Here is a 144179-nt window from a genome sequence, read left to right on the forward strand (position 1 = left end):
TTCCGTGGCCAGCGTACTCTCCGGATCTCTCACCAATCGAACACGTGTGGGATCTCATTGGACGCCGTTTGCAAACTCTGCCCCAGCCTCGTACGGACGACCAACTGTGGCAAATGGTTGACAGAGAATGGAGAACCATCCCTCAGGACACCATCCGCACTCTTATTGACTCTGTACCTCGACGTGTTTCTGCGTGCATCGCCGCTCGCTGTGGCCCTTTATCCTACTGAGTCGATGCCGTGCGCATTGTGTAACCTGCATATCGGTTTGAAATAAACATCAATTATTCATCCGTGCCGTCTCTGTTTTTTCCCCAACTTTCATCCCTTTCGAACCACTCCTCGTTGGTGTTGCATTGTCACTGTCAGTCAGTGTATTTACTAACTCTTATGGAGTAAAGTTCAGCCTAGAAACGAAGTTAAGTGTAACTATCCAGGAAAACATTCAGTAATTCTGCGTGTGTGTGTGCATATCTTAACATTTGTCGTCTCAGTGACAGCTTACTCGTCTGAAAGTGACAGAAGTCATCCCGGAGATTACAGTATATCAAGATGAATAATTCTTCAACAATCTACATCTCAACTTCATCGTGGGACGTCTACTGCCGTGTCTCCATGAGTTTCTAAAATGTGAGGCGTATCTGGTCAAGAGGAGGTGACTGACCGGGGAAATGCTGGAATGATTGACTACAACCTGGGATCGAACCTCAGCTAAAACTTGAGTACCATTTAAAAATTTATTCTTTCTCATCTTTGTAAAACTAGAGGTCTTTCTTCTTTAAATCGTAGATCTATTATTTTGTTGTAGATAGAAGCATTTCATTTTCTCCATTTCTTGAGGTGTCATGGTAGACGAGTTGCACGTGTGTGAATGAAATTTTGGAACCTATTAGGGTAGATGTGTAGTCTGTCTTTGAGTGAGTTCCTATGCATATGAGTTAGAGATATCTAAAAATCACTGACCACGCGATAAACCTTGTTTATTAGCTTGTGATATTGAAATTAATCGGACTTGAATGGACGTGTACAATTTGTGAGATAGGGTCGAACATAGTGTCATTTTGAGATCACTTGCATTCTTTAGGATCGAGTCATCTAATTTTACGATATTTCATGAGGATTGATAGATTTAATAATCACTTGAGTAATAATAAAATCAACTAAAGATCGGGTAAAAATGGAATTAAACGGTCGTGAGCTATAACTTATTTTAGATTCCTTACATGTGAGATTGAATGTGCTCTTTTCATGAATTGCCTGGAATACGGCAAATCCTGCGGGATGTTAATTATGTAAATGAGTAATTGGAGGATTTATTTGTGATGATTGACTTGTTCTTGTGTCTTTGGGAGCACAGTGGAACTTATCGTAAGTAGAGCACGTGATGTTTGTATTTCACGGATAGGGAATAATAATAATGCGATTGAGGCACACGAACGCGATAGTTGCGACTTGTAACCCTTATGATGGTGGTGATTATGGATTTTATTAGAATCTTCAATTATGTCTCCGAAATTTAGATGAATCTCCATCGTTGTGAGAGAAATATTTCAACCCAAGTGATATCCCTAATTTCGATCACTAGTCACTATTGATGAAGGAGTATTTTCAGTACACGCATTTTATCTTCTATTGAATGTTGACGTGACCATACTTAAAATTAAAGAATAAACTTATAGGGGCAGGATTCGCTGTAAATAATGTATATAAAAGTACGTGTTTCCTTGTATGAATGTGATGTGTGTGTGTGTAAATATGAGTATTTTCCATGTCTGTTGATTATTCCACTTCATCGATTTGGTCATGCGTCTATGGCGACACAGATTATGTTGATCATTGTGTGCCAGCTTAAGAAGTTACTTTTGCACATCTTGAGGAAAATATAATCAGTTTTATGTCGAGGAAGACTAGAATAGGATTTTATTTTGTTGATTAATATGATTTAAAGGAAAGATCGTCTCGTTAGTTTCGCAAAGGCAAGCGATTTGTAAATTATTATTTAATTAGCTCACACGTGGATAAGAAAATTAATCTGAATGCTATGCAAATGTCAGAATTAAATGTTCACAAACGGCATAATTAACTTGAATTCTAGTAATAATGAGTCATAGTAATTGATTGGGAAATCATTATTTAAGATGTGAATTATAATTGCCATGTGGATAATGCAGTGAGATGCACTAATTAGAAACACGATCGTGTGATGATAAGGAACATGTTACACAAACAAGGTTAAAGATTATTGCTAATAATAATAATTAATTAATTATGAAAATTTGAAAATAATTTTGATTTTTACTAAAGCTTCTACTGGTGTAATTGATGAATATTATACACTTTAAATGTTGAGATTTACCAAATTCAGCTTAAACCACGTGTTGAGACTACTGTAAATTCATGGAACCTTTAGTAACTTTTATTATGGAACCATAAGCGAGACAGCTGTCTAATAATTTTGTAAAACTTTTGTTAAAATCTTTGAACTCTTTCAGCTAAATATTTTTAATTTTAAAACGCTGTAAAGGCCTAATTTTTCTTTGATTTTCATTCCAGAACAGTAAGGCTGGAGGTCGAGAAACACGTGTGATTCTCAAATACTGCAGAAGAACAGTATTATGAAAGTTCATTGTAAGTCAAAAACCATCAAGGATATTTTTTGTTATGATATGCTTATGTCAATAAATGTCAGAGTGTTGTTTTAAAATTTTTATTTGCCTGGTCATCAACCCCTTTACCCTAGAATGCCTCTGGAAACGATAGCCATGAACGAAAGGTCCACCTCGGGATCTCTCGCTCACTGGCTGGACTTAGCTAGGGAAAAATGGGGGCAATACTTTGTCTGATATTTTTAATTCTTCAAGTCTCAGTAGCACCAAAGAGCAGGAGACCTTTAAGCAATGACTCAAGGCATATGAAAAAGCTGGATGAAATTTGTGACTGTCTAAAACAACTCAAAGTTTTGAATAATCGCAAAGGCAACCCTCTTTGTATTCAGGGTTGGATAGACAATATTTCTGCACTGAAACTATTGTGGTCTGAATTATATAGTGATTATGGTTTTCATTATTTGCTAACAAGGAGGCTCACACAGGACTGCATTGAAAATACTTTTTTCATCATCAGAGCAAGAGGAGGTAACAATGTAACCCCAGATGCAACAAAATTTCGCAGTGCTATAAGGAGTGTTATGATAAATCAATTGCTCTGTGCTTCTGATGACAGCAATTGTGAATCTGATGTTGCAGACTTTCTCCTGACTCATAACGATGTGATGAAGTGCAATTTTCATGCTAATGTCACTCAACAGTGAGTTAAGTGATCAGGTAACTGATTATGACCATGATGTAATACAGGAAAATGCAGACCATTATGTCATGAGCTGGGCATGTAGCAAGTTTCCCCATGCTGAGTGTAGGGATGTATTGTCATCTTATGATATTGATAATAGCATGGGAGACTTGTTCAAAGTATGACAAATCTAAAATGATGTTTCCAAATATTTGTGGGGGAAAGTTAGGTGCTAAAATATCAGGAACATTTGAAGATAGTTTTTGTCAGCTTTTGTCAGAAAGCACACATGGGATTAAAAGAAAATTAACTGACAGGTTTTGTTATTGAAAGAATGTAGTGTAGGCATATGTAACAGCCGTGTAAAATTACTGACTGACAAGGTTTTCAAAGTCCTTATAAATGCGTATGTGAATAGAACCAATGACTCAACAGTGAAAAATATTGGCTGTAAAATTACCAAGTTGAAAAAGATATTGCATGTGTAATTTGCTCTTGAAGACTGTAGGCCCTAGTCATAACATGACGATCTCGTTTTTTAATTTGATAATACATTTGTTTTATTCTTATCTCTGGTTCATTCAGATCAACACCCACCTTTTAGCTTCCCTATATTATGTTACAAGATCGACGCAAACATCTTAAAATCTGTATTTTGTTGGGTTGGAAGTCGAAATGTGTAGTGTTTGAATACTGCGTTGTGTTAGTGTTCCCTACGAGCCGCTAGATGGCAGCACTACGCGCTGTCGCCGCTGCTCTGCGTGTTAAGTGAGGACAGTTCTCACTATTATCATATTAAGCTATTATATAGGACGGAAGGAAAATCCACCTTCACGTAGCCCTATCATATGGCCTCGTTCAACTGCAGTGAACAGTTGATACTAGCCTTTTTGTCGTAAAGAACAGGCATTCTTGTTCCACTCAGAGTCACTCCGTCCAATCTCACAGGTAACTAACGTTCTTGCACAGTACAGCCCGTATTTAAAGCGAACCTGTTGTGCAAGGTCATGGGACCGCTACTAGCGCCACGCTAATGCGATTTGTGGGAAATTTGAATCAATGTCATCTTTCAGATGTGTGCAATATCAGGCCTGCTCTGTCTTTATCTGGTTTGTTTTTCTGACGAACTTCTTGCTTTTCTGATTCATATGTGCACTCATTGACATGGCTATCATGGCCGCCTTTGACATCTAATTGTACACGCAAACATACCCCAAGGAGATCACACATGTCGCCTATGAGGTTACGTTGTTGTTTCCCGATTTGTCTGTCTGCCTGTTCCATGGTTTCTCTTCGATAGTTTTATCTTGGTGAAGGGTAATGAAGAGTGTCGCGATGTTTCCCGAGGATTGTTTTCACAAGCGTTATTTCGAACGTTTTAAGATGTAATCATTTTTGGTCTCGGAGGTTTCCAACGTGCTTTATTACACTTACATGGATGGCCTGATTAAGGTAATTTAACTACTATTTTAACTGTTCGTTTTATATCAGCGTGTTGCATTATTTATCATAGCTATGTTTATCTTGGTGCACTGATCTGTGTCTTATTATTAGTGGGTGTCTGCATTGAGTGAATGATCCTTGTTGCGCCTTGGATGTGAGTGACGTCGACTTCATTTTACGGTTCATGTTATCACTCAAGTACCAATTTGCTATCCGATGTCCCCACTATGTGGTTGTGCGTCTGAAAAACAAGTACATGGGAGTCTCGTGCTGCGCTTGTATTTGATTTGTTTACGAGAGGGGTATTGATGATGTGAATCGGGCCTCCGTTCTTGTGTAGGTTTTGCCTCGCATATCCTCGTGAGACATCATTTATGAACCGTACTTTTATACTTTTGCGTGTTCCATCCGTTGTTCTCTGTTATACGTACCCTGTTCGTTGGACGCTCTTAACATATTGCATGGGTGTTCGAATGAGAGATAGGTAGGACGCCTGTCATGTTGCCTAGTTGTATCGTTTGTTTGTTCTTATCTTAGCATTGTCTTGGCCACATGTATTTCTTTTCAGTATTTGACTTTCTATTTCGTTGCCAATTCCTTCTTTATCCCTGATCCCCGGCGCCATGCTTGCGCGTGGCGCCCCGCCCCCTTTCTTTTGCTCATTGGCCCGGGCAAATTTAACTTTCCGCTTCACCTTTTTTTAAGTTCGTTGGAAACCGTTGTTGTGAGTGGTACTTTATGACCGTGTGTCATGTTCGGTAAATACTCGTCCTGTTGAGATGAATATCAAAATTATATATTGATTTTGGTTGGGGCGCTGCGTAATGCAACAAGAATATTTTGTTCTGAAAGTAAAAATTTATTTCACTATTTTAAATATTTTTTATTGATGAGGTTTGAACTTGTTAACAGGATCCTATTATGGGTATACACGACACTATGATGGCAGTGAAAAGGTTTATATGTGTTGATCTCATGAGGCCTGTCTTCAGGAAAAAGTTATGGAGAACGGCTCGATGGATTCTTCGCTTGTCTGCGTAAATTTACCGTGGTTCATGTGGGAGGAAAGGATAACGTTGTGGCTGACTGTTCGTCACGAATATTTGATGCTGTGGAAGTACCGAACGATAGCGTTTAATATAGTCCTGATTTCAATTTGTCGGTCAATATTCTTCTAAATTACCCTTGGAGCTTTGCTGATTTGTTTGAATTTCAGATAAAGGACGATATATGTGTTAAGATAATAGACTGAATTTCTAAGAAAGACCCCACCCGGATGTCCTCCGAGATAAAGAGAGGTCTGTTGTGCCGTAAGTGTCCCAGAACCATGTCTTCAAAAATGTTCATTCCCATTCCTGATGAACTGAGGCGTAGGATTTTAAACTACTACCATAATTCATGTTTAGGTGCCCAACTCGGCCAATTGAAATCCTTTCACAAAATTGCCAGAAATTATTATTGGACAAATTTGAAGAAGGATATCTTTGAATAAGTCAAAAGTTGCGATATTTCTCAATTAAAGTGTAAGCCTGTTATAAACAGTCAAGTCAGTTTCCACTCCACCGACATTGCAAATTCTCCTGGGGAGAAACTTGTTGTTGATTTTTTCAGTCCACTAAATAGATCCCGGGACGGGAATAATGGTATACTATTTGTCATCCATGTGTTTTCGAAATTCGTTTGGCTATTTCCGGTCCGGAAAATTATCTCCAGTGTCACTATTCGTATGTTATCTAAGGAAAAGAATTCAGTGTCGGACAACGCCTCTGTTTTAACTTGTTCTAGTTTTCAGAATATGTGCTTCGTATGAGGTATAAAGCACATTCGTCTCAGCCCCCACCATACCCTAGCCCTATCTGGTAGAAAGATTTCACCGTAATATTAAGACGTGTTTATGTGCCTTTCTCCGGAATAATCATTCTATTTGGGACACGTATCTATCTTCTTTACTCTGGGTTTCAACACTGCTATCCATGAATCGAGCCGCTTTACGCCGGCTGAACTGTTCCTAGGGAGAGTTACGAAAGACCCAGTTATGCTACGATGGAACTAGAGAAATGGAAGATAGCATCTGAACATTTGATTAAAGCCAAGAAAAACGTTGCCCAGTGATATACCGACGGAAGGAAGCTCGTTGCTTTCCAGATTGGGGACCTAGTATTAACCCTACACTTCGCAGTGGGTCTCACGAGACCCATACTACTTTTTGCATCCCTGAGTAACTGAATAACCGATCTTCCACATGAGGATGGTGTTCCTTGTGAGGCCTGGACTATTTGGACATTTTAGTTCAAAAATCATCCACCATAGACCAACAAAGGGATCATCTACAAAGAAATTTTATAGAGTTTCCATGACAACAGCCATTACTCCAAATACCTGTGTTTCTCTTGTTGATAGGAAGTGCATAGAGTGACAAATTTCAGTTGTTAAAATATTTTCTGTGTTACTGAGGACTTTTAGGATAATATACACATGGTTTTTTGTGGAATTATGTTTCTTTACAGCAGAAAATTTAGTGAAAACTGTTTGTTCCTTGTGAGACCCACTGCTCAGTCATGAATATTTTTATGGAGACCATGTTAGAGGTTATATGATTTTGTTATTATTGACTTGGTTTTGTTCAGGGACCGAAATGGAGTGTTTTTAAATTGCTTGACAGTGTTTCAAAGTGTGTTTATGCCTTAATAATATTTGTATTGTATTAAAAATATCATGTAATGACAAACTAACTGATAAACAATTGTTTGCTGCACTGGAAGAAATTCTTGCAGTAGCTGAAAATAGTGAAGATGGCCTGGATTATTCAGATGATAGTGATGAAGAGTTCAGGATGGAAAATATACCCTTTTCTGAGGACATAACCCCTAAGGCTTTCTCCAGACAACCACCAATTGGCCCTGAGCCTAACCAATCAACATTTGGTACCGAACAACAACCACCTACTGAGCTTTATTCCAATCAGCCACAAACATCTGTCAGTGTAGAGTCTGTCTCAGATGGTGCAAAACAGAGAGGTCCTAAGCGTATTTCTACCTTAGCAAATCAAACAACAAAGTGAAATATAGAAATGTTATATGGAAAAGAGGATGTATGCAATGGGTTGACGAAGATTTCAAATTTTCTGGCACAACAGTGCTACCAGATGAAATATGTGAGCTGGATCTGTTAGTCATAAATGCTTGGCTTTTGTCTAAGAGATGCCTTACTGAAAAAGGGATACAGACTATTATGACACTTGCTGAGTTCCTTGCTGATCTTGGTGTAATACTCTGCAAGTTTGGAAAACCCATTACTCCCTCACGGGGAAGGCTTAGATTTGAAGTTGAAGTGCAGCTACAGCTAAAGGAGAGGAAAGGCCCTACTACACCAGCACCACCACAAGATGTTCGGAGTGATTAACTTTCTCATTTGCCATTATTTACCGAGAATCAGCAGTGCATTAAATTGCCTGGTTGTAGTGCCAAAACACATTCTAAGTGCATAAAGTGTGCATTATATTTGTGCCTACACGATAAGAAAAACTGTTTTTACAGTTATCACACTAATTGAAATTGAGTAGACACGATATTTCCCACTGAAAGGAAAAAATTAAATTTATTTTCAAACTGATCCTTGCTGCAGATTTTTTTTTACTTCTTATAAAATGCTATTTATTCGGGGCGTCGATCCATGTGGATCTTTTGCCCCTACTGGCACCATATTGAATGAACCTGCGCGTAATTGGAATGGCGGTAATGTGGAATGTTGTGTGTGGGTAAAAGAAAATTAAAGACGTCACAAATACCCCGTCCCCAGGCCAGGGATATTAATCATTACAATTAAAAGCCCCTAACCCGGCCTGGAATCGAACCCGGGGCTGCCGGGTGACAGGCGGACGCGTTGCCCCCTACACCGCGGGGCCGGACATGTAATAGCCTACTATCTGTGTGATAATTAGACTTATAAAAGGAAATCAAACATACATGCTAAATTTACCTGATTGTGCAATGCATTATTCATAATCAGCGTGAATGTTCATTTATCGTATTAGTTTTTTATTTTTCAAACAATGTGTTTTGTACATGCTGTATATATGTGCCCTTTAGTTTCTCGTGCTTTTTGCTTTGAAAGGTTAATTTTTTAATTGCATCTTTAAAAAGACCCCTGCAATAAAGTATTTATTTCTAAGAGTTCTCAAACATTATTTTACCCTCAGTGCGCAGTGTTCCTCCTGAGACCCAAACCCCTTTTTAAGCCATAATCTTCACATTTTGTAAATATAATTTTTTAACTATTTTTCCACAAATTAGTACATTATAAGTCATAAAATATATTTTTTTCATTAAAATTTGAAAAATTGCGCAGTGAAGGGTTAACGAAAGAGTTTCTTGTCAGTTCTGCAGTTGACCACATCAGCGGGAAATGCTGTCAAAATTGGTATGAGCCGAAGAAAATCATTGAATTCCTGGGACCTGTGATTGTTAGACTGGAGGACGTCGCTATTCGTGTATTATCGAAGGCTCATATATCCCTGTTCAAGCCAATATCACCAGAGAGTCAAGTAAAGGCTTTCAAAACCCATTTTTCTTCACTATGCTGTGTTGAAACTAACTCCTCAATTGCATGTCTTTTTGCATATTACTGTTCGCAGGACACTAATAGTTTCTGTTTTCAGGTTAATGATACTCATATATTATTACCAAGAACGAACTAGAGGAACGATGTATTTTCCAAGAAAAGCGTTTGTCCTTAATATGTTCTTAAATGATGGAGACACGCTGGTCACATGTATGGCTCTTATAGCACAGCCAGCTGGTGTGAGAAATTATCGAAGATTGATTTCTGCGGGCACTAAATCTACACCTAACAGCTCTTTTATAACAGACTGTATTGTGGTAAAGTGCAACGTGTATCATACCCGATATGATTTTTTTTGTATGTCTAGATTAATTTTAGATTTAGTGCTTATATTTAGTATACATGCGTTCGTTTAGTTTATTTGCTCCTTCATGTTGGTGTATACTCTCTGTTCAAAATGAGCTCTTCGTGGCTGATCACCTGGTAAGGTCTCATTTTAACGGCAGGTGTGGTAAAACTGTGCCATTCCCGGCCTGTTCTATCTTTATCCGGTTCGCTTTTCTGACGGGCTTCTTGCTTCGTGATATATATGTGCACTCATTGCGACAGGCTATCGAGGCCGCTTTCGAATTCTAATAGTAAATGCGAACTTAGTCCAAGGAGACCACAAATGTCGCCTGTATCGGCCTATGATGTTATGACGTAGTTTCCCGAACTTGTCTGTCTGGCATTTCCATGGCACTTCTTCTAAGGTTTTATGTTGGTGAAGGGTAATGGAGAGTGACCCGATGTTTCCCGAGGATTGTTTTTACAAGCGTTATATCAAATATTTTAAGATGTAATCACTATTGGTCTCGGACGTTTCCAAAGTGCTTTATTGAATTTACATGAATGGCCTCATTAAGGTAATTTAACTACTAATCTAATTGTTGCTTTTATATCAACGCGTGGCATTATTTATTTTAGCTATGTTTTCCTTGGTGTTTCAACTCGGCACATTGGTCTGCGTCTTACTATCATTGATTGCCTGTATTGACTGAATGAACTCTGTTGCGCCTTGGAAGTATGTTACGTCGACTTTATTCTACGATTCATGTTGTGCAGGTTTTTATCTTATTATTCATGAACATATTTGCTATCCGATGTCCCAGCTATGTGGTTGTGTATCGGAAAAGCAAGTACATGGGAGGCTGATGCTGCGTTGCATTTGAGCTTTATATGAGGGACGTATTGATGATGTGAATTGAGTCTTCGATCTTGTGTGGGTTTCGCCTCGCATACGCGCGTGAGAAATTATTTGTGAACCGTATTTCTATACTTTTGCGTGTTTTGCACTTCTCTGTTATACGTTCGCTATTCGTTGGACACTTTTAACCTATTGTGTGAGTGTTTGCTCATTTTGCCCAAGTCCGACTCGTTGGCTGAATGGTCAGCGTACTGGCCTTCGGTTCAGACGGTCCCGGGTTCGATTCCCGGCCGGGTCGGGGATTTTAACCTTAATTGGTTAATTCCAATGGCTCGGGGGCTGGGTGTGTGTGGCGTATTCAACATTAGAAATCATCCTAGGTAGGGCCCTCATCTTCACAGACATGCAGGTCGCCTAATAGGCCGTCTACTAGAAAAAGACCTGCACCAGGCCTCTCCGGAGGCCATACGCCATTAATTAATTTTGCCCAACCCTGCGGTGGGCATACAAGAAGAATTACGTAGGCTGGTCTAGCATAAACACATGCATTATTTACATAAAAACAGAGGGGCGCAGATCTACAAACGCGGCTACCAACGGTCGTTAATCTAGCACAACACATTCTTGGTGTTTGGATATTATTTCCGCTAGTGTACTTCGATATGCATTAATTTCTGAACAAAATGTATGTACATCGTTGCCGTAGAACAGATGAAAAAGTAATTGTAAACAGCGTCCAGTGAGCAATGACTGATGAAGATTATCTCATGCAAATCTGCGTAACAAGAACATAACCAGATTATCAGTGGGGCTGAGACATTGACACTTAGGTCTTTACTTGTAATGCATGCAAGCGGCGGATGGGAGCATAAGCTTGACGAATATAATACCAAATGAGAGGACTCAGCCATTATAGTACGGTAGTTTGTGGTCCCGCCACTGCACGTATTGCAAGCGATTACATCCAGCACGTGCTCCAGTAGATCCGACAAGTCGGGTGTAGAAAAGCACACGAGGCAATTCTATGCGAGATATTTCTGTGAATAAGTTGAATTTTCTTTCCTTTCAGTTCCTAAACTCAGTTCGTTGTGTTTTGTGTACTTCAAGTATGGTACTTATGTGGCTCGATTAATTTAATAGTTCAACATGCAATACTATTTTTTGGCTGGCTGTAAGTCATTTTATGGTAGAGTAGTTGATGATATGCGATTTTTTAACCACAGAAGGAGAGAAATAAATTTGAAAAATGGCAGGATTTAAAAGCTGGTGGAAATCGCGAACCTAAACGGGAGCTCATCTTGACCTCGTATGTTAATCAGATGCGTGTATTAGCCCAGAATGTGGAAATGCATAATAGGACGGTGAAACAATCAGTGGAAACTTCTATTAAGCAAACAATTGTGGTTATAGATGCAGTAAATATGGAAGACTGGGAAAGCTCTGTGCCTGAAATTGATAGCGCAGTTCGAAACTCTTTGATTGAGAAGGGTTTAGTATACCATTTTGCGGGTACGTTGTTAATCACCCTTCTAAATATATCAAGTGTTCGCCATGTGTCTATTCCCTACGTGAGAATAATCAAAGTAAATATTCGCTTCTCCCCGAAATGAAAGATTGTGGTTAAAGCAACAATGAAGTGTTTTAACAAGTTCATTGAAAAGTGTATGCGATATTCTTTTCCTGGCCGAGAAAGTAATTCATGGGAAACTGAAATCAAAACAGATGTAAGGGGGATTTTTTTATTGTATCGATTCCATAGAAAAAATTCAGTTGATCATTCAGAAGATGGCTGTTGTTCTCAACATGTTACGGATGTAATCCCCCGACTTGTTTATTATTATTCACTGAAGTGCCGATTTTTCTTCAGAACGAAAGATATACGGCGAGATTTACAATCTCGAAAATTCCCTAAATCTTCACGCAAGCTTTTGAATGTCCCTTAACCGGCAAATTGAGTTAGTAAGTAATGTCTTTAAATATTTCGTGGGTGTTTGCTTTAATATGCTGGGGGTTATGTGCTATTTATGTGTATATCTACACTCCAGTAACCTATGCTTTCCGTAGCATTCAATGAAGGCCGTAGCTTTTATTAAATGCATCATTTTCTTCCATTGCACACTGCTATGGTATTTTAATGTAATATCTCATTGCTTTTCAAAAGCCATTGTATATACTTATAAGTTACGGAGTAATACGTTTCTCCTGGCATCATCCCTAAAAGCAGCCGGTCGCTACTGTGGAGCTTGTCCACTCTAGCGCTGCCTCGCGGGGCGCGCTTGAACGCGAGCAGTCCTTGTATTTGTTCTTATATTCGTCGTGTTATCAGTGTAGCGGCGGCAATAGCGTAAACTAGACATTGGTTACAGTTGGGCTCCTTTGCTATTAAGATGAATACTGCATGTGGTTGCGTTAGATCAGCCTATTTTATTCTTCTCGCATGCCCACGTTAGGAACAGGCACGATGAGCATCGAGGAATAAATAACCGGAAAACACAACACATACACACGCAGAAGGATATAGAAAAATAAATACAAAAAATCAGAGCAAGCTCAAATCAACCAGAGGTGATGGGGCGATAAATAAATACCTAACATATTTTGCGTGAACCGGATCGAAAATGAACAGAAACGAAGTTCATGAAGTGAAAAGTGAACTCGAGCCTATTAATTCAAAACGGTAAATTTTAAAAGGCTACCCCTCCTACTCGTACAATAATAACGCCGAATAGGAAACAGAGAGTGTATTAAATAAACATCAGATCAGCATAATATCAATGGCCACACAGAAATTAGGAAGAAATAAAATAAAGAAGGAAAACCGGCCCTGATGGAATCAATACGTAGGCTTAATAACCTATTCACTACCATCATACCATCGTGCCTACCCAAAATATGATCCAGCCAACAGGTACAACCTGCATACATAAAAGTACACAGCATGTAGGGAAAGAAATAGTTACCTTAGGAACAAAGTCTTGTTGCATAACCAGACCTCTGCCCAAAAGCAAATATATCATATGATATCCATATCAACAGGTCGAGTATTTACAGATCACGACACACGGTAATAAAATACAACTCGGACAGTGGCTTCCAACGAACTTCAACGAAAGACGGAAATATAAAATATAGCCGGACCAGCGATAAAAAGAAAGGGAGGGTCTTACGCAAAAATGGCGCCCGGGATCAGGGATAAACAAGGCGTATCTAAGGGAACACACACACACATAAAAATGCAACTGGCCAAGAAAATGCAAAAATAAGAACAAACGAACGACACAGCTAGGCAACATGATATGCGACCTACATATCTCACATACGAACTCTCATGTAATAGGAAACAACGGTCCAAGGAACACGGACAAAATGTACAGGTACGGTTCATAATTAACGACTCACGCGGATATACGAAGCTAAACTCACACAAGAACGGAGGCCCAGTTCTCATAATCAATACCTCCCTAACTTACAACTCAAATGTCAAAGAAGCACAAGCCTACCTTTTCCGACACACACCCACATAGCGGGGACATCGGGGAGCAAATTGGTACATGATTAATAAGGTAGAGACCTCCAAAATATAAACTGTAGAATAACATCGACGTAACAGTCATCCTAGGTGCAACAGAGCTCATTCACGCAATACAGTCACTCAATAATAGTAAGACACAGATCAATACTCTGAGTTATGACACCAAGAAAATCATACCTAATGCAAATAATGTTACATGGGCAACATAAAATGATCAAACATGGGTCACAAAATAAATACCTACGAAAAATAAAGAAATAGTAGCCAACCACAATCCCACGTAGTGATATAAAACAAACATGGTCCACGAGGCCACCTCCAAATAACAGGGAAAAGGATATCGAAATATTAAAGAACAGTAATTAAATTACCTTAATCAGGCCATTCATATAAGTGCAATAAAGTACGTTATAAACCTCCGAGACCAATAGTGTTCACGTCTTAAAACGTTTGAAATAACGCTTGTAAAAAAGAAGCGTCGAGACACATTGTGTCGCTCGCCATTACTCTTTACCAAGATGAAACTTAGTATAAGAGCCATGGACAAGCCAGATAAACATTATCGGGAATATAACGTCGTAAAATGACAGAATGAGAAAGCGACGTCTGTCATCTCCTTAGGCCAAAATTGCGTGTACAACTGAAGACATGCTCGCCAAAACGGTTTAACCCTCAATATTAAAAAACTGACTTACGTGCTGCTAACTATTGACCAACATGAATAGTAAATATTCCTACATGCGCTAACATCGGCAGATATTATTTAGAGGTAATACTGCCCCCAATATTGCCTAGCTAAGCCCAGCCAGTGAGCTAGAGATCCCGAGGTGGACCGTTCGTTCATAGCTATCGTTTTCTAGAGGCATTTAAGGGAAAGGGGTTGATGACCAGGCAAAGATAATAAATTTTAAAAACAACACTCTGACATTTATTGACATAAGCATATCACAAAAAATATCCTTGGTGGTTTTTGTTTTTACAATGAACTTTCATAATATTATTTTCTTCCGCAGTTTGAGAACACACGTATTTCTCGACGTACAGCCTTATTGTTTTGGAATGAAAATCAAAGAAAAATTAGGCTTCTGCTGCACTTTAAAATTAAATATGTGGCTGAAAGAATTCAAAACATTAACAAAAAGGTTTTACAAAATAACTAGACAGCTGTCTTGCTTATGGTTCCATAACAAAAGTGGTTAAAGGTTTCATGAATTAACAGTAGTCTCAACACGTGGTTTAAGCTGAATTCTAATAAATGTTAACGTTTAAAGTATATGACATTTGTCAATTACACCAGTATAAGCTTTAATAAAAATCAAAATTAACTTCCAATTTTCCTAATTAATTAAAAATGAAAAATGAAAACCAACAACCTGTCTTCCAGTCATTGACAGGGTCAGGGATGTAATGAATGAAGCATATATATGCTATTAGTACGATGGGGTAGCCACTCCCAAAGTGATTTATTAATGACTGATAGATGCTATGAAATGAGAATGGAGAGTGTTGCTGGAATGAAAGATGACAGGGAAAACCGGAGTACCCGGAGAAAAACCTGTCTCGCCTCCGCTTTGTCCAGCACAAATCTCACATGGAGTGACCGGGATTTGAACCACGGTATCCAGCGGTGAGAGGCCGACGCGCTGCCGTCTGGGCCACGGAGGCTGCCCTAATTAATTATTATTATTATTATTATTATTATTATTATTATTATTAATCTGTGGCCTTGTTTGAGTAACATGTTCTTTACCATCACACGATCGTGTTTCTAATAATGTATCTCACTGCATTGTCCACATGGCAATTATCATTTACATTTTAAATAATTATTCTCTAATTAATTATTGTGACTCATTATCACCAGAATTCAGGATAACTATGCCGTTTGTGAACATTTAATTCTGACATTTGCATGGCATTCACATTTCAAATTAATTTAAAATGTTTCAAAATTTAAATATAGATGTGTTGGAAAATTTTGTTATCCACGTGTGAGCTAATTAATAATAATTTACTTTACAAATCGTTTGCCTTTGCGAAAATAACGAGATGATCTTTCCTTTTAAATCATACTAATCAACAAAATAAAATCCTTTTCTAGTCTTCCTCGACTTAAACTTATTAAATTTTCCCTTAAGGGCACAAAAATAACTTCTCAAGGTGACTCACAACGATGAACGTAATCTGCGTCGCCACAAGTACACGACCAGATTAAATCAAATGAAACAATCAAGATGCAAGGAAAATACTCATATTTACACACGCAAACACACTCATACTGGGAAACTTGTATCCTTGTAAGTTTATTATTAATTTTTAAGCATGGTCCCGTCAACATTCAGTAGAAGATAAATTCGTGTACGGAAATTATTCTATCATCAATAGTGACTAGTGATCGAAATTAGGGATACCACTTGGATTGAAATATTCTTCTCACAACGATGGAGATTCATCTAAATTTTGGAAATATACACTAACTGACAGTGACAATGCAACACCAAGGAGGAGTGGTTCGAAAGGGATGTAAGTTGGGGAAAAAACAGAGACGGCACGGATGAATAATTGATGTTTATTTCAAACCGATGTGCAGGTTACACAATGCGCACGGCATCGACTCAGTAGGATAAAGGACCACCGCGAGCGGCGATGCACGCAGGAACACGTCGAGGTACAGAGTCAATAAGAGTGCGGATGGTGTCCTGAGGGATGGTTCTCCATTCTCTGTCAACCATTTGCTACAGTTGGTCGTCAGTACGAGGCTGGGGCAGAGTTTGCAAACGGCGTCCAATGAGATCCCACACGTGTTCGATTGGTGAGAGATCCGGAGAGTACGCTGACCACGGAAGCATCTGTACACCTCGTAGAGCCTGTTGGGAGATGCGAGCAGTGTGTGGGCGGGCATTATCCTGCTGAAACAGAGCATTGGGAAGCCCCTGAAGGTACGGGAGTGCCACCGGCCGCAGCACATGCTGCACGTAGCGGTGGGCATTTAACGTGCCTTGAATACGCACTAGAGGTGACGTGGAATCATACGCAATAGCGCCCCAAACCATGATGCCGCGTTGTCTAGCGGTAGGGCGCTCCACAGTTACTGCCGGATTTGACCTTTCTCCACGCCGACGCCACACTCGTCTGCGGTGACTATCACTGACAGAACAGAAGCGTGACTCATCGGAGAACACGACGTTCCGCCATTCCCTCATCCAAGTCGCTCTAGCCCGGCACCATGCCAGGCGTGCACGTCTATGCTGTGGAGTCAATGGTAGTCTTCTGAGCGGACGCCGGGAGTGCAGGCCTCCTTCAACCAATCGACGGGAAATTGTTCTGATCGATATTGGAACAGCCAGGGTGTCTTGCACATGCTGAAGAATGGCGGTTGACGTGGCGTGCGGGGCTGCCACCGCTTGGCGGCGGATGCGCCGATCCTCGCGTGCTGACGTCACTCGGGCTGCGCCTGGACCCCTCGCACGTGCCACATGTCCCTGCGCCAACCATCCTCGCCACAGGCGCTGCACCGTGGACACATCCCTATCGGTATCGGCTGCGATTTGACGAAGCGACCAACCTGCCCTTCTCAGCCCGATCACCATACCCCTCGTAAAGTCGTCTGTCTGCTGGAAATGCCTCCGTTGACGGCGGCCGGGCATTGTTAGCTATACACGTGTCTTGTGGCACACGACAACACGTTCTACAATGACTGTCGGCTGAGAAATCACGGTACGAAGTGGGCCATTCGCCAACGCCGTGTCCCATTTATCGTTCGCTACGTGCGCAGCACAGTGGCGCATTTCACATCATGAGCATACCTCAGTGACGTCAGTCTACCCTGCAATTGGCATAAAGTTCTGACCACTCCTTCTTGGTGTTGCATTTGCTCTGTCAGTCAGTGTAATTGAAGATTCCAATAAAATCCACAATCACTACCATCACATGGGTTACAAGTCGCAACTATCGCGTTCGTGAGCCTCAATCGCATTATTATTATTCCCTATCCGTGAAATACACGCGCAACATGTGCTCTACTTACAACAAGTTCCCTTGTGCTCCCAATGACCCAAGAACAAGTCAATTATCACAAATAAATTCTCCAATTGCTCAATTATATAATAAATATCAAGCAGGATTTGCCATATTCCAGACACTTCATGAGCAGAGCACATTAAATCTCACATATAAGGAATCTAAGATAATTTATGGCTCACGAGTGTTTAATTCTCCCTTTTACCCGATCTTTAGTTAATTTTATTATTACTCAAGTGATTATTACTACTATCAATCCTCATGAAATATCGAAAAATTAGATGACTCAATCCTAGAGAAAATAAGTGATCTTAAAAAGACACTAGGTTCGACCCTATCTCACAAGTTGTATACGTAAATTCAAGTCCGATTAATTTCAATATTACAAAGAAATAAGCTTTATCGCATGGTCAGTGATTTTGAGATACCTAACTCGTATGCATGGGAAGTCGTTCAAAGACACATCTACTCTAATAGGTTCCAAATTTCATTCATACAGATGACACTCGTCTACCACGACACCTCAAGAAATGGAAAAAATGAAATGTTTCCAACCACAACAAACTAATAGATATACGATTTAAAGAAGAAAGACCTATAGTTTTATAAAGATGAGACAGAATTTAAAAAAAATTAAATGGTACTCAAGTTTTAGATGAGGTTCGATCCCAGGTAGTAGTCAATCATTCGAGCATTTTCCCCGGTCAGTCAACTCCTTCTGACCAGATACGCCTCACAATTTACAAATCCATGGAGACACGGCAGTAGACGTCACACAATGAAGTTGAGGTGTAGATTCTTGAATTATTATCCATCTTGATGCACTGCGATCTTCAGGTTGACTCCTGTTGCGTTCGAGACGTGAAAGCTCTGAGACGGTGAATGTTAATATAGGCACAAACACACGCAGAATTATTGAATATTCTCCTGGATAGTCACACTTAACTTGGTTTTTAAGTTGAATTTTACTCCATAGGAGTTAGTTAACTATTCCACCAAATTGCGGCAGAACGGGCGTCTGCTCATACTGCAAAGTTATTTCCCACGTGGTCGAGTAACGTAGCCTCGCACAGCAGAGGGTTATCAAGCAGAGAATCGAACATGCAAGAAGAGAGTGATTACTCGGAACAAGGCTTTTTATATCCTTGGCTTGGGAGGCGTGTACTCTACGAAGACGGTAATTGGTTGTCAGGTCTCTTGTAATTGGCTCTGACTGTTCGAAGAGCTGGCTGTCAGTCGTTCGCGCGTGGCAGGACAGCACATGGGCTCGTCACGTGATTTACCTTGGCCTTGTCGAAGCTGGATCAATGCATCGCCCCTCTGAATGAAGAAAAGAACTGATTCGGAGCTCACTGACTACTTCCCAAATGGCAAATTACAGCTCCCAGCAGACAATTAATATTAATTTGTTGGAAATATTCCCAAGATCGCCAAATTTGACGGGGACATCTCTCCCTTGGTTGGAGCATTATTTCATTAGCAGATGAAATTATAGAACAGCAGTGTCCATTAATTATTGTTCCTGAAAATTTGGCTGATAGGTAACATCAAAGTAGCGTAGTTGAGCTTACAACAGGTGCCTGTCCTTCTCGAAACTCGAAGTTCTCCGTTCCGCTCCCTGCATCTGGTAGCCTGGTATTTCTACACAGGGTGTTCCACAAGTTTTGCCTTCTCATTCAACAAATGATTTCCCCTTTAAGTAGGTGGTTGCACGATGTCGGTTTACTGTGTAGGTGTCCTGTAGACTCTTAAATTTGCAGCATTGTGGATTGCTTCGTAGGACTTGTCAAGACTTTGAATTTTGTAAGAATTGTTGCCAAATACTTTAATAATTTTGTAGGGTCCCACGAACAATGGTGCTAACTTCGCGTAGAACTTGCTTGTAGGTTCAGACACGGCGGGTCTTCTTAATGATACATATTCATTTAATCGGAGAGGCCGGTGGAATTTTCTCCCTTGAACTCTTCTGTTACGTCTCTCGGCATGACGCTTCAATGACTCTGTTACTTGTTGCTTTCTCAATATTTTCTTGTGGAGTAGGTCTCACCGTACCAGGGCATTGAATAATGTGGTCCCAAGGTCTCACAGGATAATTGTTAAAGTGAAGTACTGATGGAATCCGGGAGGTTGCCTCATGAATAGTACCATTAGAACACTCCATGATGATCGGAAGTACATCTACCCATTTCCAATGTGCATTTCCACAGAATATCCTACATAATTTAGCCAGTTCTTGCATTACACGTTCCGCTGGATTGCTGGACGGATGTCTTACAGAATTTAGGACATGTTTAATGCCTAGTTGGGTCATGGCTTGCTTGAACTCGGCCGAGGTGAATTGTGGTCCGTGATCTGTTAATATCGCCTTAGGCTTTCCCATATGAGGAATTATATTCCGGGTGATTCTCCATAGAACAGATTTAGTAGTGGCCTTCTGGATAGGATACAGTGTTACGTATTTCGAAAATACATCGATGGTCACAATCACATGGCGATTTCCTCTCTTCGAAGCTGGAATTTGACCGAACAGGTTCATTGCCTAGAGTTCTTTCGGAGCAGATGGCAAAATAGGAATGGGACTTTGTTGTAACAAATGAGAACTTGGTTTGACCCTCTGACAAGTGTCGCTCTTCCTGATGATATAATTTACGAAAATTCTCAATCCTTCCCACGTGAATGATTCTAATATTGTGGCAACAGTTTTATCCACTCCACCATGACCTGTAATCGTATGTATGTGCCAGGTAAGAGGTTCCTGCAGTTTCGGTGGTATAACGGCTCGTAATTTTGTCTTGGCTGGGTCAATAAACTTATAGAGGATTCCATTGACATAGCGGAAATTCTTAGCTTGCCTCCTGATTTTCCTAAATTCTGGCTCGTCTGGAGTGTGTTTGTCTTCGAGACAGTCAATGATAGGTCGTAACTTAAGGTCTCGTTTCTGTGCCTGTCGAAGATAACCAAGTGTGCGTAGAAATTCGTGGTCTTCCTGTATTAATTCTATCTGATGTATTTCCACGGCTACAGAGTTAGGATTTCTGCTTAAGCAGTCGGCCAGCAAGGTGTTTTTCCCAGAGCAATCTTCTAACTGAAGATTAAATTGTTGTACAAAGAGTGTCCATCAGAAGACTCGTTCAGAAGCCATATTTGTTTTTAACATGAAGGTTAATGCACGGTGGTCAGTCCTAACAACAATGGGAAATCCATAAATAAATTTCTGCCAATATTTAAGAGCATAAACTATGGATAGCATTTCTAGCTCAGTTGCGAAGTAATGTGTCTCGTGTTTCCTTATTTTACTGCTGACGAAAGCCAAGTATGTCCTGTTTTCAGAGTTCAGTTTCTTCTTGAAAAAGAACTGCTCCTATCCCGATGTTTGAGGCATCTGTTTGTAGAATGAAGGGTCTGGTGAAATCAGGGTATCCCAACTTGGCATTGTTTAGGAGCATTTCTTTAGTTTTAGAGAAGGCCTTGTCAAATTCGGCGTTCCACTTCCATCTATTGCCCTTCCTTAAGAGATATTGTAAAGGAGCTACTGTCTGAGTGTAGTTTCGACAGTGGTTCGAAAAGAATTGGGCCATTCCCAGGAATTGTCTGACCTGTTTAACTCTAACCGGCTTAGGGAAGTTGCTGATAGCTTCGATCTAGACTTAATTGGGTTTCTCGCCATCGCCGTCTATGATATGTCCTAGAAATAGGATCTCGGGCTTGCAAAAGTGGGACTTCTTTAAATTCACATGGAAACCAGTATCGGACAAATTCTTGAGAAGTTTCTCCAACTTAACCATGTGTTCTTCTAGGGTTTCAGTCGCTAGGAGCAAATCGTCAACGTACTTCGTGGTAAAGGCTTTTACCTCATCAGTTAAGCATCTGTCAAGTGCTCGGATGAGCGCGGCGCCAGCGTTACGCATTCCGAAAGGAAACCGACAGAAGACATACGTCTGTTGGTCATATATAAACCCTGTCAGTAACCTGGATTTTTCCTCAAGCAGAATATGATAGTAGGAAGACGTAAAGTCAACAGAAGAGAAGTATCTCATACCCTTAAATTTTCTAATGATTTCTTTGATCGTCGGGGGCTGATCATTCTCCGGGATTAGCTTCGCATTTACAAAACGGCCGTCCAAACATACACGTAGCGATCCATCTGGCTTAGAAACGACTACTAAAGGGTTAACAAATGGATTTCGAGCTTTCATGATGACTCCATCCCTTTCCATCTCTTCTATGATCTTGCCTACTCTGGAGTGAAATTTTTCCGGTATCGGATAAGGCTTCTTCTTGAAAGGTAACCAGTCTGTTACAAGAAGTGAGTACTGAAAGTCGGGAATAAGACCTGGTTTGGAATCGAACAAGTTCTTGTATTTCAACAGTAAATTTAGAAGCTGGATCTGTTCCTCTTCGGTACCCATGGCTTGTCTTGACTTGTCAGAGATTAGATCGAAGGGATGTACATCGTTGTCGCCTTCTTCTAATAGTTTATCCATGGCCATTAAGATTTCTTCGGAAGCCTCATGGTCTTCGGTTTCCGTCGGAGATAAGGCGTTCGACTCCCCACAATAGGCGTATGGATCGTTTACATCTGAAGGGTTAAACGTAGCGGTCTCAGAAAAATCTGCCTTCTTGAATTTGATGGAGTTTGACTGCATGTCGATCATAGCCTGGTATGACATTAGGAAATCAGCACCCAGGATAATATTGAATTTAATGTTGGACCTGGCTAGAAATACATGAGGAAATATCGTCCTTCCAATGTTAACATCCAACAACGTCTGTTGCTTACACATGACAGACTTATCCGGTGTAATGCCCTTAATCTTCACATGAGATACCGGTATGACAGGTATATCATTTCTGTCCCTGAGATCTGTTAAAAATGCAGTATAAATGACGCTAATAGTTGACCCAGTGTCAATGAGACATTTGACATGAACGTTACAGATTCGTACTGAAATTATAGGTAAAGTTGATGGTATTTCACTGTTACGCTGACCAACTTCATCCAATAAAACATCGGGCTTGGTAGTCCATGAGTCGACCTGTACCACAATCCGTTCTTGACATCCTCTGACCATGCTTTCAGGATTCAGGCTATCTTCCCTTACTGGAGATGGAGTTTATTTTCACGGCGCCTTGGCTATGCTCCTGACTCGAGTCATTTTGTTGGCTTTCTCGAGCCTTAGCCTCTTGATATTGAAGGCTTTCCGCTACACGATATCCGGGTTGGTTTTGGATCGCTCTTCGCCATCGTTCGCTCTCCTGTGTCGAGTTTTGTAGGTCTTTGAGGTATTTCTCTTTCTCCTCTTCTCGCCAATCTCTCCGTCCTCTTGACTGGCGGAAGTCCTGGTTTCGTCTCCAGCTCCTTCAGTAGTCTGAGTATGGTCGCTTTTTCTCGTTACGTCGTGAATATTCCCAGTTTCTGGCGGGCCTATTTCGACGTACGGGCGATCGGTCACGAGGCGAATCTTGCCCTCCAGAGTTACGTTGCCACGTTCTCCCTTGGTTGGTCGAACTCGATTCCTCCTCCTTACTCGTGGTCACTTGATGGATTTGAGACTCTGGATTTCGTCCCTGACGAACTGGTTCCTTGGACGTCATGTCCAGCTGCCTTAATAATGCCTCAGTGTGGATTGCTGTTTGTGTGTTAGAGGCTATCATGATCCTCTGCATATCAGTTGGTAATTGTCGTATGATCACCTTGACAATTGAGGTTCTGACGGTGGTGAGTCTAGTTCTCGTAATTTACGCAATCCTTCTGCGCATTTAGTGGGCATAGAAGACGCATTTCTCCTGGCGTATAGCTTCGTTTTGAGGTTGTGTTGCACGTCGTTATTCCAGTACTTTTCCAGGAATGCCTTCTTGAAACCTTCGCATCACGAAAGTAGTCTTGTAGTTCGTTAGTGAAGCCCTTTGGTGTCACGTTGCCTCTGGCATTATTGAATTTCTTTGGCTGGTCCTCATGAAGACGGATGATGTTGACTACCTGCGTCTGACCAGTTGTATTTAATCGGGGTGTAATTACCGTCGGCCCTGAAGAAATGTCGATCGGATTTGCAGCGCATGTTCCTACGGTTACCAGTGGAGTCGATGCCTGAACTGTGCCGGTTATGCGTTGCTCCAGTAACGCCTGCTTTTCTAGCAACGAGTTAGTGATCGTGCTAGTGTCTTCATTCTGGATTTTTAGGAGGTGTATTTCATGTACAAGCTCGTTAATTCCGTCCGTATATTCCTTTCGTATCCCGTCATTGTCTGTTTTAAATTCGACCTTGACCTTGTGGATTTCGTTAATCAAGGTGGCCTTAATTGACTTCATTTTGGACCGACTATCCTCAAGCGATTCGTAAAAATAGTCCATCCGCTCTGAATTGGTAGCTTAGGATGTCTTGATTTCGTCAAGGATGCCCTTTTCGACCTGTATTAAATTTTCGCTCAGTCCGGTGAATTCTATGCCCAAGCCAGTTTAGTGGCATTAAGGTCCTCGGCATTATCGTCAATCTTTTCCTCAATGTTCAGGAATGATTGTTCAACTTCGCCCTTGTATTTGTCTATTACGGTCAAAATATTCTGTTGAACCGTTCACTAAACTCATTGGACATGCCTGCCATGGATTTAGCGATGTTTTCATTGACTTCCTTCTTCATGGTCGCGAAATCGCTCTTAACTATCACGAGCTCGTTTTGCATCGAAGCTAACCTGCCATTAAAGAGCTTAATGTCAGCACATATTTTCCCAAGACCTTCCTCAGTTTGGTGTTTAATGTCAGTAAGTTTTTCCTCTATGGCTTCCCCGAGAGATTTTTCTAAGTTTATGTGAGCGTCACTAAGATCACTAAGTCCTTTCTCCAAGTGAGCCTGACTGTCATTGAGTTTTCGCTCTAAGTTCACCTGATTATCACTAAGTTTCTTATCTAAGTTCAGCTGGCTATCGTTAAAAGATTTTTCCAGGTTAGTCTGATTATTCCTGAGATCAGAGAGTCCTTTCTCTAAGTGAGCCTGATTGTCACTAAGTCTCTTTTCTAGGTTAGCCTGACTGTCGCTAAGTTTCTTCTCTAAATTCACCTGATTAGCACTTAAGTTCGCGTTAAGTCTCTCCTCCATTGCCAACAACATCTGCCGTAAGTCCTCCATAATCACAATAATTCATGAAATGGCTATTCTGGTAAGAGAAGGATTCCGATCGGGATGCGGGAATGTTAGGAATCGAACCCATCTAATAGCACAGGCCATGATACCATGAAAGTTCTGAATTTTTACCAATATCGGTCCAAATTTTAGTCTAACTGTGGTTAATTACATCATCGCAATAAATTTAAATTTCTAATCACCAGCAATAATTTTATCTTAAACAAGATCCATATCAGTTACTTTTAACATGTGCTTATGTTAGCCACAAGAATTTGGGCGAATAAACGTATCAGAGTCAACCTAACTTAACTGGTCATCTGATCTTCTCAATGTCGTGAACACTGGACAGCACAAGATCATTTTCAAGCTTGGATAAGCCCATCATCGAACCCCATGATGAAATCAGTCAATCTCGAGGCCCCACGGAGGATTAAGCCATCTTACATGCCCCCAATATTGCCTAGCTAAGCCCAGCCAGTGAGCGAGAGATCCCGAGGAGGACCGTTCGTTCATAGCTATCGTTTTCTAGAGGCATTTAAGGTAAAGGGGTTGATGACCAGGCAAAGATAATAAATTTTAAAAACAACACTCTGACATTTATTGACATAAGCATATCACAAAAAAATACTTGATGGTTTTTGATTTTACAATGTACTTTCATAATACTGTATTCTTTTCTTCCGCAGTGTTTGAAAAACACACGTATTTCTCGACGTACAGCCTTATTGTTTTGGAATGAAAATCAAAGAAAAATTAGGCCTCTGCTGCCTTTTAAAATTAAATATGTGGCTGAAAGAATACAAAACTTTAACAAAAAGGTTTTACAAAATAATTAGACAGCTGTCTCGCTTATGGTTCCATAACAAAAGTGGTTAAAGGTTTCATGAATTAACAGTAGTCTCAACACGTGGTTTAAGCTGAATTCTAATAAATGTTAACGTTTAAAGTATATAACATTTGTCAATTACACCAGTATAAGCTTTAATAAAAATCAAAATTAATTTCAAATTTTCCTAATTAATTATTATTATTATTATTATTACTATTATTATTATTATTATTATTAATCTCTGGCCTTGTTTGAGAAACATGTTCTTTACCATTACACGATCGTGTTTCCAATTAATGTACATCACTGCATTATCCACATGGCAATTATCATTTACATTTTAAATAATTATTCTCCAATTAACACGTTGAGTGCCAGACCGATTTTCATAGGATTGCTGTCTAGTGCCGTGAGCTCATAACATCGAGTTACTCCCTGGTGCCAAAACGTTCACAGGCTTAACCAAGCAAAGGATCGCTGAAATGAGGATGTATTTATGATATTTAGGTTAAATTATTATGTATATTAGGTAAAATATTGCGACCCCATATGGGGTCGTATTGATCATTACGAACTGTACACGTACACGCGCCCCCATATGGGGTCGTACTTATACAGTAGTTACTGACATGAACCTCGGTAATATTTACCTTTTCCTTTGCAGGGACGCGTTAAATGCTGTTGATTATGAGAGATGTGTTAGCTTGTTCATACTGGAGCCGTAAAAATGTACTATCCCCGGTTTTAGGCGAGGAAATGTTTGTAAATGACGATCTTCCGATTTCAGGTTAGGAAATTTTCGTATACAATATAGTTATATAAAGTAATGAAAATCACGTGAATTTGGTAAATTAGGATGTAACAGAATAATATTATAAGAAGAATTAGTAGTTAAGTAATACTGAACAAGTATATAATAATAATAATAATAATAATAATAATAATAATAATAATAATAATAATAATAATAATATTATTATTATTATTATTATTATTATTATTATTATTATTAATCTCTGGCCTTGCTTGTGAGACTTTATAGAGCTTCGAAACACATACGTACTGCGCACCCAAATGGGTTCGCATAGTTTTCGAGTTAGAACGAACGTACGACCCCATATGGGGACGTGAAGTTCAAAAACGTGACTACTCTCACGTACCCAAATGGGGTCGCAGGGCACTCAACGTGTTAATTATTGTGACTCATTATCACCAGAATTCAAGATAACTGTGCCGTTTGTGAACATTTAATTCTGACATTTGCATGGCATTCACATTTCAAATTAATTAAAAATGTTTCAAAATTTAAATATACATGTGTTGGAAAATTTTGTTATCCACGTGTGAGCTAATTAAATAATAATTTACTTTACAAATCGTTTGCCTTTGCGAAAATAACGAGATGATCTTTCCTTTTAAATCATACTAATCAACAAAATAAAATCCTATTCTAGTCTTCCTCGACTTAAACTTATTAAATTTTCCCTTAAGGGCACAAAAATAACTTCTCAAGGTGACACACAACGATGAACGTAATCTGCGTCGCCACAAGTACACGACCAGATTAAATCAAATGGAACAATCAAGCTACAAGGAAAATACTCATATTTACACACGCAAACACATTCAAACTGGGAAACTCGTATTTTTATATACATTATTTACATCGAATCCTATCCTTGTAAGTTTATTCATAATTTTTAAGCATGGTCACGTCAACATTCAGTAGAAGATAAATTCGTGTACGGAAATTATTCTATCATCAATAGTGACTAGTGATCGAAATTAGGGATATCACTTGGGTTGAAATATTCTTCTCACAACGATGGAGATTCATCTAAATTTTGGAAATATAATTGAATATTCCAATAAAATCCACAATCACTACCATCACATGGGTTACAAGTCGTAACTATCGCGTCCGTGAGCCTCAATCGCATTATTATTATTCCCTATCCGTGAAATGCACACGCAACATGTGCTCTACTTACAACAAGTTCCCTTGTGCTCCCAATGTCACAAGAACAAGTCAATTACCACAAACAAATTCTCCAATTGCTCAATTACATAATAAATATCCCGAAGGATTTGCCATATTCCAGACACTTCTTGAACAGAGCACATTAAATCTCACATATAAGGAATCTAAGATAATTTATGGCTCACGAGCGTTTAATTCTCCCTTTTACCCGATCTTTCGTTAATTTTATTATTACTCAAGTGATTATTACATCTATTAATCCTCATGAAATATCGAAAAATTAGATGACTCAATCCTAAAGAAAATAAGTGATCTTAAAAAGACACTAGGTTCGACCCTATATCACAAGTTGTATACGTAAATTCAAGTCCGATTAATTTCAATATTACAAAGAAATAAGGTTTATCACGTGGTCAGTGATTTTTAGATACCTAACTCATATGCATGGGAAGTCATTCAATCTACTCTAATAGGTTCCAAATTTCATTTACACACATGACACTCGTCTACCACGACACATCAAGAAATGGAAAAATGAAATGTTTCTAACCACAACAAACTAATATATATACGATTTAAAGAAGAAAAACCTATAGTTTTACAAAGATGAGACAGAAATAATAAAAATTTAAATGGTACTCAAGTTTTAGATGAGGTTCTATCCCAGGTAGTAGTCAATCATTCGAGCATTTTCCCCGGTCAGTCACCTCCTTCTGACCAGATACGCCTCACATTTTAGAAATCCATGGAGACACAGCAGTAGACGTCCCACAATGAAGTTGAAGTGTAGATTCTTGAATTATTATCCATTTTGATGCACTGCGATCTTCAGGTTGACTCCTGTTGTGTTCCAGACGTGAAAGCTGTAACTGAGACGGTGAATGTTAATATAGGCACAAATACACGCAGAATTATTGAATATTCACCTGGATAGTCACACTTAACTTGGTTTTTAAGTTGAATTTTACTCCATAGGAGTTAGTTAACTATTCCACTAAATTGCGGCAGAACGGGCGTCTGCTCATACTGCAGAGTTATTTCCCACGTGGTCGAGTAACGTAGCGTCGCACAACAGAGAGTTATCCAGCAACATCCAAGAAGAGAGTGATTTACTCGGAACAAGGCTTTTTATATCCTTGGCTTGGGGGGCGTGTACTCTACGAAGACGGTAATTTGTTGTCAGGTCTCTTGTAATTGGCTCTGACTGTTCGAAGAGCTGGCTGTCAGTCGTTCGCGCGTGGCAGGACAGCACATGGGCTCGTCACGTGATTTGCCTTGGCCTTGTCGAAGCTGGATCAATGCATCGCCCCTCTGAATGAAGAAAAAACTGGTTTGGAGCTCACTGACTACTTCCCAATTGGCAAATTACAGCTCCCGGCAGACAATAAAACTTATAATATAAATTTGTTGGAAATGTTCCCAAGTACGCCAAATTTGACGGGGACAATACATTCGGTGAAAATTTGAGTGTTTAACCTGAGAGCCTTTGTCAGAATGCTAAAATGGGCTAACCCTTAGAGAGCAGAAATTAAATAAGTGTACGAAATATTGTAGGCTTAGCACTAACATTGTAGTGTAGCGAGGTAGTGAACCGACGATTGAAACAACGAATTTGCCGAGAGCGGCTAACATTATGAACATTACATAAGAATTTTAACATAACTTATCATTAACGAAATCATCGCTGAGAATACGATGTCTCTGATGATATGTGAATATGTAACTACTCCAGAATGTTCATTGCATCAATGTTGGTGATCCTGGCTACTGCTTATAAACAACAAACATGGAGGACACAGAGAGTGAATGTGATGATCGAACTGAAGAAATGTGCGGAAGTTATCCCAAAAGGGAAAGTATTCCTGCAAAATGGCGTCGGGAAATTCAGAAAAAGAAAAGGAATAGAGGTGAGGAATATGTTAATTACAAAGGTGTTTTCATAGAAAAGATGAGTATTGATGCAAACTTCCGTTGTTCGCTTAAGTTTTTGAAAGGTGACAGAAGATTATCGTGAAATACCGTTTCTCAGTTTCTGAATTTGGGTGACCATGACTTACAAAATGCGTACATTTCGGGTTGTGCACAGATTTGTGCAGTGAAACGAAGATATGTAAATGATTCTTGCAGCACTAAAAGACAATGTTCATGTGTTTTCAAGGTTATGGTAGATGCAAAACATGTAGGAATCTGTGAAATGCCCTATTGTCTATATTTGGATGGAGTAATGGACGACTTTCTCGAATAAATCAAGAGATGAAACCTTCAGGCACCTTCAAGGTAAGCAATCACTGTGCTTCTAATCACTTTTCACGTGCGGTTTTCTACTTAAGTTAGGCTGTGCTTCAAGATAATAAAACAAGGTTATAAGAGAACATGGTTAATTCTGTTTTTGTTGGATCAGAGGGGTCAGCATGGTAACCGTCCCAGCAAAACAGAACTACCTAAGGAAGAATACTGACAGTTTCCCCACTCAGTCGAACCATTATCCTCGGAAAAAGAATCCTAACATGAAGTACTTAGTTGGAGAACTCAATATCAGTGTTTTGTATAACCTTTACAAGGACAAGTGCACCAAGGAAAATAGGATACCTTTTAGCCTTGCCATTTACAGGAAGATTTTCTATAAATGTTATAGTTTGTTTTTCCAAGCACCTCGTAATAATACATATAAAATACGTGAAAGTTTAAACATTCAAATTTCAACAGAGAATGATCCTCTGAAAAAATATCTAAAATAAAAGTTAGAGCTGCATAAATGATGCTTGTTGTTTTAAGGGGCCTAACATCGAAGGTCATCGGCCCGAGCTGCATAAACGAAAAACAGAGTCGGCCTATAAGCAGTTAAAATGAGACACACAATTGGTTAAGGAAGACAGCACTGTTCATGTAATTACTATTGACATGCACTGAGTGGTTTCAGGCTAAACAGAAGTACAATTGATATGATTTTCAGTGCAAGGCAAGTGCAGGAAAAGTCTAGAGAGCAAAACCAACCCTTTTACATGGCTTTTATCGATCTTGTCAAGGCGTTTGATTCTGTTAATCGAGAAGCTCTATGGAGAATTCTAGCTCTGATCGGATGTCCAAACAAATACATACAGATACTCAGACTGCTACACGACGGCATGTTTGCTACTGTTTTTTCTAATACAAAACCAGGAGACCCTTTCTGTATTTCTACTGGAGTCAAGCAAGGTCGTGTAATTGCTCCAACATTGTTTTCACTATTTGTTGGAACTATACTACACCTTGTGGATGATAAACTGCCATCAGGAGTAGAACTTCTGTATAGAACTGATGGGAATCTGTTTATTATCAACAGACTGCGAGCTAAGACCAAGGTGTCCTCAGTGTCAGTCTAGAGAACAAAACCAACCCTTTTACATGGCTTTTATCGATCTTGTCAAGGCGTTTGATTCTGTTAATCGAGAAGCTCTATGGAGAATTCTAGCTCTGATCGGATGTCCAAACAAATACATACAGATACTCAGTATGCAGATGACAATGTTATCTTAGCCAACACAGAGGAAGATCTGCAATCAATCCTCAATGCTTTTAATCAAGCATATGAAAGTATCGGACTGGAAATTAATATTGATAAGACTACGATCCTTTACCAGCCGGCGCCTAATTCCAGTAAGAGAACTCCGACTATTACAATCAAAGGCCAGTCTCTGCAAAACAAATCATTTTCCTTACCTGGGAAGCCATCTCTCGACATGTGCAAACATTGATGCAGAAATACAATATCGTTTAAGATGGTCTAGTGCGGCTTTCGGTCGTCTCTTAAGAAGAGTGTTTGACAATCATGATATCAGTGTGAGAACCAAACTGTACGTTTACAATGCTGTTGTAATTCCTACTCTTATCTATGGTTGCGAGACCTGGACAACCTACAGGAGAAGCCTAAAATGCCTGGAAAAATATCATCAACGATGCTTGCGGAGAATACTGAAAGTTAAATGGCAAGATCGTCGAACGAACATTAGCATCCTCGAGGAAGCCAACACTACAAGCATAGAGGCAAAGATAGTAAGGCATCAGCTACGCTGGGCTGGTCATATCGTCCGCATGCCAGATACACGCCTCCCAAAGAAAATCTTGTACTCCCAACTAAATGGCCAGCGTAACCATGGAGGGCAGCTTAAACGATATAAGGATGTTCTAAAGTATAATCTTAAAAGATGCCATATTGATACGATCAACTGGAAAACTACAGCCGAGGATAGGTCCAAACAGCGTAGCATTGTATACAATGGAGTTGAACATCTAGAAAAAGATAGGAGAAGATTAGAAGCTGAGAGGAGGAACCACAGGAAAGAACGAGTGATGCGAGGGATGACGTTCTTGCACAACCATCTGCTGCAACTACTAGTGTGTGCTGTCACTGCAATAAAATCTGTGCATCCAGAATCGGACTGTTCAGCCATCTGTGACGACACAATTAATATGTCCAAATGGCATTTTATTTATATACTACATATTCGTTGACGAATAAATTCCTGTGGTGGTGGTGATTGACATGTAGCAATGTCTCCCCACTCTTTGAGTTTTGGTATTCAAAATGTTGCAAAAAATGCTGCAACAATGTTCATGTGGTCTGAGGATGTAGCGGGAAGGAGAGGCCGGTGACATAATCTCATGCCTTGGACATTATGTAATGACTTCCGTTCCTGATGACGTTAACCAGCTGAAAGTATATTCTGATTCTTGTTTTGGTCAAAACAAGAACTTTTTTTTAGTTAACTTTTGCAAGTTTTTAGTCCAGACTGGAAAATTTAATATAATAGAACATAGATATTTAGTGCCAGGTCATACGTATTTGCCACGTGACAGAGACTTTGGTCTTATAGAGAAGAAAAGGAGGCAAGTGTCATCAATTTGCATTCCAGAACAACGGATGGAACTTGTTAAGAAGATTAAGGTTAAGAAGCCGTTTTCAGTAATAAAGATGACATGTGACATGTTTATCACTGTTTCGCCTTTACTGGATAAGATAACGAAAAGAACATCTCTGATTCGCTGATGATCATGATGCTTGTTGTTTTAAGGGGCCTAACATCGAAGGTCATCGGACCCTCTCTTATTCGAAGCAAAAGGTATTATTAAGCAAGATTACATGTTGTAAAATCAGTAAAGAGGATCCATTTAGGTTACTTTTCAAGTACTCTTCTATGGAAGTATGATTCTGTAGATCTCAGAAAGAATGTACCCGGTAGACCATCATTCGGCACTGAACACCTACCATGCATGTACAACAAACCGAGGCCTGTACTTGCAGTCAAAATCAAGGATATTTTAGACTTATTAGATTACATACCCCCTCTGTATCATGCATAGTGCAGAAATCCCGCTTCCAACGCATGTAGTCCCGTGCAAGAAGAAGAGGATCCACTTTTTGACATTCCTGATTACGATAAGGTTATGGTACAGGATTAAGTACCTGTAAGCCAACCTCATTAAAGGATTTGTTGATAAGGTATGTATTATTTGTTTGTAACAACACTTTCCTTACCTATACTATGTCATGTATTGCCAGAATTATTTGTATTTACTTTCCATTTATCGCAAAGTCAGGTAGGTAGGTTATAAAACTAACACATGCACATTGAGTATACAACCTCCTGTAAGTTCATTTAGCCGCTGCATCGCTATATATACACAAAATAAGAGTTTTGTCTGTACATTGCTCAGAATTTAAAAAGGATGGAATTTTTGTATCTGTCGCGTCCACAGTAACAAGAAAATGCATATTTGTAATTTTCCGTAATTTCCGTCTGTCTGTCTGTCTGTCTGTCTGTATGTATGTATGTACACGCATCACGAGAAAACGGCTGAAGATAATTTAATGAAAATCGGTTTGCAAAGTTGGGCAATAAGTCGCTGCAATCTAGGCCATAAATAATTGTATTCACGATGAGGGAAAGAGTAATCTAGGGCAATGCCTAAAATTTAATTCTTAAATATTTATGTTATTAGTGGTCGTATCTTAAGGAAAATCGGTAGGCGAAGTCAGCGAATAAGTCACTGCAATCGAGGCAATAAATAATTGTATTCACGCTGAGAAAAATTGTAGTTTAGGAAAAGGCCTAAAATTTAATTCTCAAATATTTGTGATCAGTGGTCCTATCTTAATGAAAATGTGTATGCAAAGTCGGGGAATAAGTCGCTATAATCTAAGACCACAAATAATTTCAACAACGCCGAGCGAAATGGTAGTTTAGGAGAAGGCCTAAAATGTAATTCTCAAATATTTATGTTATTAGTGGTCGCATCGATACATACTACATAACTAAATTTAGATAGTATTATATTTCCGATCATGTAAGTAGTGTAAATAGGACAGTTCGGCCGCCACCTCCACCTCTGGCTCTCGGGAGAGGCCTCCACCTCTTGATTTTGGCGGGAAATTTGAATTTTGGCGCGAGATTTGAATTTGTAAACAAAGCCACGTGCTTTTTGACAGCTGTCATCGACAACAACGCATCGCTAACCTCACTGCTGCCATCTTGACGGGCCTAAAACTCAGTGGTACCAACTTAACCTTACTAGCGCGAGATTTGAATTGGTAAACAAATCCACGTGTTTTTTGACAGCCACGTGCTTTTTGACAGACAACAACGCATCGCTAACCTCACTGCTGCCATCTTGACGGGCCTAAACCTCAGTGGTACCAACTTAACCTCACTAGCGCGAGATTTGAATCGGTAAACAAATCCACGTGCTTTTTTGACAGCTGTCATCCGACATCTTTAATCCATAGAGCACACTGCTGCCCTCTTTAGCTACTTACCTTTGAAATGTGGTGGCGGATAACTTGAAAAATGCTTTTTGACAGCAGCCATCTTTAATCCAGAGAGCACCGTGCTTCCCCCATTAGCTAGATACTTTTGAAATGTGGTGGCAGGCAATTCCACGTGACAGCAGCCATCCTTAATCAAGAGAGCACCGTGTTGCCCTCTTTGTGGCGGTGGCAAATTCCACGTGCTCTTGTTTGGAAATAGACTCACGTGCTTTTTTCTGATAGCTGTCATCCGCCATCTTGCATCACAAACCTCAGTGTTGCACTCTTTAGCTAGATACCTTTGAAATGTGGTGAAGGCAATTTGAAAAATTCTATGTGCTCTTGTTTGGAAACAAAGCCACGTGCTTTTTTGACTGCTGTCATCCGCCATCTTTAATCAATAGAGCATTGTGCTGCTATCATGCGGGCAATTTTGTCAGCTGTCAACCGCCATCTTTGATCCACAGAGCACCGTGTTGCCCTCTTTATGACAAGTAGTGGTGGGCAATTTGAAAAGTTCTGTTAGCTGTCATCCGCCATCTTTAATCAAGAGAGCACCGTGCTGCCATCTTTAGCTAGATACCTTTGAAATGTGGTGGCGGCAAATTGAAAATTCCCCGTGCTCTTGCTTAGTAAACAAACTCACGCGCTTTTTATCAGCTGTCATCCCCCATCTTACATCGCAAACCTCAGTGCTACTCTCTTTAGGTACATACCTTTGAAATATGGTGGCGGATAATTTAAAAAGAAAAATTCTACATCAGCCATCTCTCGACGCTAATTGCACAAGATGGTGGCTATACATGACTCCTTAAAGGTGCTTATGCAAGATGGCCGCTATACATAGGTTCTTATGAGACTCCCTTGGGATGCTTGCGCAAGATGATGGTTATACAAGGCTCCTTATGAGACTCCCCATGGATGCTTGCGCAAGATGGCGGTTGCTCTTATGAGGCGGCTTAAGGGTCTTTTGCACAAAATGGCTAGAGATACCCTAAGGATGCTTGCGCAAGATGGCGGACGCAAGATGGCGGCTATACACGACTCCTTATATGACGCCTTAAGGGTGCTTGCGCAAGATGGCTGCTGCTCTTGTGAAGAAAGCTAGCTCAGAGGCTAACGTGTCATGCTAGTTCGATTCATTAAACTTGGGGCTTAAATGCAAAATGTTAAGTATCTCGAAAACGGTGCATCGTAGAGCAAAACGGACAAAATTTTTCTGCCGAATACCTCGGTTCGCAGAATGAGGAACATGATAGCATAAGAAAACCATAGTCTAATGAAGAGATCAACGGTTCGGTTCCATCTTAGGCCCTTTGGCATTAGCTCTGTTTAGCTGGTAATGAAGCAAGTCTTCGTAACATGATCAAGTCTAGCTATGGTAGAGAGTATAACGTACCGTGCAGGTTCGATTCATTACATTTGGGGCTAAATGCAAAATGTTGAATATCTCGAAAACGGTGCATCGTAGAGCAAAACGGACAAAAATTTTCTACCTAATGCCTAGGTTTGCAGTATCAGGAACATGATAACATAAGAAAAACATAGTCTAATGGTGAGATCGACGGTTCGATTCCTACTTAGGCCCTTTGGCATTGGCAGCTATCTATTTCTACAAGATGGCGGCTATACATAGCTTCTTATGAGACAGCATAAGAGCGCTTGCACAAGATGGCTGCTGCTCTTATGAGACACCCTAAGGGTGCTTGCGCGAGGAAGCAGCGACAAGACGATGACTATACACAGCTCCTTATGATACGGCCTAGAGGTGCTCACACAAGATGGTGGCTGCTCTGATGAAGAAATCTAGCTTTGCATCGTGCAGATATTCTTACAGCACTAAACCTCATACCTTTGAAATGTGGTGGCGGGCAATTTTAAATATTCGACGTGCTTTTTCTTCACAGCAGCTATCTTTAGACAATAGCGGCTATACATAAGCTGTTAAGGCCTCCTCTTATGTCAAGACATAGTTCTATCGAACAAGTTTAAAACTGCATCGGAATAGCTAGAGTAAGCACGCGCTGCAGTGATGACATCATTAAGCATGTTTAGACTTGAAATTCACAAAAGAAACGTAACAAGACTAGAATCGAACACCGCACTCTATGCCGTGAACTTCATCATGTGATCGGAACATTGATTGAAGTTTTTAGAACACTAAATAAGTGATCAAGACTAAAATAGAACACTGTACTCGATACAACATGTGTTTAGAACATGTCAGGGGATACCTTTGTTCTAAGAAGATTAGATTACCGCACATTCCTTGTAGGGCTAATAGCCTAAAGGGCTAGGGTGCCTTTCCTCTCTTTATCCGGGCTTGAGACCGGCTCTACAACTAGAGGCGGAGTTAACACCCTAAGGAAGGGAGAATGTTGGGAAATAATATATACGAATATAGCTACTCGATCGGCTATATACTACAGATGGATGACTTAGGTGAGGGTAAGCGCTTACTTAATAATACCTACACGATGTAATTCATGCTCTATTTAAAAAATATCCTCTTTGTACTGTGTGTAACCAGCATCATGAAAGGCTCTTAGCAGTTGTAAACGTTTTACGAGTACATTGGGCTGTTTACAGTATCTTATATCTACATAGGGTAACAGAGGCTTGTTGTGAACTTTGAGTCTATATGCAGACAGTTGATGTGCAGGGACTTGTTTTGATGTAGTACGTGCTTCAGCAGTAGCGTTTCTAGGTACAAACTTAACTTGTTTCGATAGCGATGAAGCGTTGAAATTTCCTTCTTCTTTACCTTGCATCTCTTCTTGAGATGTTTGCACTGCGACAGAACGTGTAGTAGGCTTAGGAAATGAAGTAAAATCATCAAGCTGTAATGGCAATGAAACATTAAGATATTCTTCTTCTTCTACTTTCCCTTTACTACTGTTTTGATCAACATCATTATCCTTATCATAATCATGATCTTGCCTCTCTTTATCTTGAAGTTTGTGCTTAGTAACAGAACTTGTAGCAGGCCTAGACAACAAGGGAGAATTAAAAATCTTTCGCAGAGGTGTACTTTTTAAACATAAATCAGTGTTCGCTTCAATGTGGTTGAGCAATTTGTATTTTGTTCCCGATGAAGCTACATTACACGCGGCTTCATGACGTTGTGCGTTGTATGCGTTCTTGAACTCTCTTCTACAATGTTTGCATTGAAAAATTGTCCTACATGATATCTCATGACGTCTCTTGTGATAGCTTCGGGATAATGCTTTTCCACACTCTTCGCAAATATACCTAGAAATAGGTTTTTCCATGACGGACTTTTATCTTCTGCTAACCGATTCTTCTTTATATCTACTTGACATTTGTTACACTCTACTTCGATGATGCGAACAGCTTAGCGATTAACAGTAAAGCAACACTAAAGCGTATAACCAAGGTAGCAACAGTAAGGTTTAAGCTCATCAAGATGGGAAGAGTAAGGTTAGCAATTTTCTGTTATTGGATTTTAAATTCCGGACTGTAACATGCATAAGGTGGCAGCTTTGAGGTTTACCGCCGTCAAGATGGCAGCAGTGAGGTTACCGACGCTCTATTGTCCTCCAAAGTGCTTGTGCTTTAAGTTCGTGCACATGGGTTAGGGATACACAAAAGCGATTGCTATATGCTCTAGCGGAAGAAGCCTAGTTCGATAGTCGATGCATGTAAAATCGATAGGTTATGCTAAGATAGCAGCACACTTACACGATTTTAGCACAATCTAGTGGAAAAAGTTTAGTATGATAGTCGTTTCATGCAAAATCATTAGGTAATGTGTACACGCTTTGAAACAAGGCTATTCTTTGTACTTTAAGTTCATTCGTACAGGTTATGCTATGATAGCAACACAATCTAGCGCAAGAAGTTTAGTACGATATTTGATGCATGCAAAATCGATAGGTGATGTGTACACGCTTTAAAACATGGTTATTCTTCGTACTTTATATTCATGCGTATAGGTTAGGCTAAGATAGCAGCACAGTCTAGCGTAAGATGTTTAGTACGAGAGTCGATGAATGCAAAATCGATAGGTGATGTGTACACGCTTGGAAACAGCTATTCTTTGTACTTTAAGTTCATGCGTCTTAGTTATGCTAAGATAGCAGCACAATCTAGCTGAAGAAGTTTAGTACGAGAGTCGATGCATGCATCATTGATAGTTGATGTGTACACGCTTTGAAACATGACTATTCTTTGTACTTTAAGTTCATGCGTACAGGTTAAGCTAAGATAGCAGCACAAACTAGCGCAAGAAGTTTAGTACGATATTTGATGCATGCAAAATCGATAGGTGATGTGTACACGCTTTAAAACATGGCCATTCTTCGTACTTTAATTTCATGCGTATAGGTTAGGCGAAGATAGCAGCACAATCTAGCGTAAGAAGTTTAGTACGAGAGTCGATGAATGGAAAATCGGTAGGTGATGTGTACACGCTTTGAAACATAACTATTCCTTGTACTTTAAGTTCATGCGCATAGGTTATGCTAAGATAGCAGCATAATCTAGCGGAAGTAGATTTAGTACAAGAGTCGATGCATGCAAAATCGATAGGTGATGTGTACACGCTTTGAAACACAGCTATTCTTTGTACTTTAAGTTTATGGGTATGGGATATGCTAAGATAGCAGCACAATCTAGCGGAAGAAGTTCAGTACGAGATTCGACGAATGCAAAATCAATAAGTAATGTGTACACGCTTTGAAACATGGCTATTCTTTGTACAGTAAGTTCATACGTATAGGGTATGCTAAGATAACAGCATGATCTAGCGGAAGAAGTTTTGTACGAGGGTCGATGCATGTAAAATAGATAGGTGATGTGTACACGCTTTGGAACATGGCTGTTCATATTGCTGCTCTGTTCCCAAGACTTTTAAGCATAGCTAATCTTAATGCTGCTCTTAACGACGTCGAGCTAAGGATTGATTACGTGACCGTGACGTCAAAGCCACGTGCTCCTTTTTAGTAAACAAAGCCACGTGCTTTTTTGACAGCTGTCGTCTTGACGGACCCTAACCTCACTTTGGAGGACAATAGAGCGTCGCTAACCTCACTGCTGCCATCCTGACGGCGGTAAACCTCAAAGCTGCCACCTTATGCATGATATAGTGCGGAATTTAAAATCCAACAACAGAAAATTGCTAACCTTATTCTTGCCATCTTTATGAGCTTAAACCTTACTGTTGCTACCTTGGTTATACGCTTTTGTGTTACTTTACTGTTAATCGGTAAGCTGTTCGCATCATCGAAGTAGAGAGTAACAAATGTCAAGTAGATTTAAAGAAGAATCGGTTAGCAGAAGATAAAAGTCCGTCATGGAAAAACCTATTTCTAGGTATATTTGCGAAGAGTGTAGAACAGCATTTTCCCGAAGCTATCACAAGAGACGTCATGAGATATCATGTAGGACAATTTTTCAATGCAAACATTGTAGAAGAGAGTTCAAGAACGCATACAACGCACAACGTCATGAAGCCGCGGGTAATGTAGCTTCATCGGGAACAAAATACAAAGAGCTCAACCATATTTAAGCGAACACTGATTTATGTTTAAAAAGTACACCTCTGCGAGAGATTTTTAATTCTCCCTTGTTGTCTAGGGCTGCTACAAGTTCTGTTACTAAGCACAAACTTCAAGATAAAGAGAGGCAAGATCATGATTATGATAAGGATAATGATGTTGATCAAAACAGTAGTAAAGGGGAAGTAGAAGAAGAAGAAAATCTGAATGTTTCATTGCCATTACAGCTCGATGATTTTACTTCATTTACTATGCCTACTACACGTTCTGTCGCAGTGCAAACATCTCAAGAAGAGATGCAAGGTAAAGAAGAAGGAAATTTCAACGCTTCATCGCTGTCGAAACAAGTTAAGTTTGTACGTAGAAACGCTACTGCTGAAGCACGTACTACATCAAAACAAGTCCCTACACGTCAACTGTCTGCATATAGACTCAAAGTTCACAACAAGCCTCTGTTACCCTACGTAGATATAAGATACTGTAAAGAGCCCAACGTACTCGTAAAACGTTTACAACTGCTAAGAGCCTTTCATGATGCTGGTTACACACAGTACAAAGAGGATATTTTTGAAATAGAGCATGAATTACGTCGTGTAGGTATTATTAAGTAAGCGCTTACCCTCACCTAAGTCATCCATCTGTAGTATATAGCCGATCGAGTAGCTATATTCGTATATATTATTTCCCAACATTCTCCCTTCCTTAGGGTGTTAACTCCGCCTCTAGTTGTAGAGCTGGTCTCAAGCCCGGATAAAGAGAGGAGAGGCACCCTAGCCCTTTAGCCCTTTACTATTTTAGCCCTTTTGCCCATTAGCCCTTTACCCTATTAGCCCTACATGGAATGTGCGGTAATCTAATCTTCTTAGAACAAAGGTATCCCCTGACATGTTCTAAACACATGTTGTATCGAGTACAGTGTTCTATTTTAGTCTTGATCACTTATTTAGTGTTCTAAACACTTCAATCCATGTTCCGATCACATGATAATGTTCACGGCATAGAGTGCAGTGTTCGATTCTAGTCTTGTTACGTTTCTTTTGTGATTTGCAAGTCTAAACATGCTTAATGACGTCAACACTGCAGCACGTGCTTACTCTAGCTATTCCGATGCAGGTTTAAACTTGTTCGATAGAACTATGTCTTGACATAAGAGGAGGCCTTAACAGCTTATGTATAGCCGCTATTGTCTAGAGATAGGTGCTGTGAAGAAAAAGCACGTCGAATATTTCAAAGGTATGAGGTTTAGTGCTGTAAGAATACCTGCACGATGCAAGGCTAGCTTTCTTCATCAGAGCAGCCACCATCTTGTGTGAGCACCTCTAGGCCGTATCATAAGGAGCTGTGTATAGTCACCGTCTTGTCGCTGCTACATTGCGCAAGCACCCCTAGGGAGTCTCATAAGAGCAGCAGCCGCCTTGTGCAAGCGCTCTTAAGCTGTCTCATAAGAAGCTATGTATAGCCGCCACCTTATAGAAACAGATAGCTGCCAATGGCAAAGGGAATAAGTAGGAATCGAACCGTCGATCTCAGCATTACACTATGTTTTTCTTATGTGATCATGTTCATGATACTGCAAACCTAGGTATTAGGTAGAAAAATTTTGTCCGTTTTGCTCTACGATGCACCGTTTTCGAGATATTTAACATTTTGCATTTAAGCCCCAAATTTAATGAATCGAACCTGCACGGCACGTTATACTCTCTACCATAGCTAGACTTGATCATGTTACGAAGACTTGCTTCATTACAAGCTGAAACAGAGCTAATGCCAAATTGCCTAAGTTGGAACCGAACCGTTGATCTCATCTGTAGACTATGGTTTTCTTATGCTATCATGTTCTTCATTCTGCGAACCGAGGTATTGGGCAGAAAAATTTTGTCCGTTTTTCTCTACGATGCACCGTTTTCGAGATATTTAACATTTTGCATTTAAGCCCCAAGTTTAATGAATCGAACTAGCATGACACATTAGCCTCTAAGCTAGCTTTCTTCACAAGAGCGGCAGCCATGTTGCACAGGCACCCTTAAGGCGTCTCCTAAGGAGTCGTGTATAGCCGCCATCTTGCGCAAGCATCCTTAGTGCATCTCTAGCAATCTTGTGCGAAAGACCATTAAGCCGCCTCATAAGAGCAAACGCCATCTCGCGCAAGCATCCCTAGGGAGTCTCATAAGGAGCCTTGTATAACCGTCATCTTGCGCAAGCGTCCCAAGGGCGTCTCATAAGAACTTATGTATAGCGGCCATCTTGCAGAAGTCCCTTTAAGGAGTCATGTATAGCCACCATCTTGTGCAATTAGCGTCGAGAGATGGCTGCTGTAGAATTTTTCTTTTTAAATTATCCGCCACCATATTTCAAAGGTATGTACCTAAAGAGTGTAGCACTGAGGTTTGCGATGTAAGATGGGGGATGACAGCTGACAAAGAGCGCGTGAGTTTGTTTACTAAACAGGAGCACGTGGAATTTTTCAATTTGCCGCCACCACATTTCAAAGGTATCTAGTTAAGATGGCAGCACGGTGCTCTCTTGATTAAAGATGGCGGATGACGGCTAACAGAACCCTTCAAATTTCCCGCTACTACTTGTGATAAACAGGGCAGCACGGTGCTCTGTGGATTTAAGATGGCGGATGACAGCTGACGAAAATGCCCGCATGATAGCAGCACAGTGCTCTATTGATTAAAGATGGCGGATGACAGCAGTCAAAAAAGCACGTGGCTTTGTTTCCAAACAAGAGCACATAGAATTTTTCAAATTGCCGCCACCACATTTCAAAGGTATCTAGCTAAAGAGTGCAGCACTGAGGTTTGTGATGCAAGATGGCAGATGACAGCTATCAGAAAAAAAGCACGTGAGTCTGTTTCCAAACAAGAGCACGTCGAATTTGCCACCGCCACAAAGAGGCCAGCACGGTGCTCTCTTGATTAAAGATCGCTGCTGTCACGTGGAATTGCCTGCCACCACATTTCAAAGGTATCTAGCTAAAGAGGGCGGCACGGTGCTCTCTGGATTAAAGATGGCTGCTGTCAAAAAGCATTTTTCAAATTATCCGCCACCACATTTCAAAGGTAAGTAGCTAAAGAGGGCAGCACTGTGCTTTATGGATTAAAGATGTCGGATGACAGTTGTCAAAAAAACACGTGGATTTGTTTACCGATTCAAATCTAGTGCTAGTGAGGTTAAGTTGGTAGCACTAAGGTTTAGGCCTGCCAAGATGGCAGCACTGCGGATGACAGGTGACGAATTTGCAGCTACTGCTATAAAGAGGGCAGCACGGTGCTCTGTAGTTTAATGATGGCGGATGACAGCTGTCAAAAAGCACGTGAATTTGTTTACAAATTCAAATCTCGCGCTAGTGAGGTAAAGTTGGTACCACTGAGGTTTAGGCCCGTCAAGATGGCAGCAGTGAGAATAGCGATGCGTTGTTGTCTATCAAAAAGCACGTGGCTGTCAAAAAACACGTGGATTTGTTTACCAATTCAAAGCTCGCTCTAGTAAGGTTAATTTGGTACCACTGAGGTTTAGGCCCGTCATGATGGCAGCAGTGAGGTTAGCGATGCGTTGTTGTCGATGACAGCTGTCAAAAAGCACGTGGCTTTGTTTACAAATTCAAATCTCGCGCCAAAATTCAAATTTCCCGCGGGAGGTGGAGGCCTCTCCCGAGAGCCAGAGGTGGAGGTGGCGGCCGAACTCTCCTATTTACAATACTCATGTATGTCTTATACATTGATCACTTACCGGCTATGATCACAGAGGTGTTCATGAATTTGGATTCTTGTTGCTAAGTCCATATCAGTGCTGAATCACAATAAAATGGGTAAACAGAATTTAATGAAAATCGGTATGTAAATTCGGAGAATAAGTAACTACAGTCCACGCTATAACCAATTTTTTAAGATGCCCTAATATCACAGAGTCGAAAGGAAACTGAATGTGAAGGCTTACTATATAGAAAGCTCATGAAATAGATTAACAATAACATTACGCTGACCATTGTTTGTTGTGATGTGCTTTTTCCGTGCTTTGTGCCTTCTCTTGACATTTATCTCCGATAGATAGGATTACTGCTGCGTACCGAGTATTTTTTAAAATTTTTCTTTACGTCGCACCGACACAAATAAGTCTTGAGTGCGAAGGAAGCGCCTTTAGCCTTAATTAAGGTACAGCTCCAGCGTTTGCCTGGTGTGCAAAATGGAAAACCACGGAATGCCATCCTCAGGGCTGCCGACAGTGGGGTTCGAATCCACTGTCTTCCGGATTTTCTCAAATATCTGTTATCAGTGGTCCTATCTTAATGAAAATCTGTATGCAAAGTCGGGGAATAAGTCGCTATAATCTAGACCATAAATAATTTTATCAACGCCGAGCGAAATGGTAGTTTAGGGGAAAGCCTAACTTGCCCGGTCGTATCCGGTGTATCAGCCTGACGGAATATTGGCAGGAAGTAGCTGTGGAGTTAGATAACTTTCTTCTTTAGCATGCCATTCCTCTGGTTCATATATTTTCTGTTACTACTGGTACGTAACACACGGGTTCATCATAGGATTCGAACTATTCAATCCTTATTCTAAGGCACTGATTGGAATGGGCAGTGCGCATATTTAACGGAATAATGGCAGAGGATTGTTCACGGCAGTCTGCGGCCTGGTCATTTCAGGTCTGGAACTTTGGACTTCGTTAAAAGTGAGAAACTGTGCGCTTTTTCATTTGATCGAGTATTTCATATGATAACATTGCTTTTAATCTTTGTATTCCTATTGGCGTCTTTCTAATGGCCTATGTTGACTTCAGTTAGGAAAACCACAAAGTCAGTCTTTTTTATAATCTCGTAGCGAAGCACGGGTACATCAGTCTGCAGTAAATCAACTTAAAAATGCTATGAAAAGATTATCCTGGATGTATACTTTGATTTGATGTGCAATACACCAGGTAAAATTATTGCAGTATATTATTTTGTTCCATTTACACACCTTAAATTTTCTCCTTTCAAGCAAAGTGAGGGTTAGAACGTTTTTGCGGGCACGTCTTCAATTACAAAACAATGTCGGCCATGATACCCATGCAAATCAGTACACATACGTAAGAGAAGACAATGTGTTCGTCAGAAAAGCGAACCAGATAAAGATAGAGGTGGACAGGTATGGCACACAGTACAGGGTAAACAGCCAACTACAGCATGGTACTAGCTGTGATTCGAAGCAACAAAAATATTTTAATATACTTTGGCTAAATTGTAATTGTCACTGGATCTGTACATTTAGATATACAAAGTAAATAATATTTCTGTGGACAAAAACCAATATAGAATATTTTTATGTTCACTTAAGATGGTCTATAATGTGCTAACATATCACCCAAACTGATGCAATGAAATACAATATTTTTGTAATGTTTCATAACTGGAAACTCTCGCCTTGTTGTATAACAATGTATGTAATCTAATATCAAACGATGTCATCACGAGAGCGAACAGGAAACATTTCAGATCATATTGAAATGCACTGCCATCCCTTATCCTTCCTTAACTTCTTGATGAATAAACTGTTATTTCCTTGCAAAATATTTAAAATATTTACGATATCTGTTATTTTAAAACATCAAGAATATTTTTCAACGACGGTCTCTATTTTCTCTTGAACTGTATCGATACCTTGCCCAGCAGTTATTCTACACTTGAATAGTCCTGCTAAAAGTTTTATGGCATCTTGCATTTGAATAGCCACTTTCACTAAAGTCACAATTTGTGTTGGATATCCCAGTGAAGTTATTCTTAATGAAATAAATTCCATGCAACTTGCTTGAAACAAAAGATTGACGTCCTCTTTAACACACCTCTCTTCTCCGTTAAAAAATTTATTATTTCCGTAAGTTCAGTGTAATTTTCAGCAAAATAAATATCTACGGCTAGGCAGTTGCCGCTCCTTCGATTTAGATTGACAGACGAGGTAAGGGAATATTAGGTGCAGACTCTTTGAAATTCTATTTTCTGCTTCGGGAATAACTCTTCATTTTTGCCGTAAGGCTGTCCACATCCAGATCTCGGCTATGCACTGAAGCCTATGAACAAAACATGTCAAATGGAGCATGTTAGAACAGATCTTTTGAAGTGTCTGAAATGAAGCATACGATATTTCCGTATACTGTCTGACAATAACAGAGATATTCTGGTTTAAACAGTTTCTATGATGCTTTGTACAATTGACATTCGGAAGAACATCGGAATTTAACAGAAGCTTTTCACTATAAATATCTGGTGAAATTAATTTTACGAAGATGTTCGCAACGTACCTACCAGCAGCATTTTTAGTTTCTTCTATAGGACCCAGAACTTATTTTCTGCTACACGTTGCCTCACTTTCAATATAAGACCTTCATATTAATTTGATCATTTAGTTTGAAGTAAAGGTCTCGTTTCAGGTATTGCTTGAAATGTGGAATCGTACTGGCACACACAGACTTTATGCAACCTAGTACTACGATATAACACTCAGAAGTACATTTCCACTCACATAGCAATGGCCCATAAATTCTGTTCGGAATGTGCCTTTAGGATATGCATTCGATATTACGTTTTTCATGATACGGAACGCTGTCCAAAGCATAACGTCAGCCACATCGCCGTTGTGCCATCGAACGATCATGCTGTTCTTAATTATTTGTCAAAGTATAAAAAATAGCCCAGTAGTTGGCTCAGGTCGCTGGGAACATGTTATATTACTATGGTCTTGCCCAGCTTTAATTACCGCTTTCATATGATATATCGAATATGGGCAATAAAACGCTTCCACAAATGAAATGACATATTTTAACAGAAAAAACACTAAACACAATAATCAAGTGATGAAAGTTCAGACGCTTCGTGAAAGAAATAGAGTACCTCATTCAAGCGCGGCCTCAGCAGTAGGTCAGAACGTATCTTTAAATTTGGGCTTTTGTAATGCGGTTTTCCAAACGTTGTCTGCTAAAACCGGAACATCATAAAGGCGACTTATATCATGTAATAGAGAACGTTAGTAGATTTTCATTGTTGTATAGCATAGAAAATATGATGCTGAAGTGTTTCCAAAAACCCAACACCATCTTAAAGGAATAGCAAACTGAATTATTGCTTTAAATAATTTGTAATGGACCTCTAGCTGAGCTTGCTTTCTGGCCTTCTGCATCTTACTTTGTAAATTCCTCTTTTGTTGTCTTTTGCAAAGATAACAGAAATAAAGAATTTTCCAAATGGCCAACGCCTGTACAAGAAGCAAGTCAAGTGCATCAAAATACCTAGAGCTATTGAAATAACTACTATGTTATGATTAATTTTTTAAAGATTTTTCATTAATTAAAACCAACAAAATATATTATCAAATGCTAGAAGCTCAGAAGAAGTAAACGAGGTCAAACAACTATTACGGTGAAACTGTTGAGGTTTTGAGTAATTTTGACGTGTGCTTTATCGGCTCTTTACAGAACAAATTTGGGTAGAATAAATAAAACTCAAATTTTTACATTCTATTTAGAATCAAAACATCTGCAGCATTTATTCTTTGCAGGCATTAGCTTTGATGTTAGATGTGTGGACCGGAATGTGTAACAAGTGTAACTTTGCTAAGGCAGATTAATGCACTTGACTGAAAAACAATCTATTTAAAATTTCAATAGTTTTGCAAAATAAAATAAATTCAGCATTACATAAATTCCATTAATTTTCTCAAAATTAATGCAGCCACCCCAATTAAGAGTTCCTGTGTGCCTACTGGGAGTAGCATTGTCATCACAAGTTCTGCAGCTCAACTTGCATTATACACTAATGTTCTCCCAAAGCAACCTTCTACGAGCACCTGACGTCTGAAATCTTCCAATGTGACAATAACGAAGTGGCTATTTCAAATGAACTACAACATATGCTGACAAATTGCTGTATTATTCATCTACCATCATCTCGCACACACAGCAGAAAATATCACTGTACTATATGCTTAAGAGGAACCTTCTGAAGGGTAACCGTAAATTGTATACCTATTCTCATTGTGTACGTGTTTCGAGGGTACAGTGTGAATAATTGTAATACTACATAGAATAGAATAGCAGTATATTTCTCTAATTAATATGTAGAATGTGAGCTTATGTAGGTGGAAAAATTAGCACTGTGAACACTTGTCTGTGTAGCATTCCTCTAGTGTGTGTTAAAATAAGGTTTTTGAGAACACTGTGACGAGCATACTTCGAGCCACATGTATCTCATGTGTAAAGCCTATCACGGGAGGGTTTTGACATTAAAAAATAATTTCCCAAATGTGTCTCGATGTTGTTTTTCTTGAGACACCTAATTTTGCATTCTTGACAACATTAGAGCTTTTCTCTAGTATGTGTTCGCATATGGACTCCTACAGCACTACTCTGTGTGAATTTACGATCACACAGTTTACATTGGTAAGGCTTTTCTCCAGTATGTGTTCGAATGTGGACTCGTAAAGCACAACTCTGAGTGAACTTACGAAAACACTTTTTACATTGGTAAGGCTTTTCCCCGGTATGAGTAAACATGTGTGTTCGCAGCGTACTTCGATGATTAAAAGTACTACTGCATTGTTTACACTCGTAGGACTTATCGCGGGAATGAACCAGCATATGGATTCGCAAATGACTTTTTTGAGTAAACGACCTTTTACATTCATCGCAGGTGAAAGGTCTTTCCCCGGTGTGTGTCACCAAGTGAGCCCTCAAATGACTTGTTTGAGCAAATGACTTTTCACATAACTTACAAGAATGTGGCCTCAGTCCCGTGTGCTGCAGCATGTGGGTGATTAAAGTTGATCGCAGAACAAAAGTAGCACCGCATTCATTGCAGAAATACGATCTCTCACCAGAGTGAATTTTCATATGGATTTTGAGGTGACTTCGGAGAGCGAACGTACTATTGCATTCCTTACATCGGAATTTTCGTTCCCCGGTGTGAAATGCCAAATGAGTTATCAGACCATTCCTCCGGGAGAAGGTCTTGCCGCATTCATTACATCGGTACGCCATATTCCGGTTGTGTGTTATCATGTGGCTCCTCAAGCACGTTTCACTCCGAAACGCTTTATCACAATCATTGCAGGGGTACGGCCTTTCCTGAGAATGAACAATCATGTGTGACTTTAGATAGTCTTTCCGGGAGAAGGTAGAACTGCAGACAGTACACACGTTGCACTTCTCCTGAGTGTGAGATACCATATGTCTTTTGAGATTTAACTCTTCAGAGAACATCATGCAGCACACTACACAGCGAAACGAACTTCCTCCAGTTTCCGTGATTAATCCTCCAGCATTTCCTACACTGTAACACACACACAAAATAATTATAATTAAGGAATACGGAAGACCAAGTCAGCTAAATTTATCGATTCGTTATAACCTAAACTACAAATAAAAATTAATTCTCATGCATGGTGTCCTCATATGAGGACATCCAAACTTTTAGGCATTATTTATTCCCTGGAGTTTCCAAAGACGAAGGTAAAGTTACTAAAAGATTATTTTAGGTTGGTAAGAGTGGAAAACATCAGTTTTTAAAAGAAAAAGCGGGTGGCAGCATTTAAAAGGCATCATTGAAAACATGATATTCATGGTTCACCATTTTGTGAGAAGTCATCATTGTTTCCAATTGTTTTGAGCTGTTCCTATCTTGAAAATGCCCAAGGTAAGTGTGTAGTTCTTCATTTTGTACATTCTACTATCACTACTACTATAATTCAGCTTATTCCGGCTTGTAGTCTTTACACAATATTGGTATAATACGGGCGTCCACATATGAGGACATCATGCATCAAACTCCCATCTGTTATTTTTGAGGTTAGCTTGTATTCTCAACTGCTTCATCCAATATTTATTTTCCAGGGTTCTCCAAATGGTTTGTAATGTTATCAGATGAGCGAGTGATGTTTGTAGGACAAGATTATGGTAGTTTACAACATTCCCACCAGATAGCAGCATTTAATTTACCCCTTGTGCTGAAACTGAAAGAACTTGATATCTGGCTTGTAGGGACCTGCAGAGAAAATAGACTGACGGACGCTACTAAAAAACTGAAAGATGTCAAGGACCTAAAGGAAGAGGGTCGAGGAAGCTCAGCATTTACAACATCAATAGGTGGCATCACAGTAATCCAGTGGGCTGATAATTCGGCAGTTCATATCATTTCTTCCTATGCAGGCTTAGAACCAATTGGTAAGGCCAGAAGATGGTGTAGAAAAGAGACGAAATTCATTGAAATTGACAGACCAAAGGGTATAGAAATACATAACGGCCATATGGCTCATGGATTCCTTGGTGGCTCTTTACAGGAATGATATAATGAACTGCAGATGGTACATGACGATTTTTTACCATATGCTAAATGTCACAGTTCTAAATGCTTGGTTACTATGGAAAATGGACTCTTAAGACCCCTATGGACCTGCTCGAGTTCAAGAGTCGAGTGGCAACAGGACTTATCTTCAGTGGTGAGGCAGAAGCACCACGGAAGAGGGGACGGCCAAGCAAAAAAGGTCCATCACCACCACTCAAGAAACAGGCTACACATACTGTGCCTGCTGAAAAGATGGATGGAGTAAGAAACTATGCGCAGAAAACAGAGGCTAGAAATCCTAACAGGTGCCGTGACAGAAACTGCGCAAGTAAAACCCAGTACCTATATTTGTGGAAAATGTAATGTACCACTATTTCCAGAGTGCATTCAGAGTTTCCATACCATTGCCTGAAATATGAACATGTGAAGTACATCAGTTACATATAAATGTCCCAGTAGGACCAATGTCATTTCTCTGTACTCATACGATTGCCTCTGGTGTAAAAAGTTCTTGTAAATACTAGTATAATAAACAAAAGTAGTAAGTGTATGACGTATTGACATTATTCCACTAAATGCATGATGTCCTCATATGATGACATCAAATTCCCGCCAAGTATGGTAACTTTGTTTTGTGTTTTGTTTGCATCATCTAATAGGGTCATTTTAACCAAGAAAATCACATCACATTATTTTTAATTTAATTATTTTTAAATTCATGCATGAGAGGGTTAAAATTCAGGAATTAACCTTGGAATGAGCTCCATTTTATCCAATCTGTTTCTTGTCGGATTAAATTACTTATTTTATTGTAAATTACTTAAGTAAGGATGCATATTCCTAGTGTGACTATGCAGCTACATATTGCCAAACTTAATTGTGCCTATATTGCCCTTTCAAGTTATTCGCACCTGTTCAATTTATTAGACCTTACCATTTGCAGATCTTCTTGTAAAGCTGAAAGTAAAATTGTAAATTGTGATACTTTTGATCAATTACATTAGAGATTTTTCTTATTCCTGTAATCCATTTTGAAAATCTTTCTTGATCAACATAGCGTCTTAGCAGAATACTTCCCTGAATTATCTTCATTACTTCATTATACTTAACATAATTTATCTGAGAAATAACATACTCTAGAAAATTATTTCTTACGGGTTCCTGAACGTAAGGAAACTCAAATTTAACATCCCTACATTGTCACTCATTTCTTAAGGGCGTGGTCTTTTTAATATTTCTGGAAGCCATATTCGTTTCCCTCGGCCTCAGCTGTTTGTTTTAAAAGGGGTCCTAGCCCTATTTGCCTTATCTTGTTGTTAATGACTGCTTTTTAAGTATTTCATTCATTATCGGAATCTGAAACAGTGTTAGGAGCATTGTTCGGGGTTAACAAAAACGTGCTAGAAATTGACCAGTCGTCATGGCTAAAACCATACATTGATCCCAAGAATAGCTTAAGAATGCGTGCGTGCTCCTAAGGATTTTGAAAAAGAAGTTTATAAGCTCGTCAATAAAGGCGGGTTTTGAAAAACTATGGGAGAGATTGACAAAGGGTTGATGCAAAATTTATTACAAAATGGAAGAATACTAGAAAACAATATGGTGGTAACAATTTAATGAGCCTAATTTACATATCTGTACCATTGTATATGATAATTTAGTCACTATACAAATAGATCGTGTTAAAACAAAGTACAGCAAACCTAAGTCTGTTGGCTTTTCTGTAGTTGAACCAGCTAAGGCACTCACGTGTGAATCCCACTAAAACTATGTTGATAATATTAAATTACTCTGCACCAATATTGATATTTTTACTTACCAGATTAAGGCGGATGACTATAAAGATGTTATAAAACCAGACTTAGATCGGTTTGATGTTAGTAACTATGCATATAAAATTCTTACAATCTTCTGCTAGTTATGAAAGGCATTCAAGTCAAAATGAAAGATGAATGTTCTGGGAATATTACAGATGCAACATGACACTAAACCTAATTGCATTTTAACAGTAAATGGTGTCGTTGCCCAAAAATTGAAAGTCATTAAAAATTTTACGATTGAACTAAGTGTAGAAGATTATAACACTTGTATGAATAATCACCATGTTTTGCATAAGCAGATGGCCGTTTGTAGAAGTAAACCATCCGTTGTATACACAATTAATAAAGAAGCTCTGAAAAATGAAGATAATAAACAGTTCGTTATTCCTAATTCTACTGATATTCTTGCATGGGCACAGCAGATGTGATAAGTATTAATTCACATAAGCCCGTGTAAAAAGCTTACATTTTGTGTGTGTGTATATATGAAGCCAGTAAACATTGATTAAAATGTGTGTAAATATAAAGGTAGAGTCATGTACATTGCAGTGTACAGTTGAAAAAATATGCTACCTGCTATAAGACCGTTTAAAACATTACCTGTGTGCAAATATTAAGCTAGTAGACGTTGATTAACAAGTGCGTAAATATAAAACTGCGGATATGTACTTTGCAACATACATTTGAAGAAATTGCTAACCACTATATTAATGTGCATAAATCTTACATATATTATTAAGCTACTAGATGTTAATTTATAGGAATCTAGTGTGAAAATAAGCAATATAAAAAGCGATGTACTTTGTAGTATACAATGCATCTGAAAGCCAGCAACCGTTGCTTTATTAACCTTTCCTAATTAGCCAGTAAAAACATTTTAGTTTTCAAAAATGTTCTTAAGAAGCCAGTGGAAAGAAGATGAGCCTGAGAAAAGTCGATAACGAATATGTGAGTTTCAACGAAGAGAAGGTGATCAATTGATACAGTATGGAGCCATCCCCATATTTAACCTCAGCCTCAGATTCCTCGTTAGTCTAGCCTCAGCTTCCTCCTCCTCTTCGTCGTCATCAGCCTTAGCCTTTTCCTCCTCTTCCTCATCCTCCTCAGCCTTAGATTCCTCGTCATGCACCTCATCCTCAGCCTCCCCTCCTCCTAGGCCTCACCCTCCTCCTCACCCTTAGCCCCGAACAACTTGCACCCTGATTCAACCTTGCACATCAATTCAGCATTACACTTCAATTTGCACCTCAATTTTCATCTCCATTTCCATCTTAAATCACACCAGTAGAGCTCTGCACCTCAATTTGCACTTAAACTTGTATCTCAGCTAACACCTCAGTTTGCACTGCACCTGCACCTTAACTCAGCTTTGCACATCAACTTGCTGATGATCTATTGAGGATCGGGTAAGGACCTGGTAAAGATCAGGTGAGTATCTAGTGAGGAGTAGGTGAGTATCACGTAATGAGCAGCTTCTCTTAGCCAGGGTGGTGTAATTTTTTTGCTAGGGGCTTTACGTCGCACCGACACAGATAGGTCTTATGGCGACGATGGGATAGGAAAGGTCTAGGAGTTGGAAGGAAGCGGTCGTGGCCTTAACTAAGGTACAGCCCCAGCATTTGCCTGGTGTGAAAACGGGAAACCACGGAAAACCATCTTCAGGGCTGCCGATAGTGGGATTCGAACCTACTATCTCCCGGATGCAAGCTCACAGCCGGGCGCCTCTACGCGCACGGCCAACTCGCCCGGTGGGGGTGGTGTTAAGCCCTACTCCTAACCAAGGTGTAAGCCCAGACACTTAGCTAGAGTGTGATCCCCTACCGTTAGCTACGGTGTTAGCCCCTGCTTTTAGATAAAGTGTAAGCCTCCTCTATAGTGTAAGCCCCGCCATGGTGTGAGCCCTGCCACGGAGTGAGCCCCCATTCTTAGCCATGTTGTGAGCCCCACCAGGATTTGAGCCCCCAAACTTACCTAGGGTATGAGCATAACAGGGTGTTGGCAACAATATTCACGAGAAGGCACTGTCTCAGGAAGACCGGGATTGGACATACACGGGCCGTCACGGATAGGGAAGACCTCGGTATTCGCCGCAGGATTGTGGTGGATCGTATTGCATCTGCAGTACACATTAGAGCTACAGTTGACCCCAGACTAACACAGCGAAATGAAACAAAATCGATTACTTGAGGGACAGCTCCGAGCCTGATGTGCTGTAGCGTTCATGCCACTAACGTCAAATCACTGCCAGCTGCGACTTCAGTGGTCAAGCTAGAGTTCACTTAGGACGGAGTGGAGATATGTTGTGTTCTCAAATGAGAGCCCGTTCTGTCTTCGTTTCCGTGATGGACGTAGGTTGGCAAGGGGGAGGCCAGGTGATCACTTGGAAACAAGCTGTCTGCGCGACACACTGGACATACTCCAGGAGTTATGGTCTGGGGAGCGTTTCCCGCTGATAGCACTCTCGTCGTTATTCCGCGAACATTGTCAGACGGATTTGTACGTCAGACTGGTGACTAAACCGTTACGTTGCCATTCATTTGCATTATTCAAGGGGGTGTTTTCCAACAGGATAACACTCGCCATCTTACTGCTACCGTCACCCAGCGTGCTCTACAGAGTTTGGACCAGTTGCCTTTCCCTGCAAGGTCACCAGAACTTTCGCTCATTGAGCACGTATTGGACGAAAAAATCTAGCGCCATACAATATCAGCATTAACAGGGTCCAACTCGTTGGCTGAATGGTCAGCTTCCTGGCCTTCGGATCAGAGGATCCCGGTTTCGATTCCCGGCCGATCGGGATTTTAATATTCATTGATTAATTCCAAAGGCCCGGGGGCTGGGTGTTTGTGCTGTCCCCAACATCCCTGAAACTCACACAACACACATAACACTATCCTCCACCACAATGACACGCAGTTACCTACAGATGGCAGATGCCGCCCAACCTATCGGAGGGTCTGCCTCACCAGGACTGCACTCGGCTAGAAATAGCCACACGAAATTATTTTTATTAGCATTAACCGTCGCTGATTTGAATGAGCAAGTACAATAGGTGAGGAACTCCATCCCACAAAACGTCATGCGGCACCAGTGCGTACAATGCATGCACGTTTGCATGCCTGAATTCAAAATCGTGGCGACTAAAATTGTTAATAATATACCAACATGTCACATGTCTTCTCGCCCATACTTGAACCTGTGACCCGGAAACTTTAGTCAAACAACTGTGTTACCTAGACAATTGCTTAGCCTGAATAGAATTACTCTTCTTGGTCTTGGGATTGAATTTTACTCCAATGTATATTACAGTGTAATATAACTGATGTCTCAAGAGACCGAAGAGATTTTATTTCAACAGTTGCATATATCTCCCTTCAATGACATCCAAATGCAGGGAAACATCCTGTATAAATTACCGGAGCTTTTGTACCATCAGTGATAGCTGTTCTTTGTTGTAGGCAAAACCTTCAACACCTCAGGGTCAAGAAAGCCAGCAGAGATACGCTGACATTTCTGGAGACAATTCGATTTTCAAGTTTATTAACGGGTGTCATTACATTCGGCTGGGGGTACCCCTCAGTGCTTGGAATGAACTTCATCTACAATGTATTAACAGTCTCCCATAATGTCGAAAACCATAGATCGGGGCGAGGATGTTGTTTATTGTAATATTTTCTTTTTTATACATGCAGTATACAAAAGTTGATATCCTATAGCAAAATTAGAAAAGATGCAGTGAAAAAAGAAATGAAGATGAGTCCGGAAAACACCATTAACCAAATTTAATACTTAAATGATTTCGGAATTGAACAGAGAAAGAATTGCCTGAAATGAGTGTTAGAAACATTATGCTAAGAAATGGATCTTAAAAAAGAGACTTCTCGGACAAGCTATGTGGGTCCATAGTATATCCCGGAAATGCGGGTCACCAAAGTAGTCAGCCCCAGGGGATCAAACCAGCCTTCGGTCTGAATACTTAACATACATAACCAGGGGCTATAACCCTGAAGCTCTAAGACTGAGCCTACACTTAAATCCACAAATTAGTTTTCTTCTGCTCTTATCAGCGCACTAGCAAATATACCCGTGCTTCGCTACAGTATTCTACACTGTATACGGATCATCGTTATCATCATAATCAATTCCCCCTTATACAGCTCCTGCCGGGTTGGGGTTTTTTACGGCACTTCTCTATCTTCCTCTTTCCTTCCACCATTCATTTTCCACGATCGTGTCCCAGTCGAAGTTTTGTCTTCTTATGCCGCTCCTCACTGATTCAATCCACCTCGTTGTAGGTCTTCCTCTTCCTCTCTTGTCCTCGCACTTTTCCTCCGTTATCTGTCTTGGAATTCTATTCACCATCCTCTTCACATGTCCAAACCACCTTACTTTTTTCTTTTCAACTCCTTCATTTACCTTTCCCATCCCAACTTCCTTCCTGACATCTTCATTTCCAACTCGGTCTTTCCTTGTCTTTAATATCATACTTCTTAGTGATTTCATCTCACTGGCTTGAATTCTACTCTCATGGCTGCTGGCCAAAGTCCAAGTCTCAGCTGCACAAGTCAGTATGGGTACATAGTGCATTTTGTACATTATCTCTTTACATTTCCTTGGTACTTCTTTGCTCCAAACAAATTTTCTTACACTTTGGTGGAATGCATTACTCTGCTGTATCTACCTGCTAATCTCGACGTCAACGCTAGCATTTTGCATTAATTCACTTCCTATGTATTTAAAGCTGCCCACAATTTTCAGATTCTGACTTCAGATTTTCACAGTGCCCTTTTAAATGCCTTTCCCCTCTCAACATCATCATAGCCTTGTTTTTCTCTGTAATGATTGTCATGCCATGCTTCTCGATTTTTCTTTGAGTACATCTAGTTGTTGTTGCTGCACTTTTTTGCTGTCCTTTCCTCACATAACGTCATCTGCAAATAACAGTACCGTCATCTCTTTATCTCCACAGGGTTCCTTTACAATTTCGTCCATGACCATAATAAACGCACTACCTCTCTTAGTACAGTCTTATTTCTAAACCATTCCGTTTTTCCAACTGGAGTCAGTACTCTGCTCAAACAGTTGTTGTACATTGCTTGCACCATTTTTAATATTTCTCTTCCGTGTCTCTTTTTAACCATGGTTTCCCAAATATTCATTCTGGGTACACTATCATATGCCTTTTCTTTATCTACGAAAGTTATGACCAGATGCATTCCATATTCCTAGTTCTTTTCTATCAGGTATCTCATCCTAAAGATAGGGTCCACTGTTGATCTTCAATCCTGAAGCCATTTGTTCCTCTTGTAACTCTCCTTCAATCTTTCTAATATCCTCCCAGTATTTTAGCTACCTATGATATAAATGTGATTCCTCTTTAGTTACCTCTTAGTTATCCCTTTTATCCAACCTTCTGATACGCATTTGTTTCCACATACAGTACATTTAGCAGTCGGTACAACCACTGCACACCAACAGGTCCAGCAGGTCTTACCATTTCCACACTGATTTCATTCATCCCTGTTGCTTTTCTCATCTTCACCCTTTGTACCGTTAATTCCACCTCCCACATTGTTACTTTTACTGAGTCCTCACACTGCATTGCTTCTACCTCCCCTGTACAATTGTTCACATTCAATACCTTATCAGAATACTCCTTTCTTCTTCTCTATATCTCTTATGGGTGTGTAAATAGTTCCCCATCTTTCTTTTTCCACTAGCTTTGTGGTAACTCCTACTTCTTATCAGCCAAAACAGCCCCCTTTTACTGCCACTTACATCAGCTTCCATTTTTGTGTAAATTCTTCCCAACACATCTTCTTCTCTTCTACTACCACCTTCTTCCATATCTGTGTGCTGTTGAGATATTTCCTTTTGCTTTCCTCTCTCTGATCTTGGTTCATTTCCCACCTAGATGTATTCTTTTCTTTCACCACATTCCCCACGTCTTAATTCCACCACGGTGTCTCCTTTTCTTTCACTCTTGTAGATGTCCTGCTAGAAGCACTCTCTGCTGCACAAACAAATGCCTTTTTAAAATTGGCCCACTCCTCTTGTACATTTTCCACATCAGTAACTGGGATGTGTAGTTTCATTCTCTCCTGGAAATCTTCCTGTACATTTCGTCTTTCAATTTCCACACTTTATTTTGCTTTCTCTTATCTCTTTTACTTTTCCAGTTTTCGAACCGTAATTTTGCCACCACAACTCTCCGCTCCCTATCAAATGCCTCTCGTGGTAAAGCTGTCACATCCATCAACTTCCTGCGATTTGTCCTTTCCACCAAAAGTAGCCAAATACTGGTTTTATCTTGTCACCCCAACCATATCTCAAAATTTCCCTACTATTTTTTTTTCCAAACCATGTTTACCCGACTATAGGCCCACCCCTTTCACAGAAGTCCACTAATTCCTTTCCTTCGTGATTTTTCCCATATCCATACAGTCCAATGACTTCTCTTCATTGTCTCGTTTCCGAATTGTGCATTCAGATCTCCCATAATAATCACTTTACACCTGAAATTTCTCTCCAACTTTCTCCAAGATTCCTTCACTACTTTCTTCCCTGTTTCCCGTCTGAGGTGCACTCACTTGCATGAAGTCCAGCACTTTATTATTCACCTTAAGTCTATCTTCATTACACACATTCTATCTCTTTACATACTCCTCCAATTGCTTCGAAATGATTAGTTCCACTCCGTTTATTGCCTCTTGGACACCACTCCAGTATAATGTGCATCCTTTCCTCAATACCTTCTTTACCATTCCATTTCACTTCTCACAGCCCCATCATTTACACCTTCTCTATGCAATCTACTGCTTCCTCTGCCTTTTCTGTCAGGATCATAAGATTTAATATTGCTACCTTAATGTAGGCTACTGGTCCCCCATTTCTCGCAGTTCCACCAGTACCCTGATAACTGCACATCGATTTAGGCAGGGGACGCCCTAACTTTTTCCGAGGTCGATTTCCTAGTATCATATCATATATAGACTATTATTACGATGAGACCACACCAAAAGGCATTTTATACCTACTGCCATGTGACAGTATACGGATATCGAAGTAAATTACTGTACACCAAGTGAATCATACTTTTAAATTGCATATCCCTTAGCATTACCCAATAAAAAAAATGGCGAGGCCCCATACGTTGTTTCCAATGTAAAGTGCGAATTGCGGAGTTGTGATGAAAACGGCGGGCTCTTTTGACTATTGCTATTCACAATACGGTCGGGAAGTTTTTATTAAAATAGAAGGCCCCTTTCGTAAGTCCAGACACAATCGTGTAGGGGAGTGTTGAAGAAAATGACATGCTCCCTAGCATTCTGCCAGTCAAACTCAGAAAGGAATTATTCGTTATATTAGTAGGCCCTCTTTAGAAATGCCAGTTACACAAGAAATGGAAAAGGACCCCATTCTTACTGCCTGTCAAAGTATATGTGGGGTGTATTGATTATAAGAGCAGATTCTCTCCTAGTGACAGTCACTATCGATTTGCAAATTATTGATTATAATGGCGGACACACACTTTCTGGATCACTACTCAATGAATATATATATATATAGATCGGCACACAAAAGCATACGCATGTTTACAATATTGCAGAACTTCATTAACTGATTAACTGCTACTAAACGGTACTAAATATCGACAAAAGGACTGCGCCATAAGACGCCTCTTTCAGCGGTCTTAATATTTGATCCTATAGCATTTTCTCTATCTCCCATATATATGGGTTAGATTGAGTTAGAAACGTTGAATACGGAGAAATTTGAGTAAGGTATCCACACCTGCATTACTCATCGGATAGAAATGTGACAGGAAGAAATAAAGTCGTACACCACTCCACACTGAACCGAGGTTGAGCCATCCGTTTTATGATACGAGTGACTGTTCATAGATACGAAATACCTGGAAACGAATGTCTGACTGTTACTAAATTTGCCTCCATATTCCGATATCTTCCTGGGTAAGAAAGTGAAAAATTAAACATCTTGAAATTTTCTGTCAGTTACAGGCTAAAACCTATAATTTTTCAAAATTTAAATACTCGAGCTCGTCTGGCAAATTGTGCCAAAACTTGATTTGGGGGAGAGGAGCAAAAGTGAGGGCATTCTGGAAACAAAAGCTGAAATATATATGCAGATGGTCATTATAACATTGGAAACGGATAACTGTACGAAAATTTCGCGAAAATAGTAAAAGTACAGACCTACGGTCACTAAGATTTTATTTATATAAGTAAAAGTAGTAATAAAAGTACTTCAACCCATATTTCTCTTCTTTCTAACCCCCCTTAAGTGGATTTTCCAAAACAAAAAAAATGTTGTTTCTTTATTTTTAAAGAAGACTCCAAACATCAATTTTCACATCTGAAACATAAGTTTTCAGATACCAATATCCTTATATAAATAATTCAACTCATTTTTCAGTCCTTTTACCCCACCTTAACCCTGGAAGCAAAAAATGCGGGTTTCTTTATTTCTAAAAGAGAGTAATAATTCCAATTTTCGCATCTGCAGATATGCTCATTTTAAAAATTCACCTCCATTTTCACTTCCCCTTCAGTGGATTTTCCAAAAATATTATGCATGGTTATTAACATTTATAGGAGATTCCAAATTCCAATTATCACGTCTGAAAAATTGAAAAACTCCTTTCATTCCTGTTCTAAACACCCTCCCCCCGGTAAGCGGATTTTCTTTAAATAATAATTACGTGTTTCATTACTTTCAAAGGAGAATCCAATTACCGATTTTCATGTCTGTAACATCTTCAGTTTTTGGGATATTAGTATTGTCATAAAAAGTACTCAGCAAAATTTTCACCATTTTTCACGCCCCATTATGGAAATTTGCCGAAAAGTATAAAATACACGTTCCTTTACTTTCGAAGTAGATTCCAAATACCATTTTGTACATCTGTCAAGTGTTACGTTTTTGAGATATAGTACTGAACCCATAATTCTACGATGAGAAAATATTTTTTTTTCTCAACATTTACTTCAAATAACAAGCTACTTTTATTTTTAAGAACAGCCATGTTGCCAGGGAGCCTCGCTATCACGTGGGAACGGACTCGCCCGCGGCAAGCTCATGAAATACCGTGACTCCTCGGAGGACTTCGAGGTATTCAATAAATCTCCAAATTCATGGAATTCTTCATAACGAGAGATTTTGGAAACACAGTAAATACAGAAATAAATAATCTAAATTATTTTTAAACCCTACGGGAAGACAGAACCCCCAGGATATAATATAAATGCAGTTAAGCCTAAGTACAAATCAGCGTCAGATCCCAGGACTAGCTCCACGTGCCAAGGTCAATGATTGAAGAAAACCCGCGAAATGCCTGGGCAGGAATAATTTATTTCGCCTGTTGCGAGTGTGATAAAATTATGAGATTAACATCTAAATAAATCGCAAGTCTGTCCGGAATTCTGGAACAAGTTTAATGAAAATCGGTCTATTGGACGCGAAATTAGCAGATTACGCAATCAAGCTTAGTGGTGTGAGTAGCGTCACTCCTAAGACTAAAAGAAAACCCCCTCTGCATATTTCTCAGTGTCGGTCTGGGTTCTGAAGCAGCGGAAGCTTACGCCCGTCGTCAGCAGAAAATTGTATAAGATTGATCTACAAATAACCTAGTACATGTTAGTGGCTGAGGTCCATATCTTCCGTTAGAAAGGGAAGGTGATAGAAATTTTTCTGAACTTTTGCCGACAAACTGTGAAAGCATAGGCGTCTGTTAAAATACATAGCAGATTTTATTGTATCACCTCGTGTGTGTTGGAATGTGTTAAGGGAGTTGGGGAAGCTAGTCAGAGTAGTTCTGATTTCGTTATCTGTTGAACACCTGTTGTATTAGGGTGACAAAGCCTACTCTGGAGAGAAGGAAGACAGTCGCAGTCGACTGCAGAACGAAGGAGGTTTCCTGTACAAATTATAACGAAGAAAGTGCGTGATCTGTGTTGTCATTTAATAACGTGTGAAAAGGCAGTATTTGTAAGATAGATATGTTTGAGAAGATAATGTTCCGTGCAGCTAAGCACGAGGTCATCTGGCAAAATGTAGCCAGAATACTGGAGATGACGTCAATGCAGGTCTGTCCATATTTTGTATTATGTAGTAGTTAGAAATATTGTCTGTCCCAACAACAAAATTTGAAAGTGTTTGTCGGGTTGGTAATTTTGTAATGACCATGCGAATGTATTCTATTTCTGGTCAGCGTGTGAAGATCTTTAGAGTTGTGAAAGTCATAGCAAGAAAATGAAAAATGCGACATGTAAGATATGGTGTTAATGTTCTATGAGATTATGTCAGAAGTGAGGAAAATTAGGAAAGCGATAATGGTAAAGCAGTCGTGGCGAATGTCTTAATCTCAAGTATCATTTGAATTCAGAAGTTTTTGTCGAAATTAATAACAATAATAATAATATTAATAATAATAATAATAATAATAATAATAATATTTACAACGGAATAAAATTCTCCTATGTCAAAAGTGGATTTAATAAGTATGTTTCGCGAGGTTTGCGTGTATTTGGTAATGTCCGGTGAAATCCGATAAAGTTATGTTTCACTCATGGGAAGTAAAATTTTGTGACATCGTGTATATCGATGATAGGAAGAATCACGGTGTGTTGTTATATTCTCGAGGTCCGAATGTTGCAATAACAGTAAAAAAAATGAAAAAGATATTTTTATTTATAAAAAAGTAGTCGTTTCTCACGATAGGATTGGAATTGAAAAAGGTCTTCAAAAAATGAGAAATTTGGATTGGGAGCGAAGGATTTATATGTGTGGAGACAAGAGTTGTACGTTGAAGGCAGAGAAAGCCTGCATTTATTTATATTTTATATAATACCGCCATGAGAAGGTGAGGAGAATGAAATTGTGAGACAGGCTGTAGTTGTCAGGAGGAGAATGAAATTATGAGACAGGCTGTATATGTGGCAGACTGTAGTACATTCCGCTATCAATCCGAAAATTGAGATAGGGAGAAGGTTAGTTTGAGACGAAGGTGTGATGTACACTGAACTTCAAGTAAGATCCCAAGTGAAAAACGATTCTAGTAAAGATTAAAAATCTTGGTAGTGAAGGTCGAGCGACCAATTACGTAAAGTCAGTATGAATATTAGGATAATGTGACCTCTAGGATAAAAGAGCATTTAGAATACACGGTGTTGTTTAACTGTATGGTTTCACTGGGTGGTCATAGATACAAATATTTGAAATTGACGGTAGGCGATTTGAGGGTTTCAAATGCGGTAGTGATATTTTTTATTTTTGGACACCATCCACCAAATGGTAGACGTGTGTTGGGAATTATTATTTCTTCCCTAAAACTTCATTGCGCATGCTGAGATCGTGTTTGAGTTGGGGGATTGTTCGTCACGTAATATTTATTTTTCGAGTTCACGTTTTGTAACGAGATGGAGACTTATTGCATTTTGACTTGCGTCATTCTGTGGCAAATGTTGTTTCATAGTTCGTATTTAGTCTGACCAAATTTACAGCTAGACATCAGCGTTTGTTTGAAATTACGATTCCGTCTGATATGCCAGGGTAAGCCCATGCAACCCAGTGACCGCCCGGCAACAGATTTAGGACGTCACATGTTATCCTTGGAGTATACTGATGATGAGACGTCCTAGTTCACGCTCGAGGATAGAATTAGGAAGGTATTGTGTACATAGAGATTAGTGTTAGGGTGTACAGATTTTAAGTGACCCCGACGATAGGTCTGGGATGTCAGCTGTACATACTCAAGTCTCAGATTAGATGTTTTTTTCGCATTTTTTTGCGAGGTGACCTGGGAGAAGGTAGCGTCTACAGTAGAATACGAAATATGAAGAGGGTTAGATTGGTAATAATGAGGCCAACTTGTGCGCAGCTCCAACAGCTGGAAGGTGCTCCCTAAGATATGGGACAGTTATCGGCGAATGAGGGTTGCCCAAATTTGGATATCGACCTGATGGTGATTAAATATTTTACTGTAATTCTCCATGCGTCTTGAGTTTAAATAACTTTGATATTTTATTTTATTTTATTTTATTTTACGGACTTAATTGTTTTGTCGTTCTGACGTCCGTTTCGTTTTGATAGTGTGCATATTGACACTCAATGTATTAGTGTGAGACTTGAGTTGCGAATGTGGTTTCGATTCGTCAGCCAGTAATATTATATTCATTTTCAATCTTTGTCGTTCTTTCATTTATATACGTAGTTGAGTTCGATTAATTGCTAACTTTGTAGGTAGTGTGTTGGGACAAACAATAAGTAGATGGATCTGTACTGATAGTTATTGTTTGAGAAAGGAAAGAATTCCTTAAGTCTGTTGTATTTTTCAATGTGGACTGGTAATTTTATGAAGCGTAACATAACCATTTCTAACCGGAAAATCGGTTTGATAATAATACTTTTCAAGTGATTTACCACTTTTTAGTTAACTTCAGTGTTTGGCATTTCTTCTAAATGCGTGATGAATAAGTGTCTCATGCATTTCGCAGTTTTGTTCCTTCAGAACGATGTAACGTAAGATCCTCGCGGATCATGTTGTTGTTGGTTCCTTCCGAACAGTTGTTTGGGTGATGCACATTTAGCATCGGGATTATTTTATCGCTTAAGGGTGTCATGATATGACAAAGACATGGTGGAATTTTATTTCAATTGTGAATGATGCTGTTAACTCGTAGTGAACACCATGCTGTCCCATAATATTTCGCAGCCTATCCAAAGCAACTGATAGTCAATTTGGTTCGATTAAGGACCCATTCGGCGGGTGTTCCGTATCCGTAAGGGTATTCGACTGGTGGATAACCTTAATTGAGAGGAAATCAGGCGTTCTACTTGTTGAAAGTCAGATTTTCCACGGATCATGTGGATTAATTCTCAGTTCTCGCTTGGAGTAATAGGTGCCCGGTTTCAGGTCTTTCCTTTTTCAGTCTTTTAGTTTCGCTGTCCACTAATTTATTACTTTCCCCGAAGCAACTCTTCGACATTGTGAGAAATAAATCAACGCTATACAATGTGACTGCGTTGGAAACATTCAAAAGTAAAGAATTTATTTATTTCAATGATACATATTAAAATATTAATGTTGTCGTGCCATTTCGAATTTAATAAAAGTTAGTAAGCACATATTTTGCTCCTCATTTCAAGTAGTTAGGCTCTCTTCTGAACCCCATCGTTTGGTTAAGATCGTGACCGAATTTCTTCCCGCAAGACCCAAGATTTAAGTGTTAAATATTGCTCTGCCGTAGCAGCTGTGGCCGACCAACGATGGAATGATAAGTTCAAGGGTTCAGTACTCATTCAAATAATTCACTTTTTCTCCTCGTTTGCGATGGAAAACCCAAAAATCCTCCCTTAGTGAGCATATACACTGCAATATAAATGTATACCCAAAACTTCATTCCTTTGCGTCAAGTAATTTTGGCTAGGCGTTGATTACAGTCAGTCTTACTTAGCCTTTTATATAAAGAGATTTCGCTTAATATAATCTATTATTAATCATCTGAAATCGCGCTGCGTAGCACATTTTTTGCCGACAAACAGCAGCTATTCAGTTCAACTCAACCTGATTTGCGCACAAGCAGTAGTAACTACTTGATCGGTGGGGTGAAGAGCGGGCGAATCTCGTAAATACACTGACTGACAGTGACAATGCAACACCAAGGAGAAGTTGTTCGAAAGGGATGAAAGTTGGGGAAAAAACAGAGACGGCACGGATGAATAATTGATGTTTATTTCAAACCGATATGCAGGTTACACAATGCGCACGGCATCGACTCAGTAGGACGTAGGACCACCGCGAGCGGCGATGCACGCAGAAACACGTCGAGGTACAGAGTCAATAAGAGTGCGGATGGTGTCCTGAGGGATGGTTCTCCATTCTCTGTCAACCATTTGCCACAGTTGGTCGTCCGTACGAGGCTGGGGCAGAGTTTGCAAACGGCGTCCAATGAGATCCCACACGTGTTCGATTGGTGAGAGATCCGGTACGCTGGCCACGGAAGCATCTGTACACCTCGTAGAGCCTGTTGGGAGATGCGAGCAGTGTGTGGGCGGGCATTATCCTGCTGAAACAGAGCATTGGGCAGACCCTGAAGGTACGGGAGTGCCACCGGCCGCAGCACATGCTGCACGTAGCGGTGGGCATTTAACGTGCCTTGAATACGCACTAGAGGTGACGTGGAATCATATGCAATAGCGCCCCAAACCATGATGCCGCGTTGTCTAGCGGTAGGACGCTCCACAGTTACTGCCGGATTTGACCTTTCTCCACGCCGACGCCACACTCGTCTGCGGTGACTATCACTGACAGAACAGAAGCGTGACTCATCGGAGAACACGACGTTCCGCCATTCCCTCATCCAAGTCGCTCTAGCCCGGCACCATGCCAGGCGTGCACGTCTACGCTGTGGAGTCAATGGTAGTCTTCTGAGCGGACGCCGGGAGTGCAGGCCTCCTTCAACCAATCGACGGGAAATTGTTCTGGTCGATATTGGAACAGCCAGGGTGTCTTGCACATGCTGAAGAATGGCGGTTGACGTGGCGTGCGGGGCTGCCACCGCTTGGCGGCGGATGCGCCGATCCTCGCGTGCTGACGTCACTCGGGATGCGCCTGGACCCCTCGCACGTGCCACATGCCCCTGCGCCAACCATCTTCGCCACAGGCGCTGCACCGTGGACACATCCCTATGGGTATCGGCTGCGATTTGACGAAGCGACCAACCTGCCCTTCTCAGCCCGATCACCATACCCCTCGTAAAGTCGTCTGTCTGCTGGAAATGCCTCCGTTGACGGCGGCCTGGCATTCTTAGCTATACACGTGTCCTGTGGCACACGACAACACGTTCTACAATGACTGTCGGCTGAGAAATCACGGTACGAAGTGGGCCATTCGCCAACGCCGTGTCCCATTTATCGTTCGCTACGTGCGCAGCACAGCGACGCATTTCACATCATGAGCATACCTCAGTGACGTTAGTCTACCCTGCAATTGGCATAAAGTTCTGACCACTCCTTCTTGGTGTTGCATTTGCTCTGTCAGTCAGTGTATGTGCGGCATTTAAGCTTGTCCAATGAGCAGCTGGTTGTCCACTGAGCCAGTTGATAGAAACTACCACAATCTACGGGTGTTTGGGAGAGCTAAAACAGTACTGTATAGTGAAATATAGCGATAGAGGGTTGTCAACAATGTTCAACATATGACTGCATTGTTTTATGACACTTAAATTTATAGTACATGTGACATAAATCTAAACAGTACTCAGACACCAACAAAAAATTAATTTCAGATAATAGTCTGAAAGTGTGTTAATTCTGAATACATAAGTTAATTTGAAGAATTATAGTCTTTTAATTATGCTCTTTCGACATGTTGGCAGTCCTTTTATAAGGCAATTTTTAACATTTGTGTTGATCATAACGGGACTGACTTAAGTTTCAAAGTTACGAAAGTGTATACTGTTATTCGGAATTTAAGTGCACTTAAGTGTGTTCTTATTTGCGTCTTGCTGTGCGTTACAGTGTAGCTGAAAACAAACAGCAGGTTCTAGTAGACCAACCTTCACTACTTTTCTTCCCTTTAAAATGAAATTTAATTTGTCCTCCTATTGAATACATATCTCCATCTTCAAATGGAGTAATATTAACCAGATATGTTTCAGCTCATTCGAGTCATCTTCAGTGAAAAAGTTAAAAACTTACATAATTAATGTTAAAAGAATAGGTTAAAACACAATGAAAAAGAGTGTGAAAACAAGTGACACCGTATAAAATTAAAACAATAAGTGGATGTGGCGAGGTTGAGAAACTCTTAGTCTAAAGGCGGGTACTCACTAGGAGGCTGCAACATGCAACCCAACGGTTACTGCAACCTCGCATAATGTGTACGTTCGTCAAACCTCAATGCGAACCCCAGTAGTTCCGCAGCGTTCGTTGTGACACATGCAATAAGTCATAAGTGCTGTGTATATTCTGCTGCAATACCTAATCGAGGACTATAAACATCCCCGTCGATGGTGGCAAGGTGACTTTTACAAAGGTAAAGCTAATTCGAGTTTGCTTCCGGATTTAAAATCGCAAGAAATAAGAGGATATTTTAAAAATTTCATTCGTATATCACCGACCGATTTCGAGTATTTACACTGACTGACAGTGACAATGCAACACCAAGGAGGAGTGGTTCGAAAGGAATGAAAGTTGGGGAAAAAACAGAGACGGCACAGATGAATAATTGATGTTTATTTCAAACCGATATGCAGGTTACACAATGCGCACGGCATCGACTCAGTAGGATGTAGGACCACCGCGAGCGGCGATACACGCAGAAACACGTCGAGGTACAGAGTCAATAAGAGTGCGGATGGTGTCCTGAGGGATGGTTCTCCATTCTCTGTCAACCATTTGCCACAGTTGGTCGTCCGTACGAGGCTGGGGCAGAGTTTGCAAACGGCGTCCAATGAGATCCCACACGTGTTCGATTGGTGAGAGATCCGGAGAGTACGCTGGCCACGGAAGCATCTGTACACCTCGTAGAGCCTGTTGGGATATGCGAGTAGTGTGTGGGCGGGCATTATCCTGCTGAAACAGAGCATTGGGCAGCCCCTGAAGGTACGGGAGTGCCACCGGCCGCAGCACATGCTGCACGTAGCGGTGGGCATTTAACGTGCCTTGAATACGCACTAGAGGTGACGTGGAATCATACGCAATAGCGCCCCAAACCATGATGCCGCGTTGTCTAGCGGTAGGGCGCTCCACAGTTACTGCCGGATTTGACCTTTCTCCACGCCGACGCCACACTCGTCTGCGGTGACTATCACTGACAGAACAGAAGCGTGACTCATCGGAGAACACGACGTTCCGCCATTCCCTCATCCAAGTCGCTCTAGCCCGGCACCATGCCAGGCGTGCACGTCTATGCTGTGGAGTCAATGGTAGTCTTCTGAGCGGACGCCGGGAGTGCAGGCCTCCTTCAACCAATCGACGGGAAATTGTTCTGGTCGATATTGGAACAGCCAGGGTGTCTTGCACATGCTGAAGAATGGCGGTTGACGTGGCATGCGGGGCTGCCACCGCTTGGCGGCGGATGCGCCGATCCTCGCGTGCTGACGTCACTCGGGATGCGCCTGAACACCTCGCACGTGCCACATGTCCCTGCGCCAACCATCTTCGCCACAGGCGCTGCACCGTGGACACATCCCTATGGGTATCGGCTGCGATTTGACGAAGCGACCAACCTGCCCTTCTCAGACCGATCACCATACCCCTCGTAAAGTCGTCTGTCTGCTGGAAATGCCTCCGTTGACGGCGGCCTGGCATTCTTAGCTATACACGTGTCCTGTGGCACACGACAACACGTTCTACAATGACTGTCGGCTGAGAAATCACGGTACGAAGTGGGCCATTCGCCAACGCCGTGTCCCGTTTATCGTTCGCTACGTGCGCAGCACAGCGGTGCATTTCACATCATGAGCATACCTCAGTGACGTCAGTCTACCCTGCAATTGGCATAAAGTTCTGACCACTCCTTCTTGGTGTTGCATTTGCTCTGTCAGTCAGTGTATTAAATTTGGTTGAACCGAAAATAAAAACAAGTGACACGAAATTTAGAAAAGCTACTGTATATGTTTTCAAGATAAATTGGCACTTATTTTCAGATTTTTAGTCACCGGTGACAGCTTCAGCAGCTTGCAGTATCTCTTCAGAGTATCCAAGCAAGTCATAAGTATTTTTTTTTGCTATTTGCTTTACGTCGCACCGACACAGATAGGTCTTATGGCGACAATGGGATAGGAAAGGGCTAGGACTGGGAAGGATGCGGCCGTGGCCCTAATTGAGGTACAGCCCCAGCATTTGCATAGTGTGAAAATGGGAAACCACGCGAAACCATCTTCAGGGCTGCCGACAGTGGGGTTCGAATCCACTGTCTCCCGGATGCAAGTATACAGCTGCGCGCCCCTAACCGCATGGCCAACTCGCCCGGTAGTCTTAAGGAAATTTGTACCACAAGTGTGTCAAGCAATCATCAGCGAATTAAAGGATCACATAGAGGTAAGGTTCATTTAATTTAATTTAATTTAATTAAACTTTTTTTGTATGAGGTGTCATTTATATTGAAATCATTTGGCACTTCACTGAAGGGTCCCATAATAATGTACAATTGCGATATAATACTATTAAATTTAGACAGGATCCTCAGTCCACTCCATGACCTCCGCGCGTCCTGACTACGAAATGTGCCTGCAACACGTCAACGAACACACTGCGCGCCGCTTTGTGTTCGCCGGAATACCGACAACCAGATGGATCACAGCGCGCCTCACTGCGAACGGTTGCAGCAACGAAACTCAAGGCGTACTCATTAGAAAAATATGGTTGCAGCATCCGTTGGGTTGCATGTTGCAGCCTCCTAGTGAGTACCCGCATTAAAAGTGCAGTGTGTTGCATTAAAAACGAGGAAGATATCACATTACTCAAACTTTGAGCGGGCAATATTTATTACGTAAATTTAAAGTATTCTTCACGATTTATCATCATCAGCCAATTCCATCACTGCATGATGTGACCTCGTTAAGTTGTGAACTCAGGTAAGTCTTTAGCAGAACTCTTCAGGTGGAAAGGTCTCGAGCATTTCTTTTCCAGGTAGCACCAGCTATTCTCTTGATGTCTTTGTCCCATCTGTCTGGCGGTCTTCGTCTAGGCCTTTGATGATCTCTTGGACTCCATTATAATACTAGGTTCGTCGATCTGCCATCTTCCCTTCGAGCAATATGTCCAGCCCATTGCCACTTTAAGGCGGCTATCCTCTCAACAATGTCATTAACTTTAGTGACTGATCTGATGTTATCTGCACTCTTCTAATTTTTCTTTGTAAAACCCAGCATTGACCTCTCCCTTTCGTAAATTCGTTCAGTGTCCACGTCTCACAGCCATAAGTCAGCACAGGTAGAATGCTCTGATTATAACTATTTTCTTCATGCTTATCTTTTATTTATAGCCCAAGCGTCCCATACATACTCGTTTTCTCCATTACAGATTTGAAGTTCATTGACGGTTAACATATTCTTTTAACATTAATTATGTAATTTTTAACTCCTTCGGTGAAGATGGTTTAAATCAGCCGAAACCTCTCTAATTATTATTACTTCATCTAAGGATGGAGGTATGTATTGAATAGGAGGACAAATTGAATTTCTTTGTGAAGTAATGATGTTCAAAGGGGCCTAACTGCTAGGTTATCAGCCCCGAATGGTACGAAATAGAAAAAAGGACACGATAATTAAAATTTTAAAATATAACCGCTGACTAGGATTCTAAATAAATGCTGATGAAGATAGATTATTATGAGATTAAAAGTACAGTGGATATAATCCGCAAAGCCTTATTTTCTAATAAAATTATAGAAAATTTAGGTCACAAGGGAATAAGGCATTGCCTTGAAGCACAGAGAAATATATCATTCAAGTTATAAGTTAAAACATTAAAATACGCAAACACGAACTAAAATAGTCAATGGGATAAAAGCGTAGTTAACAAAATTCACTAACACAAACATCACTATTACACACGATAAGAAAAGACCACTATCCCTCCTAAAACGGATGACGAGGTCCGCTGACAACACGTCATCTCGTAGGATGCGGTAAATGGCACTCGGGAGTTGTAGACTACGGGGAAGATCGGCCAGGTCTACCCACACTATAACGATGTGTACCACGGTAAGATGACCGCGCCAAGTGCACACCGGAGGGCGTTCGACCCTTCAGTAAGTAGGAGTGCGTTACTATGCCATGGTCAATCCGAAGACAGCATAATACCACTGCTTTTTTCCTCCGTAGTTCCTTTTATCAAACTCAGCTTATTTGATGGTGGGGTGGTCTGCCACTCCATCTTTCAATGGGACATAACCAGTTATCTCTGGTAAGAGCGAATATCACTGGCTGTAACCCTGTAAGGAAACGATGGCAAGGAAACAGCATCTTTGGTAGCCTTATCAGCTAACTCGTTTCCATCTACACCCATGTGGCTCGGGAGCCGTATAAACGTAATTCTGCTGCCGGCAAACTAACACCCGGCCAGCAGGTCCTGGATCCGCTGCACCAGAGGGTGCCGAGAAAAACATGTAAGTATAGATTGCAGCGCGCTCAAGGAGTCGGCACACAGCAGAAATTGTCGGCGCTCATCGGACAGTGTGTACTGCAAAGCTTCACAGATGGCATAGAGCTCTGCACTGTACACACTACAGATTTTCAGTACAGGAAAAAGAAACCTGTTATTGTCAACAACGAACGTACAGGCTACACCCGCTTCCGCCCTCGAACCATCACTGAAAAGAACGACCGAATCAGGGTACCAGCCAACAACGGACAGGAAGCCTCTCGGATAAGTGGAGGGGTCCGTGTTCTCCTTCGTGCCGGTGTGCAAGTCTGGTATGATTGTAGGTCGTTGTATAATCCAAGGAGGTACCCCACTTGATCATCTGACAATACAAGGAACCGAGAGTACATCAAATAATCTTCGACTGCTATCCAAGCGTATTCCAAACAGCTGCGTTGCTCGAGGATAAGCAGCGTACATCCGACCGTTTCCACTGTGGAATACGCAAGGCTAGCTTGGGTGAAGTGGCATCTGTCGCAAATTTGCAGCATAGGACAGAGGCATTTAATGACGGCGCAAGTGTAAAGACGCACACCAGATTCAGAGAGCTGGCTAGCAAGGAGGCTTGTACGAAAAGCTGCCGTTGCCAACTTAACTCCTCTGTGGTGAATGCTATTCAGTTTGGTTAGGACGTTTTGCCTTGCTGATCCATATGATGCACTGACGTAGTGTAATCTGGATAAAGTATGTGCCTTATAAAATGGTAGGACCACCGTGCAATCTCCCCCAAAGTAGTGCAGCTATGAAACCTCAAGAAGTTAAGCTTCATAGCGCATTTTGCTTTTAAATGCCGCACATGTGGCTCCCATGATAACTTGCTATTGAAAAGGAGCCCAAGAAATCGGTAAGTGTCAACTACGAGAAGAGCCACATTCCCGAAATAATGCTCAGGATGAGAGTGAAAACCGAAAGCCATGTTCTAATGTCCACTGCTCCACTCTCCCTATTGCTTGCTGTAATTGTCACCCGGCGACGCCATATTATGGGAGCTATAATGCAGCGAAAAATCGTCTGCATATAGCGACGGTGTTACTGCTGAACCAGCAGCAGCGAAAATACCGTTTTTGGCAATCGCGAACACAGTGACACTGAGAACCGGTCCCTGTGGGATAACATTTCCCTGAACGTGGCTATGCTAGTACTAGCTTTACGTCGCACCGTCTTGCGGCGACAATGGGAAGGGGACGACCTAGGAGAGGGTATGAAGCAGCCGTGGTCATAGTTAAGGTACAGCCCCAGCATTTGCCTGGTGTAAAAATGGGAAACCACGGAAAATCATCTTCAGGGTTCGAAACCACTATCTCCCGGATGCAAGCTCACAGATGCGCACTCCTAACCGCACGGCCAACTCGCCCGGTCCTGAAGGTGGTATTGCGAATTTACTCTCCATATTCGGACACGGAATAGACGAAGGGACAAAGAAATTCGCAATAAATACCGGCAAGTCACCTCGGAAATACCACTGATGCAGAACTGATAGAATGCCGTATAACAATGTGGTGTATTAGGCCTTTTCTAAGTCAAAGGAAACAACCACCAAATGCAGTTTTCTGAGAAAAACATCCTGGAGAGAAGTGTCCAGGCGTACGGTGTGGTCAGTAGTCGAACGAGCGGCTCGATGATCACACTGGTACTCGGACGAAAGTCCCCTTTTCTCCAGGCACCACACTAATCGGTGATTCAAGATCCTCTAAAACAGCTTACACACACAATTAGTTAGGCAAATAGGTATGCAACTTCTCGCATATTTAGGATTTTTGTCATGCTTGAGGGGGGAAATATTATACACTCCCGCCACTGTGACGGAACTCATCACCTATCCAGTTCGGTTGAACACCCCAAGGAGATAGAGAATACTATTCTCACAGAATTGATTCAACGTCTGGTTAAGGACGTTATCTGGTCCGGGAGACGTGACCTTACAAAGCGCCAAAGCGCTGCGGAGTTCCCACTCCGTAAAGGGCACGTTGTAGTCCTATGTAGCTTGAGCGGCAGAACTAAGATGATGACGTTCTGCTTCCCGCTTCAGAGATCACTATGGTAATTCGCGGAACCGGATACAACTGCAAAATGGCTTGCAGGATGGTTAGCAAACCGAGGAAGCATCTGTCACGTTGCACCATGCAATGGAAATTCAAGGTATTGCGGATCGTCCTTGTACTCCAGAAATACATCGTAGTCCACACTTGAGATGACGGCGTATGTGATGTCATAGACGACACATACCTTTCCCAGGAAATTTCCTTACTCTGTCGAATGAGAACTCGCGCTTAGAGCGGAGCTTTTTAAATGTTACCAAGTTAGCCGTAGTAGGCTGCCTAAGGTACAGTTTATGAACGCGATGTCGTTCTCTTATAGTTGGTACAATGTCTTCGTTCAACCAGGGAACGAGCTTCCGTCGAGGAGTTCTTAAAATAATGAAATTGACTCCTCAGCTGCAGCAGCAGCAAAAATAATTTGTATTCTATAAGTTATATTGTCGTCTACGCTCCGGTTATTCCCATAATTATGTAAACTTTGGCCAATCAGCACGTTTAAGAATCCATCGGTGAGGAACCTCGACGGATTTCTGTTTCAACAAAGTAAGAATAAGAGCAAAATGGTCACTGTCACAGATATCATCATATGTATTCCATTGAATCAGGGGAACGAGCGCTCGGCTGCAGAGACTAATGTCAATGGGAGAATAAGTGCCGTACGCCGCGGTGAAATGCGTTGCTTCCCATGTGTTCAAAAAGTGTTAAATACAGTTCTCGCATTAACCTCTCTAATTCCCTTCCTCTGGGGTAAGGCATTGTAGAGCTCCATAATGGATTGTGGGAGTTAAAATCACCCAATAAAAGGACTGGAGGTGGGAAAGGTCAATTACATCATTGACGTGAAGTGGCTCACCAGTTGGAAAATACACATTACACACTGTTGCTATGACAGGCAGCAATACACGTAGTGCAACTGCCTCCAATGGGGTTCTTCGGGGATCATCTTCGCTGTAGGTGTCAGAGCGAACAAAAATACCAACTCTACCGGAAGCCTGATGGGCCATAATGCCATTCTGTCGAGTATAGTCAAACATTTCTCAAGACAGTATGATGACCTGGTCGGAGATTGGTTTCATTAATACAGGTTACTCTCACCGCAAAATGACTAATTACCTGGCGCAGCTCTGTAAGAAGCCTGTCATAACCGTTACAATTCCACTGTAACTGGGTAATAGTATGGATTTCTGGGCTTTAGGTTAAAAACTACGAGATGTTACTTGACCTAGTCACATCCCTAACAAGAGAGGAACAAAAAGTTCCATGTGCATCACCTTATCACCAGACGGTGTGATGAATAGTAAGACAAGGCGGATTCTAAAACAATGGGTGCTGCGTCAGCATTTTCCCACGGGGTAATTGACCCTTGTCAAGGTCACTGACCCCTTAACGTCACGGACACGTCCTTTTTTTTTACAAATAAGGCTGCGTGCACGTGACAGCTGCCACCTTGACAGACCCAAATCTTACTTTCGTGCCTTCGCGTGGAATTTTTGAATAAGTGCGCATGGCTAACCTCACTGCTGCTATCTTGCCATATACTAACATCGTGGAATTGTTTTGGCGAGGAATTTAAATAAGTGGGCTATCCTAACCTCACTGCTCTTATCTTGACAGGTCCTGACCATGTGCACTTGTTTGGCGCGGATTTTGAAAATTGTGCATGGCTAACCTCCCTGTTGTCATCTTTTTCAGGTCCTAACCACGTGCAGTTGTTTGGCGCGGATATTGAAAAGTGTGCATGGCCAACCTGTGAGGTTGAGCCCTCCAAAATGGTGTCGCGGAAGGGGTATCCGGCAAGATAGTGTCGAGAAGGGCAGCTAGCCTTAGAACTAAGGTCCTCTGAGGTTAGGCCCCTCCAAGATAGTGTCGGAAAGGGGTATCCCTATAAGATGTCGCTGAGAAGGGCAACTAGTCTTAGAACTAGGGACCTCTGAGGTTAGGCCACTCCAAGATAGTGTCGGGAAGGGCATCTAGCCTTAAAACTAGGACCCTATGAAGTTAAGCCACTCTATGATGGTGTCGAGAAGGGCATCTTGCAAGATGGCGTCGGGATGGGAATCTAGCCTTAAAACTACTACCCTGTGAGTTTAGGCTCCCAGGGAGATCTAGCAAGACGGCGTTGAGAAGGGCATCTGGCCGTAGTGTAGATGGGACCCCAGTCATTATCTTTCCTTAAATTCCGCCCCTGCACATCGCTAAGACCCCGTCAAGATGACAGCAGTGAAGGTTAGGGATCGTACACTTTTTCAAAATTCCGCGCCTGCAACATGACTATGTACCGCCAAGGTGACAGCAGTGAGGTTAGGGATCGTTTATTTTTTCAATATTTGGAGCCTCACAAAAGCACATGGCTACGTCCCGTCAAGATGACAGCTGTTAGGTTAGGGCATCGTATATAATTCCGCGCCCGACACGAGCACGTGGTTAGGACCTGTCAAAATGACAGCAGTGAGGTTAGCCATGCACACTTTTTCAAAATCCGCGCCAAACAAGTGCACGTGGCTAGGACCTGTCAAGATGACAGCAGTGAGGTTAACCAAGTACAATTTTTCAAAATACGCCCTAAACAAGTGCACGTGGTTAGGACCTGTCATGATGAGAGCAGTGAGGTTAACCGCACCCACGTGCTCAAAAAGTAAGGTCAGGACCCGTCAAGGTGACAGCTGTCAAAACATGAGCACGTACTCATGTTTGTAACCAATAGCACGTGACCGTGACGTCAAGGGGTCAATGGCTTTGCCAGGGATCAATGACCTCGTGGGAAAATGCTGACGCAGCACCCTTTGTTTTAGAACCCGCCTTGATTTGCTACTGTGATGCACGTCTTCAAATTCTTCGGCGTATTCCGGGAGAGGGGTTCCTTCATACGAGGGGAGCGCGCAGGTTCTCCAGGAGAAAAATTTTCCGGCGCGGACTCAGAACCTCCCGGTGGAAGGCGTGAGATCCCATTCGTACGAGATTTGGAAGAACGCCTTGCAAGGGTGTTCTTTTCCGCCGTCGATTCTTGTTTAGCCCCCTCCGACGGCTTGAACTTACCACGCTCCTCCTGGCAGGAGAGATCATCCAGGGTCATGATCACCTGGATCATCATTTCACTCTGGTATACCAGACAGTTCCGATCCCGAGGAGAATGAAAACCAGGGAAGTTAGCGCACCTATATGGAGTTGTGCACTCTTCCGCGCCATGAGCTTCTCTTCCACACGTACCACACATAGATGGACTCGAACAACGAGATACCATATGTCCGAATCTCTGACATTGATAGCACCACATAGGAGGCGGGATGTACGGCCTCACGTCGCAACGATAGGTTGGAAACTTGACTTTCTCTGGCAACACTGACAATTTAAAGGAAACTATGAACGCACCCGTGGTAACATCCTCACCGCTGACTTCGCACATGATGCGCCGGTGTGTCACGCACGTAGCTTCACATCTTCCGTCAATTAATCTTCAGTGTTCAGATCATGGTGGAAAATAACTTCACGAACCCTTCCACTTTGACGGGGATTTCAGTGAAGTGGTCGCACTTAAACCACCGATCTGCTTGCAGCGCAGTGCTCGCCTTACGAAGGAAACTACCACTGGCCATCTTCTTCAGATCCTCAACTTCGCCAGTGACACCTTAGATGTGTCGAATGTAAAGGATCGATTTAACCTGACTGAAATATTGTCTATAGGTTCAGGTAGCAACAGGAACCTAGGGAAGCTGGAACCCAAAATAATTCGCTGCACATGTTCCCAGGGGGTTGCACCCTTTAGGGAATCAGATGTTAAAAGTCTTGGGTAGCGAACTATTCGTGGCAGGCGGAAGCAGTTTAGACGCGACGCCCGAAATCATTCTCCCGGAATGCCACCCACTCTCAAAAAGGGCCTCTGTAGCCGAACCCAGCAGCTAAGGCAATACCAACCTGGCCGTAGTCGATATTGCACGGCATCCGATGTTAGATGTTGTCTAATATGCAATGACTGAGACAATGAGCACTAGGACTCCCTTACTAAAATCACCTGCAATAGCATGTAACCCACAGCGAGTACAGAGTAATAAATATAGAGAAATAATAAAAACAATAATATTATGTCCTTCTGGCACTCGGCTGTGCGGGGACCTGTGTTGTCAGCCGGATACTATTGCAGGGGTACATGGCGCTGCCACGCGAAGACCTCCCGGGGTCATGATCGGGCTTTCCGACGTAATCGCACACATAAAGACGCCCATTTACGAGCAGCACGCACAACAAGAATTTTGACTTGGTCTACAACTAAACCTCGAAAATAAAATAAAGAGGGGACCAATAGCCACATGATCCCATTAGATGCCTTTTACGACAGGCAGGGATTACCTGAGAATGTATTCAGCCCCTCTCATCCACAGGGGGTCAAACACGTGAAATCAAGCCCCAATCAATATCCGCGCCAAGATCAACCCTTTTAGTTGCCTCACCAAAAGGCAGGGGATACCGGGAGTGCACTGTACATCCTCATCCCCTACCCACATAGGTTCTGTTAAGTGTAAACCATCAATACGGAATGATTTTAATATCTTGTAATGGAAATGCCATCCAGGCAGGCAAGAAAGCTAACGTTAATAGCAATGTAAAAATAAAGGGTCCTAATTAGGGAAAGACTCAGTTTTTAAAATTGCTTGATCAATAATTTAACCACCAAATTTTAAAATTCACTAAGAAAACTCATAGGAACACAGCAAAAAATCGTCCAACTCAACTTAAAAGCGATAAAATTTGGAATAGAGACGAAATCAAATTCCTCCATAAGAAGAAATCCCTTTCGAACCACAAACTATATGAAACTCATTTAGAAGTTTCCACCCTTCTTTGCTCTCTCAAATGGAAATCCTTTCAATCACATGTCCCTAAGAAACTTGACCATATTTTGTCAAAGAAATAAAACACACTTGACAAAAACTGGAATGCTCTTTCAAAAACAACCCATAGAAAACTTAATATCCCTAACAGCATAAAACCAAATAATTCTCACCAACCTGTTGTGAACAGGTTATGAACGTAACTAAAATCAGTCTTGATGTTGATGATCTCGAAGTGCTGAGCAAGGGACCTGAATATAACTGGGGTAATCCTTCTAACCATCACAATTTAATTTCCACCATAGGCGAAGCGGAAAGAGACTTGAAAACCACTATTCAGAGGCCTTCGTTTTTACTTAATGAACTTGGGAAATCCCAAATGATTGTCATGAATACGGAGCTTCCCACAGTAAAAACGCCTCCCAAGATCCATAGAGCCAATGTCCCCATCAGACCATTATCAATTTTAGAAATATTCCAACCTATAAAGTATCTCAATTCATTCACAAATTCGTTACATCACACCATCATTTTCAAGCAAATACATTAGTGAAAAATTCCATAGACTTTCACAAAAACTTAAGTACTTTAATTTATCCAAATACCACACACTTCATTCATTTGATATTATTAACATCCATGCTAATGTGCCCATTAACAACATTGTACAATTAATTAAGAATAATCTTTCAAAATTCAGCAAAATAAGCATAGGTAAAAGAGAATAATTTATACAGATTACGAATTTCACATTGAATAACAATTTCTTCACTTTCAAAAATGCAATTTAACAACAGATGGGTCTTCCCATGGGGTCTCCGACATCAGTGAACCTTGTGGATATTTTCATAGATCTTTTAGAACATTCTCACATCAGTGGTAAGAGTAAAGGCATTGAACATTGGGCACAGCATGTGGATGACATATCTGCTATTTTTGACTCTCGTGTTACTAACAGCACCACAGTACTTGAACTTCTCAACTCCATTGATCCACGTATGAAATTCACCAAATAGTCAGAAAACAATGTCCTTAATTACCTGGTTTTAACCATTATGCACAACTAAAACAACACTTTATCCTTTAAATGTACAGGGAAACCATCCACATCATCAATACCATCCCACAAACTTCTCTGCACCCAGACGTACTTAAGAAAGCTGCTTACAATAGTATGGTACTCAGAGTATTGACTATTCCCTTATCTCAAAAAAAGTACAAAAAAGAAATAAAGACTATTTACAATATTGCAGAATACAGTGGCTTCAGTAGAACCTTCATCAACAGAATCATCAATAGATATAAGAGCACACCTAAGACTACCATAGCAAAAGATTCCTCTCCTGATGAGAAGTTTTCTACATTCACATTCAATAGTAATAGCATTTATCAAATTTCTGATGTCATTAAAAAATATAACCTCAAAATAGCATTTAGAACCTCGCATACAAACTTCCGACTTATTTTCAATCCTCACACAATCAACAATAACAATAATAGATACTTGAACTCTGGAGTTTATAAATTAGAATGCCAATCCTGTAACTCCAGCTATGTCAGTTAAATCAGCCACAATTTTGTAATAAGATTTGCTGAACTTCGTAATGTTCTCAAATATAATCATTTTTCAGCTATGAGTGAGCATCATAAAGAATCTAGTCACAAATATACAACAACTGATAAAGATCTTAAGACCTTGCATAAGCAAACAGGCACCTTGCTCAACATTCCCGAGAGCATCCACAATGATATAGATCAGTTTAGGAATCCCTCTCATAATTTAAATAAAATCAAGGGAAAAGAGAACATTCTACTTGAAACGTTCATTCCATACACTTGTCAGCAATTCTATAATAAAAACAAACCCCATCTCCATCTCTCCAAATCAATACCGCTCCTCCCTCCCCCTCTCCCCACCAGCTCAGCACCACCCTTCTCTACTCCCTTCACTCTACCTATTCTCGAAAAAACACAGCTGAGCCAGCTACAGATACAACCAGTGAAAGCAGGACAGCTAAACTGAGCAGGTCAGGCTGTTTGAGAGGGCAACTATTTAATAAATAAGCATAAAGTTTTCTTCATGCTTATCTTTCAATTACACTGACTGACAGAGCAAATGCAACACCAACAAGGAGTGGTTCGAAAGGGATGAAAGTTGGGGAAAAAACAGAGACGGCACGGACGAATAATTGATGTTTATTTCAAACAGATATGCAGGTTACACAATGCGCACGGCATCGACTCAGTAGGATGTAGGACCACCGCGAGCGGCGATGCATGCTGAAACACGTCGAGGTACAGAGTCAATAAGAGTGCGGATGGTGTCCTGAGGGATGGTTCTCAATTCTCTGTCAACCATTTGCCACAGTTGGTCGTCCGTACGAGGCTGGGGCAGAGTTTGCAAACGGCGTCCAATGAGATCCCACACGTGTTCGATTGGTGAGAGATCCGGAGAGTACGCTGGCCACGGAAGCATCTGTACACCTCGTAGAGCCTGTTGGGAGATGCGAGCAGTGTGTGGGCGGGCATTATCCTGCTGAAACAGAGCATTGGGCAGCCCCTGAAGGTACGGGAGTGCCACCGGCCGCAGCACATGCTGCACGTAGCGGTGGGCATTTAACGTGCCTTGAATACGCACTAGAGGTGACGTGGAATCATACGCAATAGCGCCCCAAACCATGATGCCGCGTTGTCTAGCGGTAGGGCGCTCCACAGTTACTGCCGGATTTGACCTTTCTCCACGCCGACGCCACACTCGTCTGCGGTGACTATCACTGACAGAACAGAAGCGTGACTCATCGGAGAACACGACGTTCCGCCATTCCCTCATCCAAGTCGCTCTAGCCCGGCACCATGCCAGGCGTGCACGTCTATGCTGTGGAGTCAATGGTAGTCTTCTGAGCGGACGCCGGGAGTGCAGGCCTCCTTCAACCAATCGACGGGAAATTGTTCTGGTCGATATTGGAACAGCCAGGGTGTCTTGCACATGCTGAAGAATGGCGGTTGACGTGGCGTGCGGGGCTGCCACCGCTTAGCGGCGGATGCGCCGATCCTCGCGTGCTGACGTCACTCGGGCTGCGCCTAGACCCCTCGCACGTGCCACATATCCCTGCGCCAACCATCTTCGCCACAGGCGCTGCACCGTGGACACATCCCTATGGGTATCGGCTGCGATTTGACGAAGCGACCAACCTGCCCTTCTCAGCCCGATCACCATACCCCTCGTAAAGTCGTCTGTCTGCTGGAAATGCCTCCGTTGACGGCGGCCTGGCATTCTTAGCTATACACGTGTCCTGTGGCACACGACAACACGTTCTACAATGACTGTCGGCTGAGAAATCACGGTACGAAGTGGGCCATTAGCCAACGCCGTGTCCCATTTATCGTTCGCTACGTGCGCAGCACAACGGCGCATTTCACATCATGAGCATACCTCAGTGACGTCAGTCTACCCTGCAATTGGCATAAAGTTCTGACCACTCCTTCTTGGTGTTGCATTTGCTCTGTCAGTCAGTGTATTATTCCAAGCTTCTCATTCCTACCTATTTTCCCCATTACAGATTTGAACATCATTGACGGTTTCCACTAAAAGTCACACATATTATACCTGGTGTTTATTTTCCCCTTGAATATGTTCTCAGTCAACCTCTTAAATATGTCCTCAATTTTTGCTGCCCTCTTGCCTATTTAAGATTTTGATACAATGAAGGCAGACAGTCATCTTAAAGTTTAGTATTGTGATTTTGTCCTCGTTTTTAATGTAATGCACTGCACTTTTAGACTAAGAGGTTCCCAACCTCACCATAACCACTTATCATTTTAATTTCATCATGTCTCACTTGTTTTCACACTCTATTTCTCACTTGTTTTCACACTCTTTTATCATTGTGTTTTAACATATTCTTTTAACATTATATAGTTTTTTTTACCTTTTTCACTGAAAATGTCTCAAATGAGCCTAAAGATGTGTGATTAATATTACACCATCTAAAGATGGAGATATGCATTGAACAGGAAGACAAATTAAATTTCCTTTGTAAAGTGAAAACCTTCAATAAAAATGATATCATTAGCTTGTAAGCTTTACTACACATGCATTTCAATGGATGCATTCAATTTATCTCAAGATCCATTGAATTTACTTATCGAAAATCCTCAACTTCTCCTCAACTCTCCAAGTAGAAAACTTCCAAGTAAAGGGACGAAAGGCCAAGCCAAGGTTATCCATTCAGAAAACTGATGAGAAATTTTATAAGGCATTTATATATGCAATGGCATAAAACATACGAAACCACGGTCGATTGGCAGTGTTACAAAACTAGCTAATTTTGTTTTTATTCTGTGCTCTATTTTAAATATAATTTAGAATAGACAAAAGAGGGGTTGGTGAGGAAACTCTTAATTTTTTTCTTTCAAAGGCCAAAATCAATAATGTTCCATTGTGCAAAATACAGCAACTCTTAAATATAAATAAGTAGGTACAGCTAGAATTAACCATGCTCTTTCCAAGGCAAAACACAATGAAAATGTTGACCAAATCGGAATACAATGAAGACTGATTTCAACTGTTTGTTTGCATCATCTCTGAGTCCATGATGAATTTCACACATCTTTAAGCAAAGGCAATTATTTAGAATTATTGGATTTCTCGGCAGAGGAAAAACCGTATATGAAAGATTATTGATTGCTTGTTTGACATTGATTTATGTTTGTTGTTTAAAGCGGCCTAAAATCGAGGTCATTGGCCCCTAATGGTAAGAAATGAGACAAAACTGAGATGACAAATTAAAAGTCCAAAATCCTCCACTGAGTAGAATTCAAAGCGTGAGAATGAAGAATGAATGGATGGATTGATATGTTAAAACGATCAGTGGATCCGACCCCCTCACATGCACAGAAGATGGCACAAAACAATAGTAGTAAGGATCACGGGACTGCTTCTATAGCACGATGCTGAATCGATTAGAAGATGCGCATTCCCAACGTGGACCCAAAATCCAGGTCATCGGCCCTCATAATGGTATTTATCGCTAGAAAAGCAGAATGTCATGTTGCGGTACTAATCAAGGGTAGCGTAGACTCGCGGTATTCCATACATTATTGTACGACTCACAGGTAATGAAATTCGCACATGTATTAGAGACCTAATGAGTTTCGCACATTGCGGCGCCCTTGACAGGCAACGCAAACCTATGGTGTTCATCACCTAAGTGTACTAACCACAGGGACTTGTACTATCCTGTGATGTTCGTCACAGAGTGGGTACTAATCATAGGCAAGGCAGAACCACGAGTTCCTTCATCCCATGGTGTCCCACATATCGTACTACTAATCACAGGCACTGTAAAAGCCATCGTGCCCACGTTTGCTACTAATCACAAACCTATTTGGTACCCAACATAGTGGTACTATCCGCAAGTAAAGGCAACCCATGGTGTTCCCCGCGTGGTGGTACAAATCATGAATAGTTTCATGATTCTAATTTGTACATCCCTAGGTTGCCCCTTTTAGTCACCTCTAACGACAGGCAGAGGATACCGTGGGTGTACTCTTCATCTGTGTTCCCCACACACAGGGGGAGATATAGAGAAAAAGGAGAAAAAAGTAGTGATGTCACTTCGAAAAATGAAGTGACAGACAAAGAAAGGCAAGGGCCACGAAGGGCATGAAAAAGAAAGACTCCCTAGGCCTCGAATGCTCTAATACCATCAGGATCAGAAAAGAACAAGAGTTGACCAAGGGAGGTCGGACAGGATAGACAAAAAGGAGGAGCCTGGTAGCAATACCAGGACTCAGCGAAGGGCCCCATGGTCGCCAACCCACACTCTAAGTTTAGAACCCCTTGGACCCCTCTTAGTCGCCTCATACAACAAGCAGGCGATACCGTGGGTGTATTCTTCATCTGCGTAACCCACCCACAGGGGGTAGTGTGTTTGGTCCGCGAGAGGTATTTTATTTCCCTCAAGTCCACCGGCAAGCCAGTTAGGACCCTATCTGCCACCTGGGATACGCCACGTGGAAGTATCACCTCTCCCCCTGCTACGCCAGTGTAGAAGTTCATGGAGAAAGATTATTTATTAGCCAATGGAGTACATAAAGGCACTCACAAAACGAACTATTAAAATGCATTACGGAATTACTTAAAGAACAGATTTTCAGTGAATAGTTTTCTTATTTCCATATAGGTGGATGAAACCGTGGATGTCTCTACTTTTGTTTTCTTTTTTGCTGGTTGCTTTACGTCGCACCGACACAGGTAGGTCTTATGGCAACGATGGGAAAGGAAAGGGCTTGGAGCAGGAAGGAAGTGGCCATGGCCTTAATTAAGGTGCAGCCCCAGCATTTGCCTGGTGTGAAAATGGGAAACCATGGAAAACCATCTTCAGGGCTGCCGACAGAGGGGTGCGAACCTACTATCTCCTGAATACTGGATACTGGCCGCACTAAAGCGGCTGCAGCTATCGAGCTCGGTGATGTCTCTACTACAAGACTAATGAATGTTACTTTAGGTTATACCAATAAATCGGGGAGAAACTTAGAGAGATTTGTTGGCCTTAATTACTTGTTAAGAATGAAGCCGTACTTTCCGGTGTCAACTTAGTAAACTTTATGATATTTTAAAAGACTGAACCACTGAAGGTAATGGCACTATTTTGACTGACGTCCTGAAAACACAGAAGATCTTGAAAGATACATCAATATCGCAAACTTCCGATGGTTGCAGTGCATAGGCAGGTAAAACTTCTGGTGCACACCATATTGTAAACCACAAATACCCTCATGCCTCTTCACCCATTGTTAGAAGCATCAATTAAATTTGGTTGTGCTTGATGATTGTAAAACAATTGTGCAAGTTAAAAGTTTAGTAGCAAACTTTGCAGGATTTCATATTCTTTAACTTTTCTAGTAAAAGATATTTTCTTCTGAGAACAAGCAGGTTCAAATTAACAAGTACATGTGAAACCAGATGGAACTTACATTTGAACGCTGTTGCAACTATCCTACACTGTGCAGAACTAAAAGCCGCACTTTGTGATATTATGGAGAGTAATGGGAGGGATCTGGTGTTTCTTTTCCTACTGCAACTTTATCATTTATTTCCAACATAGGATTGTAGCTTACTGTTTGAAAACCTGCAAATCAAAATTGTAGTTATAAACTGCTGCACGATTGAAAATGAAAATTGCAACAGGGCAATTGAAAAACTAAGACACTAGAAGTATTTCTCGAATTTAAAGAGAAAGCTCTCTCCTAAATTCTGCAGGTGTAACTAAAATTCCTCTAAATAAACCAGGAACACAGAAATAGAAGAGGCTTGTGTTCGAAATAGTTGACACTCTAATACCAAGCATGTAAACCAAAGTCCAGGACTTTCAGAAGCTAGATTTTACAGAAGAGGCAGATAAGAAAAAAATTTTCATATTAGAGCAGGCCAAATAATTTCCTGACATGTATTCTCAAGAAACTGTTTAAAGTGTATCCATTTTTCCACAGGTACCTGTAGACTGGGTCCACATGTCTGATGACCTACAGCACCACCACATCCATCACGATTAGAACTAGACATTCCTTAGTAGAGAATTGCTACTGTAAGGGGGATGGCACTCAGTAGCATTCTCCACCTGTTTCCATGTTACTGCTAATGTAATTTAAAATGAAATAAACCAATCAACACCCAGCTCACCCCTAAACAGAGGAAGTCTTGGACCTTATGAATCCATCTTGATCAGTGTTACAGTTGGTGAGGTTCTCTTCACGTAAGACAACAGTCAAGCTGAGGTAACCTCAAAGGTATGCGGCCTAAGTTTACGGTATCATGTGAACTGACTTGCACATGGCGATGTGAACATACCTGTGTTATCCTCTGGCATGTAATAGTCAAGGAAGAGTTGCAATAACTTAACTTTAATGAAGTTTTTCCTTAATTAATATTTAAAAGTTTTCAGGCTTTCTTCCAATGGAGTGTAGCCATACAGGAGGGTGTCCTGTTAAGCATTAAGGATGTATGGATGTTGGTCCTCGTTTCCCTTGTTCACTTTGTGTTCTGGTGACTAAGCTTTTCCAAATTTATCATTTTTATCCCTGCACTTTGGTCAATAATTTTCTTTCCATGTCTTAGGCCCAAATGTAATATGTGTCATTAGGCCTTCTGCTGCACTAGGTTTAACCGAAAATCATATCACGGAAATGCTTGTGTAGGTTCGGCACCCCACTCTATTTCTTAGCCCTTTCTACTTATGTCAGTCCTTGACCATATTGTATGGGCTACTGTTGCCATTTCTTTTAGATCCCACTGATATGTACATAGTGTTGCTGCTTCCCTCTGAAATAAGGGCAGCAAAATATGTGATATGGGTCTATAATTACGTAACTCTACAAATTTTTAAGAATTTTATGGAACTGACTTGATACTGCCTGATTTATAGTAACTTGGCCGTGCTGATTTTGAATCTCTCATACTTTTTCTCCCATCACCCTCAGTTCTTTTGTTATTACTATAAATGTCAAAATATTTTTCTAAACTTTACGGGTTACTAAATACATATATTTTTATTTTACTAAATTTGTATCATCAAAACAAAGTGGCACACTCAGAAATAATACATAAACATCCTGCAAAAATATCAGATCTCTATATTGCATATATTCTGAAATAATGGCTCATTAGTGAGGTAGATCTTGACGAATTCCTTAATTTTATTACATCACAAATTTGGTTGGATGTACCTCTCAGGATTCGAACAAAATTTGAAATTCTTATTCATTTATCATACAAAAACTTACATTAGATGCAGAATTTACTAGCACGTTATCTTTAGACTCCAGAACCTGAAGCAGTTGGGAAGCTTTTTCTATGAGTTTTTCTTTTATGCAAAGATGGATCATCCTACTGAAGAAACCAACAATTGCCCCTCATCATGGAGGGATCCCATCTGCCTCGATATATGCATTCCATTTGTAGCATATCTTGGAGAAAATGTTCCCCTTGCTCATCGCTAACTGCACCTAAATTCTCAGGGAAGAAGTCTAAGTGTGAATGTAGAAAATACGTTTTCAATAACAACTTACATCGTTTGTGTAGTTATTTAAAAGATCATTGATATGTGTATCACTATTCTGTACATTTTAGTTTCCTAGAAACCCATTCACCACATTTTTGAATGGCAACCATGCAGTAAGTTCAACGGGATTCACCTTAGCATCAAATTGTGAATTCATGAGCAACTGTCTTATCTGAGGACCAAAGAAATTCCTTCTTTTATCTTGGTTGCACTTGTACTGGGAAACAGTTCTGTCAGGTATTTGAAACCTTCCCCTGTTATGTCCATTCACTTCACAAAGTTTTCAATGAACCCCAGTTTTATTTGTAAAGGTGGAAGATAAACATTTAAAGGGTTCACCAATGGCTTGTGTTTTATATTCTGCCTCCCTGGTTTGAATTCTTCTCTCTTCGTCCACTCTTTGATTACATAGTCTTGTTCAATAGCTCGACTATCCCACAGGCACAGGAAACAACAAAATTTGGTGAATACACTCTGCAATCCTAGAGGAAGTCCAATAACTTCTAAATCACCACAAATATGCCAGTTACGTTCCTTGTATTTAACGGCTTCTAGAATTCCTGACATACTTTTGTGTGTTTCTTTCACACCAACTAAATGGGCAACGAGAACAGATGACAGTTCATTGTCATTGTGAAGTAGTATAGCCTTCTAACTAAATTTGAAAGAATCTATAAATAAATGCCAATCTTCAATACTGTACACAATGTTTAGCTTTGACATCAAGCGAGTCACATCACAACAAACACAGAGTTAACCATCTTGCCTATGATATGGTAATAGGTTTTAATTCCTATTTTGATAAAAGATAACTTTCATGTCTTTCCCACTAAATTCCACTCCTGAAGTCTTGAAGCCAGGACTTCAGCACCTTACTATGACAAATGTATGTCTCGCACTAAATCATTAAGTTCATTTTGTGAAGGAAAATATGGATATCATTCTTCCATAGCACAGTAGGATGACTCGCTAGATGCTGATGCTATTACACCATTTTCTGATTTGTTGTCTCTGTTTCTGAATTGGTCTGATGACTGAACAGAAATTGGGATATAAGATTTTGTGGGTTTTTTTTGCTAGTTGCTTTACGTCACATCAACACAGATAGGTCTTATGGCAACGATGGGACAGGGAAGGGCTAGGAGTGGGAAGGAAGCGGCCGTGGCCTTAATTAAGGTACAGACTGGTGTAAAAATGGGAAACCAGGGAAAACCATCTTCAGGGCTGCCGACAGTGGGGTTCGAACCTACTATCTCCTGAATATTGGATACTGGCCGCACTTATGTTTTTTTATGAAGACCACATTATTATGGTTCTGCAGGCCTTTGGGCTGAGCATCGGTCACTTGGTAGGCCAAGGCCCTTCAAGGGCTGTAGTGCCATGGTATTATTTACATTATTATGGTTATGCTGAAATAACAGTGATTGGTATGATTTTCTTGTTCACGCCATGCAGCATGTGCTGTTTCTCCTAGTTTACTCAATGAGTTAGTTTCACATAGCATCGGATGCAACTTATATGTGCGAAATGTTTATCTTCTACACAAGTATAAAGATGAAAATTTCCCACCTAATCAATACTTTATTATATGAGGTGTCAAAAATATTTCATTCACATTAAAACCACAGTACCAGTTTCGACCCATTATTTAGGTCATCATCAACTGCTGATGAACAAAACTTCACTGTGATGAACACTGTGAGATTGCAGGATCTTTGCAAGGCATTGCCATGGTAATAATATTTGATTAGTATATCTATAACTGCCAGACACCACTCAATAGCAGTAAAGTCAACAAACAAAATACTCTTATCATATAACTGAACTGACTGGATGCTATTCAAAATATGTATGTCACCCTACAACTGGTCCATGGAGGGAGCTAGTTAACAGATAAACAACAAATTCAATGTTGTGCAGCATTTGGGCTGTAAAACTAAACTGTACTTGCCTGTTTTCATCTTTGAAGTACGGAACCAACTGAGGAATTGTATGTTGTTCTGTAATTACTTCATCCTTAATGTCTGCAGCAGGCTATAAGTAATAAGCAAGATATTAAATTAAGATAAATGGCATAGCAAAAATAAACATTTAATAAAAAAGAAATGACACAGCTGATAAAGTAAAAGCCATATTTACACAATAATCAAAATATAATTAATATAAATTGTACCAACCAAAATATAATGCAGCAGTAATTAAGAATGGAAAATTGAAGGAAACAAAACTTAGTACAAGGAGTGGTAGAACAAAATCCTCAATATTGATAGGAAGAAAAAATGATGAAATATTATTACATGAAAGATCAGTGATATTAAATTCCAGTATAATTAAGCTTGTCATCACAGTCGAAACCTGATCAAGAAACAAATATATTAAACTGATATATATGACACAGTTTGATATATTTCTTCAGCACAAAAATATATACAACCACTCTGAGTGCAATCCAAATATGCTTTTGCAACTTTTTACAATTATTAAAAAAGAATTTCCTAACAGTTTAAGACATCTTAGCCTAGTAACTGATGAAGAGTTCAATGCAATGTAAATTAGAAACAGCGTGATCAGTTCGAAACGTGGCGAAACTTACCTCAGACTGCCACAGGTGCATCTCATACCATAGAGTAAAATATATCTAACAGTTGTATATCCATCAAGAATGGACTACTTTCTTCTCAATGGACAAACATCTTAAAGATAGAAAAACAATATTGTCACAGTTCAAAGTGTTCCCAGCCAAAGCCATTGCTATGAGTGTAACAAGACAGATACCCTTCATCACATTCTTGGTTTCTGCAGAAAGTGGAGCTCATCAGACTTCATAGGACAGCCAATTACTTTAGAAATATAAAACAGCTCAAAGTGTACGAAGACGTAACCTGGACATCAGCTGAAGGTTCAATTAAATGAACGGACATGGTAGCAATGTATAGGAAATCCAAAAAAGGCACCGTTATTAATCCAACAGCCAGATTTAAGCAAGCTGCAAAGCAATACAGAAAAGAAGAGTTCCTATGAGCCTTGCTCTTGTGACATGGGATACAAGTACAAAATTAGCAACTGGTTTGGTGCATGCTTAATAATCACAAATTAATGTGTGAAAAACTTTCAAATGATTTTGACTCCCTATGAAAGTTCTGCAAGATACTGTATATCATCTGCAATATTATGAGATCTCCTACAAAAAGTACAAAACCATCTCTAAATCATAAATTCCCAACAAAATAACCAAACATTCTCTAAATTTCTACAAAAAATAAATACATCACATGTAATATCATTTCTAAAGCGGAACATTCTCTAAATTTCTACAAAAAATAAATTCATCACATGTAACTTCATTTCTATGGTCTTTATAAATTCATCAGTACGCTGAAGCTTTGCAGTTTCCCTAGGATTACAGCAGCTATCCAGAGTGGATTTCCTCCCTCTAGTCAAAATATACTTAATGGAAAGGGACATACTACTATCAAATCAAGTCATTATTATATAGAGAGATAGGAACCAGAAAATGAACACACAAAGAGAGAAGCACCTAAAGAGAAAACAGAACAGTGGGATCATCACAGGATAACAAACTCCACACCATCACACAAGGTCAACCCTCGTCCTCTCTTCCTCTTCTTCCTTTTCTCTGCACTGCCCTGCCATTGCCTTTATGCATTATATTTATTGACCTGTCACTTGTGTGTTCCTTTCTATTACTTGAGATGACAAAGAGGTTGAACACTGAGAAGACATACACTAATCCTCATCCAACAAAGCTCTCTGGTTAGATGACTTGTCTACCATAACCACCAAATTCAACCAACAAATGGTCAGTCACTGCAGTTGTTCTTCACCGGGTGAGTTGGCCGTGCAATTGGGAGCACACAGCTGTGAACACACATCTGGGAGCTAGTGGGATCGAACCTCACTGTTGGCAGCCCTGAAGGTGGTTTTCCGTGGTTTCCCATTTCACACCAGGGAAATGCTGGGGATTTACATTAATTAAGGCCACGGCCACTTCCTTTCCATTCCTAGGCATTTCCTATCCCATCATCGCCATAAGACCTATCTGTGTCGGTGCGACGTAAAGCAAATGGCAAAAAGAAGTTGTTCTTTGATTCTTTAAAATGAGAAGTCTTATTCAGTATCAATGTTAACAAAAATCTACAACATTTTTATTCCCCTTCAAAAGGCCTTTGTTCAGGTAATTTACTTTAAAACTATATAAGCAGAAGAGGAATTTCATTCACAGACAATGACTTAGCTTTGTATGAATCTCTTGGGTTTATGAAAGACACAAATTGCAGGGAAGCTTTATGTTCTCTTCCTCAGAATTTATTTTCTTTTACAATTAGTTGTAGTGCTGCACCAACACAATTAGCTTTAATGACGATGATGGGATAGGAAAAAAAAAAAGACTGTGGCCTTAATTAAGGTTTACCTGTTGTAAAGGTGGGGAACACTGAAAGAAATATGTTCAGGGCTGCTGACAGTTGGATTCGAGCTCACTATCTCCTGAATGCAAGCTGATAACTACATGTCCTAAACTGTGCAGCCACTTGCTTGGTTTCGACAGGTTTTGCAAGTGATAAAAATCATTGTTTCCGTATTGAAGATACTGAATGTAGGATGCTAAATGGTTTATTTTGTCACCTATTGAATACATATAAATTTTACATTTAGGAATTTATTAATTCCACTTGAGACATGTTTCGCCCTTCATTGAGGGCATCATCAGTCAAATCACCTTCTCAAGGCAAAAATCAGGTACCTGATTAGTATTTAACATGCACATATTAATACACATTACAATGGGAAAATTAAGTACGAGAAGCACTTGTACAATGGTGATGGTTAAACAATATAAGTTTATAGAATAAGAAGTCGGCACCAATGTTTAAAATTACTGGGTAATTATAGCAGAGTTCAGCAGTGGTGCTCTGAAGAATAATTGATGCACTCATAGGAAATTATAAACTTTATAAAATTATTTACAGTATAACAGTCATGGGGAAAAGGTTTCACATACACTAATCCAGTCATCCACCAGATAGCCAACCCCCTAAAAAAGCACGAAGTCAACATTGCTTTTAAAATGCAGAACACAAACCAGAACATATTTTGCAACCAGAACTCTGTCAATCCAAGAAAAAATCACTACGCAGGCTCAGGTATTTACAGACTCACCTGTTCACAATGCAATTTCTCGTACAAAAGACAAACTGGCCGAAGCTTCCAAACCCGTTATTTAGAACACTACAACGCCCAAAAACATAATAAATTTTCCGCAATGAGCACCCACATGAGGGACACTGGCCACCACTTCACCACAATAGAACAAGACTTAAAAATCCTAAAAAAGAGTTGAGAAAGGTAAACTAATGACTGAGTTTAAGAACCTATACATCTTTCTAGACCAACACTTCAATAAAGACAAAAACCTCAATGAGATAATAGATATTAAAAAAAACCCTTTATGAACAAATTCCTACCTTGCTACAAAAAATGAATTTTTAAGGCAACATCTTGTATAAAATCTTTAATGCCACATTAACTAACTCACCCAGCACGTCAACAGTTACCCCCCTACCCCCCTCCCCCATTCCCACCAATTCCCCCACACGCAATGACAGCAGGCCCATATCACCTCCCACCCATGCACTTCCCCCTCCACTACGACCCCATCGATACAATACGAGAAATAAAAGTCACCGGACCATCAAAAACGCTACAACACCCAACACTAGCGAATAACATTCAACCGCAATAATAAGACATCAATACTATCCACATAATTTTCGAGTCCATACATCCCCCCCGTCCCTCTTTTTACAAACCAACACTTTATCAACCAGCACTCCCAACATATAACAAGCTCACCCCTCCACTCTACCCTCCTCCAAACCGACAGCTCACCTTTGCGCATGAACTCCGCCCATGCTCCTCCCTCCCAAAGCTACCCACCCCCTCCCGCCGCCATTGCCAACCACATGTGCGTATTACCGACTGAGCCTCCTTCATAGTCAACCAACATCCATCAACAAATTGCCTCTCAGCGACACATCAGATATGTAACATAACATTTACTCTTCATTACTTACCATGATCTTTTCTTACACACCTACTAATACTATTAACATCTCGATTACAGATAACTTCCACTTCATACAATCCAACTTTCAACAACACGCTAGAATTCCAGCGCACATCGGCATGAATATGGCGTGCCACTATGGCTCCTCTTCGCAGACAGAATGAGAAGATGCCTCATCCCAGCTACAACGCTCTGACCCTGCAGTTACCATATTCTAATCTCTCCACTGCAGTTCACAGCATAAGCAACTCCATTCTATTTCACCAGACCAGCAACAAAAAACAGTAACTTCGTCCTGAGGTCCTTCATACTTTCATTCATGAAATTATATCAATTTAAGTTTCAATGGCATCTCACACCGATGTTTTCACCCATCATTCCAAGCTACAAGAAGTTAACTAAGAAAAAGCGCAGGATTCAACCTGCAACATATTCCCAATAACACAATTACCTACAAATAACTGCCATCATTGTTGCCATTCAAATGCACCGTATACTCAATGACACCCATTGAGTCTCCGTCCACGCAGACTCGTTCACCATACCGAACCCAGTGTTTCAACTAGACAACTTTCTGTTTGATGCCTATTGAACTTCATTTGGCTATGGAATATTTTCCCTGCCCCCTGTGACTATAAACTAAGATTAAACCACTCTGCATATTTCTGATATGTCAATGCTACAATCATCTTCCAATGATTAAAACAACGGGACGCACTTGGTACTAGACTTTTTTATATCCTTGCTCACCTAGCTGCTCTCTTGTAAATATGTAAATAAACTGTAAATTCTCAACTGTTCAATTGGATAATGTAAATTTACCAACCACTGACAGTAATTTTTGTTACAAACACTGACGCCGAACACTATACCCTTTCCCCCATGACTGGTATACTGTAAATAATTTTATAAACTTTATAATTTCCTATGAGTGCATCAATTATTCTTCAGAGCACCACTGCTGAACTTTGCTATAATTACCCAGTAATTTTAAGCATTGGTGCCAACTTCTTATTCTATAAACTTATATTGTTTAACCATCACCATTGTACAAGTGTTTCTCGTACTTAATTTTCCCACTGTAATGTGTATTAATATGTGCATGTTAAATACTAATCAGGTACCTGATTTTTGCCTTGAGGAGGTGATTTGACTGATGATGCCCTCAATAAAGGGCGAAACAAGTCTCAAGTGGAATTAATAATACATTCTTAAATGTAAAATTTATATGTATTGAATAGGTGACAAAAGAAACCATTCAGCATCCTACATTCGACAGGTTTCCCGATTAACAGGAGCTGCTGCATGTTAATAAAATTGTGCCCTCATAGAAGAAAATTGGTTGGATGTGAGTATGGCTGAGTGGAAGAACATGGCCAGGAGCTGACCACCAACAGACTGATGATTGAGTTCACCAGAAACACCAGGGAGTTATGGAGGAAATCTCATCTGAGGAGGAGAAAAGGACAGAAATATCTCTCGCTTCAAATGAGACTGGGGAGATGTGTTAAATTTGGGAAACCGTGCAAACATTTTACGAAAATATCACCAAATAAAGCTGTCCAAGGGATGACTCCGTTTATTGACAATGTAACATTGCATTTCATTAAATCCTCGAAAGCCATTGGATAGGATTCGTGTTAAAATCGCATGGAGAGAGAAAATTCCAGTAAACCAACATTCCGATATTTGTTGTGAAAATGGGGCTACATAGTAACCCTTCTCATCTTTAATCTCTTGTCACCCTCAAACCAGCCAAAATTCAATTATGAAGTGCAAGTTAATTTTTTTACTAAACGACATTTTAGTTTATATTTTGTATTAATAATTTTCAATTTGCTGTGGAACGTATAATCCATTTAAATATTTGCTATGGGGAAATTCACTCTGGATTGCAAGTACATTTACAGAATATATTCCTCTTCTTGATGACCACCTCCTTCTTGTATAACCCCCGCCCTTACATCTGAATCGATGATGATTTTACCTCTGGACACCCAGGAGCAAGCTATCATCAGTACATCATTCAATCATAATTACTAATACAAGGTCATATTACTCAATGGAAAGTTATTGACATTGAATGTCTGCTACCCTCCTTTTCGATGAGCCTAGTCTCTCTACAGCCACCACATATGGTTGTGCCAATCTGGGTTACATTTCATATAATATTCCCTTTTACTACTTCCTTCACATCCTTCTAATATAATAATATAATTGCACCAAAATGTGCTGTTGATGAATGTTACAGTTTTGCACCTAGTTTCTAAGTGGCCTTATTTTTTTCTACATAACTCACAAGTGATTAAGACATGTATTTCTGACCACACGGTTCACACACACTACCTGGGTTGGGCAATGCCAACTCTTCCCTTTGTGCAGCTTACCATGTAAATCTTGGCCTGCCTCTCGTGTCACAGACCAGTTTGGCTAGTTTCTATCAGTCACTGTGACCATGGCGTAAAACTCTGTGTCTATCACAGTTCTATTTCTAGCCCTTAGCTCCAGTTCATTCTTTACATTTGTCACGGCTGGCAGTAGTTTCCATCTTATGTCCTCTATGGGTAATGTCTCCCAGGCTAGCTTGTACACCAATCTGCTGGGTGCATACTTTGACACGGCGAGAACTTTTCTTAAATATCTCCCCTTCACTCATTTTATATCCACAAGCTGCAAGACATATGTACTGCATGATGATACTTTAGCTTCAGATAGTTTCACAGCTGATTTTAGTAACAGATTCCCCAAGTTCCAGATGTCATTCGTACTTCCGATGGCTGCTGTTATCCTATCAAGACAAATTTGAAACAATCTAGCATTGTCTGGAGCATTATTCCTAGGAACAGGAAACAGATGTGCCTTTCCAGAAGATAACCAGTTTAGTTGCCTGTATGTTTATCTTTAGCTCATTCTCCTGTGCCTACTTTGTTAAATTGCTCACTGCTGACTGCAGATTATCCTTGTTCTTGGCATTCCTGTCACCACACCCTGGACAAAGACAATGAGAAGGAGTGGACTTAATGGGTCACCTTGGAGGACACCAACCTGTTATTTCCAGGATGAAGATGGTTTTTGGACAGTGTGTCATTTGTCAGTTTTGTTGCCCATACCCGTCCTGCAAGATCAAGTAAGTTTTTCATTACCAGTCTTCAGTTTATGGTGTCGAATGCTTTACAATAATCAATAAAGACAATGTTGTGTACCCCCCCCCCCCCAATGAACCACTCTGAGTTTCCACTGTCCCTTCACGTACATTCTTCAGTAGGAACTCTACTGCAATTATTGTGGATCTGCCCTTGCGGAAACAGAACATCCAATCTGCCAACTTGTCACCCAATATCTGTCCGGCTCCATGCCTAATGGTTAGCGTGCTGGCCTTTGGTCAAGGGGTCCCGGGTTCGATTCCCGGCAGGGTCGGGAATTTTAACCTTAATTGGTTAATTTCACTGGAACAGGGGCTGGGTGTAAGTGTCGTCTTCATCATCATTTCATCCTCATCATGACGCACAGGTCGCCTACGGACGTCAAATCAAAAGACCTGCATCTGACGAGCCGAACTTGTCCTCGGACACTCCCGGCACTAAAAGCCATACGCCATTTCATTTCATTTTTACCCAATATCTCATTTATTTTCCATGTTATTATACTTGTTTTTATCTTAAAGGCTGTGGCCTAGTGATTCAGGATCTAAGATATTAAGATGACAGGAAGGATTTCCATTTCCTGACAATTGTTACAACAGTAAGATGAAAGGGAATGTTTCTACCTCCTGACAGTACAAGTAATGAAAAATTAGTATGTGAGACACATCAAAAAGGCACACTGTCAAAATTTCAACCTATTTCTATTCAAGCTATGAACATCTGTTCCAACTCCTTGGGAAAAAACAGGCAGCATATTATAGCTTTATACATAGCGCCTTAAAAATACCCCTCACACCTAAAGACCTCAACAAAGTATATATACAGTATATAAGGAACCTAGCCCAGTTTAAGGGATTTAATTTAGATATGGTCAATAGGTTCCACTGATATAATTGAGTGTCAAACTACCTAGTAGAGGGCAAGATGGTCTGTCTATTATTATTATTATTATCAGTATTGAATATCGAAAGCAGTTTGGAACCCTATTTTACATAGTATACTAGGGTTATAGTTAAAAAGCATTTTCAGTTTTACAATGAAAATGAATTAACGTATTTAATTGGCAGAAAATGACGAGGATGAAGTTAATCAAATATCTGTAACAGCATGGCTACTTAAACAAATGATGCAGGGGTTTTGATATTGCATTATTGCAATAATTTAAATGAGAGTTCAAGTCATGCCTTCTTCTTTCAAATTCAGCACATTCAAACAGGAGGTGGTCCACTGTTTTCGAGGATCCACAGACATGCATGTAGCCGTCAGAACGATTGATTCCAAATCCATGAAAATAATAACAAAATTTGCCAAGACCAGATAAAAATTGAGTTACTTCAAAGCTTGGCACCAACATGTTACTTTGCAGGCGGTTGAAAACCTCGGGAAAGAATATTTCTCTGGTGATTTGGCCTTTAGAGGAACAATTCCAAATGTTGTTCCATTGATGGATTATGTGCTTCTTTATGATGTTTCTAGCATTGCTATTGTATCTATTGTCAGAGAATCTCTCATAGAAATTTGTGTCATTATTGAACGCCTGCAAATTTCTTCTTCATTAAAATGATGGACTAGTGAACTTAATTGGCTGAATGCTATCTCTGATCCTAAGAGTGATAACTTGTATTGACTGCGAGTTTCAAACGTACATTGGCCTGCCACATTAAGGCAATTTTCAAACATAGCAGTTTGAATGATCAGGTCTCTGCCTGTTGATTCGAACTGAAGTTATAATTTTCAGTTCCTTCTGATAGGTCATGTGACTTGAGTGGCTGTAACCAGGCTCCTGAAGATGAATGAAATGGACTTCACTCTATTTTGGCGATACTACATTACCCCAGTCATTCCGGAGGTTGCATATTTCTTACTTTCTGCTCTTTATTTGTAATATTACTTCAAGGGCAGTTATGAAACTGTGTGTGTAACTGAACGCCACACACAAATTTCATGAAGCTGCTTGTTTCCATGGCACCGGACACATGGTGAGCGAAACCCTCATTCTATATCTCTTTATGTTCCACTGAGCAATGTTTCTGCACATATGTCTCCTCTCCTTGTAGGTATTCCAGGTTAATTATTTTCCATATAATTCGGCAACTGTTGCATGTTGGTGAAGGTTCATTAATTTTCTTTGTGGTGCACTGTAGTCATCCTTGCAGGTCAGAGATTTTCCCTCACCTTGCACCTTGTTCCAGTATTGTTGAATACTGTAAATGCATTGACCATATTTGAATACAGTATACTGGACTATACATGAAAAGAATGCACAGAATTTATTACAAAGGATAGATGAAGTGGAAAAGGAGATGAGCAGGAAGTAAGTAGCAGGTGAAGATGTAGATCATATATCAACAGTTGCTGTGACAATGTTGAACAAATTTAACAAAATAGTGAAAGTGGGATTTCTTGGAATTGAAAGAGAACCTCTTGTTGCAAATTCTGATCATGTGGTATAAAACAGTCCCGTATCACAGGGAGAAAATGGAGAAGTCGGATGTACAGTGCAGACAGAGGACGCACTACTATGCACAGGAATCTCATGCCACAGGACAAGCACGAAATGTAATGTTGGCAATGGAAGCATGGGATTTATTTTTCCCCAAAGACACTATAATGCTAATTGTGCATTGTACCCATCTTGCATAGGCAGAGATGAGTAAAAGAGTCACACGTGAAGGAGATGTCCATGATACTGATTAGCACATTCATGACTGGATCCGAGTTTTTGCCTATAGCGCGTGACCATGCTGTGGACTGTATACGAGTTAGCCTGGATTAGCACAACCTTGAAGTGGAGCCATTCCTGGCCAGCTGGGATCTATTTTGGTCACAAATACGTGTGAGAGAAATGAAAGTACTACCCTTATGAATGCTTCTACTCACCAGAAAACACCTGGTCATAGCAATTTTACCTCCCAATGCACTTTGTTTTGCTTCTGAAGGTAGCCTAGCACTGGCCCAACTAGCTGCGTAATTGGTTTGTGATTGCACAAGCATGTGTATAATCGTGTTCTGAAGTATAACCATGGCATGTAGGGACAGTATAAATGATGCAAGTGGTGCGAATATACAAAGCACAGTTTTTCAGCTGCTTGAAAATTATCTTGGCCTGAATATACAGTCTATATGGACAATTATTACAATAGCGTTCGACTCGCAAAACAATTACGGGAACAGAACACTGCTGTATGCGGAACAATACCTTCAAATAGGGATGTACCAAAAGATCTAAAGGAACACCAGGCAATTCTCAAATGGGGGAGAAAAGTGAACCCGACATACAAGTACAGTCACCTCTCTCTGACATCTCAGCTCCATCTACACCATCAGCTCCTAGTCAACGTCCTGCGATTTTGCCGCGAAAAAGGGCACCGGCCAAGGATCCACCATTTAGGTTAGATGGGAAGAGAAAAGAGCATATTCTCTTGAAGTTTCCATCATCAAATAAAGTCAAGTTCCCCTCAAGAACGTGCAAAATGTGCTTCTAAAATAAAAATTATTAGAGAAACACGCTATTTTTGTGGAAAGTGTGGTGTTTCCATTCACCCAAGAAAGTCTGACATTACCTACCGCACCCTAATTTAGTTTTCACATCTTGTTTAGTTTATAACTTATTGTGAGCAGAATTCGTCGTCATTTGCTCTGCCACTAACAGCTGGAATAGCTGGGTCGGCATGAATGTGTTAAACAAGGTAGAATACTCTGCATTTGTAAATGAAGTATTGTAAAGCTATAATAATTATCATGAAAATAAATACAAAAAAAATGTATCAATTAAATCTAAAACTGACCTATGTAGATGACTCTTAATTTAAGTTAAGAAATTATACATTAAGCTAATAAATTCCATGTAAGGCTACTCAGTTTTCCTAATTCTCGGTTAACACCCTGTTTTGATGATTTTCATGCATTTGGCTAATGCTCTTCTTTATCTTGTCTTCCCTTCTTCCGTCTGGGGACTGCACTTATAACACACCTGTCTTGAAACTGTTATTGCACCCTATCTTCTTGTGTTTATGTGGGTGGTTCACCTTTCATTTCTTTGGAAAGGATTGTTAAATGGGACTGATGTGTCTGTGATGTTGGGCAACAATTTATTTCCTTAGTTGTTGGAAATATTGGATGTTATTTCAGGGTTTAAGTTTTGTGAAATTCTCTTATTGATATTAATCAATTATAAATATTTTTCTGCTAAATAGCACAGTTTTATTTATTTATTTATTTATTTATTTATTTGAACCTTATGAAATCAATCAATCACTACTGATCTGCATTTATGGCAGTCACCCTGGTGGCAGATTCCCTATCTGTTTTTACAAAGAAATTGGAAATTTATTGAACATTTCCCTTAGTGAGATAATCCAATCCCTAGCTCCCCTCCTATACATAAATATTTTCTCCCATGAATTCCAACATTATCTTCATATTGTGATCTTCTCTACTTTTATAGACACGACTCATTGCCTACTAATGTCATTCCACATGATCTCTCCACTGACAACTCGGAACATACCCACTTATTACAAGTTATAAATCTCATTTTTGGGTCCATATTCAGCAACTTATATTTTTCACTTTTCACGGTTCGGTGTTACATAAAAATTTTTACATTATTAATGTTTTCACAGGACATGTTGCATCTAAATTTTGGGCATTATAAGCCGTAGTTCCTGCTCAATGATCAAAATATTCAGGATCCTGCATATTTGTATCCTTTTAAAATCTTTAGAACTATCATGCTACCTTGAATGTTGTTCCAAAAACATGTTTTTTATAGATATATTATGTAGACATCTGGCTATTTTTTAACTATTCTGGCTAGTAGAATATGCATAAAACAGTGATAATAAGTACAGTTATTCTGTTAAAAGTAAGCATTACTTAAAACAACATTGCTATATTTTATATCTTATTAAAAGAAATTGGCTGGTTTGACTGTGCTGTATTTACTGTCCAAATTGCATATTATTCCTTGACTGACTGAATACATAATCTTCAGGTCACAATTTTCATGCTCTCATTGGAAACATTATCAAACTTGGGTGTGACAATGAATAATCCATACAATTATTCTGTTAAAAAGTACATTTACACTTGATGAACATTAAATAAAACCAAGTTTCTATGTTTATATCATACTAAAAGACATTGGCATGTTTAATTATGCAGTCCTTAATGTCCTAAGTGGTGTATTATTCCCATGATAAATGAATAGTAATCTTGAATGTCGCAATTTTTGTGCTCCCATTAGAAATGTTGTCAAATCTAAGTGTCACCATATGACTTAACTTTACTAAGCTTATTTGTGAAATATTATCAGGTCTATTGGAATGTTGCCTGTGTTGCTGAAATTATGGATTTGCATGCCACTTGTCACTATAGAGGTTTGAATAGGGACTCTTAAATTTGTTAACTGCAATATGTTGGAATCTTGTAGCTTCAATTTGAAGAGTGATGTTCGTTGATTGAGAGTCTAACAAGAAAAAATGTATGTCTTAGTAATGGAGTGTGTATTAATTGAAGTGCAAATGGGGAATTGAGCTCGCTCTTACTTACCCCCTCACCTCTCCTGCAGCCGGCTTGCCTTGGTGACACTGCTGGTTCAAATGGCTGCAGCAGACCCTGTGCGCTTTGTGCTGTATCTGTGTGTGGTGCATGGAGTGGGATGGGTAGGGGAAGGGTGGGCGGATGATGTACTGGTTGTTCTCAGAGGAGGTTTTTCTGTGGGCGGAACTTTTATGTGTGGTGGTCTGTTAAAGTTTTGAAAAGTACTTTCTTTTATTTTTAATACTTTAAATAATTGTGGTATTTGATTGTATAGAGGGTTTTTCGTATCTACTGGGTCATTTAAAGTGAGGTTTTTATTAAAATACTGGTCTATAAGAATGCAGATGTTTTTGTGTATTTGCCCTTTCTAATATTTTTTAGATATGTAAAATCTTGTTCAGTGGTCATGTATGTGTGCCCTGTTTCCCTCATATGTAAGCTCATAGCTGAAAATTTGTTATGTTTATTTGCAATATAGTGTTCTAAATATCTTGTTGAGAAACTTCGTCCTGTTTGACCAATGTACAATTCAAAACATTGACAACATGTGAGTTTGTAAATCCCAGAATCTGAGTATTTGTCTTTATTCAAGTTGACACTGTTGTGGTTTAGGAACGTACTTCAATTAGTGTTTTGTGCTTTGAACACAATTTTGAAAACACGTATTTTGAATGGGTTCGAAACTTGATATACAGGGTTATTCACCTAACATGTTACATGGAAATAACTTCTAAACCATTAAAGATATCATCATTCTGTTTTCATATTCGTAAATGGTATGCAGGTTCTTGTAAAATAATGTGCTATTTAGTCCCATGGGGTGATTAACAACCGAGATATTGATACTAACTCCATATTTTTAAATGGAATGGCACAAATTCATACAGCTGATTTAAAAGTTAATCTGCATACAAGTTCAAATATGTAAGTATTTTCAAAATTGGACAAGTACTTTTTGAGATATAAGTAAGAACAGCATGTGCTGTTTTGCATGCCGCATCAGACGGCGTGAAGTCGGGCAAGGACATATTGAGGCGCAAGCAGTTTCCTGGGAGTGAGGTCAGCCACAGAATGGATACCAGGCATGTAAGCACCTCGTACACATGTGATGGGTTTGCAAAGTGTGTATGACAGGCGAACACATGACAGGACAAAGAGGGTTGATGTGTTTAAAAGGAATAAAATAAGTACTTTGCCTTGAAAGGAATATAACGAAAGCTATAATTGTCACTGGTTTTAGTGTACAGTTGAGTTGAGAAATAAACATAACACAAAACACAGGAAGAGATCCTACTAGAGAAGCAAATGTTCAGAGCTGATCATGATGAGATGGCAGAAACACTATTATTTATGTTTTATTTTACACGCATTAATCTCCGCAGAGCTCTAGCACGGCTGTAGTAGTATGCATTCGGGAGAGTGTAGGTTCGAGTCCTGCTTCACCCAACCTGAAAGTGATTTTCATGGTGACCCATGTTCAATACCAGGCAAATACCGGATACGTACCTTTGTGATAAGCCACGACCGACTTCCTTTCCAAATCCTTCTCATTCCCATCCGTGAGAAAAAACGCTAAACTGAGTGCAACCAATTACATGTCAAAACAAAACAATACAACTTAATCTCCCTTCCCCGCTGTGTGTTCGCCAGTCATACAATAACGTTCCACACCCAGGGTATGTTACGGTACATCACATTATGTTTACAGTACATACCTGGTATCCGTTCTGTGGCTGGAATCAAGGCCAGGAAGCAGCTTCCGCCTCAATATGTCCTTGCCCCGACTTCACGCCGTATGATGCAAAAGCAAAACCACACATGCTGTTCTTATTTATATCTCAAAAAGTAATTGTCCAATTTTTAAAATAATTACATATTTGAACTCGTACGCAAATGAATATTTAAATCACCTGTATGAATTTGTGCCATTCCATTTTAAAATATGGAGTTAGTATGAATATCTCGGTTATTAATCACCCCATGAGACTAAGTAGCATGTTATTTTACAAGACCCTGGGTACCATTTACGAATATGAAAACAGAATGCTGATATCTTTAATGGTTTAGACGTTATTTGCGTGTAACATGTTAGGTAAATAACCCTGTATATTGAGATTATTGTAAGTAAATGTCACGAAAGTGGTCTTGTATTTTTGTTTTTATTTTGTGTGTTCTAATTGGTCCAGGTAAATGTCTGCTAAGATGCCTGACACTGGATCTTCCATTGATAATCCTTTTTGACGATATATCTTCTTATTTAAAAGTGAAGTGAAGGGAAGAGTACGAAATTTAACCATGGAAAACCATCTTCAGGGCTGCCGACAGTGGGGTTCGAACCCAATATCTCCCGGTTACTTGATACTGGCCGCTCTTAAGGGACTGAAGCTCTATCGAGCCAGTAGGATTAATTTTACTATTGATGATTGGTCTTATAGGAATTATTATTCTGTGTATTTTTTGGTAGTGCTCTAGCTGTAGGTATGTTAGGGTTCATGTTTATTAATTTCTGTGATTCCTGTTCATTTAATAAAAAGGATGAATTTTTCAGCAGACTCGAGGTTGTCGTGGACTCTGGCTATGGAATATTTGTTTATTACTGAAAACAATTTATCAGAGAAAAAGGCTTCAGATTTATTAATGTATTCTGAATCAGTGTCAGCACTACCCGTTTCTGGTCTACACACTCAAAAGACATCGAGCTGCCTATTATACTCAGAAATAAGCCTAGAATTTCATGTTTGTCATCTTTAACATTTTTGTAGCCTACTAACTCCTTCTTAACCAGAATGAATCCTCCCCCTCGTACCATTCCTATCCTAACTCTATGATACGCACTCCACTTCTGTGAGAAAATATCTGCATCCATTATATCATTACTCAGCCATTATTCAACACCTATTACAATATCTGGTAAGTTGTTTTCAAAAACTAGGGACATCAGTACAGATTCTCAAATTTAATATTCATCAGATTCTAACCATCAGTTGTGAATTATGTTGGTACAGAACTTATTAAAATTCAATTTGTGTCCTTGTTTACACCTTCTTTATTGCTCTCCAGGAAAAGGATTTGTTTTCACCATTATTTCAATTGGGGCATTTCTGGAGTTTGGTTGCCTTTCAAAAGACAGTTCCTTTACATGCTGTTCCTTATACTTGTGATTTTACTTACTTTTTATGTTTATCACATGGTGATGAATTTATGTTTTGATGGGTTCTGTTTTGTTTGTACTGCCTTAGGCTGCCTCTAAATATCCTCTCCACATGCAGAAGCAGTAAGGGGTAACAAGGCTGTAATGCTGGGGTAGTGCAAAAAATGCTTCAGCATAAGGTATGCCAGTGTGTGCAACTAATAAATGAAGGAAGAATATGATAAATCAATTATAACAGCTTAACATGAATTAGAAGAAATTAACTACAGCTTTCTTTCTTTCTTTCTTTCTTTCTTTCTTTACTACCAAGAGAAAAGTTTTGCTCCTACGCAGTTGTTAGATATAAATATCTTGAGAAAATTGTCAACACAACAAAATTTTAAAAATTGAAAAGATGTAGATAGATGTAGTAAATCTACTGACATGAGGCTGATGTATTTCAGCACCTTCAATTACTGAGCCAGGACTGAACATGCCAAGTTGGGACCAGAAGGCCAGTGCTTCAACTGTCTGAGTCACTCAGCCCGGCATGAACAACAGAGCACAAGAAAAGTAATGGGAGGAAAGCGAACTTGAGCTGCCCAGATGGAAACAGTTTTGTAGAACGCAAGGTAGAGGATGTAATAAAGGCACTACATAACATGCCTGCATCAGGTTGTACTGATGATAACATAATGAAATTCACAAGATAATCTCAAAATTCTGGATGACTCTGTTGAAAAACGTTTACTCGGTTGTTCCCTATGTTCCTGATTTTTTAACCAACTATGTTTTACCCTTATCTTATGATTCTATCCTTTTCTTGTATTTATCTGTCTTTCTTCATATCCTACATTTCCCACATTAAGAGTGAAGAACTGTGAAAGTGGCCCTTCGATTAGTGTTGAAGCCTGCCCTCCTGTAGAAGCTTAAAATCAAGTTGGAGGCTGAAAAGAGAGAGATGTAGAAGTGAGATTGGTGAGGAGAAAGCCTGTGGCAGTGTCTAAAGATGTGGAAAATTGCCAACGTCCTTTCATGTTTTCATGTTCGTCCTCACCTCCTCCTTCTTCCCACACTAAACTGTAAGTAACTTCGTCCTATTATCTGTTCATTTTCTCATGATACTTGTTGGTTCCTCTCCAATAACTATTGCACTTTTGGTGTTTGTCGCAGGCTAATAAACTTTTTACCTCCCGTATGTGATTGTTATCTTATATTTCTTCTCTATTTGTCTTGCTTCATGCTTTAACCAAATGAACCTGTACCACGAGACACAACTGCTTGCCTACAACTCTGATGACGAGGTGGGCCGAAGCACTGCCAATGCTCGGATATTTGTTTGTAGTCCATCCAGTTTGTAACAGATGGCTCATGCGTTAAGATTTTCATATACCAGAAGGTTGAGGCGAGGGTACATCAAAGTTTCCCCTTGTTTGAACCTCATACCACGTGTATAGGGTGACCCGAAAATATTTCAAATTCCTCTCAAGCCAGTAGTCAATATGGCAACTAGCAGTGTGTGCATTTCTGAACATGAGGAGTCAGTGAAGTTAATAGTGTTCTAGATAGTGACGCAGACAACAGTGTAAGCAAGAATCTGGAGGAATTACAAGATGATAATTTGTATGAGGAAGTGTCGAGTGTAAATAGTGTAAATTTGTCAGGATATGTATATATCACTTATGACTCAGAGAATGAAATTGAGCAAAACTTTCATGCCAGGCCTCCGCAACCAAAACATGCAAAACAGAATGACTGGGTGTGGATAAGTGGAGAAAATAATCCTGTCATTCCCCACTTCCCTGCACAGAGTGGCATTTCAGAGGTTTTATTTCAGGAATATGCAGCCACACCTCAATCAAAGCTCTCCGTGTTTTTAGAGAATATGGACCTATCATTTTCTTCAATTGCTACAGAGACAAATAAATATGCTCAGAAGCAACTTACAGATGTGAACAGGTATTCTGATATCCCAGGTTATACCGGAGTAAAGATAGGTATATTGAAACTCCTATCTTTTCAGAAACAATGAGCAGGGAAAGATTTCTCTTCATTTCTCATTTCCTACACTTCACTAATGCCTTTCCAGCTGATTCTAGTGACAAATTGAGGAAAATTATGCTTATAATTTCTTACTTCTTGGGCACGTTTTATTCATTGTTTGAAATGTCTGAAAACATTGCCTTAGATGAACCTCTAATGAAATTTCATGGTAGATTGCCATACGTGCAATGTAATCACAGCAAGAGGGCCAGATATGGCATAAACATATATAAAATAGGAAATGGAAATACAGGCTACAGCAACACCTTTTGTATTTATGCACAAAATGATACGACTGACCCTTCCTTACCATTGTGCACTAGTGTTGTTATGAGCATATGTGAGCACTTGTTCAACATAGGTCGCACCCTGTACCTTCACAACTCCAGACCTTTATATAAGGGATAATGTAAAGCAAACAAAAATTGTAGCAACTGTCAGGCTAAACAGAAAAAACATGCCACCTCACAGGCAATACTGCAAAGAGGTGAATATCAAATGAGGTCATCCAAAAACTTTTCATACCTCAAATGAAAGGATAACAAAGGCGTTCATTTTCTTTCTTCAAAACACACAACAGCAGATATTACACTAATGGGAAATCTCAGGAGAAAGCACAAACAAGTGACACAGGGAAAAGTAAGGAAACGAAAACTGGCCCTCGAGTACCAAGATTGGATACAGGGAGTAGATTTAGAAGTCAGGTCACTGCCTTTTCTCCCAAACATGAGGCAAATAAACGGGACAGAAAAACATTATTTTTATCTTTTCAATTCCATTGTAGTGTACTGTACTTTCTCACAGTCGGAGAACAGGAAACCCTACTCCACAGACTTCCGTGTGGCCATAGAAACACAATTACATGCGACTGTGCAGTGCCTGATTACAAAGTCAGGGGACGACCTCAACCTAGTGCAACCACTCTTAAGGTAAAAGCTAGACACAAGGCTCATTTTCCCATGCACATCCTTAGTACTAGAAAGAAACCAATCCCTCTAAGCAATGTTCTCTGTGCTCAAAACGGAAGTAAAGAAGCGACACAGCATGGCAGTAGAAAAACTGTGAAATTCATCTACATCCCTCTGACTCCTTTGAAATATATCGCACAAAAACATCATTTTAGGTGAATACATGTCACCTACCGACAAAATTTTAGATTAATATCTTGTATAGATCTCTTTTTGCAATCTATTTTCCTTTGTGCAGCACACACAGCTCTCCACTGGAATTTAAATCTGAGTCAGTATGAAATGCAGGCTATTTCAATGAGAGTCCATTGGGTTAAGACTGAAGATATGTCAAGATGGACCCCAATGAGAGTTTATGCCTGCTTTCCTGCTGAAGCTGGGAAGGAGATAACAGAAAAGCTCAATGTAGAACTAGGATCGGAAACTTCTCCTATGCTGTGTTTTTCTCTCTATATGAGTTGATGTGACAATTGTTTGTTTCTTTCCAATGCTTATTCCTCCATTTCTTGATTGCCATAGATTAGATTCAAGACTAACTATCAATTTATCATTTCTGCTATCCCTGTAAACTCCCAAGCAGCCTTAACTACCATCACAAACAGACACAGAATGCATCTGCTTGCTCTTGTAGTCAGAAATAAAACCATTCATGCAAATAACTTCAATCACATTCACTGGGTCAAAGGACAAGAGAGGCTTTGAGGGAATGAAAGAGCAGACCACATAGACAAAACTGCACCCAGCTATCTAGACATAATTTCCTATACTTCAATACCAATGACAAGATGCAGGAAGTTACTGAAACAATGAAAATCCTCAGACTGTTGCCACTCATTCAACTGGGTAAGGAATGAAATGAATGAAGCCACAATCTAGTGGCGAGAGTAAGAATTGTGCCAACTGTTGAAGCCTGCTGCACTTCCTTAGTGCAATTATTAATGACTGACAAATGAAATGATATTGGAGATTGTTACTGGAATGAAAGACAGGGAAGACCAGAGTATTGAGAGATGAGCCTGTCCAGCCTCTGACGTGTCCAATAAAATTTTTACATGGATTAACTGGAATTTGAACCATGGAACCCAATGATAAGAGGCCAGCATGCTGTCACCTAAGCCATGGAGGATTTTACTGAAACAATATTACACCAAAATCTGCAATGAAACATATATCAACTTGCACAATGCTTCTCACAATGAACTATTATTTCTAAGTATCTCCCACAAACTTTCTGTATAATTTGTGCCTAATTACGTCCACATGCAATCCTTTAAAAACCAAAGCTGCTTTAGATCAGCCCTCCACTGAACGAACATAATTATTTCACCACTGTACAGCCCAAGAAAACAAAACAAATGACTTACCACATCATGAAGGAATGCACCGTCTTATGCCATAAGACCTACCTCTGTCAGTGCGACGTAAAACAAATTGTAACAATGTACCCTCTTTGCAGTGGAATATCCTAATTTACCATAGATACTTCCCCTATCTCAAGGGCAATTATCACATCAGAACTGTCAGCATTTAAAGCTTCACCATATCAATCTCAAGTTGTGCAAACTAGCTTTATGGATTTCGAAACACTGAGATGACGGAGATTGTTCCTGTAACAGGCTGATGTGTTTCAGCACCTTTAATACCATCACAGTGATAAAGGATTTAATATGCCAACTAGAAACCAGATGGCAAGCCCTCCACTACCTGAGCTAATCAGACTGCCAATTTTCCTGACAAGAACTACAAAATTAAACGCCAGATACTCAGAAAATGGGACTGTGCTGAATGTAGTAACAAAGCAAAGAGTGATGAAGAGAAAGCCACTTCTTCTTCCGAACCTAACCAATGAATTCAGCTTTCATATATGTGTGCAAGATATAAGATGCATACTTATAAATTCCGCATTTGTATAATTATATAAACAATTTTTAGTCAATTTAAGATTAGTATACAAATATATATGCGACTTAAAAATAGATAGCAAGATACTCATGCATTTCTTGAACAAGAGATATGATGATGGTGATTATGCTTGTTGTTCTAAGTAGCCTAACATCTATGTCATTGGCCCTTAATGGTAAGAGTTGGAACAAAATGACATAATAACCAAAATACCAAAATGCATCCACTGACCAGAATTCAAAACAAATGGCGATGAATGACTACGATACCAAATCAATCAGTGGATCCAACTCACAATGTCCCACTCCCCAATAAATTTATAGAAAATATAGGTGATAATGAAACAAGGCACCGCCCGGAAGCACAGAAACATACATAATTCAAGCTAGAAGCCAAAATAACACATTCTTCTTCTTCTTCTTAGCATGCCTGTCCGCCTTGGACGTTGGCGATCAACATGGCCATTATGGCTTTATCCATTGAAATTTCGAACAGTTCTGCAGATGTTTTGTTGGACCAGGTTTTAAGGTTGTCGAGCCAGGAAATTCTTCTTTGTCCAGGAGATCATTTTCCTTCTATTGTACCTTGCAGGATAAGTTGAAGCAGCTCATATCTTTTCTGATTCCTCATGATGTGTCCAAAATATTGTAGTTAACGACACTTTATGGTGTTGATCAGCTCTGGTCTCTTGTTAGCTTGGCGTAGAACCTCAATGTTTGTAACTTTCTGAGTCCACAATATTCTCAAACTTCTTCTGTATACCCAGAGTTCAAATGCATCCAGTCTAGCAGTGGTGGCTTTTGTAAGGGTCCATGTTTCCACACCATAAAAGAGAACTGAAAACACAAACCACGAAGAGAAACAGAGGCAAAAGGACAAAAGCGCAGGCAACAGAAACACACTGCATCCCCCAACGGGACACAACCAAATGTCCCAGCTGAGAGCGAGCATCACCCACCGGAACCATGCAAGACAGTCCCACCCGCAAACCCGCACCCCCACAACAATGTGGCCTGAGAGCCACACAAACGTGACCCCGGCACTGGCACCCTAACACCCAGCCAGCAGGCCTTGGACCCGCCGCACCACAGGGTGCCGAGGAACACAGAGCAGAAATCATCGGCGTCCACCGGACAATGCTCACCACAGGGCCAACAGATAGCACAGAGCCCCAACACGCATACACCACAGGCCTCCAGAAGAGCATAAAAAAATCCATCATTGCCGACAATGAACACGCAGCCCACCTGCGCTCCCGAACCACCAGCGCAAACGACGATCGAACCTGGACACAGGCCAACAACAGACAGGAAGAGCCTCCAATAAATTTGAAGGAGCCCACGCCCTCCCTGATGCCAGCGTGTACACCAAGGATTACCTCAGTCATCGCACTGTCCACAAAGACACACCCCAACCCCCAACCGCCCTACAAGGCAGGGAACTGAAGGCACAAAAAACAAACCGTGACCACCATGCAAATGCACTCCAAACAGTCTCGCCGCCCAAGGATAAACAATGCACAGCCGACGACCTCCCCCGCCCAACACACAAGGACAGCCCAGGCAACAGACAGACAGACAGACAGACAGAAGCAACATACCCAATGAGCAGGCCAGCAATGGGGCTCGCACGAAAAGCTCCCTGCAACAACCCAACCCCACCACGGTGGACACCACTCAGTCTCGCAAGGACGCCTTGCCTTGCTGATCCACACGCCGCAATGCCAGAGCCCAACTGGACAAAACATGCGCCCCACAAAATCACAGGAGCACCAAGCGGTCAGCCAGCCAACAGCGCCACCAAGAAACTTCAAGACATCCAAACTCCTAGCACATTGCACCCTCAAATGCCACAAAGGTGGCTCCCTTGACAATCTGCCATCAAAAAGGAACCCAAGAATCCTGCAAGCACCAACCGTGGGACGTGTGACTCTTCCCATACAAAGCCCAGGACACGTGTGAAGAGCATGCTGCCTTCAATAGTGCACAACAGAGGTTCTCCAGACTAAAAACCAAAAGCCACGCAACAAGGATCACCGCTCCACTCTCCCAACAGCCCTCTGCAAGTACCACATTACTCGAGCCACAATGCAGAACAAAATCATCCACATACAGTGACAGTACCACACCTGAACCAGCAGCAGCGACAACACCGCTCGTATTAAAGTTAAAAATTAAATAACTGGAGGTTCAACCTATTCAATACTCAAAAGAAAGAAACGTAGCAATCACATTTCTATTTAAATGGGACCGGTTTCGACCTTAGTCTAGGTCATCATCAGCCATAAAAAACATGTAAAATGTTTAAGAATGTTGGAGGTCAGTTTTTCACTGTTAGGCACAAAGACACGACATCACATTCTGTTCTGCACAAAGTCACAACATTAACAATCAACTTGCGAAGATCAAAAAGGCTTGAATTCGCAGACGAACAGATCTGTAGATGAAAGCCGCCAGCTCCCGGTGACTACGTGGCACACTCAAGGTCACGCGCTGCGGCCAAACACCAAAGTAGAGTGGAGAACGTTTCGAAGGTCCAGAACCTGTCACGGCTGCGGGAAGCCAAGCACGTATATAAAAATGTACGATGCCAATTAGTATAACCGAATGAGCACCCGTACTCCAGCTAAGATCTTGGTAAACAGTTGATTTGAAAAAACAATTGTAGAGAGAAGAAAAAAATGTAGTAAAAAGCGCAATATCGGAAAACAAATGAAAACTTATATGCACAGTGCGCTATTTAAAAAAAATTTAGGTTATGATTGAAGTAGTCGAAGTTGGCGCAAGACAAAAATTTTTGAAAGAGGAGAATAAATTAAACGAGGAAGAGTGATAGTGAAATAAGAGAAAGAATAAAAGAAATTGAAGTTAGATGGTAATGAGGAAAGATAAGATAGGGAAATGAAGGAGGGGTAGTTTAAGGTGGGTTAGGAGGGTGGGTTATTGGAGGTAGAAAATGTGGGTGGGAACTATGTAAGACATGGAAAATAGAATTGGGGTTTTGGAATTTGGAATTTTTGAGAAGAAGAATTAGGAAGTCAAAAAGGATATTGGGTTTTTCAGAAATGTCGTTTAAATTGAAATTAGGGTTGAAGTACTGGTCAAGGTGAATAAAGCAATTTTCAGTAATGTTTAAGAGGGGGCCTTTGTTAATGATTTTAAGTATGTTTATGTCATTGTCAATACTGGTGAAATTATGTTTGGAGTCTTGTATGTGCTGTCCTATGGCAGAGAATCTGTTGTATTTAATGGCGTTGACATGTTCAGAGTACCTGATATTGAAGTTGCGGCCAGTTTGTCCGACGTAGGAGGAACTGCAGTTGTTACATTTAAATCTGTATACACCAGATTTAGAAAAGGCATTAGACTTATTTAGAGATTTAGAGTTGTGTAAGATATCAAGACTTCTATTGTTAGTTCTAAAAGAAATTTTCATATTATGTTTTTTAAAGATATTAGTTATTTTATAAACATCCTGAGTAAAAGTGAAGGTGGAAAAAGCAGTTGGTTTTATTGTGTCTTTAGATAAAGTGGTTTTTGGACGGTGTTTGAATTTGTTGATGATGCGGTTAATGAAGGAGTTGTTAAAGCCATTAAATTTAGCAATGTTGCGGATGGTGTTTAATTCATTATTTAAATCTTTTTTGGACATAGGGGTGTTGAAGGCACGAAAAATTAAGCTGTTATAAGTAGCACGTTTATGAGCTTGGGGGTGCGAAGAATCTTGTCTTATTGTAGTTGCTGTTTGGGTTGGTTTTCTGAAAATTTTGTAAGATAAAGAAGAAGGATGTCTAGTAATAGTTAGGTCTAGGAAATTAAGAGTTTGGTTGTGTTCTGATTCGAGGGTGAATTTAATGTTAGAGTCTAAGTTGTTGAGATGAAGAAGTGTAGAGGCTGCGTTGGTTGATTCCTCATTTAATATTACCAATGTGTCGTCGACATATCTCGCCCAAAAGAGGATGTTGGAGAAATTATTATTATTATTAATTCTTGTGTTTTCTAAGAAGTCGAGGTAAATTTCAGCAAGAATGCCAGAAGCAGGTGAGCTCATAGCCAAGCCATCTTGTTGATAAATGGTGTTGTCAAAGGTAAAATAATTATTGTTGAGAACTAATTTTAAAATAGACATGAAGTCTTGAATTTCAAGTTTACTTAGGTTACTGAATTTGTTTAGGTTGTTGTTTATAATGGGGAATAATTTTGGAATTGGAATACTAGGGTACATGTTGACAATGTCAAAAGAATGGAGAGAAAAATTTGGTTGGATTTCAAAATTTTTTAATTTGTTGATTAGATCAGAAGTGTTTTTGATAGATTTGTTGGATAAAAATCGATAATTTTTTAGTAAAAATGTTTGGATGAATTTAGAAGTGTTGTATAGGGGACTGGGTCTGTAATTGATAATTGGACGGATAGGAATGTTAGTTTTGTGAATTTTAGGGAGGGCTTTGGCAGTGGGTAGTCCAGGGTTCATGTTTATTAGTTTAGTTTTTTCTTGATCTGTGAGGAGAAAGGAAACGTTTTTTAAAGTATGTTTGAGTAGGCGTTGGATTTTTGTGGTTGGGTCTTTTTTTATTATAGAAAAAGAAGGGTCACTGAAAAAGTTTTTGGTTTTATCTAAGTAGTCAGTTTTATCCATTATGACAGTAGTGTTGCCTTTATCAGATTTGGTGATAATGAGATTATTGTCATTGATTTTCTTTTTAAGATCTGAAATGGTTTTATTATCTTTAATTAAATTATTATTATTATTATTATAATTAATAAGAGAAGTGTTTTTGTTATTGTTAATGAAGATTTTTTCAAGTTTCCTTTTTACTTCATATCTGATTTCATCTTGTTCATCTGTTGGCATTTTGTTAATGGCTATTTCAGATTCAATAATTAAATTGGTGGCTACATTGAAAGTGTTAAGATTGGGCCAATTGTGTTTGAAGCCCTTCGAAAGGATTGAGTTTTCATCATCACTCAGAGTTGTTTTAGATAGATTTACGATGGGAGGATGGAATTGTTCAATAGTTTTGGAGGGTGTGTTACGGTTCTTAAACTGGAATTTATGTGAAGAAGAGTTGTTCTTGAGAATTTTGAGTTTTTTCTCAAGGGTTTGTTGTTTGATTGACAGTACATGAAATAATTTATCGTCTACTTGAGTTAGGAAGAGGTTCCATTGTGCACTCGGGAGAAGATTAGCAATTTCTAGATGTGTTTCGTATAATCTGTTGTTTAAAAATGATTTTTTTCTTGTATAAGAAACGAATTTCGTTTTTTAGCCAAATTTTGTTGGTTATTTTTTGGGTTTTTAACATGTGAGGAGAAGAAATGTTTTTTCTGGTACAACTTTGAAGAAATTTGGGGGTAAGATTGTAGGATATGCATTGTTTCAGGAAGTCGATGTCTTTTCCTAATTTAGCGATCTTGATCTTAAGGCCCATGTAAGAGAAGGCTTTTTGTTTAGCTTGGTTAGCTTGTGCATTTAAAGATAAAAATTTCATTGTTCCGTATTGAAATTATTGATGTTAAAAATTAAATAACTGGAGGTTCAACCTATTCAATACTCAAAAGAAAGAAACGTAGCAATCACATTTCTATTTAAATGGGACCGGTTTCGACCTTAGTCTAGGTCATCATCAGCCATAAAAAACATGTAAAATGTTTAAGAATGTTGGAGGTCAGTTTTTCACTGTTAGGCACAAAGACACGACATCACATTCTGTTCTGCACAAAGTCACAACATTAACAATCAACTTGCGAAGATCAAAAAGGCTTGAATTCGCAGACGAACAGATCTGTAGATGAAAGCCGCCAGCTCCCGGTGACTACGTGGCACACTCAAGGTCACGCGCTGCGGCCAAACACCAAAGTAGAGTGGAGAACGTTTCGAAGGTCCAGAACCTGTCACGGCTGCGGGAAGCCAAGTACGTATATAAAAATGTACGATGCCAATTAGTATAACCGAATGAGCACCCGTACTCCAGCTAAGATCTTGGTAAACAGTTGATTTGAAAAAACAATTGTAGAGAGAAGAAAAAAATGTAGTAAAAAGCGCAATATCGGAAAACAAATGAAAACTTATATGCACAGTGCGCTATTTAAAAAAATTTTAGGTTATGATTGAAGTAGTCGAAGTTGGCGCAAGACAAAAAATTTTGAAAGAGGAGAATAAATTAAACGAGGAAGAGTGATAGTGAAATAAGAGAAAGAATAAAAGAAATTGAAGTTAGATGGTAATGAGGAAAGATAAGATAGGGAAATGAAGGAGGGGTAGTTTAAGGTGGGTTAGGAGGGTGGGTTATTGGAGGTAGAAAATGTGGGTGGGAACTATGTAAGACATGGAAAATAGAATTGGGGTTTTGGAATTTGGAATTTTTGAGAAGAAGAATTAGGAAGTCAAAAAGGATATTGGGTTTTTCAGAAATGTCGTTTAAATTGAAATTAGGGTTGAAGTACTGGTCAAGGTGGATAAAGCAATTTTCAGTAATGTTTAAGAGGGGGCCTTTGTTAATGATTTTAAGTATGTTTATGTCATTGTCAATACTGGTGAAATTATGTTTGGAGTCTTGTATGTGCTGTCCTATGGCTCGTAGCAACCGCGAACAGAGCAACACCAAGAAACGATCCATGCAGGACCCCTACCTCTCGAACATGGCGCCATGAACATGCCCCCAACCCAGACACGGAACAGACGGGGGGACAAACAACTCACAACAAGCCATATCAGAATCCCCACCGATACAGGACCAAAATGATACCACACCGTCATGTACCATCACAGCCCCCACCCCAATCCAAAGAAAACAGCCACCAAACACTGTTTGGAGAAAAACGCACCCTTGATCAGGTGCAGGCGGCCCGAAAACCACACTGGTATCGGGACAAGAGTCCTTGTCTCTTCAGATGCTATACAAGCCAGCGACACACCTCCTTCCCAAACAGCCCACACAAACAGATAGCAAGACAAACAGGTCTGCACCCTCCCACATATCTGGGACCCCTGCCAGGCCTGAGAACAGGAATGACCATGGCCCACTCCGCCACTGAGACGGAAACCAAACCCCCACCCAGAACCAGCTGTACACACGAAGGAGACATAAGAGACTATCCTCACTAAGGTGCTTCAACATCCGATCCAGGAGACGTGTCCCCGCAAAGCGCCAAGGCAACGCAGAGTCCCCGATCTGCAAAAGGGAAAGCCAAAGCCCTCCGAAGCCCCAGTGGCAAAACTAAGGTGATGGCGCTCTGTCCCCGCTCCAGAGCGAGGAAGCCGTGATGGTAACCCCCGGAGTCAGACACACACGCAAAATAACGGACCAGATAGCTAGCAGTCGAGAGCGGTTCAGGGACAATACAACCTTCAATGGAAATTCCCGGCACAGAAGATGATCCCTGAATACCCAGAACATTCACAATTAAGTATTTATTTATTTTCCACCTAGTCGATACAATGATTGCTTAAGGCAACTTTTAATGGTCAAAAGTGGTACATGTTTCGTATATTATCAACATCTTCAGCCACATAACACTGTTTAGATGAAAAATATATAAAATTGACAAAGTAATGCTTTAGATGAAGTGTCCTTAAAATTAACATAAGATTGACAAGATTAAAACAAACAAATAACTCAAGAGAAAATATATAAATTATTTCTACAATAGAAAGCAGTCGTCAAGGAAACACTTGTACAATATTCCATAGAGAAATTGTCCTAATAAATATTCTTTTCTTAATAATTCATGAAAAAAGATCAATTTATAAATTAAAAATTATACAATTTATAAGTAATTATCGAAATGAAGAAATCCTGATATCACAGAGCGGCTCTTATTATTAATGTAGATGAAAATATAACTAATTCCTAGTTGTCAAATTTTATTAAGCCTGCTTTCCTTTGGAACAGTAACTCCTGTCATTCTTTCACAGTTTTGCGCCGGGTGTAATATTGATGATGCGTTCTTCCTTGCTCTTGCACCTGAGGAGGTGGAGGAGCGGGGGATATAGGTGTGTCAAGAACTTCCTTGCTGTCACCTATAGCTTCAACTGAGGAGGAATAAGTTGTAGGGCTATCTGTAGGTGGAGAAATTCCAATTCTTTTTTCGTGATCCTTCTCAAGCATTTTCAAATATACTAGAATTTGATAATATAATGGATTCTTATATTCTACAGCCTCATTAAGGTTATCCTTTTTCTTTTACAAGTTGGTCTAGATGAATGTACAGGTCTTCATAAGTGTTCATTAAGCTGCCCTTTTTTAACTTTTTTATGATGGTCAGGTCTTGTTCTATGTTGGTAAATTTATGACCTGTGGCAGTCATGTGTGATCCCATTGCTGAGAATCTTCTATGTTTTTCAGCATTCACATGTTCCAAATATCTAACTTTAAAATTGCGGCCAGATTGTCCTATGTATGTATTTTTACATTCAAAGCATGTGAGTTTATATATTCCGGAATCAAAAAATTTATCTTTTCCCGAGAGATTTATTGTATCATGGTTGAAAATACTATGTTTCATGTTGTTATTGGTGGAAAATGCAATTTTGAAATTTTTTCTCTTAAATAAATTTGTTATTACATGAATGTTTGGATTATTATATGTGAACTTGATATATTTTTCAGTTTTACTAGGTTCGACTGCTAATTTAGATTGTTGCTTCTCCAAAAATTTATTAATTATTTTATCAATCATGTTATTGTTGAAACCATTCAAGAGGGCTTGTTGTCGGATAAACAACAGTTCTTTATTCCTTTCAGATTTGGATAAAGGAATACTAAACGCTCTGTTAACGTAACTATAATATGCTGATCTTTTCTGTGCCTCAGGGTGTAACGAGTTGTTCTTGATAGTGTTCAGTGTGAAAGTGGATTTTCTGTGTATTTTGAAAGAAAATCCTTTTTCTTCTCTTGTTGTGACTATGTCCAGAAAATTCAGTGATTTTTCAACTTCTTCTTCTAAAGTGAATTTTATATTGGAATCCAAATTATTCAATATATTTAAAACTTTATTGCTATCGGTGAGTCTGTTATCTATTATAGCGTAAACATCGTCCACATAACGTGTCCAAAAATCCAAACCCTCTATTTGATTAACAATTTTCGTGTGTTCCAACACAAATTTTCGTGTGTTCCAACACACACGAAAATTATTAATCAAATAGAGGGTTTGGATTTTTGGACACGTTATGTGGACGATGTTTACGCTATAATAGATAACAGACTCACCGATAGCAATAAAGTTTTAAATATATTGAATAATTTGGATTCCAATATAAAATTCACTTTAGAAGAAGTTGAAAAATCACTGAATTTTCTGGACATAGTCACAACAAGAGAAGAAAAAGGATTTTCTTTCAAAATACACAGAAAATCCACTTTCACACTGACCACTATCAAGAACAACTCGTTACACCCTGAGGCACAGAAAAGATCAGCATATTATAGTTACGTTAACAGAGCGTTTAGTATTCCTTTATCCAAATCTGAAAGGAATAAAGAACTGTTGTTTATCCGACAACAAGCCCTCTTGAATGGTTTCAACAATAACATGATTGATAAAATAATTAATAAATTTTCGGAGAAGCAACAATCTAAATTAGCAGTCGAACCTAGTAAAACTGAAAAATATATCAAGTTCACATATAATAATCCAAACATTCATGTAATAACAAATTTATTTAAGAGAAAAAATTTCAAAATTGCATTTTCCACCAATAACAACATGAAACATAGTATTTTCAACCATGATACAATAAATCTCTCGGGAAAAGTTAAATTTTTTGATTCCGGAATATATAAACTCACATGCTTTGAATGTAAAAATACATACATAGGACAATCTGGCCGCAATTTTAAAGTTAGATATTTGGAACATGTGAATGCTGAAAAACATAGAAGATTCTCAGCAATGGGATCACACATGACTGCCACAGGTCATAAATTTACCAACATAGAACAAGACCTGACCATCATAAAAAAGTTAAAAAAGGGCAGCTTAATGAACACTTATGAAGACCTGTACATTCATCTAGACCAACTTGTAAAAGAAAAAGGATAACCTTAATGAGGCTGTAGAATATAAGAATCCATTATATTATCAAATTCTAGTATATTTGAAAATGCTTGAGAAGGATCACGAAAAAAGAATTGGAATTTCTCCACCTACAGATAGCCCTACAACTTATTCCTCCTCAGTTGAAGCTATAGGTGACAGCAAGGAAGTTCTTGACACACCTATATCCCCCGCTCCTCCACCTCCTCAGGTGCAAGAGCAAGGAAGAACGCATCATCAATATTACACCCGGCGCAAAACTGTGAAAGAATGACAGGAGTTACTGTTCCAAAGGAAAGCAGGCTTAATAAAATTTGACAACTAGGAATTAGTTATATTTTCATCTACATTAATAATAAGAGCCGCACTGTGATATCAGGATTTCTTCATTTCGATAATTACTTATAAATTGTATAATTTTTAATTTATAAATTGATCTTTTTTCATGAATTATTAAGAAAAGAATATTTATTAGGACAATTTCTCTATGGAATATTGTACAAGTGTTTCCTTGACGACTGCTTTCTATTGTAGAAATAATTTATATATTTTCTCTTGAGTTATTTGTTTGTTTTAATCTTGTCAATCTTATGTTAATTTTAAGGACACTTCATCTAAAGCATTACTTTGTCAATTTTATATATTTTTCATCTAAACAGTGTTATGTGGCTGAAGATGTTGATAATATACGAAACATGTACCACTTTTGACCATTAAAAGTTGCCTTAAGCAATCATTGTATCGACTAGGTGGAAAATAAATAAATACTTAATTGTGAATCTATTGAAGTGCGATACGGACCATGAAGCTGATTTTATGTAATACCCAGAACATGTCGAAGCCCAGTCCACACCTGAGATGACGGAGCACGTGACTTCACAGATGACAAACATCTCTCCCATGAAGCCGCTACACCCTGCTGAACAAGAATTCTTACCCCAGCACAGAGCCCTTCAAATCCCACCAAGCCGGCCACAACAGGCCACCAACAACAGCCCCCATATGCGCAACAGCGCTCCCCAATAGCCGTTGCAACACCTTCATTCCACCAAGGAACAAGCCCCCGAACAGGAGGGAAGAGGCCCCTCAGCAACATCAAGAAAGACATGTGCTATACAAGTCACTTCGCTGTCCACACTCCACTCGGTCACACCGCTAAAGACACCAAGTTATGACAAACCCGGCCAATCAGCATGCCCAAGAACCCATCGAAGAGAAACCTTGATGGATTCCTGCTTCTACAAAGCAAGAATAATGGGAAAATGGCCACCGCCACAGAGACCACTGTGCGCACCCCACCAAAACAGTGAAACCAACGCTAGGCTGGATAGACCTGCATCTATTCGAGAGCATGCGTTGAAACGCACACTGAAACGACTTGGCCCACATGCACTCAAAATACACAAATCCAGCCCTGTTACTAATGCCTCCAACTCCCTTCCCTAGGACAAGGAGCCCCAGAGAACCATATGGGGCGATGGGCGAAGAGGAAGAGAGGCAGAAGTTGATCCACAAGATCAGTGACATCACCCATGATAAGAGGCCAGCATGATGGTAAACAAATACCACACACTGCCACCACGAGAGGCTGTGGCACCCTCACTGCAACCAGCACCCGCACTGCAACCGCCCCCAGCAGGGCTCATAGAGGAACCCCCCACGCCACAAGTATCAGACCAAACAAAAACACCCACACCACTCGACACCCGGCAAGCACAACATCTCTCCACTGAGCACAGTGTGAAACCTCCCAAGACCGCACGATGACCCGGTCCATGGTTATTCTCCTGAACAAAGACCACATTCGCCGTGAACCCACCAATCAACTGATGCAGCCCAGCAAGATCAACTGCTACAACTGCCACAACGCCACTGCAACAGTGCCACAGGATGGACCAAAAGAGAGAGAGTGCCAGGCTATGAGTGACATGATGTTCCCAAAACCAAACACCATCAACACCAACATCCAAATACGCAGATGCAGACGACAGTCCAACGCCCACCCCGCCACCGACAGACTGAGGGACAGACACCCAGAAACTCAACCCTTTCAAGGGGCGGGATGTCCCCCCCACGAGGGGAGCGCATAGGCCTCAGAGAAGGCGTAGCCCCCGGCGAAGACTCACATCTTCTAGATGGTGGGAACAACACCTCACTCAGAAGATAAGCACAGGAGTACCCAGTACAAGTGCTCCCCACCAGCCCCCTGATGCCCAGATGGGCTGGGAGACAAACTCCCCCCCCCCCCGCTGTGTCGGACAAGGAGTCCAAGCTAGCAGAGACCTGTCCGTGGTCAAAGATGGGGTGGTTCCCACTTCGAGGCCCACTCGTTGTGGGCCTCAAAGTGGGAGCAACAGCCGCCCCAGGTGAAGCAATCCTCATGGGCAACGACACAGTGAATGACGAACTCGTGAGACTCCGAGCAACCACGCCGCACCCCAGTGCACCGGCAGGCATATTCACGGAACCAAACCCACAGCGTGCCCCTGGCAAGAAAGATCATTAAGGGTCCCAACCTCCAGAATACCCCTCTTGCAGAAATGCTGGAAAGCCCCAATATTGTGGAGAACAAAGACCAGGTCAGCCAGCGAACCTGCACGCAGCCGCGCACCCCTTGCACTGCGAGCCGCCTCCACCCCACATGCACGACAAACAGACTGACTTGAATGAGACACCACAGGTCCGAATCTCTGGCACCGATAGCACTGCACAGGAGGTGGGGTACAGGGCCCCACATAGCAAAGACAAGCTGCCACCCCGACCCCGTCTGGCAACACCGACAACCCGAAGGAGATAATGAAAGCACCAGTGGCAACATTCCCCACAGCACGCAATGCGCCGGATGTGTGTCACGCCACTGTGTTTCATGTCTTTAATCAATACATCGTCAGTGTTCAAAATAAGGTCACAATGGAAGATGATTCCATGAACGGGTTCAAAGATTTGTGCTCCTCCACTTTCATGGAGTTTTCATCTAAGTGGTTGCACTTAAGCAACTGATCAGCTTGCAGTGCTGTGTGAGTCTTCAAAAGCAGACTAGTGTTGTGCATTTCCTTGAGAGCGTCCAGTTTGCCGTAGATGCCTTCAATGTGCCTACTAAAAAGTATCGATTTTACCTGCTTAAAATTTTGCCCAGCGGTTCTGGTAGCGACCAGAAACCTAGGGAAGCTGGATTCCATTCTTTGATGCTGTGCATGTTCCAGGGGGTTGAACAAATATTTTTTTTTAAATTAATAATATGTCATTCTAGCATTCAGCTGTGCCAGGACCTGTGATGTCAGGCAGGTTCTACTGCATGGGAACATGACGCTCCAACCCACAAGATCCCTGGGTTGTCACAGTTGGCCTTTCTGGCATAATCACACTCCAATATAATAGTCCGTTATTGGACATTATAAATTTTCCAGCTAACTCATTCTTGGTTGCCTGCGTTTCGCCCTTGTGTGCTAAGTTAGGCTCGTCAGTTGAGACTTAGCACACCACCCAAGACGCAAGGCTAGTGCATACCGTGGAGGCCACTGCATAGGCTATTTGAAGCTACCAGCAGTGCCAATGCACTATGAGAGCTATGTCTCATTTCCAAAAATTGATGCCTGCCTGGCCATCAAATGATGTAGATGTTGATTCCCATACGGAAACTAAAATATTTGTCCCAAATGAGTAAATGTATAATACCAATATAATGGTCCGTTATTGGACATTATAAATTTTCCAGCTAACTCATTCTTGGTTGCCTGCGTTTCACTCTCATGTGCTAAGTTAGGCTCGTCAGTTGAGACTTAGCACACCACCCAAGACGCAAGGCTAGTGCATACCGTGGAGGACACTGTATAGGCTATTTGAAGCTACCAGCAATACCAATGCACTATGAGAGCTATGTCTCATTTCCAAAAATTGATGCCTACCTAGCCATCAAATGATGTAGATGTTGATTCCCATAGGAAACCTAAAATATTTGTCCCGAATGAGTAAATTTATAATACGAATATAATGGTCCGTTATTGGACATTATAAATTTTCCAGCTAACTCATTCTTCCAATAACGGACGATATGCACTAGCCTTGCGTCTTGGGTGGTGTGCTAAGTCCCAACTGACGAGCCTAACTTAGCACATGAGGGTGAAATGCAGGCAACCAGGAATGAGTTAGCTGGAAAATTTATAATGTCCAATAACGGACCATTATATTGGTATTATAAATTTACTCATTCGGGACAAATATTTTAGGTTCCCTATGGGAATCAACATCTACATCATTTGATGGCCAGGCAGGCATCAATTTTTGGAAATGAGACATAGCTCTCATAGTGCATTGGCACTGCTGGTAGCTTCAAGTAGCCTATGCAGTGGCCTCCACGGTATGCACTAGCCTTGCGTCTTGGGTGGTGTGCTAAGTCCCAACTGACGAGCCTAAGTTAGCACACGGGGGCGAAACGCAGGCAACCAAGAATGAGTTAGCTGGAAAATTTATAATGTCCAATAACGGACCATTATATTGGTATTATAAATTTACTCATTCGGGACAAATATTTTAGGTTCCCTATGGGAATCAACATCTACATTACGTAATCACACAGGTAAGAAGCCTACCTCCAAGCAGCACGCACATAAAAATATTTGAATCGATCTCCAGCAAAACCTCAAAACGCAATGACAAATAAAGTGGGACCAATGGCAACATAACCCTTTTGGTCACCTTCTGCGATAGGCAGGGATTACTGTGAATGTATTCAGCCCCTCCCATCCACTGCAATCCACGTCTGTGCCTAGATCACCCCATATAGTCTCCTCTTACGACAGGCAGGGGATATCGTTGGTTTATTCTTTGTCTGCGACCCCCACCAACAGGGGGTGAATAAGATACAGGTAGAGTTATGTAACCAGTCAAACCGAGACAACTGCTAAGAGTTTAATTGTTATCAATATATGAAGGTAGATAGATAGATGAAAGTCTTTATTGGCGCAGTTAAGGCCATTAGGCCTTCTCTTACACTAAACCAATTAGTATACTTTAGACACAAAATTAATACTACTGTAATTAATACTACATAGAACACAATTTAAACACAATCAAAATATAACTGAAATAAAATTCTACCACAATGAGACAGACAAAATAATAATAATAATAATAATAATAATAATAATAATAATAATAATAATAATAATAATAATAGCTGGTAATGATATTGTACTAGCACAATCAAGAAAGATCAGAAATGCACTGTTTATTCATATCTGCTGCATGTGGAGTGATACTTACACCTGAAGTATTTGATGTTTCTTCACAGCAGATTGGTTCCTCTTTGATCTTTACTTGCAAGTCCATTTTAATAGCGTGTGAAGGTTCAGGCTGTTTGGGATGAGATTGCTTCAACAGACCTTGCACTGAAAAATGAGTAACAAACAATGTTATTGTTGTTTTGTTGTCAAGCCTGTAGTTTTAGGTGCCTCTTTATAATCTTCTCATAGCCACAGAACTTCCAGTTTTACCTAGAAACTGAACCATGGGGATAAACATTTTCACTGAAAGAACATCCCACATCCACAAATTGGATTAATTTGCACAGCTCTCGTTCCTGTGACCACTGGGAGTCTAATGACTGGTTTGATGTACCGCTCCAAACAACCCTATCCTGTGCTATGCTGTAAATGCACTATGAATCTCTTCATTACATTCTGTCCAATGTATACCAACTGATCACTATATTCTTGTTACTTCACACAGACACAGATAGGTCTTATGGTGTTATGGCTAGGAGTGGGAAAGAAGTGACAGCAGCTTTAAGCAAGGTTCAGTCCCAACCTTTGCCTGGTGTGAAAATGGGAAAGCATGGAAAAATATTTTTAGGGCTGCCATGGACACTTACTTCCTACTCCTAACCCTTTCCTATCCCATCGATACCATAAGTCCTACCTGTGTCAGTGCGACACAAAGCCAATTGTAAATAAGAAAAATATTCTTGAACTAAAACTCAAAAAAATTCATTACTTGCTCAACTTGCAGTGCAAATTATCTGCTTTTAATCACTGTGAAGTCATAAAATCCCCACCCCATCCCACCGCAATCTCTATTGGCTATGTACAGTCTGTACTGCTGAATATAAACCTCAATGATTTTACACCAAAGTCCAACGGTGATTTAATTACAATATATATTTGAAAGTCACTATTAGGAACGTTCTGATATAGTTCATTCAGTTTTGTTTTCAATCCACAAATATCCAGATAGAAAATGGAGAGCCCAGTCTTTTTCATCACACTTACAAATTATGTAAATCATCCTGGATGTTACTGACAATTGTGTCTAAGCCCTGTGCCTTAAGCATTTTAATAAGCCAGTTTCTTACACAGATATAGACATAGTTCTCCTCTCAATGCACAGTTCTCACCTGGGCTAGGAGCCCTTTTATGAGCTACCATACAATACATTGAATTCAGCAGCAGTTCAGTCTGATTCCTTACTGGTCAAACAAATTATCTGATAGAGGATAGCCAGGTAACCATTGGCAACTTTATCCAAAAAGTTACGATCATTACTGATTATGTTACATTATATACTGTACATCTGTTACAACAAACAGTTCAGAACTGAATGTGAACTCCTCTGTTACGACAAACATTTCCGAACTGCTTATGAGCTCCTTCGGTACAATAAACAGTTCCAAACTGGCTATGAACAATTTTGTTACAACAAACGGTTCCAAACTAGCTATGAACTACTTTGTTACAACAAAGAGTTCCGACATGGCTATGCACTCCTTTGTTACACCAAAGAGTTCCTTACTAGTTATGAGCTTTTTCGTTACAACAAAGAGTTCCAAACTGGTTATGAACTCCTTCGAAATTATCTTAACAAGGATACACAAATCAGAATGCCTTCAGAACTGATTTTTAATAATGGTTTGTTGGAATTAGTAAAAGCCAATTGTGAACTGTATCGATGTCATCTACGAACTGTTGCAAAATGTTTAACATATTCCACTATTCCAATGAGAAACAGGCCTATTGTATGTAGTCGAAACACTTACTGGTCGGATTAAATGCCCATATATAGAACACGCAGTCCCAGCATTGAATGAGAGCTGCTAGCATTGGCTCTGAAATGCTTGTGAATATAGTTAGAACTCACATTCAGAACAAGTTCTGAATTTCTGTTGGAACAGCATGTATACTACTGCGAACGAACAGGCTATTCAGAATCAATTCGGTACCATGTAGGAACAAACTTGCATGTATTATCAGGGGTGATATTTAATGCAGACAGCCTACAGTCGGCTGAAAAACAGAAATATCTGCCGCTGTTATTTTGTGTTTAAATACGAACTGAAAAATAAAGCTTACCTTATTTCCTATCACGTACCGTACGATAATAAGTTTCTAATGGAGATGTAGAAGACTGAGACTCAACTTTATTAGCAATATGTTGAAAGCTCTGGACACACTGTAAAACGTAAGAAATTGCAATTACCTGATCATGAAAATCTTAAGAAAAAGAGGAAAATCCACATGACGAACCTGGACATGCTGTTGCAAAATGTCCGCGATGCTCAATAAAATCAAAATTTACACGGTCATCAGGTAACAACAAGCCAGCCACATCGAAAGTAAGCCGCAATTAGCGAATAAGAATTCTCACAAATGTATGCAACCAGTGCGTTGTTCCTAGACTACATACATACAGTACACACCCGGTATAATTCACTTATTTCCAGCCACTGAACTATAGGTAAGTGACTGGACGTAGTGCGCTGCGCAGAGTCCAAGAACAAACAAAGAAGAAGAAGAAGAAGAAGAAGAAGAAAGAACTATAGGTAATACTGGAATGCTGACCGCCGTGGTAGCGCTCGCAGAAAACTGCTTCCTGTTCCTTGGCTAGTCACGCCCCCTCGTGTACGGCAAAGCGCGGCTTAGTTGACGAGATACTGAGTCTGGAAATTAGCGGATGTGTTGTGTTTGATGGACTTTTTCTTGTAATATCTGACCGTACATCGAATTTGTGATGCAATCAAGATGCCTATTTCTTGTGTAGCTTACGGTTGCACTAACAGGCAGCAGAAGAAAACAGATGTGAATTCACAAAAGCTTCATTTCCACAGGTAAGGAGTGTAAAAGCACTACCTCACTGCAAAGCTATAAATATGGTATTTTTCAACGATAATTACTATTTTCTTCCGGTTTGGCTCTTTCCATTAAGTATTCTATGTTTATGGAGTTATCATACATGATATTTTGGCATATTAAATGTTGTACGTTACGTTTTATAGGTTATAGTCTCAATGATCTAGTTACAGAATTCATAACTTCAATTGCAGATTTCCATGGAAACGTCCGGAAATATTAAAGAAGTGGATTATAGCTGTGAGAAGGAAAGACTGGACCCCAACAAAATACAGTTTTATCTGTAGTGAACACTTTTCAGAGACCTGCTACACGTTTGGTACAGATAGAAACAAACCACTTCTTAAAGATGATGCAGTACCTGAAATTTTCAATTTTCTAAATCATCTGCTTCAGCCACCCAAGAAAAGACGTAGGATTATTCAACAGCAAGTACCAGATGAGGTAGGTATTATTTGCTATTATATTTTTAGGTTGTAGTAGTTTCACATCTCAAATATGCAGTAGGCCTACAGTGAACATTCCACTGCACTGTAAATAGAATTTCACCATCTAGTTAGAAAGAGTAATTTTTTCTGTATTATCTTGATCTGAGGGGACATATCATTTGATGTTATCATAGACTGTAAGTATCCCCTTAAACCCCAACACATGGTCAAAGGTATGTTCACGTTTGATGTTAAAAGTTCCATTCTGCAAGGTGCTGAAATGCTCATGTTAAATTGTACACATTCTTCAATCATTAAATTTTCAGACAGATGGAGAGTTAGGCCTATACTATTGAAGGAGAATGTTTAATAAAAGTAGAAAAAATTGTGTTTGATGCAGACATATTTTACTTTACAGGATGAAAAGCAGCGCACCAACTCAGCATCCAACCTCTGTGCTGAAGAAGATCATGTTGCATGTGATTCTCTTCCTAAGTTACGTAAACCTCCAGATTCACCAAAGAAGGTAGCTCTGAAGAAAAAAATTAAGTTGCTGCAAGAAAAACTTAGACGAAGGAACAAGAGGATCAGCAATATGAAACTGCTCCTCAAAGAACTGAAATCAACTAATTCATCAAATAGTGTCATTTCTGTGCTTGAATCAAGGTTTGAAGGCTTTTCCCTTGAAGTTCTTATGAATGCTTTCACAAATGAAGGTAATGCTAAACACAGGTGGCATTAAACAAGTCTCATGAAGCAGTTTGCCTCAACACTGTATTTCTATTCACCGAAGGCTTTTAGGTTTGTTCGTTCAAAGTTCCATGATTTGTTTCATTTACTCCACCCATCAACAATAAGGGCATGGACATCCAAATTTAAGTGTGAGCCAGGCTATTTAGAAGAGGCATTTTTGTATCTGAAAGGGAATATTGATGAGAAACCTTTGTTAAAAGACTGTAACCTTGTGATAGATGCAATGTCGCTACGCACACAAACTGTATGTGACCGGGCTGAGGGCAAATATTCCGGCTATGTGGACTGTGGTGAAATTTTAGGTTCTGAGGATGAACTGGCATCGGAAGCTCTTGTATTAATGCTAGTGTCACTTACACACAACTTCAAGTGTCCTGTGGGTTACTTTCTGATTAACAAAACATCAGCAGAAATACAGTGTCAGATGATAAATGTGTGTCTTACAAAGTTACATGAAGTAGGTGTTAAAGTGTGGGGCCTAACCTGTGATGGAACTTCTACTAATGTACAAACAATTAAACAACTTGGTTGCACAATAGATTTGACAGTGAATAGTTGTAGCTTTGAGCATGTTAAAATGTGTATTGTTTTTGTTATTTTTGACCCATGCCATATGGTAAAGTTGGCCAGGAATACCCTCTCTAATAAGAAGATCATATCCTCTTCCAAGGGTGATATAAAATGGGAGTACATTGCAAAATTAAATGAAATTCCGGAGAATGAAGGATTAAATTTTGCCAATAATCTTAGTGTTGCACACATTAGATGGGGAAAAAAAAAAAATGAATGTACAACTTGCTGTGCAGACATTAAGTTCTGGTGTTGCTGATGCAATTTCATATTTAAGAAAACAGGGCCATCCTTTCTTTGCAGACAGTGAAGCAACTGAAGAATTTATATACATGATCGACAGACTTTTTGATTTGCTTAATTCAAGGAACCCATTTCAGAAGAGTTACAAACAGGGGAACAGTATTGGGTAAAATGCTTCACAGAAACCTGTGATTACTTGAGGTCCTTAAAGATTGACTGTGTACCACTTCTCTGCCATGCTCGTAAAATGTTCTTTGTGGGGTTTATTATAGCTGCCACTTCTATAAGTTTAGTTGCTAGAATATTGCTCATAAGAGCACAAAATCCATTTAAATATGTGCTGACATATAAGTTTTCACAAGACCATATTGAGCTGTTCTTTTCTTGCATTCGAGCTCATGGGGGGTGGAATAATAATCCCAATACTCTGCAATTCAAATGGGCATTAAGAAGGTTGTTGTTCAGAAACAGTGTAACTGCTCCTGGGAATTGTTTGAATATTGACTCAGTTCAATTGGGTTCTGTTTTTGAATTTCGTTTGCAGAAAAGAACAGTTTCAAATGTATGTAATGAGAGTAATGACACAGGAATAGAAGAAGAATATTCAGATTTGCTTTGTATGCAATTGTCTGAATTTCAGGACAACATTTTGTGTTACATTGGAGGGTACATTGTGATGAGGCTTTTGAAGTCCCTCACTTGCTCTCGTTGTAGAGCAATGGTAATAAGACAAACTGAGAGTTTCCCTGATCACTCTTACGCAGTTCCCCATAAAACTTGTTACAGTTTTGTGCAGCATGTTTCGAGAGGTAAACTAATTGAACCATCTCCAGATGTTCTAAGAATAATTCAGTGCACAGAGAAGGAATTTAGGTTGAGAGTTGTGTTAGGTGAGCAGATGAATGCCAGCAATCTAGACAAATTTATTGTCCAATTAGTGGTAATGAAGTTAAGTACTGGAGGTAACTTGCCTTTCCATTTCTCACATCCAGTGGATAGTGAATACCTTTGTGAAGAGCTGCATGAATTACAAATCCTCAGGAAAATTGCAGAAATGTATCTATTGATTAGGCTAGTGAGTTATGGCAAAAAACAAACATTGTATAAAGCTCATGGCAACTCTTCTAGTGTTAGAGCAAAGCTGAACAAACTAATAATTTTTAGCCATGTTTAGGCTAAACATGGGCTGAATGGCGCCACCTTTTTTATTCACCACTTGTATTATAGTGATAAATTAACAGGATGCATGATATTGTATAGGGGTTGTAAAAACGTTAATGATTATTTTGTTGCCAGTATATCCATTTAATGTACTACTGTAGCATGAATTTTTAATGCATACATCAGGGCCTATCGGTACCCTCGTGAGAACCATCCCCACCCCCACCCCTGCTCACACATACAACAACTCTACCCCTCGTAAACAGGTCTGCATATTCATGTCTAACATTCTGAAGTCTTTAGTTGGATTAAAATTTCAAACTGCATTGAAGAATGTTGAATGTGTGGTTGTTTTGTAAAGTGCAATATTTTGTTCATTAGGTGTAGCCTATGGTATATTTCAATGTGATGTTGTATGTTGTGTGTATTTATACATACACACATACACGTGCTGTCTTTTATTCATTAGGCTATTGAGTTATGGCAAAAAATGCAATCCTTGTATAAAGCTTATGGCAACTCTTGTAGTGTTAGAGGAAAACTGAACAAACATAATTTTTACCCATGTGTAGGCTAAATATGGGTTAAATGGTGCCACCTTTTTTGTTCTCCACCTGTATTATAGTGATTTAACAGGGTGCATGATATTGTATAGAGGTTGTAAAAACGTTAATGATTATTTTGTTGTCAGTATCCATTTAATGTACTACTGTAGCATGAATTTTTAATGCGTACATCAGGGCCTATCTGTACCCTCGTCCGCCTCCGTAGCGTAATGGTTAGTATTATTAGCTGCCGTCCTCGGGGGCCTGGGTTTGATTCTCGGTACTGCCAGGAATTTAAGAATGGCAGGAGGGCTGGTATGTGGTTGAAATGGTACATGCAGCTCACATCCAATGGGGGTGTGCCTGAAAAGAGCTGCACCACCTCAGGATGAGGACACGAGTTTACTTATCTGTACCCTCGTGAGAACCATCCCCACCCCCACCCCTGCTCACACATACACCTCCACCCCTCGTAAACAGATATGTTTAGAACATTCTAAGGTCTTTAGTTGGATTAAAATTTCAAACTGCATTGAAGAATGTTGAATGTGTGGTTGTTTTGTAAAGTGCAATATTTTGTTCGTTAGGTGTAGCCTATGGTATATATCAATGTGACATATATTGTGTGTGTATTTATACATACACACATACAAGTGCTGTCTTCTATTTATTAGGCTAGTGAGTTATGGCAAAAAAAGCAATCCTTGTATAAAGCTTATGGCAACTCTTGTAGTGTTAGAGGAAAGCTGAACAAACATAATTATAGCCATGTGTAGGCTAAACATGGGTTGAATGGTGCCACCTTTTTTGTTCACCACCTGTATTACAATGATAAGTTAACAGGATGCATGATATTGTATACAGGTTGTAAAAAGTGTAATGATTATTTTGTTGCCAGTATATCCATTTAATGTACTACAGTAGCATGAATTTTTAATGCGTATATCAGGGCCTATGTGTACCCTCGTGAGAACCATCCCCACCCCCACCCTTGCTCACACACACCTCCACCCCTCGTAAACAGGTATGTTTAGAACATTCTAAGGTCTTTAGTTGGATTAAAATTTCAAACTACAGTGAAGAATGTTGAATGTGAGGGTATTTAAGGGCTGTAGTAAGGATGTATAGGAAAGGGCACATAAGTGACTGGTAAGACCACAATCAGAGTATGGTTCCAGTATATGGGACCCTCAGGAAGATTACTTGATTTGAGAACTGGAAAAATTCCAAATGAAAGCACGATTTGTTCTGGGAGATTTCAGACAAAGGGTGAGTGTTATGAAAATTTTGCAAACTTTGGGCTTGGAAGACTTAAGAGTAAGGAGAAGAGCAGCTTAACCAAGGGGTAAGTTCTGAGCTGTCAGTGAAGAGATGGTGTGGAATGATGTCAGTAGATGAATAACATTGAGTGGTGTTTTTAAAAGTAGGAAGGATCACAGTATGAAGGTAAAGTTGGAATTCAAGAGGACAAATTGGTGCAAATATTCATTTATAGGAAGAGGAGTTAGGGATTGGAATAATCTACCAAGGGAGATGTTCAATACATTTTCAACTTATTTGAAGTCATTTCAGAAAAGACTAGGGAAACAACTGATAAGAAATCTGCCACCTGGGTAAGTGGACTAAATGCAGATCAATGGTGACTGATTATTTTGTAAAGTGTATATATTTTGTTTAATAAGAGTATGTTCCAATGATAAATTATGTGTGTATATGTATGAATGTATGTATACACGAATACAAATGCTGTCTTTGTCCTGATAATAAATATGGTTCAAAAACTGAATACAATGTATTTTCAATGGACCATCATTCACAGATATTTCTCGTCTAAAATCACTAGGCTATAATTTTTACGCATATCTTGTATTTGTATGGCGTCTATGCTATTGCCTTTCTAATGTATCGGTGTCGAAAGCCAAGAATAACGGCCGAGAGGATTCGTCGCGCTGACCCCACGACACCTAATCTGCAGGCCGTAGGGGTGAGCAGCGGTCGCTTATGCCCTGGCCCTTCGAGGCCATTGCACCAGGGGTTGTTATTTTTGTTTTTAGTGTACGTATACGCATTTACTGTCTTTGATCTCTTAAAGAAAAATTTTTTTTGAAATTAATCAGGCCTAGATTATATTTTCATTTTATCCAATATTACTGGCCATTTTCAGTTTCAAATTGCTATTAATCCTCTGAAATATATATTTCGCCGTAAATCGCGTGAAATTTGCAAGAGACATTCCGCATAAATGTTTAAAATTCGTTAAGATACTTGCGTCTCGTCGCATGTACGTAGCCTATACGCCAGTCATGCCTCCTTGCCGTACAGCTAGTCGCACCGGAAGCCGCACTTCGCTTCCATGCAGTCAGCGTTCCAGTGTTACCTATAGTTCAATGTTTCCAGCTAACTACTGCACATAGGTAAAAGTCATAAGTAATCTGACACAACCATGGCCATATTACACTCACACCACAGAATAGAAAATACATTGCATGCGTACCTATCGGAGACGAGAGATGAATGGGTTTGGGCAGGGACAAACACTTCCTTCTTCTTCTGCCACTTCTGCTTCTCCTTCTGGAAATTTGAATGGGCTTGTCAGTTCTCACCCACTTCCTATACATATAAACATGAACAGGACGAATAGAAATGAATAGTGTGACGACTCCCTCTGAATCACCGAGCACAGAATAACATAGAGATGGCAATGCCTACCGCAATGCATTGGCTCGCTGAAGCCGAGTTTTGCGCGCATCGCCATGTTGGTATTACCCGCAGTGTTAGTTAATTCTTATCCGAGTCACGTTAATTCCTATCAGAGTCTGTCATTTTAAAAGGTTTCTGTAACATTATTTCATTGGTTAACATATATAACGCAGTAGAAAAGCGCCTTAGTCATAATTATAAGCACGGGACCCTCCAGAACACTGTTTTAATCACAGTAACGGTAGTTAAAAATTCGGAAATATGAGCACAAATAGCCTGTTATTATATCAGATTGTATTTAGCTCAAACGAATGCCAATTTGCAAGGTGCAGCTAAAAATAATGGAACATTTTCATAAAGACCTATTTTAGAGATACCATATACAGTACACATCCACACATAATATCATACCCAATAAAAATATACACAGTCTGTAGGCCTACAAACAAAATAATACACGGTCAATAATAAAGATATCCTGGAAGACCAGTATGAGGTAAATAGGCCCAGATCTACTTGAGCACTAAAACACGTTTCTGCACTTTTATTACAGATAGATTTTTCCGTAACAGGTACTTCCTGGACTGCTGTAGAGGAGTCTAATGAAGTCATTTCCACAGTCTTTATGTTTTTAAGGACCCTCCCCTCCTGTAAAATAAATTTAAGGAATAGCAGGCTTACTTTATAAATATGTATTTCGACATTTCTCAATCAAATGCTAAAAGGAAGAGAAACTAACCTTTGATTGTATTTGTAGGTACTTTGGAAGAGCAGCAAACACAGATGGCACAGTCCATTCCCTCAGACTTACGACATACAATGAAGTACGATCACAATCACGTTCAGTAAAGTGAGCTGAACATATAGTGCTGAAAGGTGTGGGGGACCAATTTTCCCTTCGTATAGCTCTTATCCATTTCTTCCGCCGTTCATTATCTTTAGGAAAACTGTAAATGATAAAGGGGCTTCTTAACCTATACTGCATGTGCAAGTGGAAAACAATTCGGCACTGAATATTCGCAAAAACATATTGCTTACCTGTGAAAAGTTATCCCTGGTATTTTCTTTGAAGCTCTGTTTGCACATCCATACGCTACACAAGTCGGCATTTTAAAATCATAACACAAACTTCCTTTATTTACTTCACGCGTGGTGCACTATTCACTTACTTACACTAACTGGTCTCCAATGTTTTGGTGTCCACTGACTTCAACTCAGACGGCACATTGCCTTCTCTATGTTATTCTGTGCTCGGTGCTCTGAATCACATGTTAACAGACACGATGTACATGTCCTCCGCCACCTGTAGCGCTGCTGTCGATAACAGGGCCAATTACGTGCGCTTTTCGTCGGCTTACTGTGGAAGTGTGCAAACAGTTTGTGGTCTTTTTCAGTAGTTTTATACATTCTCCTGTTGTATAAGTGCAAAATAGCTGGCATTAACTTTTCATAAACTGAAAAGTGAAAAAGATTATGCATTTGAGAAGTAGGACGTATATTTTGGCTTCAATTTACTACCGCATGTGAATATGCCTACAGCTTGCAATGTCCCGGATTGTAATTCGGGTTACAATAAACATTCGAATGATAAGCGTCATTTTTGTTTCGCCCCCAAAAGATCCCACTCTGTTCTCAAAGTGCTCGAAGGCTACCCCACGTCAACATCTGCCTTAAGGTGATAGTACCCTTAACATAATTTTTCAGTCAGATTAGAGCCATGGCAAAGCTGTTGTCAAAGAGAATGCCAAAATCACAAGTACAGCTCAGGAAAAAATTACAGCACGCTTACCTTCCTTTTCTTGATAGTTGCTTTACGTCGCATCGACACAGATAGGTCTTATAGCAGCGATAGGATAGGAACGGCCTAGGAGTTGGAAGGAAGTGGCCGTGGCCTTAATTAAGGTACAGCCCCAGAATTTGCCTCGTGTGAAAATGGGAAACCACGGAAAACTATCTTGAGGGCTGCCGACAGTGGGATTCGAACCCGCTATCTCCCGGATGCAAGCTCACAGCCGCGTGCCCCTAACCGCACGGCCAACTAGCTCGGTCCACCATTGCCAAGTTGGGAAGATAAACAAATAGCTCCTTTCACCAATTCAAAAATTAATGTCATTCATCAGTTCTGTGGGCATATTGTTAAACATGCAAGCGAAGTGATAGGCGGTACAGCATGTATTGGTTCTATGCAAAACAATACAGTGGAGGACCTAACAAGTCTAGAAGAATATGTTAACGCATCCAACTATCTTATTTATCCATCGAGTGAATTATTATTGATGTTTTCTCATGTAGAGGAAGTTGTGAGAAATATTAGTGTACAGGAAGCATATGGGGTGAAATATTTCAAGAATGCCTGGATAGTTTACCTTCAATTACTGTTTCTTATAGATTTGGGTGCTGTATTGAACATGCTCAGGACTTGGTACCAAAATTAATGTTTCATTACATACGATGCCGATTTTATTTCCGAACAAAAGAGGTACGGAAAGAAATGCAAGCTTGTACGACCGCAAAACATACCCGGAAAATGTCCAAGGTGTCCAGTTAACTGACTGATGGGGTGAAGTGCTTATAAGATTCATTAATTTGAGCATGTTAATATATAATTTAACTTCAGTACTTATGTAGGAATTACATATGTATGACATAGGGCCTACCGGTACGTAACATCATGTGGGTGCCTGCAGAGTTTTAATGTGTTTATATCACGCAGCACGTACACTAACAGTCGAACATGTGTTTTTAAGGTTATAGCTGATAATTGCAACTGACTTTGATTTTGTGGTGAATTAATGAAATAGCTCTATACACACATACCCGTTTGACATATTCGTTAAGACACTGACGAAGCAATTTCAGAAGTAATGCCATTAAATCATTACTAAATGTAAAATATTTCCTTCGAATTTGTCACATATTACTTTCAAAACAAGGAACACAATATCTTAATTTGCACGAAACACAGATCGCACATAAACACAGTCGTCGGTCAGTAAAGAGAACGCACACTCCTGAAACATAACAATAATAAACAAACGGTTTTAAGTAATTTATTTAAACGATAAATTCCGAATTAAGTCACATCAGATCTCATTTAAAATCACATTTTCAGGGACAGCTGATCCCTGTTTACTTACACCAGCGCCGCGTAGTGTAGGAACATATCAAACAGCAGAAGTCGTCACACTATGTATAGTATGCGCAATTTTTAGTGATAGATTTTTGTACTCGTTGGAGAAGTAAGAAGGGTTCCGTTAATACTGCCAACTGAATGGAAATGAAATCTGAATTGAATCGATAATATGATCGATCGATATGAATTTTATAAACCTTTATTATTTTAAGCAAACAACTGTGTCACACACACAATATATAATACTATATAACATTTCCCGTTGCGAAACGTGTTCCTAGCATGAATTCTATAGTTTGGCTTTGCTGTGTAAACAACAACAGTACGAGTACTTAAAGTGTACGCCAGATGTCGCACAGCGATGATAAGCGATTCTTAGTTTGTGTTTCAAAGGTTGCCAATACGAATCTCGAAGATAACCGAAGTCGACCACTTCAGCACTAGGGTGTAAATCTATCACTAAAAAGTGCGCAGATAGTACTTCTATTCGTCCTGAGCATGAATTATTTCACAACACTATTAACCACAATTCATAATGGTGTATAATACACATTACCGCAATTTCCGTATGTGACAAAAACTGTGAACATCTTGAGAAAGGATATTTAGGGGGTTCCCGCATTAGTATGTAGGAATATTGCAACTATGCGGAAAGTACTATGACCCAATAACCTCTAATAGCAGTGAGAATCAACAAATAATCAGGAGGGTATATAAACATAGGATAAAGCACACGGACATGACAAATACTTTAATACACCATTACCGGACGGCTCTATCTCAACAGCATTGAGCGAAGAGCGAAAGCGACGGTAGTGACATCTAGCGCCTAGGTGTGAACTACATACTTGTCAATGCTACAGCTGAGTGTAAAGCAACCACACTCATTGGAAATATTCTTGTTAAAATAATTAAACAATCATAATGATTAAGAATGACATTTTAAAATATAGAATATCTCCTTCATAAACCTCCAAACGAGCTTTATACTAGCCGTGCCTTTCCGTACGTCTTAGAAATTAGAAGCCGAATTCATTTGAGGATCCACCCAGTCTCTTATTTTTAGGCCCCTATTATATTATTATTGTTGTTATTATTATTATTATTATTATTATTATTATTATTATTATTATTATTATTATTATTATTATTATTTGTATCAATTTAGGAAGGCTCGGCTTGTGTCGGTAACATAATGGGCTGACTCGCCCTAAGCAAGGAGTCTACAGGTGCATATATCTACAAATATTTACAACAGAAATAATTACATCATATACATTTATACAATAAATACAAACAACTTCAGACTTCTTATGTCCCCGTTTTGGGAATCTGTTCTTCAGTATTACTGGAACTGCGGCAGTCAGAGGAAAAGTCGTTCCTAGGAACTTTCTCACAATGTGGCAAGTGCTCGGGAGGGTGGCTTTCTGTAGTTCTACGTATGTGTGATGATGCAGGTTTAATGCGGCCAGAGAACTGTGCAAGCATTTTGGAATAACACCGGTACCGGTACATGATATTACTGTTGGAACTGTGGTGACTGATTCTATTTTCCACAGGCGTTATATTTCTATTGCCAGTTCTGTGTATTTTGATAATTTTGTGGCTATTGTTGTTTGCAGATTGGAGGTGTTTGGACAAGCAATTTCTATAAGGGATGCGGATCTTTTTGATTTATCGATTATAATAATATCTGGCCTATTGTTGCTGAGCGTGACATCGGTTATGACTTCTCGGTCCCATAGTAGTTTGCGTGAAGAGTTTTCGAGAATGGGTATAGGTGTATATTTCCAGTTTGCAGTTGATGACTGAAGAAATCCACATTTTACAGAAAGTTTCAGATGAATGATTTTTGCTACCTGATCATGTTGGTGCTTATAATCGCTGTTGGCCAAGTGTGGGCAGCCAGAGATGACGCGCTGTATGCTCTCTGTAGTTTTTGAACAGCGGCGGCAGTTGTCTGAGACAACTGTTGGATCATTCATGATAAATCTACGGTAGTTCCGTGTAGCAATTACTTGATCTTGGATGGCCAGAACAAATCTTTCTGTTTCTGGGAAAAGACCGGAGTAGGTCAGCCAAGCGTGCGACGCAGGTTTGTCGATATGAGGCTGATCCAGTTCATGGGGGTATTTCCCGTGCAGAGGTTTTTGCTTCCACATGGCCATATTCATCTCTTTTGTAGGTGGGATAGAAATAGGGAATTCTGACGACGACAGATTGAGAGGTGTATAGTTTATATCAGCTCTGCAAACAGCATGATGAAGACACGATGTATCAGCTCTCCGTGGAAATATTCTCTTAGATCTGATATCAGATTGCTGTGTAAATTGGCAATGGATAAGAAGCCCCTACCACCTTCTGATCTCGGGAGTGTAAGACGTTCGGTTGCAGATTTAGGATGGTGCATATGGTACCGGGTGAGTGAAACTGCTGTTTTCGTTTGTAACTGCTGAAGTTCTGTTTGGGTCCGGTTTATGTTACCAAAGGAGTATGTGAGCAGTGGTACGGCGTACGTATTGACTGCTTTGGTAAGATGTTTAGCTGTCAATTTTGATGACAGTACCTTGTTGAGACGTGTTATATATTGCTGCGTGTCATTTCTCTTGATGTCGGCATGTTTCATACGAGTATACCGAGGTATTTGTACATTTTTTCTTCCTCCAGCTGTTGTAGGGATTCGTCGCTTAAACTAGAAGGTGTCCCTTGTGCTGAGTAGGATCCTCTGATGACAGTTTGGGTTCTGCATTTGTCCAATCCAAACCGCATGCCTATATCTGAAGAAAACGTCTTGGTAATTGAGAAGAGATGTTGGAGATGGGGTTTGGTAGAGGCATACAGCTTAATGTCATCCATATAGAGTACGTGGCTGATTTTGAATAGCTCTTCTCGCTTATTCTTAATGCTAAATCCATACCCACTTGTGTTCAGTAGGTAGGATAGTGGATTTATTGCCATGCAGAACCATAATGGACTCAGTGAGTCCCCTTGGAAGATCCCTCGCCGTATTGGTATGGGTCTTGTTGCAACACTGCAGTTTCTTAGAGAAACGTGAAGTGAGGTGTTCCAGTCTGCCATTACCGTCTTCAGGAAGTGAATTATTGATGGGTCAACTTTATATAGTTCCAGAACATGTATTATTATTATTATTATTATTATTATTATTATTATTATTATTATTATTATTATTATTATTATTATTATTATTATTTTACGCCCTCCACCTGAAATGAGCGTGATTACGCTGATAATTCAGCGAAAGCACCAGACGGGGAGAACATACATGTTTTATTAAGGTTTCGGAAATGAGAAGCTGCAATTAAGGAATGGGATTGACGAAGAACAAAGCAATGTAAGAACTATACATTTAAAAACTTGTAGCCATTGATGTTTTGTATTTACATGTTTATATATTTATTATATACGATCCACTAGGGGTGGAAGCGGTAGAAGTAATCCTAGATTCGGGGTGGTGGTATTGATTACTCTTTCAAGAGGCAATATAACGGAGCGAATATTCTCTGTTACCCGTAAAGAGGGGAAAATGGAAGAGGTCCAACACTCCTAAAAATAATACACTGACATAGCAAATGTCATGGGATAGTCACCTAATAGCGTTTGGGGCCTCCTCTGGCCCTGGAACTGCAGTGAGACGCCGTGGAAGTGAGTCGACAAGTCCCTGGTAGTCCTCTGGACGCAGCTGACACCAAATCGTTTGCAGAGCGGCCGCCAATGCTGGCCTGTTCGTGGGTGCATTATCCATGGGACGGAGCCTGCGTTCCAGGACATCCCAGATATGCTCAATAGGGTTCATGTCGGGGCTGCTGGGTGGCTACGGCAGACGTTGGAACCCGGAAACATTTACGGGGGACGTGGTAGCGATGTGGCGGCGCGTTATCATCTTGAAAGTCCGCAGAACCATCTGGGCGCTGGAAGGCACAAAATGGGTGGAGATGGTCTCCGAGCAGCTCAACATACCGCGTACCATTCAAAGTCTCTTCCAGAACAACTAGGGAGACCATTCCATACCAGGAAAATGCACCCCAGACCATAACAGAGACACCAGCGCTTTGGACCGCACCTTCGAGGCAGGCGGGATCAATCGCTTCATGTGGTCTGCGCCTTACACGGTGCCTCCCATCGGCATGGTGCAGTTGAAATCGTGATTCGTCCGACCATATCACGTTACGCCATTGTTCCAGTGTCCATCCCTGATGACTGGCAACAAATGCGCGTCGTTGTGCCCGATGACGTTTGGCTAACAGTAGTACCCGTGTGTGGCGCCGGCTCCCATACCCCATAGAAGCCATGTTCCTGCGGATTGTCCACTGGGAGACGTGTCTAGCACGGCCTGTGTTGAATTGAGCCGTGATTTGTTGCACGGTTGCCCGTCTGTCACTATTGACAGTCCGTCTCAGAAGTAGCCAGTCACGGTTATCGAGGGTGGCTGGACGGCCGGTCGTTCGTCTGTTGTGGACGGTGACACCTGCATTCAACCTTTCACGACACAACCTGGACACGGTTGATCGTGTGAAGCCGAACTCCCGCACCACTTCCGAAATCGCACTTCCCATCCGTCGGGCACCGTCCACCATACCCCTTTTGAACGGTGTCAGCTCACGACGACGTTCCATGTTACACCTGTCACATGCACAGCCACTGTTCACAAGGTCTCCTATACAACTGCCGCTGGCACAGGGGGCGTGTGGTGCGCAGACAATATATCTGCGCATCAGTGCTCCGCTATCCCATGACATTTGCAGAGTCAGTGTATATACAAAAATGGATGTATGTGTGTGTGTAAATGACACATCTCCTCCTAAACCACTGGAGTAATTTCAATCAAATTTTGACCACTTATTATTTGCTATCTTCAGACGAGCACTGGGGTGGGGAGGTAATCCATCTCTAGAACTCTTAGGGGAGGGGTGTCAGGGAAGTTAGGTATAAAAATAATCGAAAAGAGTGTCGAATCCATACATTTCGGGGTCGCTGAAATGAATAGTGACACTCCGAAGTTTTTATAAGTCCAAATGCAGCCCCCTTCGTCGTGGGGGGGGGGGGTGCGAGGGGGGAGTGTGTTAAAAATTATTCAAGAACAGTGTCGAATCCACAATTTTCGGGGTCGCCAGACCTGTAGCTCAGATCCTTTCAAACAGAACAAAGATGGCC

This window comes from Anabrus simplex, chromosome 13 (assembly GCF_040414725.1).
Source record: "Anabrus simplex isolate iqAnaSimp1 chromosome 13, ASM4041472v1, whole genome shotgun sequence".
NCBI classification, from domain to species: Eukaryota; Metazoa; Arthropoda; class Insecta; order Orthoptera; family Tettigoniidae; genus Anabrus; species Anabrus simplex.